This window comes from Cydia strobilella, chromosome 2 (assembly GCF_947568885.1).
Source record: "Cydia strobilella chromosome 2, ilCydStro3.1, whole genome shotgun sequence".
Classification (NCBI taxonomy): Eukaryota; Metazoa; Arthropoda; class Insecta; order Lepidoptera; family Tortricidae; genus Cydia; species Cydia strobilella.
The window spans coordinates 5,546,037-5,689,863 of NC_086042.1; the positions used below are offsets into that span (position 1 = coordinate 5,546,037).

The 143,827-nt window shown below is 40.3% G+C and overlaps 9 protein-coding genes across 13 annotated transcripts; 5 read left to right on the forward strand and 4 right to left on the reverse strand.

Moving 5' to 3' along the window:
- The first annotated feature begins 591 nt into the window (after positions 1-591).
- Positions 592-14,505, forward strand: LOC134750892 (eukaryotic translation initiation factor 4B). The gene is made up of 14 exons (XM_063686134.1): positions 592-653; positions 1,163-1,276; positions 3,916-4,109; positions 4,896-5,003; positions 5,436-5,524; positions 7,366-7,535; positions 8,430-8,565; positions 9,198-9,305; positions 9,895-9,968; positions 11,786-11,990; positions 12,347-12,431; positions 12,514-12,553; positions 12,641-13,143; positions 13,528-14,505. Exons 1-14 carry the CDS (start codon positions 641-643, stop codon positions 13,588-13,590), a joined length of 1,902 nt encoding a protein of 633 aa, XP_063542204.1. The 5' UTR covers positions 592-640; the 3' UTR covers positions 13,591-14,505.
- Positions 14,506-16,523: 2,018 nt separating this feature from the next.
- On the reverse strand, positions 16,524-34,422 carry LOC134750949 (uncharacterized). Of its 3 annotated transcripts, none has more exons than XM_063686235.1 (6): positions 33,966-34,422; positions 20,859-20,937; positions 18,877-19,131; positions 18,654-18,777; positions 17,878-18,392; positions 16,524-17,657 (listed from the first exon to the last, which is right to left on the reverse strand). In XM_063686235.1, exons 3-6 carry the CDS (start codon positions 19,039-19,041, stop codon positions 17,082-17,084), a joined length of 1,380 nt encoding a protein of 459 aa, XP_063542305.1. In that variant the 5' UTR covers positions 19,042-19,131; positions 20,859-20,937; positions 33,966-34,422; the 3' UTR covers positions 16,524-17,081. The 3 variants fall into 3 exon arrangements, with proteins under 3 accessions (XP_063542305.1, XP_063542295.1, XP_063542314.1); XM_063686225.1 differs by lacking the exon at positions 33,966-34,422 and adding an exon at positions 24,060-24,268; XM_063686244.1 differs by lacking the exon at positions 33,966-34,422 and adding an exon at positions 24,060-24,267 and having other exon boundaries at positions 18,889-19,131.
- Positions 32,256-33,026, forward strand: LOC134749304 (uncharacterized). Its single transcript, XM_063684206.1, has one exon. It carries the CDS (start codon positions 32,256-32,258, stop codon positions 33,024-33,026), a length of 771 nt encoding a protein of 256 aa, XP_063540276.1.
- Positions 34,423-35,955: 1,533 nt separating the features above from the next.
- LOC134750192 (transmembrane and ubiquitin-like domain-containing protein 1) lies at positions 35,956-52,603 on the forward strand. 2 transcript variants are annotated; one of them, XM_063685324.1, is made up of 9 exons: positions 35,956-36,155; positions 39,522-39,709; positions 40,596-40,664; positions 41,854-41,979; positions 42,513-42,662; positions 45,030-45,246; positions 48,776-48,935; positions 49,181-49,311; positions 49,958-52,603. In XM_063685324.1, the coding sequence occupies exons 2-9, from the start codon at positions 39,532-39,534 to the stop codon at positions 50,100-50,102; spliced, it is 1,176 nt and encodes a 391-aa protein (XP_063541394.1). In that variant the 5' UTR covers positions 35,956-36,155; positions 39,522-39,531; the 3' UTR covers positions 50,103-52,603. The 2 variants fall into 2 exon arrangements, with proteins under 2 accessions (XP_063541394.1, XP_063541402.1); XM_063685332.1 differs by lacking the exons at positions 35,956-36,155; positions 39,522-39,709 and adding an exon at positions 39,866-39,925.
- A 3,866-nt stretch (positions 52,604-56,469) lies between these two features.
- Positions 56,470-58,682, reverse strand: LOC134750207 (large ribosomal subunit protein eL15). The gene is made up of 5 exons (XM_063685343.1): positions 58,582-58,682; positions 58,151-58,343; positions 57,766-57,902; positions 57,072-57,182; positions 56,470-56,752 (listed from the first exon to the last, which is right to left on the reverse strand). Exons 2-5 carry the CDS (start codon positions 58,320-58,322, stop codon positions 56,558-56,560), a joined length of 615 nt encoding a protein of 204 aa, XP_063541413.1. The 5' UTR covers positions 58,323-58,343; positions 58,582-58,682; the 3' UTR covers positions 56,470-56,557.
- Positions 58,683-60,181: 1,499 nt separating this feature from the next.
- LOC134751400 (double-strand-break repair protein rad21 homolog) lies at positions 60,182-84,140 on the forward strand. Its single transcript, XM_063686794.1, has 21 exons — positions 60,182-60,277; positions 60,544-60,846; positions 62,489-62,604; positions 63,342-63,525; positions 64,071-64,239; positions 64,659-64,768; positions 65,084-65,196; positions 65,673-65,760; positions 67,685-67,823; positions 68,425-68,645; positions 69,308-69,418; positions 70,459-70,543; positions 71,337-71,399; positions 71,957-72,112; positions 73,567-73,662; positions 74,358-74,456; positions 75,062-75,274; positions 75,655-75,848; positions 78,951-79,043; positions 79,715-79,879; positions 80,668-84,140. The coding sequence occupies exons 2-21, from the start codon at positions 60,589-60,591 to the stop codon at positions 80,791-80,793; spliced, it is 2,799 nt and encodes a 932-aa protein (XP_063542864.1). The 5' UTR covers positions 60,182-60,277; positions 60,544-60,588; the 3' UTR covers positions 80,794-84,140.
- Positions 84,141-88,208: 4,068 nt separating this feature from the next.
- On the reverse strand, positions 88,209-91,661 carry LOC134751367 (ATP synthase lipid-binding protein, mitochondrial). 2 transcript variants are annotated; one of them, XM_063686715.1, is made up of 4 exons: positions 91,519-91,661; positions 90,993-91,068; positions 90,100-90,286; positions 88,209-88,835 (listed from the first exon to the last, which is right to left on the reverse strand). In XM_063686715.1, the coding sequence occupies exons 2-4, from the start codon at positions 91,035-91,037 to the stop codon at positions 88,672-88,674; spliced, it is 396 nt and encodes a 131-aa protein (XP_063542785.1). In that variant the 5' UTR covers positions 91,038-91,068; positions 91,519-91,661; the 3' UTR covers positions 88,209-88,671. The 2 variants fall into 2 exon arrangements, with proteins under 2 accessions (XP_063542785.1, XP_063542792.1); XM_063686722.1 differs by lacking the exon at positions 91,519-91,661 and adding an exon at positions 91,417-91,441.
- Positions 91,662-91,799: 138 nt separating this feature from the next.
- LOC134751188 (juxtaposed with another zinc finger protein 1) lies at positions 91,800-104,574 on the forward strand. Its single transcript, XM_063686566.1, has 5 exons — positions 91,800-91,972; positions 92,353-92,541; positions 92,988-93,096; positions 93,703-93,843; positions 95,948-104,574. Exons 1-5 carry the CDS (start codon positions 91,873-91,875, stop codon positions 96,354-96,356), a joined length of 948 nt encoding a protein of 315 aa, XP_063542636.1. The 5' UTR covers positions 91,800-91,872; the 3' UTR covers positions 96,357-104,574.
- On the reverse strand, positions 104,570-121,400 carry LOC134750698 (vacuolar protein sorting-associated protein 16 homolog). The gene is made up of 17 exons (XM_063685933.1): positions 121,109-121,400; positions 120,400-120,589; positions 119,752-119,898; positions 118,929-119,055; positions 117,506-117,639; positions 116,315-116,490; positions 115,120-115,366; positions 114,427-114,570; positions 113,051-113,163; positions 110,726-110,864; positions 110,200-110,334; positions 109,251-109,412; positions 108,578-108,691; positions 107,715-107,820; positions 106,870-107,047; positions 105,726-105,926; positions 104,570-104,962 (listed from the first exon to the last, which is right to left on the reverse strand). Exons 1-17 carry the CDS (start codon positions 121,156-121,158, stop codon positions 104,818-104,820), a joined length of 2,508 nt encoding a protein of 835 aa, XP_063542003.1. The 5' UTR covers positions 121,159-121,400; the 3' UTR covers positions 104,570-104,817.
- Between the last annotated feature and the right edge of the window lie 22,427 nt (positions 121,401-143,827).

Consider the following 143,827-nt stretch of genomic DNA (forward strand, 5'->3'; position numbering starts at 1 on the left):
ACGCCTAAAAAGAACGGCCCATTGACATTTTATTTAACAATTTTTTAATACCGTCAAACAAGCTAACTTTGCCTCCAGGGTAATCGCCCCAACGTGATATCTAATATTGGGGTAATTTTTACCAATATGGTATCCCCACGTTTATGACGTCATCTATGTCTATCCCTTACGGGCGCACGCGTATAGCTGGTCTATGTAATGCTAGGTCTATGACTTTTTACAAGACAGGTGTCAAAGGTTGGATTGCCATATAAAATTGGTAATGTTAGTTCCCGTTTCTGCCACGACTCTTCTCTTTCCGCACTTGTTCCGCACTCAAACATTGACAACATGTGCGAGTAAGACACTGCGCCCCACATGCTATCTCAAGTGGACCGTTTTCTCTAGTCTGGTACGAACATCTTTCTGATATGTGATCATCTGATAAGGCTCAATCTAGTATGACAAAAAAAAAAGGTAAAGCGCCCTCCATTCCATGATCTTTACGAACTCTATTTTTGAACGGATTTTCTGAGTCTCCTGGGAGTCTGTAAAAACCTTTTTTATTTTTTTTGGTCATCTGAACGCATCTTTTTTATGGCAGCATTTTAATTTCGACAGCTTTTAAGATCACTGGCAACATTTGCCCCAGCCTTATAATATGGCCGCTACAGGTTAGTTGCTGAAATTTTGTCACGTGAAAAAACCCCAATTTTTACTTGTTTTCTGTGTTAATTTTGATATTTTCATATATTTTTAGTTTCTCCCAACACATGTTAATGTTATTTAACCTTTAAGTATGTATTAAGTCTCAATTATTAATGCTAACGTGTCATCATTTCACCTCTGCGGACGTTTGGATTTACCGCGTGGCCACATTCTTAACTTTTTGTGCAGATTATTAATTACTAAAATTTCAGCATTATGTAGATTCGCTTTAACCTGATAAATTGAAACTATAAATAAAACTTTGATCAGTGTACTGAAACATCTGTGCTGCAAGTGGCGATTGTCCTTTGGATACGTGCCTACTCTCCACGGATAACCGCTTTTCAGATTCGGTCGTAGTAGGTCGTTCGCTTGCTATGCGTCATCGAAACAATGCCATCCACTCACGCTTCATTCTCATTGCATATAGTATGCTTTCACCGAAATTAATTCAGTTTTACGTAATGTCTTGCAGGCAACAAGAAATCAAAGAAGTCGAAATGGATCCCAGTGAGCATCACAGATATTCTTGCGGAACCGACTACTATTCCGACCACAAACAACTGGGCGGACTCTGTAGATGATGAACGTAAGTATATTTTATATATTTTGTTTACGTTATACGCCTTAAAAAAATTAAAATTTGTGACCCAATGATGATGTGCAGAGGGCAAAGGCCGGCCAATGTTAATCTCGTACTTGGGACACACATACGGGTGCTAGTCACTCTCTTTGTCCCGGGAAGGTCTGAGGATAGGTCTTTTGTGTTTTATACACATTCTAGCCGGGTGCTTCTCTCACAGAGAAGGAGGGGGAACCAGAAATCACGGTGCCATGTCTAGCCAGGGAAGCTCAACCTGTGGGGCTGGGTGGAGGCACAAACATGCTGCTGTTGGAAACCCCCATGACCAGCAGTTTGAGCACAATCTACGAGATGGCTCTTGCCACAACTCAATTCAGACTAGTCTTTCATTGGCCAGCTCCCTAAATATTGCTGAGGGTCTATAATTTGCAAAAAAGTAAAAAAAAAAGTCAAAAGCATTTATTTGTTCAACATAGGTACAACTTTACTAATAACAATGATAAATATGTAAAAATTTTCATGAATTACATCATTGATTTAGTTATTCCTTATCTGTATATTAGTTAGAAGTGAGTTTAACAAATACAAATAGTACAATTTCCAAACAAATTGCTGTGGTATTTATTGTCTATTTCTTTTATACAGTGTAAACTCTTTTTGACCCTTTAGATAGTAATAGTAATAGCCTTTATTTCATGCTTCTTTTTTACAATTACATAAAATTTCATATTGGTTTATTATTTGCATGTTGCTTGTGCGGAAAAGGCCTCCCCCAGTTTCTCCCATTCCTTCCTATCCTGTGCTGTTCCCCACCAGTATCTGTCGAAGTTCACTAGCTCTTCTCTCCATCTTTTATTTAGTCTTTTTTGCATTCTCGCTATTCCTATTGGTGACCATTCTGTGACACGTTTAGTCCACCGGTTATCCGTTGTTCGACATATATGGCCAGCCCAGGCCCATTTGCTCTTTTTTATTGCGTATATTATATCTTTTACTCCAGTTTTCTCTCTTATGACTTCGTTTCTGATTCTGTCCTTAATTTTAATTTTTAACATTGACCGTTCCATAGCTCTTTGACAGATTTTCAGTTTATGACTATGTTTCTCAATGGGGCTCCAGGTTTGGGCACCGTAAGTTAAGGTAGGTAGGACAGCAGTATCAAATACCTTTTTCTTTATGGCCATTGACATATCACTCTTCAGAATTGATTTTAGAGACCAATATTTTCGCCACGCTCTACTAATCCTGTAGTCTACTTCCTTGTCGAGTCTGTTTTTGAAGTTTGAAGAAAACTAGTTGTCCCAGGTATGTGAAGTCTTCAACATATTCCATATTGTTTCTTCTGTGCTTTATTGGTATTTTATCTCCATTAGTAATGATTTTGCATTTTTTCATGTTCATTGCTAGACCTGCTTCCTTGCATGCTGTGTCAAATTCTGAAATCATTTCTTCTAGTATTTTTGGTTTTTCGGCAACGATCGTTGCCGACCCTTTAGATAGTTGTCGTTATATAGAGAGAAATCACTACATAGTACAAAACAAAGTCACTTCCTGCTGTCTGTCTGTCCCTATGTATGCTTAGATCTTTAAAACTACACAACGGATTTTGATGCGGTTTTTTTAATAGATAGAGTGATCCAAGGGGAAGGTTTTTATGTATAATATATCTGCATTGCACCTGTGCGAAGCGGGGGTGGGTCGCTAGTTAATATGTCGACGTTATAGGGAATGAATCGTTGTATTGAGTGACTTTATATGGAGTTTACACTGTATTTGTTTTACTTTGTGTAACTGGGTGACGTCTTAACCATTTGGTGCACCAACTGGAAAATGTATTGAACTTATACACCGCAAACTTCCTAATACATTACCTACTTTCAGACTTAATATCAACATGATTTGGGTAAAATTTAAAGAGACTTTTCATTGACATCACAGAATTTGGTATTGTAGAGAGAAATCAATTTTAACCTTTTCGACGCCATGTCAAAAACAAAAGCAGTCATCCAGACGCCACAACACCTAAGTGTCAAAACTGAAATTGAACTTTATGCATATGCATGTAGGTCTATGTTGCTCTGTGGTCTATGACCGATTAATCGGTCTTTGGTGTTGAACCTACGGTGCGTATATATCGGTCATTGGCGTCCAAAAGGTTAATGTTCCAGCAGGGATAAGTATTGTATTGTAGTTCGGGCGATTTTCCGCAACTCGACGACTGGCGCCTATTTTGCGTCAGGGATAAGTAATAACTAGGTATATTAATTTGAACCATATTTGCAACTAATAAAACAAGAAACAAGTGAATTCAAGTGAAACTTAAAATGAGTTATAGTATAAAAAGTAGTCCAATATTTAGCACATTTATTTTAATTTAATCCATTTAGCCCAACCAGGTGATATAACACAGCTTTATTTTTTTGTAGTGGCTAATTGATACTATATAGGTTTAAAGAAGAATTTTATTACTCATAAGAATATTACAATTCACTTACATGAGTACTTATACTAATAATCGAATATCGAATATATATCGAAAAAATCATAAAAAATCCAAGGGTAAGATTTTTTAGTTTTAGGCTTATCTGGGTTAAGTAGCAGGAGTAGTGACCCATCACCCAATAAGATTGTTTCCCTTGGGGCAGCTACGGAGAGCTATGGGTACGCGTCCCGGTCGCGCGCGCCGGTGGTGCTGCCGTCGGCGTCGCGCGCCGCGCGCGGCGGGATGGCCGTGGACGACGACTCCATCCCGCGCCGCCCGCCCTTCATCGCGCATATCTCTAACCTGCCCTACGATGTGGACGAGAGCGCCATTTCGGACCTCTTTGAGGGACTCAAGGTAATATGGCTTCCCTTTAAGGCCGTTCCATCGGTTTGCCGCTGTCTCTGTCACATTTCGCAAGAAAGAACGGGAAAGATCATGCGCGCCAAGTGTCAATTTTGATCGAATTTTGTCGATTTTTATTTATTTTAAAAACGTTACCCTACAATATCGAAATTCGAAAGCTATGAAATTACTATTTAAGTTAAGATTGTTTTTTCTTCTTTTTTTGTTTATGGTATCACATAATAAATAACCGAGTAAAGTTGGATTAAAAGTCCGAGTTAGATGTTACTTTGGGAATTAATTGTATCGAGCGAAGTATCATAATTCGTGTATCGGAAGCTATGATATTAAAGATAATATAGTCAAGAACTACATATATTTTTTCCACGTCTACGAATATCAACTCCTCTTAGAAAAACAGGATCATATAAGGAGATTTTTCGCCTTCTGGCTCAGGGAACCGCCTTAATATACATGGAAGAGCAACAATAGTTCACATAGAATCTCTGAAAATTTAAACTTTTTATCAACTAAATTGTCCTTCAAAACGTGGTGGCTTCATCATTTGTTCATCTCATTTCTTAAATGCGATAATTTAAATGAAGCCCTATTTTACAAACATTTAATTTGAAGCATGCAACCTAATCTATGATGCTTCTCTGACTATTCTACTTTGCTGAGAAAAATGATAAAATAATGTAGAATTATCATCTTTTTGTATTAGCACAATAAATATTTGTGTTATAAATAGCAGAAAATAATTCTTGTACCATAATTAATTATCTTCATTTTCTACAGATTATTAACTTGAGGCTGCCACGAGAAGGTGACCGCCTCAAAGGATTTGGATATGTTGACTTTGAAGACCGAGAGAGCCTTATCAATGCCATGAACCTGCCCGATCTTGTAAGTATATTTCATATTTATGCAGGGGAAATATGTGGGTGGTTTTCCTGAAAAATAGCTGCATTTTCCATTTTCTGGCAGTTTTCCAATGCATCTACTCCAGTAATCTGGGTTTACATAAAATATCTGATGAAGCGGCAGTTGGCCCAGCTTGACCTGACCTAGTTTCAATGTAAAGTGTTGTTAGTCATTCCTAACTTGTTTTTTTAATGAGTATCAAATTTATGTAACTGGGGGTTTTTTTAGTGTTTGCTTAGTGGAATTAAATAATTACTAATATTTATATGCATTTGTTTTTTATCTATACTTCACTAAATTGTGTTCTTTAGCAATCCGTTTTAATCTTCCTGATTATTGCTTTTACTTTGTGTACTCTACAGATATGCGAAATTGTGCGAAATCATTGTGAATAACAATAATTTTGTTTATCAGAGTGTCGGCGGCCGGCGGATTAGGATAGAGGTATCGACCGAGAACAATGACCGCCGCATGGGCCGAGGGGGCCGCTCCGACCGGGACAGGTAAAACTTGACGACCATTTGTATAGAATAAAAAAAAATGGGACTCCCCTCCGGTTTTGACAAACAACTGTTCCCGAAATTTGCATGATTATTTCAACGGTTTCAAAAAGAATGTGAGATAACTGTATTTTGCATTGTTAAACGCATCCAATAAGTCACGTGACATGGCATGCGACATTAGAACAGAAGAATGTGAATTACATTAGAAGCTCGATTACGAATGCTCTCGGGCTTGATATTGACTGGTTTATGTATTTAGGACATTTTAGGTTATGCAACCAGTTTGTTAATCTTTTATACATATACTTATAGTATAACAACTGCAGTAAAATATTATCATATGTACGCTGCATTGTTTACATTTGGGAAGCAATATCGATTCGTAACTTGTATTGATTAAATTCATTAAATAACACTAAGGTTTTGAAAGTAAAAAAAAACTACATACCTAATACCAGATTCACAGTGTCATATTTCAGATTATTTTTTGTTTTATTCCCTAAAGTATTGTGTTTATTATGTACGAGTATGATAGTAGGTGTATTCATTTCATTTCTCATGCTCTGAAAGAGGGTCATTGTTATTCTAAAAGGTGTGCAGAAAATGATACGTTTCTGCACTAGAGCATTTTACGTTCCAAGTACGATTTTTTTTTTCGACAAGCAATTAAAATTTGCTTTTTAATGAATTTGTTGTACAATTTCCATTCTCATAATTAACTCCTCATTCCATAAATGAAAATACTTTTGCCTAAATTGTTAATTGAAAGTACTTTCGAGAAATACTATTGAAGTTAATACTTAGTCGTATTTTTTAAATGCACATGTATTTTACTTTCCTCGTATTCGAAATTATTATTATTTATTAGAGATAAATCGCAAATTTTACATGATAATTGATAAAAAGCATCGTTAAACCAGAATGGTTTGTCTCGATACTCCATTCCGCAGTACTTACATAATCAAATATACAATACAATACTTAGGTACACATCCAAAAGTACGAAAATACGAAAGTACCATTTCAGTCTAGGACTATTGAAGGTCTCACTGCGTCCGAGCTCCAAACTACCTCGACAGAAATGGGTGCCTTTCATCCCTTGGTTAACAATCTACTATTCTCAAACTTGCAATGAAATGTTGACATGACTTACTACAAATTAGGTCCGGAAATACTACGTATCCGGTGCGATAAGTGAAGATGATATGTGAAGGAATTTCATACAGACTTACACACTAGACCTGTAGAGCAACCTTCTTTTGTTTTTAAACGTCAAATTGTGACACAACGTTTGGCATTCAACCATAAAAAAACCTATAAGCAATATTTTCGGTTCGTTATGACCTGTTCTGTCATTACGCTTTTTTTGACACATGTTGAATTTTATAACTAAGTCTAGTAAGTCTATTTAAACGCCGCATCGCCAGGCCTTGATGAAGTAAAGAGGCTAAATGTGACGGCGCCAGAGTATCCCACACATGTGGCATCCCAAATGAGCGGCCGTCCTTTCCGCCAGGGAATAAGGGGCATTCCGTCGGGCCTCGTTCCGTCGTCGAGCACAAGACCGGGTAGCTCCAAAACGGACGGCACGCCCACGCTGAAGTAGGGAGTTGCTATCCAAAACGGTAGCGCAGTTACTGGAGGGATACGCATGAAGCCAATCGCTGACTCCGTTTTGGAAGAAGATAGCAGACAGACGGGCTTTCTCTAAAATTAAATTTGGATGTGTTTTTTTTTCGGAGTCCTAATCGTTGATGGTCCCAGGTCATTATTTTTCGAGTGGTTCATTATCAGTGAAAGGTAAAGAGGTAGTGATGTAAGCAATGTATTGTTTGTTACAGAGACTACGACCCGGAGCGCACGATGGGCGACTGGCGCTCGGGGCCGCGCGCGGCGCCCGAGCCCACGGCGCGGCCGCGCGAGATGACCCGCGACCGCGACATCACCCGAGACCGCGACATCACCCGAGACCGCGACATCACCCGCGACCGAGACCGAGACCGGGAGGAATGTTAGTATAAAACATTATCTTTCACTTTTGTCATATTCAGCTTCTTTCATTGGGGCGAGCATATTTCGACAGCTGTAGTGTAAGCATCTTGTATAAAAATTATGTTCTACAGACGAGATTATTGTTTATCACGCCTCTGAATAAAACAAGTGTACATTGCATACCTAGTAATCTGATCCATTATGTACGAATAATGGGGTCACGATGATGATAAGCAAATAGTGTTATGGAGTGGGCTCTAATGTCACACATGGGACGTACACACTGAGTACATTAATTATCAGGAGGCATCATTTTAACTCTTTTATTTTTGCAAATAAATTATTGACCACTATGTTCTAACGCCACCATCAACAGGTTTCTTATTACTGAAGCCAGGGAGATCATCTTTTGGTAGCAAAATTGATAATTTAAGTTACTCCAATCGCCCCGGGAAGGTCTGAGTAAAGGTCGGATGTCGTTTATCACCAGCTAAGAGTTCTTTTACTTTAGCCATTTACTTGTATCCTTAGAGATGAATACTGTTCGTAGAGACAGGAAATACGCTTAGCGATCAGGAGCCTACTCTTTGGAATGTTCGCAAATCGCTAGCGTAAGGAATCGTACCCTCTAGCCGGGGGCGTCGCCTACAGCGACGGCGGGGACACCAGACACGCCGCGCGCGGGGCCGCCGGGGACTCCGCCCCCTAGCGGAGCGGCCGAGGCGAGGACCCGAGGCGCGTCAGAAGTCCCCCGCGGCCGGCCCGAGTAGTACAATCTGTGACGCGGCCCGGCCGCAACTCAATTCAGACTAGTCTTTGGCCCGCTCCAAAAGACTTTCGCTTAAATCTGAGTTACCTAGCTTTAGCCATTTGGCGTAAACTCTTAATTTAGGATTGTGTGTTGCACTTGCAGCGACGGCCGACATGCGGCCGGGCGCGTGGCGCGACGGGGAGCGGCCGGCGCCCGAGCCGGCGCGCGCGCCCTACGGCGGCCGCGACTCCTTCGGCCGCGACCGCGACCGCGACCGCGACCGCTACGGCGACGACCGGTAACTAGACAACTACCTAATTATCTACTACTGTCTGACTTCTTTTTATGCTGATGTTCTCGTGGAAATCGACTACATTAAAAAACGGCTAACGAATGCCATGAAGTGCCATGCCGCAACTATCACAGCTGAAAACTGATCTAAAAAACTGACCAACCGAGCGCTTCGTGCCCACATTCCGTCCTGGACGGACACGACTTGTTTCAATTTCTCGTCAATCGACCAGAATTAACGTCGAAAGCAAAACTGTGCCCAATGCCCATTGAACATAATGAGATGGAGGTTATTACAAGATTAGTGTGCACGCTTTTAACTATTTATTTATCTTGAACCTATTGTTTTTGAGCTACATCTGGCCAGTCTCTCAAAAAGGATCTCCCAAGTTGTCCCGCCACCGCGGACGAGGTCTGCGGGTTCCCCGGTTTGACCGACTCATTATTTATTGAAAACGCCTATCGAAACTTAAATGGAAATGAATCACGTTTCGCTCTCATCTGCCATCCCGAACCCTTTTTATTTTTCGATAGACTTTTGTCATTAAAATGTAGTCATCTTACGGCCTCAGATTCGCCTTTTATCCAGTATATCATTGATGTAGTGTAGGAAGCTGATGTTTGTTGTGTGGTGTGCAGCGGTCGCGAGCGCGGGTTCGGGCGCGACGGGGAGCGCGAGCGCGAGCGCGGCGGCTACGGCGGCCGCGACGGCTTCCGCACCGCCGAGCGAGACGGACAGGGCTTCGGGTATGTACCACGACTAATACTCTTCCAACATCATGATCAGTCCGCGGGCCAAAAAGTAACAACCCAAACCACAACACGCTAGTTTGGTTCAGTCGAATCGACACGCATTTGTCACGGCTTCCAATTAAGTATTTGTTTCATTGGTAATTGCAAAAATTATTAGTATTACCACACATCTATGCACATGAAGCGACAACCAAAATTAGAATATCTTGATTGTCGTTATGTTTTCTTCTATGTGCTATATGAAACGGGTCACCTAGACACCGATTCGTGCCTAATACTGCGCGAACTGGTCGCTTTACACCAACATTCTACTCAAATTTATTTTATTCTGGATTCCAAGCTACACATGGCTGCCATTACCTGCGCTGCCTGCTGCCATCTCTAAACTTAATTACTTTATAATAGCGACTATGTTTATTTAAACGACAGTATTATTTATAGCCTTGAATATACATCGTGTCACGTACCAAGTACATGAATTGACCAGTAAATCAAAGATTCGTAGTTATTACTTTTTATTACATATTCTTAGTACCTTATCTTTTTTTGTTATATATGTTAAATGTTTTAATGCTTATTGTAGGAACCGCGAAGGCAGAGGATTTGGAGGCCGGAGTTTCGGTGACAGGGATCGCGACCCACCGCCACCCAGAGATGGTAAGTTTTGTTATATTCGATATAACTTTATTTAAAACATTGGTTAAAAACTTTTGTATTTCGATACATATGAGTTATTATTTAATCATATTAATTGGAGCAAATATTTATTTATTAGTGGTAGAATAAGGTAATCCGGTAAGGCCCAATGTGCATTACAATGCTCACTCCGTATCAATCTAAATAGAACCTTTCATAAACCAAATAATATAGCATTTGTTTTGTTTAATTGTTTCCTCAAACAAGCTAAATTCATCCCAATTTACTATACTGGGGTAAGTAAGTGCAAAAATGAATGCAAAAAAGGTAAAAAAAAGCTGATTTGGCCCGGTAGCCACGAGATCGTACCGTGCAAACCCCCCAAATAAAGGGGAGCCGGGGGGTGGGGGGGGGGGTCGACTCCCCAGGTCTAATCTGTACAAAATTTCTGTCTGCTCTTAGCAACTAGGGCAAGTTATATATCATTTTCGTAGAATTTAGGGATGAGGAAATCATTTTTGACATGGCAACCCTGGCTGTCAAACGATAAGCAGCTGATTTTGCTAGGTCCTTTGTAATTATTTTAATTTTAATGATATTTCATGTAATATTAAGCATTATAAGTGTGAATTAGATAGTTTTAACATTAAGTTTTATGCATACATAATAAGTGAAGTGCTTTAGTGACGTTTACAAATGTCTTGTAATATTTCAAATCTGTAGCCGTTATAGGTTATACATTTGAACTCTTGTGTTCGCCTTGGAATCCTTTCTGGGTTTTTTTTATCACTAGTAATTACCAAGTGTGTTTATAATAAAGCATAAATCATTGTACAGGGTTCCATTTATTCATTATTGTGGAAAGTATCACATTAGAATAGGCATTCATACATTTGTTTGTCAAAAAAAAATATTTGTAGCGCGTGGTGGTGATGATTTCCATAGAAATGGTCAAAGACAAAGATTAAAAATGTTTAAAAAAAATACACTGAATTTGGCATTTTAAGAACATGAACATAATGTGCTATTGCTTGATCCATGCGTTTTTGTCACCAATTTGTTGTTTTCGTTTTTCTTTCATACAAAATTGAACCCCTCCATTTCACCCCCTTAAAGGTTTATTTTCAAAAAAAATTTTTTTATTCTAAACTATTGTATTTAATCGATGTTGAAAATTTTAGCGCCATATCTTCAGTGGTTTAGGTTGTATGATGTCCGGAAGTAAGTTGAGTAATGTAGAGTTTTATTCAGTGTTGTATGGGATATTATGAGATAATCAAAAGTGGTGAAACGGGGGGGTAAAATGTTGTATGAAAAATAAAACAAAAAATTTGTACCTAAAAAGGACAAAAACGCATGGAACCAGCATGTGAACATTATATTTTTACTTCTATAATGCCAAATTCAATGTTTGTTTTAAACATTTTCAGTCTTTGACTGGTCATAATTCCATTTCTATGGAAATCGTCACCGCCACGCGCTACAAATGTATGAATGCTTATTTGAATGTGGTGCTATTTAGAATATAGACTAAATGGGCTAAACTGACAATTTTTTTGCAAAAGTGAAAATCGCCACACTGTGTTTGTAAAGCCCAAAATTGTCACAAAAAATTAAGTTATTTTCTTTTTAATGCTATAACCAATTTTTTGTGAAAAGGTAGAACGATTATTGCAAAAATGAATTCCTCGTCCCTAAAGTATACGAAAATTATATGATTTTTCTTATACTTTACAGTTTTTCTACAGTTTAGAAACTCTATGATTGTAGATTGACAAAATGTGATTTTTACTAGAAGCGATTTAAAATGTAAACAATGTGTGTGTGTGTGTGTGCAGACAAGCCCCGCGAGCGGCCGAAGCTGAACCTGCTGCCGCGCACCGTGCCGCGCGCCGCCGAGCCGCCCGCCACGCCGGCCGACGGCGCCGGTGTGGCGGGCGCGGGCGCGGGCGGTGCGGCCGACGAGCGCGACAGACCGCCGCCCAAGCCCGTCTCCGCAGAGAAGGTGTTCGGCGCCGCCAAGCCCGTCGACACCGCCGCCAAGTCAGTACCACTCGTTTCTCCCCGAACACTCGTACCAGCTGACGAGCAATATATGCTCATCTGTGACCTCATAAACACGCGACCCTTTCTGTCGCTTATCAATACGCCCCGCGCAATAAATCCATGCTTTCTGATCATATTCTGCACATGAAGCGACTTTAAAAATTAATGATGTTTTTAAAGTTGGGATATTTACTTCTCTGTGCTAAAATAAAAGGGTCATCTAGACATCGTTCCGTCGCTATCGATGTACGGATCGATCGCTTTAAACCGACATATTGCCGAAAACATGATATCATCAGTTTCATACTTTAGTTTGTTACGCAAAATGTAATTGTTTAAACTTTTTTTCCTAGGGAAAGGGAAATAGAAGAACGTCTTCGTAAACAAGAAGAGGAGGCACGAAAGGGAACTGAAGAGAAGGAACGATGGGGGCGCAGGGTAAGTTTAATACTTACATCGATATTTGTGTTGTGAGTTAGTTTTTAATTACATCAATAACATACTTGTTTTTTCTTTTCAGAATGATCATTCCGGAGAACGTCGTGGTGGTGCTAGACGTGGTATGTATTGTGTATTTTCTGTATCTGTTATCGATTACTACAAATTAGTTAACAGGAAGTTACAACCAATTTATAATATTCTTGCAGACGACCGCGGCAGAGACAGCTACAACAGAGACCGACGCGACAGGGACGACAACGATCGGCGCGACCACAGAGACGATCGGGACCGACGCGACTACTCGGGCAACCGAGACCGGCGCGACTACTCGAAGGACGACCGAGACCGGCGCGACCCCAAGGATGACAGAGACAAGCGCGACTACCCTAGAGACGACCGAGACCGACGCGACTACTCTCGAGAGGACCGCGAGCGCCGCCCGCCCTCCCGGGACCGCCGGCCGGCTTCCCGGGACCGCCGCCCGCCCTCCCGGGACCGCCGGCCGGCTTCTCGGGACCGCCGCCCGCCCTCCCGGGACCGGCGCGATGACCGCGAGCACAGAGAGTCGCGCGACCCGCGGGACGCGGACTCGCGGGACCGCGACCCCCGGCCTCGCTCGCGCGACGTCTCCCCGCGCGTCGACGTCAGCAACGGCCGCAACCTCACGCCCGACCAGAAGCTGCCCAAGATGAAGGAGCAGGAGAAACCTGTGAGTATTACTTGCTATTATTTCTCAAACATCTCGGAAATGGTCGCATTTTGTTCGTAAATCGAAAACGCAAAGTTGCCCAATTTTTATCCCAGCGACGGCCAGCACGGCCGCCGCGCGCCCGGCGCGGACGCAGCGGGCAAAAATGCAATTCGTCCGATTCATTTTACTCCTAGGAGTAAAATAACCGATACTAATTCCATTTCTGTCCACTGCGCGCCGGGCGCGTGACAAAAATACATCATCTGTGAAAATGTCAAATGTGTAGTCTCACGGTTCATGACAGTTCACAGCGGAGTCTTAGTAATAGGATCCCGTTTTTTTTACCCTTTGGGTACGGAACCCTAAAAAACTTATTACAATACCATTTCTCCATTGTTACAGAACTTTGTAGCGTCGAATAAATTCAGCTTCCTGGAGGACGCGGACGACGGCGCGTCCGAGTAGCGCAGCGACTGCCGTGTAGTGTAAATTGATCAAGTGTAAAGACTTGCGCCACTGAGACTCAGTCGCGCCGTGTAACAGAACTATAGTGCGGTGTGAAATATACGTCAGGAAGGTTGCTATACATGCTCCCGCTGCTCCGAGCCCGGCCCCAGCCCTCACTGGCCCCTAGAAGGCTGTGACTTCTACTTTTGTAATATTCAGCTTGTCTCCATTCCGGTTGTGGGTACTCATTGTACATATTAGGGGCTCCGACGTCGCTTCCCATGTAAAGGAGGCCGCAGTGAGGGCTGGGGCTCAATTTGTGACCATGTACTGATTTGATGTAAATTTTTCTATGGGTTTGCTACGTAATAGTAATGTACGCGTACGGTCGGTCGCAAAGGCAACGGCGAGCTTTCCCGCAGTTTCGTTTTTACAATTTGATATAGGTGCTGCGCTCCGATATTTTGTGAATATTGTTTTGTAATTTCATTTACTTTGTTGAAATATCGAAGCTTTTTTTGAGTACTGCGACGCAATACATCGTGATTGCCACCAAGGGAATCTTATGTCATTATTTTAGAATATTCCTTTATGTTAAATATGTAGTCGATTTAGATTATTAAAATGTTAATTGTATTATTTATCTTTACAAACAGTTATGGTTCCATAATCAATTGCCATGGTAGTGCAACAATTACTTGCAAGTATGCATTTTTCTGTTGTGTGGCCTGCCCTATTGCGTTTAGTCAATGTGGAAATTCAGTGTAAGTACCTACAGACGGTTAGGACCTTGTTACAAGGATATTTTTATTGGTAAACACATGTCAAACGACGTGAAAATTGTTTAATATGTATTAATTTCTCAAGTTTATTTCATATACTTTGTTCTAATTGTGAATTATAAATAAAATTACTCTTTTTACAACCAAATAAGTCTTTTTTTTACAAGCTTTTATGTGACTTGTAGGTTTGTTAGTTAATGTGGGTCAAATCTTGGAAGCTAAATTCGACCCACTTCCCGATTTGCATACATAATACATATGTAGTTAAGTGACAATGCAATATTATGGTACCATCGAGCTGATCCTGATGATTGTAGACAGGAGGTCGACACTCTGTGATGAAACAACGCAACCTAATTGTGTTTGGGGTACAGTCAGCGATAAAAGCTTGTACTAAATTTGAAATATTTGCCAAAAACTAAACGACCACTCTTGCATACATTTTTTTCTCCCTTTTGTGTTGTGTAAAATATAAAAGCGCCTATTAACACATTCACTGCCAACGTTTTCGTAGCGCTACGCTCGTAGCCGATCCCAGCGTTTTCCCGCTTTGTAGTGAAAAGCGACTACGAACAGAGAACCTGCCGAATGTTAATATCATTTAGGTACTACAACGGGATTTAATCGCGTAAATAGTAGATTGTGTCACGAGGGAGCAAATTTCATTTACGGCGAAGGATAATAGAATCCCGAGCGTAGCGAGGCTACTGCTTTTCCCATCACCTATGAGGAAATTGTTTTCGTCTTTATTCTAATTTTCATTATGCAAAAGAAAATAGTGTCCTAGAACCAAAAAAGTGGCACTTTGATCCCTCCTAGCAGGGAAGAAAAAGCCCTTTTTCGAATAGGTAATGTGAAAATTAAAGCTCTTGCTAGACGGTCGCCGACAAGCCCCTCGGACCGCGTGGCCTTGGTCTGGACGGACCGTGTAGACAGTGTTTCCATCAAAATTTCATACAAACATTACCAAGGTCAGACGGTCTGAAGGCTTGTCAGCGACCGTCTAGCACACGCTTTAATATTCCCATTCCACATTTTAACCTCAACAACTCTAATAACAATGGTTTGCTAAAGAGTGAGCAATATTCGATTCAGACAAGATGACCCTGTGTGAGATGGAGCTGGTGATAGTATAGTGGAGGGAGGGACAACGCCCGCGGGACATCCCCCGCTACTATCACTCCCATGACTTAGGTAGTCATGGGAGTGATATGTTGTAAAATTGCTTTAATATTGTATTTTTCCGTTTTATATCTTACTGCTGGTGAATTAATACCTGTGGCCACAAGGACCAATAGTACATTGTGCAACGTGGGGGGTAAGTGTAATTTTGTAAATGAGGTCTTTAGATGCACGACAGCCGCAGGCTGGAGTGCATTAAAGACTCGAATTTGCAATATTCTTACCCCCGGAGTCACACACAATGTTTTTCATCACACTTGCGAATAAAAAACTAAATTTTGAGCGAAATCATTCTTAAATATGGTGACATTTCAAACATTCGTCTGCCATTTAGAAATTTTTTGGCAGTTTAGGCATCGAAGCAGTGGCGTAGCTTGAACTAATCTAGCCGTGGGCGAAATCGCATCTGTGAGGCCCTTTTCTTTCACTGTGCCCGAATAGAAGGGGCCACGGGCGAGGGCCCACGCCTAGATACGCCACTGCATCGAAGGCACAGACCCTTCGGAATTTAGCCACAATAGAAAATTGTGAGGAACAATATAGGCCCTTGTCCTTCAGTACACCTGCATGAAATAAGATCTTTTCCAGCAAGTGTGATGAAAATTTTATTAAACCTTGTTTCTATGCTCGAGATTCTAAGTTAGATCAGTCGCTACGCTTGTGATTCTATTATAAATAGTTATTTGTTATACAGAGGTAATTTTTTTGTTTAACCTCTCGTGCTAATATTGATAAGCGAAAAATTCCAAAATTGAATCACGAGCGTTGCGAGTGGTTCGAAAAATGGAATCAGCGTTGCGAGGAAAATATAGTGGTTAGAGTTCTTATTTCGTGAAGTCTATTAAAATTGCGAGTCATTCTAGAAACGAAAATTTGGTTTGTTTATGCTAATGAGACATATATTGGTGCAGGTTATACGTTCGTAAAAATTCCTATGATAGCTGCAGATTCGTGAAACTGGGTTTAGAGGTAATATTTAAAAGACAGTTTCAATTCACAATCATAGTTTAATTTCATTGATAACATATAGAAAAAAATAACTTAAAAACATCACATTACCATGCAATATTTTAAAGAATTCAATATTAAGATTTTACGATTAGTATTCAATGTCGACAATTTAAAACTATAAAAGATCTAATTACACGACATTTTCAACTTATCAAGATTTTTTTTATTTAATTCTAGGAAGATAAAATTATCAGTAGAAGTAGGTATACGAGACATTGTCGACATAAGATAAATGTAAGCTCTAAAGTAATTAAATCTTAACTCTAAAAGTCAAATCTAGTTTTTTTTTTCATTTCCATGTTTTTTTATACAATCCAATGATTGCGAACATAACATATTAAAGACAATCACACATGCTATGTGCATGACACCAGTCCCATCCATTTTCACACGAGGTACATCGCACTAATAATTAGTCGTTAATATATTAGTTGTACTGGCCAAGTGGCGTCACCCGTGTCTGTGAGCGTGGTAGACTAGCGTACGTTTAGAGTGCAAGGCACTGGAGACGCGATCAGCTCGAGCGGGGCCCGATTATTTCTGCATGATCGACGTGAGCAGAGCATCCTTCAGCCTCTTGGCCATCTCCTCCAGGATGCCGGCCTGAACGCGGAGCTTCTTGTTCTTCTCCTCGAGTTCGTCGGCCTCCTGCTCCATCTGGAGTTCCTTCAGCTTCCTGTGCATCCTGGATCGCTTGGAAGCCTCGTTGTTTTTGTCCCTCAGTTCCCTGTATTTCATGTCCTGCGTGGACATGGAGGAGTTCTCGCTACACGCGTTGGAGACGGCGCTGTCTCTCCGCTTGGGAGGGCGTCCTCTGCGAGCCCTCGTGAGCTGCTGCGAGCCCTCGAGCGCCAAGATCATGTCCTTAATAGGTATGTTGGGCTTTCTCCTCTTGTATTTTCTGGGGGTCGTGCGCTCCTGATGTGGTGAATACTCCTCGTCGCTGTCCTCGCTGCGGCGGCGCCGCCGGGACACCCTGGCGGCAGCCTCCTCCTCGGAGTCGGCCTGAGGTTCGCTCTTGGGTGTGATGGGCTGGTAGTCCAGCGGAGCCGGCGCCGCTGCCACCGGAGACAAGAAAGTCTCCTGTACCAGAGTTTGCTGCCGAGATTTCTGTGGACAAAGAAATTTAAATAATTAATAAAATAAGTTTATTAAGTATCTGGCAAGAATAGATTGATTCATGACTGATAGAAACAAGTAAATTTGCGCAAATTTACTATTCTGTGAAAACGACGCTCCTAATAGGTACCTATTCAGTAATTACTATAACGCCCTAATGCAATGAGTCAGTGAGTAGCCTCCCCCTAATGAACTGTAGTGAGATTCTTACCGAGACAGCGAGGGGGTGTTTCTCCTGCTCCAGTTGCTCGACGAAGGACAGCACCTCGGGCGTGCTGATGACGTGGCTGGCCAGCGCGGGCCGCGCCGCCACGTCCAGCGACAGGCCCGCGTGTTTCCGTGGAGCCACGATGTACTCTGTGATTACATCGTCGCAGCGCTCCACCTCGCTCGGCGTCACTGACGCCATGTACTTCAGGTCCTGGGAGTCGTCGTCGATGAAGGGCGTATCGTGTGTGAGGGGTTTAGTGTACGTGTCCCAGCCGGCCCACGGCTCCTGCTGGTCGATGACCACGGGCAGGCTGGCGATGTCGACGAACTGCTCGGTCTCCGGCAGGGCGAACATCGCATCGACGCCCTCGGCCGGCGACAGCGGGTCCTTGGGCGTCGTGGTGTAGAAGCTCGCCTGCGCGGCGACGTTGGCGTCGAAGCTGTCCCAACCGGGGGACAGTGGTGTGTGTAGTGTGTCAGTGTTGAATGCCCTGTCTTCAATCTGTTTTGCTGAATCTGTGGAAAAAAAATTAGAAAATACATTAGATTTAGCACCACCCATTCTTTCCATCGTCAATTTTGTGATAAGTTTGAAAACTACTGGTCAACAGACCGATGCGGATTTTAGTTACACGTACATTATTTTCAGGGATAGTTTTAGCCACTAATGCCTTGTCTTATTTACAGTACTTTATGTGAAGTCGGTAAGATTGTATTACTAGTGTTCGCTACTTTAGTAAGAAATACGTAATCACGACGTGATGTAAAATATCTCACCAATGATTTGTACTTGTTCTTCCTTGGCGGGATCGGAGCACCACCCAGCCAGTTCTTGGAAGAACTCGTAGTCCGTGTCGTGATACATATTGCTCTCGAACACTGGCTCCGGTTTCAGATACTCCTGAAAATTCAGTTTAACCATGTTAGCAAAAATCGTGGAGGTGAGCGGAGCTAAAAGTAATCTTATAATAAATAATAATTGATTAATTTAGGTACTCACGTGAGAACTCACCTCGGCGGAGCTGCAGTGCGGCTGAAGCGTTGCGGTTGGTCCGTCGGCGATTACTCCGTTCAGGCCGTTCTCCTGATTCTCTTTCTTTATGCGATCTATGTCTACCACTTTCAAAATACTTTGAGTCCTGTGACTCGTTTGCGAAAAAACCATATCTTTTGGTGTATAAATTGTAGTTTTGATATCCGAGATTGTCGGTGCCACTCGCACAGATGATCTTTTGACCAACCATTTTGAATAGAACTACAAACAAAAATGATACGACGTAACATAATGTGCACATCCGTATGAAGCCAGAAGGGAGGGGAGGGAGGGCGTTGATGGAAGAATACATGAATGTGCTTGATTTTTCTTTTCATATGTAAGACATTGAAAATGAAAAATAAATAATGGATAGGTTTCAAGGAAAGATTCAAAAGCTTAAAACAAATATGTATCGGGGTAGAAGATGCAATAAGAAATCGGACATACATATGTAGGTATATGATAATTAGGACATAGATAAAGAGCAAAGGTCTCTAAGTGCGCATTCTGTCCCCCATTACCACATTTATGATAATAATGATGTGCTCGGTCACCGTGACTGGCAGAAACGAGGCATTACATAACGTCACAAGAGACCTTGGCCACGACATCATGTGCATCATAAATATCATAATGGATAAGTAAATGCTTTACATAGGTACACAATGTACACATGTAGTTTTTATATAGAGTATGATAACGCATAAATATATATTTAACCATATATGTGTATAACATGAACGGAAGATTAAAGCCTAGTTTGATTTCAATGAAATTATATATTTTTTGATTTTATTTGTGACGTAGCGTAGGTACCTAGAGAGAGTTTCCTGCAAGTAAAAAAACGAGTGTAATTGGTCCCGGAAACTGCTATAAGCGAGACCCGGCTTGCAACCGGGCCTGACTATATCCGCCCCTGTGTTAAACATAGAACTAGACTAGAAAAACGTGACTAAATTACTGTATTTATACTAAAAGGGGATACTGCTTCTACAAGCGAGACCCGGTAGTTGACCGGGCCTGACTTTCAGACCCTGTTGTTAGATTAACTTAACTAGACTTAGCTAGGGAACTGTAATTAGAATTATGTGTTTTAAGCTAAAATAAACGCTAACTTTATTCTATATAAAATTATGTATCAAGGCGTAATATTTCTTAGAGCTAGGGCGAAAAGGTACCTACGTTATCTTAATGCTAATGAAATAAGTAGTAAAGATAGGAATTTTAATTGTTTTTTAATGTTAATCCATTATTAGTTTTTCATTAATAGATCATTACGCAATAATGTAGTGTAGAAGCATTATTGAACTTGTTAACTGTTGAATTCGCGTCATGAACCTGTACTCTAGTCATTGTATTAAATGCCTGTGCTCATGTTTACCTATATTTATGTTTTGTACAAATAGTTAAAATTTGAATTATAACATTTACGCTATTCGTTTTTTTTATGTATTCGTGTAATGTCAGACGTTGTGCGATGATATCATTAGACTTGAATGTTAATTCATTTAACTAGCCAGGACATGGATGATGATGGTGAGGAATGATATGATTACAATTAAGAATTCGTCTACGCCCACTGCTAAAAAAAATCGAAAAATTTAGTTAGATAATTATTTTGCACAAAAGAACAAAGAACATTGAAGTTCAGTTTAAGTAGTGCACGTGATTTTGTCTCGAAGTGACTATACACGTTTTTTACGCAGAAGGTCATACGAGGCTAATTTATTGTAACCACGATTTAAATGCAAAGATTTATTTTTAATTTGCAAATTTTTATCAGGAGTCCTTTAGTTAATTAATTTTAAATGAAATCCTTTAATTACTTTTCAGATTATAAAAGTTCAGTCTACATTTGAATTTTCTGGTGTTGTCCCCGAGACGCATGGGCCGATGGGCTCTGTAACAGAAAGGGTTATGGAGGTTGCGCGAACGCAATTACTTACTTGTTCGAACTCTTCTTGAGCTCTAGTTGAAATTGTAACCCTTTAGGCTCCCAACCAAGAGACTGTCACGACAGTAGGCCTGCAACAACGAACAAAAATATGCGTTAATACAAACCTGAATATCAGTGAACATGCAAACAAAATGGCGGGCTCATAATGTAGGAATGGATTCCGATAAATTGGTTCCGGTTGATCGGGGGTGTTGTAATAAGCTATAATAAGCTCTCAAATTAATTAGTTTTAACCCTACTGTATTATTATTATTCTTAATTACGATTAATTACGAACTAGTAGTTCAGATTTTTAATGTTTTATATAAATAAATGACATTTCAATTACGTACGTCCATAAAGCTGATAGCGACGTCTACAATTAATTAATTATTTTACTTAGGTAATAAAAAAGGGGCACAGGATACCTCAAATGTACACATAGAAACTCAATTGTTATTAAGTAACATATAATTTATGGTTTTAACCACGAAATAAAATAACGGGTGGGTATTAGATATGTTTAGGTGTAGTCTTGCCTACGCTACAATAAAACACCAACGTAGCAAGCAAGCAAGCAAAGGAAACCAAAAATAAGGCGAAAAAGCCATAGTAATAATCTACTTATATCATCATTATCACAGAATATATAATAGTACTAGGTAGGTGTCATTACTATAATTAAAACAATCCCCTTAACTATCCCATATTGTATGTACAGTCAGCTGTAGAGAAACGTAGGAACTACATGTGCGTAGTAAATCGTTCATATTTACGACATTTTTCTCGTGGTTTGCAGTTATTGAATAAGGTTCAAGATAGTTTTTTAAGTAGGTAGGCACCTAGTGACGATTATGACGATATCATATACCTGATGGTAAACACCTGGGCAAAGACCTTACAAGACGAGACCTGCAGATTTAGTAAGTGGGTTACAAGAACCGCCTTTACAAGGAAAACTATTGGAATTTCAATATTGCTGCGCCGGGGTTTCCCGTCTTCGTCCGCCCACTCACTCACGCGTAGTGATGTGCTATTTGTGCCATGTGCCGTTACCAGTAAATTTTCCAAGGCGAATCTAAATTCCCAGTAACGTAAAAATCAGTAAAATACGGTACACTATATTTTTTCTGTTATATACCATGTTTCTTTTTTTTTTTATTAAAATACACTATTTCTTCATATGAAATTAAATAAATTAACATATCTTTACTAATGAAATAAAACTATGAAAACGGATTATATCGCGTATATTGAATTTATAATACATCCCGACGTTTCGAACTCTTTACAGCGTTCGTGGTCAACGGGTGACTGAGGAAAAATTACAAAGTGCAAAAAAGTTTTATTTCATGAGTAACTATCGCGGTAACCGAAGACAATTTATATCTTTACTAATTAAAAAGTTTACCAAAATTACTGGGAAGTTTCCCAAATTTACCGGTAAATATCCCATTATTACCAGGAAATTTACTCCTAGTGATCACACTCAAAATTAATTACATTAAATATCGCGAGGTCCACAGCTCACAGAGCCACTAGTTTTATCATGTCTTTCTCAAAAGTATCTTAATATAATTAAATACTTAATAGTTAATAACAAGCGAGGTAAAGATAAAATTACGATTTCTATTCGTATTTAACAATAGTAATACCATAACAAAAGTAAAAACATGCCATTACCAACAGAAATTGTATTTCTCGGTTGTTGGTATTGGTAACGTACCGTTACTGGAAAAAATGGTAATTTACTGGTAAATTTCCCAAATGGGAAATTTACTAGTAACGGCAATTTACTGCTGGCACAACACGACACGGACGGTGCGCGGTGGGGGCTTCGAGAGTAACATACATTTCTCACGGCCATTTCGATAGAATTCGGTGCAAAACTTAATAGTAGGAGATACGTATTACGTAATCGTAATACATATATTATATGATCGACCTTCACCGATACGTCTGACGGATGGAAACAATTTCATAAAAGAAAATATGTTCCTGAACATAAATAAATAGGGTTGCCTAAAGAAATATGGTCAAGAAGTAGGTATGTTGTGGTATGGGTATGGAAATATGGTGGTTGGTGGTTTATACAACATTTTTTGATAAAGTAAATCATTTGGGAAATAATCATTTAGAAACAAAAAAAAAAACCGGCCAAGTGCGAGTCGGACTCGCGTTCCAAGGGTCATGTACCGTACATTACATTCTCACTATATCTAAGCTTTGTGTGATCCAAATCACTAGGTACATATTGAAAAGGTAGGTACTGGTAATTCCTAACCTCCTGAGACCCAGAAACAAAAGTTCAAAATAGATTGTGGAATATGTACAAAAATTTGTACGCGGGGTCTTAGGAGGCTATAGGTAAAGGTAAGGTAGGTATCTTGAATACCGCGGCTATCTTAGGATTAGTCAATTTGTGTAAAAATGTCCTATTATACCTATTTATTTATCTTGAATAGTTTTAAAGCCCTAAAATCTGTTTTAATGTAAATATAGAAAGAAATCCTATTGACTATCTTATTAGAATTTTCTTTTGTTAGGTTAGGTAACTTCTGGAGTTGCAGGCGTACATAGGCTACAGAGACTGCTTAACATCAGGCGGGCCGTATGCTTGTTTGCCACCGACGTAGTATAAAAAAAATCAAAAAATGTCATGATAACATTGTTAACAATGATAACTCAAAACTCAACCCACAGATTAAAACCCCTCGCCTCGCCCCCGACTCCCAGCACTGAAATGTCAAAAGTTCCAAGAACGCAATTGTGAACAAATAAGTGTAATAATTCATAGGTATCCAGTACCTACCTACCTATTCTTATCTACTTACTTAAAACCAATTTACGATGTCAAATTATTAACAAAGTAATCGAATCATTAACTTGAGAATCGAAACAATAATCAACTTAAGGAAGGTACAGTCGAAATTTCTAGAATTGAAAGCTAGCGTAGAATGTGCCAATTCGGTTCCAAATAGACGAGCGGCGCGGCGGTTCAAAACGAGGGGACGACACAGACAGGTTGGAACTTGCTCGCGGTACGTCGACGCAAGCTGCGGATTGGAACTCCATCGTACTTACGTAGTATAGGTATATCGCTCTTTTCCTTTCCCGAGTTTAACATTATTAAAAAAATTGTACCACCAAATTCCAAGTTGAATCGACTTACTTTGGGAAAACAATATTGAAATAATTAAACTAAACTCACCTCGTTACGAACAAATAATGTAACGCCTCCAGTCGAGTAGAGCTCGTAGAACTTTTCTTTTCACAAAGAATTAAATTAATTTAAAGCCTTAACGCGTCTGTCTTATTAGCGTTATCTAGCAAAGGCAATTGAACCGAGTGTATGCGTAGCGTACGGAAACGTAATAGCGCAAATGCGGAGAGCAGTACGTGCGCTCCGTTAGGACTCCGAAAATGTTGTGCAATAACAACGTGCTCGTCGCAGATACAGTTTTCCCCTATCCCCACCATTCACCAATTTCGTTCTAAAAATAAAATTGCGGCTCTGCTATTGGCCGCCGGTAATGACGTCAACCGCGAGAGCCAATGAGATGGGGTTACAGTCACGAGACCGTAGCATATCGACTCGTATCTTAGTGTGTGTGGGTGGGGAGCTATGCATGTTGGATCCTGTTTTTTCACAAGTACTGGGTTTTTAACCAATGCCGCTGTGCAAGAGAAATGATTGCTTTTGTAGAAAACATACTCGTAACTCTATCGGTAATTACGTGTAAACGCTGCAGAATTATTCATATTCATTTTCCTCAATGTTTGGAGCGAGCACAAACACAATTGTCCGTTTTTAGAGTAATTACGACTCCCTTTTTATAGCGAGTTCCACCACAACTTGTCAACTTGATTCTTGTTCTTGTCCGTCTTACACAAAAATACACTGCCGCACTGCCGAATATCTTCCTTAGAAAAAATCTCATTGCTCTGATGTAATGCATGTAATTCATGTTATTTTCCTTATTGCAATTCCGAGAAGAGGACGAGCGCCGCCGTAGCTGTGCACAATAAGAATAACAACCCAAAAATAACCAGTAAATACATATGTAGTCTTAACATTGACCACGGTCGGTCTGACTTGTCTTGTTGCCACGATGCCACGTCGTCAAAACAGATGAAAAACACGTTGGCACTGAGGTACTTATTTATTAGCTTAATGTCGGGGATGAATCACCACATAAAGTTTAGGACTGAGGATATATGTAATTATATATGTTAGATCTATTTTTTTTTTCACCTAAGTACTTTCAAGAATATCCCGCTCATATCATGTGTAGGCCCTTCTGCCTATAGTAAGATTTGCAATGTGAATATTTTTGTTTCTTAAGCCCATTTTGTGTCCCACTTCTGGATATAATCTGTGCTTCTGAGTTCTGGCCAAAAGCCCTATTTTCGCCACTGATTTGCTTGTCTGAAAATGTCACATACCTACACTAATAATAGCGCGGATACAGTCCACACTCGTTCTCGCCAAGACAAATCCTTTATAATTTCCGGATTATCTACACAGCACAGAACTGAACTAATCTTAATATTGAACTTGGATCTCATTTCACATTTATGTTTTTGTTGGGATATCATTACATTTTGTACAGAAATAACTATAATATTCATAATGAAAGCAGTTTTGCCCAAGCTGAAAAGGAGATCCTCAGTTTTCAGATTTATTCCTTTGTATACGCCTAACAGTCTACCTTGATACCAAATTTCAAGTTTCTAGGTCATCTGGAAGCGGGTTAGGTTCTTAGGTTTTTGATTATAAGTCAGTCAGTCACAAAAAATCCAGTTTTTAACGTTAATTTATTAATAACTGTTCGAGCTACGTTTATGAAATTGTATTTTAGACAAGCTAAGGGGCTTGAATAAATGTGCCAAATTTCACGTGTGTAGGTTAAATAGGTTTCAAGTTGTGAAGGGGTCAAAAGTAGCTGGAAACGGTTGCTGTTGCTGCGTCGCCAGCCTATTTTAGGGTTCCGTACCCAAAGGGTAAAAACGGGACTCTATTACTAAGACTCCGCTGTCTGTGTCTGTCTGTCACCAGGCTGTATCTCATGAACCATGATAGCTAGATTAACTACTAGACAGTTGAAATTTTCACAGATGATGTATTTCTGTTGCCACTATAACAACAAATACTAAAAACAATAAGATAAACATTTAAGTGGGGATGGGAGCCCCACAATGTGTTTTTTTTTGCCGTTTTTTGCGTAATGGCCGGTTTTTTCTTTAAACTTGGCTGGACACGCTGCCGCGTGTGTCTAGATAGATTCTCAAAAATACCATTTAGTTTGGAACATGTGAGTTTTTGGGATGTCCTAAGTACTTATTTATTTTACAATTTGTAGGTATCGAAGAGGAGGAGTATTTTATTGTCACTACAACACAACAATATACCTGCGGTAGGTAATATTAATGTAAAATATTTAAGTGTCTTATAACATAAAACCGTGCATAGTAAAATCTTTCACAGTAAAATGACCACCACTATCTCGCCACTCTCTCCAGTGGTGGAGAGAGTGGCGAGATAGGCCCCAAAATTAGAAAAACTATCAAAAATACGAGTGCAATCGTACAATTTAATACAATGAACATATAAATTGGCTGTACTTTGCCTTGAAGCAATGCAAGGTCAGTTGTTTTTCTAGAATGATTCACAGCTCAATATCTTGCCCGAACTAAATATACATCATCCATAAGGTTGTTCAACCCTAGTCTAGTGGGTACGGATTTATTTTTTATGATTGATGTCCTTGATATCCATCTCAGTGGCTGTTTTGCCATTGGTCCTTACTAATAATACCTATTAAACCCAATCTCTCCATCTGATTTAGTAGAATTAATTCAGTAAATACATTTTCATGTCAATGTCAATTTCTTAATTTTGTCGGAGTCTGGAGCTCTGCAAAATCGTATTAATAATTTTGAGAAGCCGGTGCCGGTGCACAAAGGTTTTCACGAATTATATTTACAAGTGCTAAAAGTTTAAGCTAGCTGAAACCGGAAAAATTTACTCGACCGTCGCACCTGGTGAGAGATATCGTGTCGTGTATCTAATCTAGTGTAGTATAGTATGTACTACGGTGGAAGCCACCCATTGGGGCCCCGTACCTGTCTGTGAAGTGCAACACGCTGTAGCACGGCAACGGCATCATGACTACGCAATTACTACGACATGTTGTTATGTCAATATTATAAAGGTATCCGTTTTTAATGCTATTGAATTATTTTATAGGTGACTTTATGTAGCTTAATTTCTTCTACGTTATGTTATTGTGACATTTAAATAATATAATTTTGCATATAATGACAAAGTCGACTGGATTCGGTAAAGCATGCGATATTATCAAATTTTAGGTCGTCGTCGGCGACGACGATAATTAGATACTAGGTGAAGTGAAGGCGTCTAATAAATCTAATAATCAATACGGGCAGCTTTTATGCCCCAATGACCTTCGATCTGAATCCCTTAGTTTTCTAATGTTAATGTTAACAGCAACTGCTTTAAGCAATATAGCATCCCATATTATCCCATATCACATAATTTCTGTGACATAAGTGCTTAATTATGTTTATTTATTTTATAACTTAATAACGACCCATTGCTGGCGAATTGAATTCTAAATAATTGTTTTTAATTTAATTTATTATGAAACTGCTGACATACGATTGTAATTTAATAATTTTGATTATCACGGTTGTTTTTCATATTCAATTATTCATAATGTAAATAATGACAATCACAATAATAAATTCCTAAGAATCTATCATGTGTAATTTTAGGTGTACCTAATAGTTTATTGTGAGATAAATAAATCATATCATATCATATTTACTTCAAAGTTCATTGTTTAAATTGTTTTCGAGATATTAGCATCAAAGTTTAGAATTTTAGGCCAAAAAACTAGTTTTCTGGCCATAACTTTTGTGTTAAATACTTAAATAGTTTAAAATTAAAACCTTAGACAAATTTTTAGAGACGTCAAAGATGAACCCAAATATGTAGATTTCGTATATGTAAGATCTTTCACAGCAATCGAAATACGAAAAAAGTGTTTTTTAGACAATGTTTAAAAACCATAAATAAGTATTCATTTCTTTCAAAATCCGGTAGACAAAAATGGAGATAAAAGATTGAAGAACCGATAGCCGTTTGTCTCATATGTAATTCTATATGTACCTAATTACCTATGTAGGAGATACGATTCAAAACTTGTCAAAAATCGATGAAAACCTCGGGTAGCCCTTTAAAGTAGGCATGATAGTGGGAATAATTAATGACTACTTGTTTTGGCTACAAAAGGATAATTAGAAAATTTGTGGGAGGCAGAAGTACCCACCCACAAGTTAAATCTATAAAGAGCAACATAGATCTTGGAACATCAAAAGCTGAACTCTAACATCGTGAGGTCCGGTACCTGTAGAAGAATTAACAGCGTGCTGGGGGATTTGGTATTCTGCGAAACTTTGTTGCGACATCTTTCACCAATTTCAGTTTTCAACCATCACAAAGGAAGTCTAGTATGCGGAGTTACTATTACTACAGACTCTGGTTCGTTTAATATTTTTGCCTGCCAATAAGAAAAACGGAAACGGAAAGCGTATGTGATGTTGAATTGTGGATTGAAACATGTAACCTATAGAAGACATTAGATGTGCGGAAGTGTTGAAGATCAAAAGTAACTGACAGCCGATTAAAGATTAAAGGCCGACGCAATTTTTTTACATGTCACACCTTTGGGTGTCATACGTATAGGGTCAATGCCCGTCAATGTCACGCTAATGAATCTGTAACGACCTTACGACATGTAGCTAATGAAGTAGCAGTGAGTTAAGTATGTTATAAGTTATAAGACTTAAAAGCAGGGACCCGTCCACCCCTTCCCAGAAAAAAACCTTAACTTAAAATGGCTTAGTCGTTTATCGAATAGCCCCAACGATTGGCTTTCCCTTTGAATTGCTTATATGGATTAGCTAGGAAGGGGTTTCCCTTTCAGAGATACCGCTAAAATGAAAGGATATCCCCTTCCTAATTCAGTAAATAATGACATCTGTGCTGTTAACGCGCTAGACAGTAGACACCCAGTCCTTCACTGTAAACATAAATTAAGCAATATTTGATTCTATTTTTACAGTTGAAAATGGAATAAGCGGTATAATTTATCCCAAAAAAATATGGTTCTCTAGAAGTCGGTTTACTTACGGACGATAATTTTGCGTGATATCGTCATAAGAAAACATTGATTTGAAATTGCATACGTAACGTTAGCGTTACCATGGAGATCTGTCCACAACGTGACACTTTTTCGTGCATGCCAAGTGCATGCTACAGGTGTTCATCGATTTATAAGACGTTATCACGTCGTGTAAAATGTTGCCAAGACGAAACCATAAGGCTCTCACTGTCAAAGTTATCAGATCTCTTGTAGAGCCTAGCTTCTAACTCTACAAGCCTTCACAAACTCTACACCTTAATCAAAATATGTGACTTGGGCGTTTCGCTACCGTCACATGGGCGTATGGTGAAATTTATTCACTATTCATTATTTTTTATCATACAATAGTTCTTGTAGTAACGAAACGGCCAAGCTACATATTTTGATAACCAAGGTGTAGGTAGAGTTTGTGAATTTAGGGCTTTAAAGGGTTGGGGGTAATTTATTAGTATATTTAATTTACTATTAAAAATCCTGAAATACGTATCATCTTTTATACAATCTGCTTTTATACAAAAACTATCAACATACCAAATTTCAACTAAATCGGTTAAGCGGTTATTGATTCCCCATACAAAATTCCACCCCCTTCTCACCCCCTTAGGGGCAAAAAATTTTGTTATTTTTTGTTATTTGTGTACCTTCGTTTTGCCGACGACATAGTTCTTTTTGCCTCCTCTGCCACAGAACTCCAGCAAATGCTCCAAGATCTGAGCAACGCAAGCCTTCAAGTTGAACTTCAAATGAATCGTGCAGACTCAGGTGATGACTAATAGCACGAAACGTACGGTCGAAGTTGACGGGCAGATTATACAATATGTCAACGAGTATATATATTTGGGCCAGTTAGTCTCTTTCAGCGACAGGCAAGACAAGGAAGTTGAGCGCCGTGTTCAAAACGCCTGGAAGAGCTACTGGTCCATAAAGGAGCTAATGAAGGGGGACCTTCCAATGTCACTAAAGCGTAAACTCGTTGACATGTGTATTCTGCCTGTCCTAACCTACGGTGCCCAAACACCGAGAGTCAGAAGTCCAAATTGAAGGTTTGCCAGAGAGCAATGGAGCGCAGCATTCTAGGTGTCACAAGGATGGATCGCATCCGAAACACTACACTGCGCTCCAGAACAGGCATAGCTGACGTAGGGGAGAAGACCGCTAGGCTGAAGTGGGACTGGGCAGGTCACGTCTGCCGCATGCATCCGGATAGGTGGGCTAGTATAGCCACCAAGTGGATGCCGTAAAAGAAGCGCGGACGTGGCAAGCCCAGGCGGAGATGGCGGGACGACTTAGACACCTTCACTAATAACTGGCCGGAAACAGCTCAACAACGGGAGTCATGGAAATCAAAGGGAGAGGCCTTTGCCCAGCAGTGGGACACTACAGGTTATTAAAAAAAAAACAAAAAAAAAGTATCTTACATACCAAATTTCAGCTTCCTAGGACTTCAGGAAGTACCCTAAAGGTTTTGATGATCATCAGTGAGTGAGTGAGTCAGTCAGTGACAAAATCGAGATTTTTTAGATATGAATAAAATCTAAAGTATAAGAGCTATGCAACTGATTTTTTTATGCTTAATAAGTCTACTATTGATATCATATCCCGAGAATTTGGTTTATTTGGTATACCCAAATCCAAGTTATTAGGGTTAAAAAAAATGACGAAGCGCTTCGAGAAAAGGTCGGTAGTGCCCGATGCCCGACTGCCCGTGCGCTTCGGTTTGCTCGTCTTGGCGGGGGCACTAACGTGTCCCCAGATAACCCTTGAAGAGGTTAGCGCTTACGGAAAGGGTATCAGTCAGCTTACCCGTATTATGAAGCGCTTAAAAAGCCAAATGAAAGTTTTTAGTTAGCAACGGCTTTGGTAAGAATGGTAAGCAAAGCCTTACGAAATACCCCTTCCAAAAGCCTCGAAGGGGATACCGTTATTTCCCTGTCGCTCTTAAAGCCGTAACCAGGGACCGGCCCGCTATCCCTTATCGGGGTTTGATAAGGGTATTGCATAAGGCTTAACTCACCATACCCTTTGCCAGACGAAACCCTTTGTTTTGCTTTTAAAAACCCTTATATAAAGCTACCACATTTGAGTAATCGGTAGCCCAAATACCCTTACAAAACCCTTATCATCCGCTCACCAACACCTTGCATATTGCTTATAAGAGTTAGCCTTATAAAGGGCTTGCCTTTTAGCATATAAGCGTGCTAATTTAAGTCGTCTACCTTGTTCATAAAGCACACATTACTTCGAATCCGAGCGATCGTCGGCGGCGACGGCGGCGTTCTTTGACTAGGCACGTATTTTCTTTCCTTTTCATACACTACCGTAGATGTACTAATCCTGTCTCTTTCACGCAAAGGGAAACCTTTATAAAAAGCGCTTAAAGGGTAACCCTTATTAAGAGCTAGCCTTATTATTGGTTAGCTTTTCGGTAAGGGTTAGTCAAAGGTAAGGGTATGAATGGGCTTGCAGTTCAAAAGGAAAGTCTTTCAATGTGTTAGCTGTGTTTAAGTGTCGCCCATTGAAAGGGTTTTATCGCGGAAAGGGTTGTCCGGTCCCTGGCCGTAACAGACTACCGCACCGCACCGCGACCTTGGTGCGCCGCACGCCGCACCCATAAGTGAGAGCGAGAAAGAGATCTGTTTTACGGTTTTTAGCAGTAAAGGTAGCATTCGGTTCTTGGCGACCGCGAACCGCGTCACACGACCGCGACCGGCGACCGCGACTCACTGTTTTGTATGGATTAAGCCATCCCAGACGGAGCGATAATTATCGGCTGATACCGACAGATACGGCATCTGGTGATATCTATTACGTACTATTTGACAGAGCCCAGACAGGAAAATGTAATATATATTTTGGTATCTACCGATGTATCGGTCTTACTTCTCGGGGGAGCCTCACCCCTAGAGAACGCGTCCCCAGGTGGCGGATAGGGGAACACTCACCAGGTTCTTTCTCTAGAATCTGGGGGGTAGGAGTGAAATTAAATAGCTTCCGCGGACCAACAGGCCGGAGATGGATACTTCGATACCAAACCCCTGCAGGGAGCTTCTTTGGCGTAACTAAAGTAGAGGTCCGTGCAGTGCTGAGTGTTTAGGCTGGAGCGCTCAGAACCATTCCTGTTTAATCTGTCTATGGATTATCTCACTAAAGATATCCAGTCTTCTCTCCCGTGGACAATGCTCTACGCAGACGACATTGTGCTCATCGACAAATGCGCGAACAAACTAAATGCCACCATCCAGCAATGGAAACAAGCGCTTGAGGACAATGGTCTGCGCATCAGTCGATCCAAGACCGAATACCTAAAATGCAGCTTCAGTGACCAGCCAATTCCAAGCACAGACATCGTCATTGAAGGACAGCCAGTGCCTAAGGTTGATCAGTTTAAGTACCTCGGATCCATGCTGACGGCAGATGCCAACATAGATGCAGACGTCACCCACAGAGTAAACGCAGGATGGTTGAGATGGAGGACCCTAACCGGGGTACTCTGTGACAGCCGCATACCAGTTCGGCTAAAAGGGCGCGTCTACAAAACCGCAGTACGACCGGCATTAATGTATGGCTCCGAGTGCTGGGCGACCAAGAAGAAACATGAACAGAAGATGCACACCAATGAAATGAAAATGCTGAGGTGGGTAGCGGGAGTGACGAGACTGGACAGAGTCCGAAATGTATATGTACGAGGCTCTTTCAAGGTCGCTCCCATTGCAGAAAAGATGGCTGAAAGCCGTATGAGATGGTTCTGGCATGTGATGAGGCGTAACGAAGAGTATGCTGTCAAAAAAGCCTTGGCCATCCCAGACAAAACGAACAGCAAAGGGAGCCCGCTTACCACGTGGTGGACAACCGTTACCAAAGACATGGAGCGGGCGCAGACTAACATATCGACAACCCAGGACAGAAAAACCTGGCGCCTTCGAACGAGGAGGGCCGACCCCAAATAACGGGACATGGCAAAGAAGAAGAAGATGTGTCGGTCTTACAATTTAGGTGCTAGACAGAGAGCGATATATATTTTGGTATCGTTGCCTGTGTGGTGCTTAGCGATACTCGCAGATCTGTTGGTATTTGCCAATATCAGCAGATATATTATCGCTCCTTCTGTGCCGAGTTTTACTATTTAGCACTGACGGAGGATGCAAGCGACCGCGTCGCGCGACCAGTGGGTGTGGCTAGCGAGCGACACGAGCCTTGCGACGCAGTCGCTCCAGAGGCAGTATCGTATATCGTAATCGTATCGTCGCGCGACACTGCCTCTGCCGGGCTAGCACATGATCTAAGCTAAGAGCGCTAAGCGCGAGAGTATCTCGCCACGACAGACCACCCGTCCCTCTTTAATTCATATAGTTAGTAAAAGACGGGTAGTCTATCTTGCGGCGAGATACTGTCGCGCCAATCATGTGTTGGAGCGACTGCCGACCGACACAAGTGTGCTTGGGTTGAGTTGGTCGCGTGCGTCGCTACTATGTAATCAAAATGCTGTTTGTAAAAGTTGTCCGAGCCCCTTTTTTAGTGAAGTTAGTTAAGCCCGACACAACAACACGACACGACAGACAAATGTGAACCGGGCTTTAAGTATCGTGAACGTAAGATGCATGAATGAATGAATGATCGAACTCTGCATACCACTACTTCTAACTAACTATAATTATAAGGATGTAATTTAGGGAAAATGATCCAATCCACAAAAATCGGTTAATATTTATTTGAACTACAGACAGCAAAAGGAATTCATTTAAATGACAAATTTTAGAGGATCCAGACTAGACGGTGGGGCGGCTGTGAGGTGGCTGGAAGGTGGGGTGGAGTGAGAGATGAGACAAAGAGGTCAAATAAAAGAGCAGGCGCGGAACGAAAGCGGGAGTTTTATACTAAGTACTTACATCTTGATATGTCTTCTAAAGATGCTGGTCTTAAACTTCTTTGACTTCTCCTTTCGTAAACAAATATTTCTACACACCGTGCCCTGCATCAACTGGGGCATGGGATGGTTATACAACGCGCAGGCCAAACTCTTGGGTTTTTGGGAGTACACGTAGCTCATGATACCTTCTCTACAACCTCGTCTTCTTTATTTTTAGATTTATTTCTTTATTTGCAACGAAAAACACTGGCGGAGGTCTTATAACTTCTGTTAATAAGACCGGAATGAAAATAAAATAAACGAATGTAACAGCCAGAATCACGAAAATAAACGCCGCTTACGGGAAAAAAATGAAATAGCTTCTCAAAGATCACTTTTGATTTTTCTCTTCTTGATTCATAAACTTTTATGAGTGTAAACGATACAATTTATAGATTAAATTGCATGTGTAATATATAACCAGAAACACGTGCAACTTTGACAACGAGTGTGTCAGGAGTCAGGAATGACGACTACCTGCGGCTACGAATGAGAACCTCGAATCCTCTCGAACTGAACTGGGGATGATGAACTGGGGCGGCTGATGCAATAGTAACGTTCCGTTCTACATCTATATCTATTTCTACATGTTACAATTGAAAGGTTCTCGTCATGTTCTCGTAAACATGATATATAAAAGATAGGCGTGTTGGTATAATGTATTATTATTTAAAATTATGTTTTTAATTTCTGAACTATACATGAAATTGCCAGGACATAAATTTTGTTTTATAAAAATAACGAGTAGAGCACATCTACAAAGTCCTCTGCGTAGAAAGAAAAATGTTAAATAACTAGTGTGTTCTTGTAGTCACGAATTGCGCTAATTTTAATAACGTTTACAATTTGATGACATTATCATTGATTCTCTATACACAGGACGGAAGTCATAAATTACAATGACAATGTTTTTTACCATATTTGGAAAACTCTTTGCAATGGTTTCCTGAATCTGGGTTTTGTTTTTCACATGTTTTTCAGTATTTGTAACGTCATACACTCCACATGAATCCGGTTTTCTTTCTCTTTCTAACACCTTAGATATAGCCATGCCGTTTCTTTTTCTGATGTTTTGTTGTGTAATAATAAACAATATAGGACGCTGATTACAAACTCCAAACGCCTGTACGGTCATTTAAAAATGTGTTGGCTTTGTTGCTTTATTTATTAAAAAATACCATAATGGTTAAATCACACAGTAGAACACATTTAAGATGATGCAACTTATTACAATATTGAGTGAGAAATGAGAATATTGAACTTTTGATTGAACCTAAAAATGTCAATTTACTCTTAATCTTAACACCTATAATTATTTTAATCTAACTGAAACCGAATCTCCCTGTCCACTTCTAGTTTCCAGAGTTAAGCATGAGTTAGGCATCCCGTCTCTGTCACACGCTATAAAAGTTAATAAAATTTAATTGTCCCCTGTCAGGGCATTCAATTTTGTTTTTGAATTTGGAACCTTTTCTTATTTAATAAAAGTTATTAATACATTTTTGAATAAGGCCTTTAGGACTTGAACGAGTTGAACGTGTCTAAACCGTAATAATTATTTTAATGTTAGTATGTCTCACGACAGTTTAAATTCGATATCTTTGTTATAGTTGGTCAAGCAAATCTTGTCAGTAAATAAGAAAAAAAAAAACTACACTCAATCCCTTCTTGTGGGCGCCAGCACCAGTGCAAGACAAAGACAGTCACGCAGAGAGCTGCGTCTACGCCCGAAATGAGACAGTCCCTTGACAAACTATAGTAGTATTTTTTGAATTTGCCACTTTTTTCTACTGACGGGAATGGCTTGACAGACTATAGTTTTCTGATTCTTACTGACTTACTGACTGACAAGTTGTATTTGCCAGACTATATTTCATAACGCTACCAGTGTTAACTGTTAAAAGTATAATATTTTTTTGCGTCTAGTAATTCCTTTACATAAATGTCAACGAATCTGTCAACAGTGTCAACCTCCCCCAGAATCTGTCACTCTGGGGCATTGTTATTTATATTATTTCCGTCGTATCTCAATTGCAAATTACTTATTTAGCATTATCTCATTCTAGTTTTTTGTTAATATGATACAAGTGATCGTGCTCGGTGCATGGGCATTGCATTTCTCGTAGTGTATTCCGTATCCATTCGGTTCTTAAGCTAATACTGCAAACAGGTAAGCCCTGGTGATTTGTGATCTCTCAGCTGTGTCAAGATGTCGCGTTATTATTGATGTTATCTCATCTAGATGGATTTTGGAACATATGTTCGCCGTTAACAGCCTAGCGGTATATAAGTTTGTGGTAAAAACTATGGGAAATGACTCAAATGACAGTAGGATAACCACTTGGATGACCTTGAGTAAATCTACGGCCTAGGAAAGTTTATCTTGGCATAGACAGACCTTATGTCCATAGATAGATTTAGATCTGAGGTTTGCGACAGCCTACTAGCCTTGGGCTTTAATCATTAACCTGTGTATTTTGCATTGTGGATAGAACAATTGAAGATCCTGCTGGTTGTTTGAATTGTATGGACATAGTCTAGTTGCCAAACATGGTGTTAGGGGTTAGGGCCACTCAGTGCAGCAATTGGATATTTAAAATATTGTGAGGGAACAAATGAAACAATTTATTAAATATTTTGATTTGTGTTATTTATGAGTGGAAACACTACTATATAAATTGTAAACTAAATAAAATAGACATTATATACTAAAGAAAAAAGTGACCAAGGCTTCCAGTGCCTAGGAATTGTAGAGAAATATTCGCTGAGACTGTATATGACATCTACTTTATTGTACCTTAGGTCAGCATTGTATTGTAGTTTAGGTATTGATATTAAATATGTTAGAGCCAGTTATAATTTTTGCTTACAAGATCTTATATTTTATGTTTACATTTCGAAACCATGTTTGTATTTATAGTATTTAAGTACTATTTTAAACATATTATGATGGTTTTAATTTTTGGATATTTTATCTTATCTTTTTAGGGTTCCGCACCCAAAGGGTAAAAACGGGACCCTATTACTAAGACTCCGCTGTCCGTCTGTCTGTCACCAGGCTGTTTCTCATGAAATTTTCACAGATGATGTATTTCTGTTGCCGCTATAACAACAAATACTAAAAACAGAATTAAGTAAATATTTAAGTGGGGCTCCCATACAACAAACGTGATTTTTTGCCGTTTTTTGTGTAATGGTACGGAACCCTTCGTGCCCGAGTCCGATTCGCACTTGGCCGGATTTTTTATCTTAAGTATAACGGAAGAAACAATATGGAATATGTTGAAGACTTCACATACCTGGGACAACTAGTTTCCTTCAAAAACAGACTCGACAAGGAAGTAGACTACAGGATTAGTAGAGCGTGGCGAAAATATTGGTCTCTAAAATCAATTCTGAAGAGTGATATGTCGATGGCCATAAAGAAAAAGGTATTTGATACTGCTGTCCTACCTACCTTAACTTACGGTGCCCAAACCTGGAGCCCCATTGAGAAACATATTCATAAACTGAAAATCTGTCAAAGAGCTATGGAACGGTCAATGTTAAAAATTAAAATTAAGGACAGAATCAGAAACGAAGTCATAAGAGAGAAAACTGGAGTAAAAGATACAATATACGCAATAAAAAAGAGCAAATGGGCCTGGGCTGGCCATATATGTCGAACAACGGATAACCGGTGGACTAAACGTGTCACAGAATGGTCACCAATAGGAATAGCCAGAAAACAAAAAAGACCAAATAAAAGATGGAGAGACAAGCTAGTGAACTTCGACAGATACTGGTGGAGAACAGCACAGGATAGAAAGGAATGGGAAAAACTGGGGGAGGCCTTTTCCGCTCAAGCGACATGCAAATAATAAACCAATAATAATTGAAATTTATGTATTTGTAAAAAAAAAGAAGCATGAAATAAAGGCTATTACTATTACTATTTTAGCTATCTTATCATAGTTAAAATATGTGATTATCTCTAGAAGGCAGAAAAACTAAAGTGACCCAATATTTATATTTATTTATTATTTATTTCCAACCCCTATTTTACCTTACACCTTAAAATAATATTGTTACAAGTCTGACCTTTATTTTAAAATGCGCTTGTGGTGAACTATTTATTAGAGGCAAATAAATAATAAATATAATAATTCAAAGATTGCATCTTTTGAAACTGAACTTATTGCTGTTATGAGATTACTTGTTTAGCTAACACAGCCCAGCCCAGCACAAGCAATCCTAGGAAGCACTTTCTATCAAACCGCGTCGTACGCGAGTGGAATAAATTACCAGAAGCAGTGATATGTGCTCCTTCAGTGAACACCTTTAAAAACAGACTTGACAAACACTTAAAACAACTAACAAAATGAACACTAATAGACCTAATAGTAAAAAAAAAATGTGCAGTCATATACACGCATCAGCTTTCAGCTGCTAATGTATTAAACAATATAATATAAAATAAAACTATGAAAACGGATTATATCGCGTATATTGAATTTATAATACATCCCGACGTTTTGAACCCTTTACAGCGTTCATGGTCAACGGGTGACTGAGGAAAAATTACAAAGTGCAAAAATACCCACATACTAAAATAATGAACAATCAAAGAACAAGAAGAAGAAGATTAAGAAATATCCAAACTTTAATAGGGAAGATGGCTTTTCTCTACCACCAGCTTGGGATCCTGTAGTCCATCTGATAAAGGAGCAAGCGAGACTTAGACTGTGAGACCTTAGTGTTGGATGATGCTGGACATTCTGATGTTTTGAAAAGATGTGTCCCGCCGAGTTTGTTGCTGGTCCCATATTGGGATACCCTCCTACAATTTAGGAGGGAATTAAATCTTCTCGGGTCCGTGGTGTAGGGTTGGAGCCGGCGTAGTTTTTATCGCGTATAAATATATATCTTTACTTGACAATTATTTGTAGTGTATAACTAGCCTTATGAACCGATTTTGCATGTACAACCAGCCTTAAAGTTTGTAGTCTATGATTGTTCATTATTTTAGTATGTGGGTATTTTTGCACTTTGTAATTTTTCCTCAGTCACCCGTTGACCACGAACGCTGTAAAGGGTTCGAAACATCGGGATGTATTATAAATTCAATATACGCGATATAATCCGTTTTCATAGTTTTATTTCATGAGTAACTATCGCGGTAACCGAAGACAATATTAATATAATATAATATAATAATAATAATAATAATAACAAAACATTACCTATTCATTTTAGAGCAGATTGCCATAATAAAATTTAGCCCAGAATAAAATTTATGGACTAAAATTTTCGTCTTCTCTGTTCTTTGTTAGTTAAGCTCATAAGATCCGATGTGCATTACTAATACCACAATGTACACTTCCTTTCAATCTTATTAGAACATTTAGAACTTTGATTAACCAAATAAAGTAGCATTTCTTTTTTACTGCTTTCTGAATCAAACGAAATTCATCCCAATTTACTATAAAACAAGGTTCAAATAAGAAATAGGAATTTATGCTGGTCCACACAACTAAAATAATTGACATGTTTGCAGATCACCCAGGATGACATTGATAGAAGGTGTGGGAGATGAAGTGGTCCAATTCATGGCCGCGCTGGCGGTGGTCGGCGTCGGCATGCTGGCCTGGTGGTCCACAAACGCCCGGCCGGATCGCTACCGAACCGTACTAGTTATGCGGTCGCGCGCACATCCCGTCACAGTCAGCATAAGGCCTAACCCCAGTAAGTACCATGTGTGCAGTGCTGGTAGTCCACCAACGCTCGTCTGGACCGTGCTGCTCATGCGTTTGCACACCCCTTCACAGTCAGCATACGGCCTAGCCCCAGTAAGTACAATACTGTGTGCTCGTGCTGGAGTTCCACCAACGCTCGGCTGGACCGTGCTTGTCATGCGGTCGCGTGCACATCCTGTCTCAGTCAGCATACGACCTTGCCCCAGTAAGTACAATGTGTGCAGTGCTGGAGATCCACCAATGCGGTCGCGCGCACATCCCATTATAATCAGCACATGCATGAGGTAGTAGCAGTAGCTAATTCAAAGACGTTTGTTAAATTTATATTTTAGTTAATATACCGTTATTATACCGTTAACATCCTTTCTTCTTCTTCTTCTTCTTCTTCAGTCGTTCCCTCAATGCTGAGGATCGCGACATCATGTCTTTCTGTTGAAGACCTCCATAGTCTTCTGTTACTGTCCGCGCGCGAATTTCTTGCACGGCTGAGGAATGTTAGGAATGTTGGGCGTCATGACAGAGTGGTGTCATTTTGTAAGTACGGACGCGGCGCACACCCCCCCCACTTCCTCGACCTCCGAATGCACGGAATTGGCGCGCGGACAGTACCTACCTTAATTACTGGGGACAGTTTTACACATAACGACCTAATTGAAAAAAATAATGTGATGATAATAGATAACATATTTAAAAATTGATTCACACATATTTATTATGTTAGGTCATCATGATATTTTTTTAATCTCTACCTAAATTCGCATTTTGCTGATAACGATATCTTTCATTGACTTATTTTGCACAGTGCATAACATTAGGTGCCTTATCAGTACTTGTCTAAGTCTTGAATGTATTATCACGTCAGTTTCACCTTCCAGGGCCTGCAACAATCGTCGCAAGTACAGTTGCCACGGTTTCAACGCCAGCTTCTACCTCTGAATCAAATGGTGAGCTTAAGTTAAGATTTTAAAATGTATCACAGTCAACATCAGAAATGGCTAAGCGGGCGAGGTGTGAAAAATGATTGCAGGCGCTCTTATTCTGTAACTAAACCAAACTGCCAGCCTTAAAACAATACATAAGCGAAACATTTGTGACGTTTTCAAGTAAAAGGTACCACTTTGTCGCTTACCATAAGGACGAAATTTGTTTGTATCTTTATACCAATAACCTGTTAGAACGTTATTTATCCTCGTAAGGGCCAATGTGCATTACAATGTACACTCTGTTTCAATCTAATTTGAACCTTACACTAACTGAATTAAGTAGCGTTTCTTTTTTTTCATTGTTTTCTAAAACAAACGAGTCACCCTAATCTTCTATAAAACATGGTTCAAATTAAAAATAGGAAAACTTTGTATGGTGGGTCTTACGAGGTTATGGCAAGCGACAATGTGGTACCTGTTGCTTGAAAACGACACATTTTGTTCGTACTAAGGGGGTCGCATCATGAAATAGTTTGAAAAACACTGCTCTAAACCAGGGGTTCCCAAACTGTACGCCGCGGCGCCCTGGTGCGCCGTACCGTAGACACACAGTAAAAGGGGCGCCCTGAGGCAATCCTCCTCACCATGTACCTATCTTTTTCGAATAGCTTAGCTAGGTTAGGGCGGCGAGATTCAATTTTAAACTTTCAAGTGCGCTGCGGACTCAAAAAGATTGGGATTTACTGACTGTTCTTTTTATGTTAGCATGTACAGTGAACGGCAATAACATCAAGAATACTTTTTAATTTGAATTATCAATGCTTAGATTAGACCAATAACATCGTGGTATCAGTTAGAGTTAGACCAAGATAACTCTGCAACGATTTTGACAGCAGAGGCTGTGCAAGTGTTATTTATACGACATAATTTTACAGAAAATTGACGTTTAAAATAACACTTGTACACTATGCTTTTTACTTTCGAAGATAGAAGGTGCCATCTCCAATACAGAGCAATACGGGTTTTTTTAATATTTAAAACGGGTTAATTACATATACACGCTTAAACGTCGTAGCGAACTAACAATTGTCTGTGGTAAGATTGCGTTTAACTAATCTTATACTCTTGCCACACGCTTCAAGCGTACGACTCCGTTACGTTTCTATAGTTTTTTGTTATCTGTGAGTTAACCAAACATGATTGATCCTAGGAAGCACAGAGGAGGCGCCCCGGGACAGCTCCAGGGTAATCCCCCTGCAGGAGATGGACAGCATCGTGGACGCCGACATGGCCATGATGGACAACAATCGCCTGCACTTCTACAGGAGGATTGACTGTATGTTTCTAGTTATAGTATAAATCGGGGCTTCTCACACTTCTCATGACAAAAACATACCATACTGTATTTAAGAAAATCTGGTTATGTTATATAGGTAATTGCCGCTTCTTGTGAACCCCTTTATCGTCGCAGGCGGGCGTTCGCGTACCACAGAACCCCTGGCATAAATGATCTTATCAAAATGGTTCTGTTTTTAAATAGTAGCCATGGAATCAATTACATAATATAACGAATATAAATAACCTTTTGACGTTGTTTACACTTCTTATATGAACGAAAATAGTGTTATCTCCTAACCTTAACTTTAGGTAGTAGCATTGACGTCAGGACATAACATTTTTTTTATATTACATAATAATACACACTAACACTTTGTGTGGTTTTGTAACACTGACAATGTATGATTGATACAAAATAAATAAATATGAATAATACTAATACTCAAGAAAATGCCATTAACTAGTAAAGTTCTCATTTACCTGTCCCAGTGAATATATGTTTTGTGTATTTATATGTGTAAATAATTTTAGCCCCCCACACGCCGCTGCTAACGCCAGATTCGTCAGGCGACGAGGTAGAAGAGGAGCGGACACGCGCGGGCGCCGCGCAGATGCAGGAGATGGACAGCATCGTCAGCGCCATGGAGGCCGACGTTACTGCCCGAGACTTGTTCACGCCAGGTCAGTTATGTACCTGGGTATAGCATGCGTGAGCGAAATATATTTGTAGCCCCACACGCCGCTGCTAACGCTAGATTCGTCAGGCGACGAGGTGGAGGAGGAGCGGACACGAACGGGCGCAGCGCAGATGGACAGCATCGTGAGCGCCATGGAAGCCGTCGTTACTGCCCGAGACTTAGGTCAGTTCAGTTGTCACACCTTGCTGACAGACACGAGGACACATGAAGAAGATAGACAACATCGTCTGCCCTTTGGAGGCCGAAAATAGCTCGAAATGATTCGTGTATTCGTGCGAATTTAGCTGACATACTGCCTTTTGCCTAGAAGGAAAATAATAAAAGAAGGAATCTTCACTACCACTGTATTTTTAACCTCATATGAAAGAAGTTGTCGAAGTGAAAAAAAGTATAAGTACAAATTAAGCGGAGTAGATGGTTACTACTGTAGAGTGTCTGACTCATTCGAGATCAGTGCAAATTATATTTCGTCAACTAATTATAAGTATCTAGTGATGATGGTGATACTGAGCTCAGACAACATAGCTATGTTCTAGTTTACACTTTAATTTCTAATTTCATACAGATGCTGAGATAAAAAGTTATCTTACCTTTGGGTAGTTATAGTGCTGCAAATTCTGTGATTAATGAATCCCGCTCATGATAAAAACTCAATTAGATACCGTCGGCTGTTCATTTAGCTATGCTGACACTGTGTCTGAATTGTGCTCCAAATTTGCCTTAGGTGCGCACCAATTAGGCATTACCATAATTATTCGGAATTTATCATTCATTCATTTTATATTCATTCAACAATAAAAATTACACGCTTGATAAATATCTATTACAATCTTCTATTGATCGTCCACACTATTACTTAATAGACAATTTGTATACGTTATTACAAAGACGGAAGCTCCACCGATAATTATTTTATAAGAGTGTAAGTTCAATGGCTGGATCAGGGGCCCGTTTCTCAACAGCTTATTGTAACTTGTAATACAAGTGGAAGTCCCTTTCTAACAAAAGCTGTCAAAAACTGACATCCGCTTGTATTACAAGTTACAAGCTATTGAGAAACGGGCCCCTGGATGTAAAATTTATCGTTAGTTTTGTTCCAAATCGATCTGAAGTCCCTAATTCATACAAAATTCGAATATTATATCTCTTATCAACTCACGTAATATTTCAGTCATGTTTTGTTTTATTGGTTTATTCGATAAATATTAGATAATTTTAATAATTCTTCCCATAATGTACGGTACATTAGTCATTACATACCAACTGTTGGTCGTATCGGTACTAAAGGTCATGCAGAATAACGTGTCTACGCCAGTATAAAAATGTAGGTTTAACAAATTAATCAATTTATTTGTATAGGTAAGATTCATAGGAGCTGGTGCAATTTTTGTACTGAACTGTCAAAATTCTCGTTTAAAATCCGCGTTAGACTTTGACCACACTATCTTTGCACAAACTTGGCAGTAAGAATGCATACATATCCCTACAAGGTCCATATTTGGCGTAGCACTTGGCATGAAAACTTAGCTTGATTCGACTAGCTTTCGTGAATCAATACAGAGCTTGTTTCTTTTAACTTTATACCTAGTCACACTACTATTCTTTGCTACTATATACAAATTATAACATGAAATAAATGTTATTTACCAAAGATAGATATAACTCCGTAATAGATGGATACAGTCTAAGGAAAAAACGTGCCTCGAAAATCAAGAAAATTTGATTCTCGTTCAGAGGGCGCTACTAGCTTTGGCCAACTGTCGTATAGATGGCGTTGACGGTTTCGTTTGTTATTTAACAATTTTAACGCATATCAGTGAAAGAACATGGGTCAAAATCATAAAAATAATTAATGCAAATAAAAAAAATCATTTATCCATATCTAAATACATTTTATCGTATTTTTAAAAATATTTATTTTAAGTTTTAAAGTGTGTCGACAGATGGTGAATTTACTGGGGTTACAAAATTTACTATGACAATACGGCTCTAGTATAAGTTACTCTATGTATTTACTGAATAAAAAGTGACTAAGATGGCGTATAGTCGAGAAATTGGGACGGGTGACGCCGTGACGGGGTTACCCTAGAGATCCAGAGGGCCTACCACGAAACACGAAATTTAAAATTTCGTTATATGCCTCTCTATCGCTCAAATAACAAAGACTGACAGAGAAGTAGATAATGAAATTTCGATTTTCGTGTTTCGCGCTAGGCCCTCAGGGCGTTAGCTGAAGAAGTGAAAACACTGGTTTGAATCCGGCCTCTGCCACTGGAGGTCTTAGTCACTTGTTCTTTAGTATTATAATATGACATCTATTTCAATTTATAATGTATTCTCATCCTTCCAGAAGCAAACTCATCCAGGGTGGGAGCTAAAGGTGACACAAAGGACGATAAAGATGATGCCGAGCCCGCCGGCGCCTCCGCCGCCTCCGCAGCCTCCGCCGTCGACGTCGACACCACGGACGCCGCCGCGAGGAAAATACTCATCAAACTTAAATATCTTAACGATACGCTCAAGGAGGTGGAGGGGAGTCTAGACGAGTTACTTAAGGACTTTAAATGGTGAGTTTAAATTCTAAACTTATGTTCAAATTCATTCGTCCATGGGTTTTAAGCAAGCTTTGAATAGTGTTGCCAAAGAGATAACGAAGTTACAATGAAAAGTAGAAGCCCATAAATGTTTTAATGGACAATTTAAAATTATGGACCACGAATAGACGTGTTTAAGAGCGTTCTTACAAGAAAAGTCGAAATAATGTAAAATTGATGATATTCCCGACAAGATTTAAGATTTTACGCTCATTATTAGAAATAAAGAGTACTTGTTCCAGTAAGAGCGTCTTCTTATCTTTAGGAATATCGTTGTACATTTTAGAAAAAGAACTAATTAAATTAGTAATTAAGTTTTTTCTGATGGTCGTTTACGAAAAACCGCGTGAAGCACTGAATTGTGAGCTCTTATTTGTAAATTTTGAGAAGTTTACTCTGCTAAAGTTGGATATTTTGTATTACTAATATCCTGTACTTTAGGAATATCGAACGATATTTTTCCTACATGCTTTTAAGAAAGAGAAAATCAATGTTAAACGAATTGAATTTTCTCTTCGAAACAAGTGTAAATTCCTACGAAAATCTACTTAGTATCGAAGTCATTTTTATACACGAGCAATCTACAACGTTTGCTTATACTGTTGGTATACATTTGTGTTTATCAAATTCTACTTTGATTTTTTGGCAATTTCTTGAAAATTACTCTATATTGCCGATGACGCGCGCTGGCGATCTCAGTGCCGCGGCAGAGCTTGAAGAGGTCGGACCTGTGTCGGTCGGCTCCGCAGGTTTTCGACGGCGACAACGAGGTTTTTTATCGTTGTGTGCGGCAGGCGCCGTGTAAAACGCTATACTGTGTGCGTGTAAACTGCGACTGAGAAACTTTGATCCGAGTACTGTATTTGTTGTTATAGTATTATAATATAGTATAGTAACATAACAAACTTCCGAACAACAATAAAAATATTTGAAATTACCTGACATTTTATAGGTAGTAAATTAAAAAAAAAAACAGCCAAGTGCGAGTCGGACTCGCGCACAAAGGGTTCCGTACTACGCACAAAACGGTAAATAAATCACGTTTGTTGTATGGGAGCACCACTTAAATATCTATTTTATTCTGTTTTTAGGGTTCCGTACCCAAAGGGTAAAAACGGGACCCTATTACTAGGACTCCGCCGTCTGTCTGTCTGTCTGTCCGTCTGTCACCAGGCTGTATCTCATAAACCGTGATAGCTAGACAGTTGAAAGTTTCACAGATGTATTTCTGTTGCCGCTATAACAACAAATACTAAAAACAGAATAAAATGTGGTATTTCCTATAAAAAGGGACCTTATTGTCGATGGCGTTTACGCCATTATAAACGATGCTCCGATATAACTAAGACTGAACTTGTATAAGTTTTGAGTATGTATTATTCATCCTCCTTATGAACCCTGGCAGTACCTACTGGAACTTAGGTTTGGTGCAACATAGGCGCACACTGTTTTGATCATTCGACTCGTCTTGATGAGCAACTTGGGAGAGCAGTACTCATGATAGAGCTGATGCTGAACCGTGGCAGTACCTAGTGGAACTTAGGATTAGTGCAACATAGGCACACGCTGTTTTAGTCATCCGACTCGTCTTGATGAGCACTTAGGAGAGCAGTACCCATGATAGAGCTGATGCTAAACCCTGGCAGTACCTAGTGGAACTAAGGTTTGGTTGACATATCAGTCAAATTTGACAGATTGACAGTTTTGTCATTTTCAGGGAAAATTATCTTTTTGGGATAGAATTTAGCACCAAGTAACATTGTTAAGTGTAGATTTATACTATCTGTCAAAATTGACATTTTTGACAGTTTTGGATCCCAGATCAAAACGGCTTGTCCAATTTTGATAGGACCTTCAACATTAGTTATGGGATGGAAAATGTAGTTTGACACATCTGTCAAAACTGTCAAAATTGACAGGTTTTGTCATTTTTAGTGAAAATTAACATGTTTTGTTAAAGTTTGGTACTAAGTGACATAGTTTAGTGTTGTTTGACATATCAGTCAAATTTGACAGATTGACAGTTTTTGTCATTTTCAGTAAAAATTATCTTTTTGGGATAGAATTTAGCACCCAGTGACATTGTTAAGTGTAGATTTATACTATCTGTCAAAATTGACAGTTTGTGACATTTTGACAGTTTTGGATCCCAAAAAGAAACGGCTTGTCCGATTTTGATAGGACCTTCATCATTAGTCATGGGATGGAAAATGTAGTTTGACACATCTGTCAAAACTGTCAAAATTGACAGTTTGGCAGTTTTTGTAATTTTTTGTGAAAATTAACGTTTTGTTAAAGTTTGGTACTAAGTGACATAGTTTAGTGTTGTTTGACATATCAGTCAAGTTTGACAGATTGACAGTTTTTGTCATTTTCAGTGAAAATTATCTTTTTGGGATATAATTTAGCAAACAAACCATGTTCATTTTCACTAAAAAATACAAAAACTGTCAATCTGTCAAATTTGACTGATATGTCAAACAACACTAAACAAAACTTTAACTTCAATGGCCATTAACGTCTCAAAAATTTAATTCGAATTAACTTTAATGCAATTGGTGCGTAATGCAATTGGTTAATGGCGGAACTAATGGTTAATGCAATTGATCAATGGTTAATTAAAATTAACAATTACGGCCAACACTGCTACATATAGCTAAAATAGTTTCGCTACCCAAGCTGTACGGTTACCCTGTACCTGTACCAAATGTAATGACGAAACATGTAAACAAGCGAGTATAATTTCTTTCTAGTATAAAATAATTCTTTTATAATACAAAAGTAAGTACATTTGCACTGGATTTAGTATTTTCGTACCAAATAACAATAATTAGGATTTTAAAATTTAAGTACAGTTAGTGTCGTTATAATTGTTTTCAGTATGCTTCACGAAGGATCAAGATTATTTAATCCATCATTGTAGTGCGAGCGAGAGGGAAAACGTGGTAGAAGGGATCGGCATACTGAGCTCGCACAGCCCGCCGCAGCGCGTAAAATACCTAAACTCGCTCAACGCCGAAATGTAATAGCGCTCTTAAAGCTCGATAAATGTTTTTTTTTTTTTTTTTGTGTTTCTTAATATGATCCGTAACAACCATATAAACTGATGTATAAGTTCCAAAGTTCGCGGTATAGTTTGAATGATGTAAGATGCTCAAATGGACCAAATGGTAGGAAGAATTCTTAAGTGACATTCGGACAGCTTAACTCCTTTCCCGGCCGTACCAATCTACAAGGCTTTCGCAAAAAATCCAAATATATTTCAATTAATCCAGCTTTAATGATTCATTTGAAGACAAGTCATATTTTTATTGACGCGTATGTTGTCGATAAATCGTACCATGACTGGAAAAGAGTTAAAAAATCACTTGTTAGATTACCAATATTACCATCCTCCATATTCACATTATACAAATCGTTTGGCGCCGTAGAGTGCCACCTAATTATGTTGTCCTGTGTCTATGCTATAAGGTAACACGGTTTCATATTTGTGTCCTCGCAGGCGGCATTTCTCCGTGGAGCTGTCAGCGGAGTCCCGCGTGCGACTGATCTTCAACGGGCGGGTCCTCCTCGACGACGGGCTCACATTACGAGCGTGCGGCCTGCACGACCGCGCCGTCGTGCACTGCCTCGTGCACCCCAAGCGCGCCGTGCCCACTCAGGTTAGTTAGTTTGTTTGTGTCTCCGCGGAACTTTCAGCGGAGTCCCGCGTCCGACTGATACTTGCTGGCTTAGGATTCAATTAAACGGACTCCCAAGGTCGTCCGTTTAAAACGAATCTTCAGCCAGCAAGTAACTCCCGAGTCTCGACAATAATGTACTATTGCCGCTAAGCTTTAGGAGGTTTTACTTCCAGATACTTTAAGGATACCATAGAAAGAAGACGTGTATATATTTGTATTTCCAGACTCTGAATCCAGAGGAGACGGGCACGCCCGAGTTGGTGACCGAGGGCACGCCGCCCGAGCGCGCCTGGGACCTGGAGAACATCCTCATGACGCTCGTCTCCGTGGCCCTCACCGTCGTCTGGTTCTTCAGGTGAGTGTGTAGACCCGTGGACCGATTACAGGTTAAATCACAGTAATCTTACAACTGCACACCAGCGACACCATTTTCCATAGCGCTGACTATTAGTGTGGGGTCTCTCTTAGGCCCGGCGCTCACTATCGGCAGGGCACAGCACGGCTCGGTCGCCTAATACGCCTTGGCAGTCTTCGGGTTGCTTCGGCAGCCTTAGGCGTACCTAAAGACGCGGCATGCCTGAGGACGCCTCGGCAATATGCCGAAGGATCCCTTGCCGTGCTATGCCGTTAGTGGGCACCGGGCCTAGAGTACTAAGAGCCTAAGTCACTAAGAAAATAATTTGCATTTTATCCGCATGTGTGGCAAAGTAATCTGATGTAAATTTTGAGTTGTTTTCTTATGTTAACTGGTAGAATTTATTGACTTTTAAATGATGTTTTTCATTAATAAATATTTAAAAACGTTCATTTGTATTTGATTTGGTTTGCTTTTGTTTGATATTTTACAGTTAGTAGATTCCTCTCGTTGGTGTGGTGAATAATTTTGTGTTTCACTCGATGGCAAAATTGTTTATAAACTAGCTCGCTACGCTCATGGTTTAATTTTGGAATCTTTTCTTGCTCGGGTATCAATAATTCAGTAATTGTGCGTTTGTCAACAGATGCGAATATTCGAACATGTTCACGGCGAGCGCGAGCGTGGCGCTGTTCGGGCTGACGGTGTTCTACAGCGTGGCCATCTTCGGCCTGTACCTGTCCGACACCTTCCACTTCGAGCGGCGGCCGCAGCCCGTGCCCAACAACTAGGAACCTTATTATCTAAGCCGTTAGGTCGTTTGATGATGCTCAGCCCTGATGGCTTATTTCTGGGGTCGACAAACTTTTGAGAAGAGCCAACCGCAGTAGAAATCACCAGTTTAAGGAATCTCAGAGCCGCAAATGTTGTTTTCAGTGGTCTAAAAACTAAATGTGTTTTTTTTTGGTCGCTTGAAATCGTACCTCTAAAGAGCCGCGGTTTGCCGACCCCTGGCCTATTTAAATGAATGGCAAGCTGGAACAATTTAGCCATATGTATTTGTCTCGTTCACCTGCGTCATGTAACATAGCAAGGCTTAGTGACAACAAACCATAGCTGGTCTGATTACGGCCTTAGGAGCGTTAACGTTCGGTTTCGTGTAGGAATCATTCGGATAAAGGTTTTCATTAATGCGGAATTACTAAAGAATCTTGTACAATTATTATGTTATACCTACAGCCAGATAAGGTTGCAGTTCCAGCCTCTTTAAAAAACGTTTTGACGACAACCTCAAAATGTCATCAAAAGTAAAATACGGAAATTAGAGGAGTCATTGAAGTCGCTATCGGAGAAATATTGTAATAATGTTAACCGAATGTTGTTGCACTATTATGAAGTAACTACGAACGATATATTCATCTTGGTGATATGTGTCGTTTTCAATTAAAAGGAACCACATTGTCGCTTACCATAAGGACGCTCTGACGGGTTATTTGTATAAAGATACAATCTAATTTCGTCATTATGGTAAGCGACAATGTGGTACCTTTTGATGGAAAACATCACATATATGTATTTACGTATTGTTTAATGGATTTTTTGTTTTGTTTACCAATGTGAAGTTTACACCATATTTTCTAGCTGAGAGACGTACGCTCCTAACAACATACAAACTAAACTATCTGCACCAACCAAATTTTATGTGCGTACAGGTAAACAAAAGGTAGTTTTAAAAATTCTTATTTATTATACTTACCTATCCTGATTCGTTGCAATGCAATAACAATCTATATTTACTATAGGATACACTCCGATTTACAAGTGAATTGTTTTATTTGAATATCCGGGTAATTATTTTAAACCGAAAAGTAGTTTCATGATTGAAAATTTGGTTATAGTAAATGTACATTTGTGTTGAGGGATTGTTAATCGTCATATTATTTATTATATTGGGTTTTTGGGAGTGAAGGCTCGGGCTCGACCGCGAGTGAAAGAAATGAAAGAATGACCCAACTAAAAAAATAGTCGAAACGGCTCTCAGGGGCTTTGGCTATTTTTGGTTTATTCTAGGCAAAGGTTTTCGGTATAGGATTTCATGTTTATAAATATGAGTATGACCTTAACACATTCAACATTTCATAAAAATATTATAATAAACGCTACTGATTTTCTTTTGCTATTCAGTAATTTTTTTATTAGTGCGTGGAACTTGCTACGTGTTGCACTCACGGGGATAGTCTGCGTACCGTCAGCTGATGAAATTTAACACCCTCTGCAAGCAAAAAAGTGTTAACTCTCCTTTTTGACATGGGATGTCTAATCTAGCCTTGCACAAATAAGTAAAATAACCAGCATCGCGGGCTCTATGACAAATGGAATCGGGACAATCCCATTATAATCATCATTGGAGTTTCGTCATAATCAAAAGCTCCCTATTATCAAAGAATTACGGTATATTCTCGAATGGCCGGGTAATCGTTGTACTTTGGGTGACTTAGTTTTATAGACGTCGGTAGATAAAGGCGTTGGACTTGTAGTAGGCAGGATTTTATGAAAACAGAAGGTACACTCCAAAAAGTGTTTTAATTAGATTCGAAACGTGTTTGAAGTTTTATCGCGTTTCTGATAGATATAGTTTTTGTGAGTATTTAAGGCTGCAAAGTGTTTCAGCTCACTCTCACACTAGCATCATGTGCGACATTTTATATTCTTGTCATGAAAACTATATAAAATCCTTAAATTTTATATAAATGAGTAAAAATGCGTTTGAAACGCTGTGTGGACTTGGAGTTGAAGTCGTTTGAGATGATGTAATTTACAAAAACTTTCATTAGACAGTAAAGTCAACATTTGAATGGAACTTTTTGTTAAAACGCGTCGTAAATGATTTTAACCATACTCCTTTATCGGCAGGGATCGATATAACTAGCAAACTGGTTCATAGCATAGCATCATCTACCAAACTAATGTAAATATACACGTACCTACTAGATATATATACTTTTTGTATTATTTTAGGTGTAAGATTCATTTAAATTTCATAATTATGTACCCATTTGGACACGCATTCATTTCTCATCACTATCTTTTAAGCGTGTTTGCACTTGTACATACCAAATTAATGAAAACATACGGGGTATCATTTATATTTGCCACAATCACGGTACGAGAACGCCGAGATCGGGGACTCAGCGAGTAAAGTTCAGTGTCCTGCGCTATACCTTTTATTGTTATTTACTTTTTAAGATCATTCATTATTCAAATAAAACATTGAGACTTTGTTGTAAATTTATTTTGACCATAATGAGGGCTATCGTTTTTTTGCTCACCAGTTGGCGCCTCTGTTGATGGTGGTCCAAAATACTAAAGAACAGCTGTCAGTCATTGAAGTGACAAGTGACTTTTGACATTTCGAACTTTGCGAAGACCACCAGACTAGCGCCCCTAGCGGCGAATTCATACGCGTTAGCCCTCATTGAATGGGGTTGGCAACTGTCAAAGGTTTGAAGAGATGGCGCCATCATAGCTTGCCCCTTTTTCTATGAGATTTGGCTTAAAGGGCTGGCATCCAGGGCATTAAAAAAACAAAAATTTGACTTAATTCTAGGGATTGACAGCATGGTGACTATATAAAGGAGCCAAATCTCTATGTATGAAAAGTGTCCATCAAAAAACAGTAATTAGGCGGCGCCACCATACACCGAAATACTACCAAAAACAACCTACGTAATTTGGTCGGGTTATTTGTTGCCTTACATGTTATACTCACGTCCCAGAGCCTAACTAGCGCCACCGGAGAGATTAGGAACTATTATTTAAAGCTGAAAGAAGTGGTTACTTTTGCAACAATTCTGCCATAAAAGATTGGCATCCTTTCTATACCATCCATAATTGACAGGGCAAGCTATGCTGGCGCCTTCTGCTAGTTATTTCGACCGGCCAACCCCATTATCGTGAAACTCAGTTAGAGCATGTTTACATTGAGTCTACTATCACATTCACCGACATCAGTCGGGCCACGGGCCATGCTCTCTGCCAATGACAAAGTGTGGACATAACATCATAGACGTAATCTCATTCGTATGAAAACATGACGTTTATATTATGGATATATACACTTTGTTTTGTCAGTCAGCTTAGATGGACTCTCAAGATGAATGAGGGCCGTTTAATTTTGCTGCTAGGGGCGCTAGTGTAGATGGAGGCTCTGGAGGTCTTTCAAAATGTCAAATGTATAGAAGTTTAGGGTATGGAATGTAGAGGTAGTTTGGGGGATTTCAAGCTTTTTTATAGGGAATTTTGACTCCTTATTCATAATTGTGTTAAATCTTTGTCCATCTTTGATAACAATAAATATAGCTCAATAAATGTTAGTGGTTTAAAAAAAGTGCTAACTAAAATATATATACAAAATTAAACAGGTTGAAAAAATGACACATTTGGACGTTAAAATACATACGTTACAATGCGCGTTGCCGACCCTAACATTCCTCTCCCTCGAGCTCTGGCAACCTTACTCACCGGCAGGAACAACACTATTAGTAGGGTCTAGTGTTATTTTTCTGTAAGGTGGAGGTACCTCCCCAGTTGGGCATTTTAATACAGTTGCTAAAAAGTGCTACTTTTCGTGGCTGTTTAGCGTGCGGAAAGGGTTTTCGCGAACTAGTGCTTTTTACTTTTCCAATTTTTTACGTGTTCCAATTCATGACTACTTATTGATGAGTGTTAATATTAGTTTCCATTAAACGTCGTAATCAACATAAAAACCTACTGATAATGTAAGAATACGAAAAATATGCATATTTCGTATTTTATTACTTACCTCTTCATCATTATAAGTATTATAACACGTTTATTTTTTAATGTTGAAAAACCGTTCTTAATAAGTTGTCTGAATGGAACGGAACGCGTCAAAGAAGAGGCGTATTTTCTTACTGCAAGAATGTTTTAAGTTTCCAAAGGCAACATTCGATATTGTTTTTATAAATATACGATACACAAATAATCATAAATAACGATATTTAGGTAATAATAGTAAAATGTTTTAATATTTACAATTGTTTCTGTCTTATAGAAAATGCATTTGAAAAAAAAACTCATTGAAGTGGGTTCAATAATAATAACAAAATCTATTCTAGTCTAATAAAAGCTAGAAAAACACTTCTTCATAATGTCAATGATGCCACAGAATTAATAATATAAAAGTTTCGAATTCCATTCCTTACTTGTTGCTTTTCTTATTTTTCGCAACTGTATTAAAAAACGTCGTTCGATACACGTGCGGAAATGACATACTTTCCGCAATAGCATCGAAATGTACTATTGTCTTACACTAGTACTAGCACTCAAAAAAAGGATGAGTAGTTTTTTTGGTTCTTATTGAAGTGGGTTCAATAATAATAACAAAATCTATTCTAGTCGAATAAAAGCTAGAAAAACACTTCTTCATAATGTCAATGATGCCACAGAATTAATAATATAAAAGTTTAGAATTCCATTCCTTACTTGTTTCTTTTCTTATTTTTCGCAACTGTATTAAAAAACGTCGTTCGATACACGTGCGGAAATGACATACTTTCCGCAATAGCATCGAAATGTACTATTGTCTTACACTAGTACTAGCACTCAAAAAAAGGATGAGTAGTTTTTTTGGTTCTTATTTACTGCCAATTTGGTTTGACTAAATATATTAGTTGGTAGGTGCAATTCAAAATTATTAACACGGAACACCGATTCGTAAACTAAGTATTTATAGTGGTCGTGAGCATCAGTTTGTACCTGATCATGATTTATATCGGTTTACACAGTTTTCTGGATTCGCCTTAGTTTCAGCTGAAGCTGCTGTCGGGTAATCAGTGCAGTTAATGAAAGTAATGAAACCACGAGAATCTTTTCATAATTTATTATGAAAACTAATTTAGCCCGGTTGCACCAAGCAGTCAAAAATTGCCTGTACGAAAATTTTGTTTTTAGGGTTCCGTACCCAAAGGGTAAAAACGGGACCATATTACTAAGACTCCGCTGTCCGTCTGCCACCAGGCTGTATCTCATGAACCGTGATAGCCAGACAGTTGAAACATTCACAGATGATGTATTTCTGTTGCCGCTATAACAAATACTAAAAAGTACGGAACCCTCGGCGCGCGAGTCCGACTTTCACTTGGCCCGTTTTTTCTATTGGATGATGACGGTCATAGATTTAGTTTGTTAATGTGCATGGTGCAACCTGTAAGTACTTTAACACATTCAATGCCGAAAAAAACCAGACTATCGGGTATTTTATGGTTTCGTTCCCAGGACGACCCGATAGTTGTACTACAGTTTTATATGACTACATTTTTGTGGCCTGGAGCGGATGTCTTGTGTGGCTGGGTGACAATGAATGTGTTAAATAAGTTAAATAACCCTGGTTCTTCATTCTCCAGCGCAGATGTTTTACCTGAAAAGAAATACGGACAGTCAGTACATGTAGAAGTTATATAATTACTGGAATTTATTGCAACTTTGTACAGTATGTATCTCGCCGGATTGAGGTTTATTGAAAATGTACATAACAATAACCTCACCTAGACAAGAAGTTGCTCTCTCCAAATTCAAAGTTCTTGTAAACATGAGGAATAACAAGCAATCTAATTTGAGTTTGGATGATTAAAATACTGTAGACAAAGAATATTTACCTGTGGAGTGTGGAATGTGGAGGCAAAGTTGATGCGACGCTGGCTTCATCCTGTAAGACAAGGAAATAATGCAATGTAGAGATTTGTTTGCGTTTGTACTTCACTATTTAAATATTAATGAGAGGTCAGCCATCCAAGGAAGTTTTAAATGCGTGGTAATCAGGGTTGCGCATATCATAAAGCATTATATCATCATTCAAACTACTGTAGAATTTAGTTTCAAGTAGGGTACTAGTTGGATATGGATACTACATTTATTTATTTGGGGCAGTCATTGAATGTACTACTAAGGGGGCCAAACCATAATATGTAATGCAAATTACCTTTTTTCGAGTTTGTCTCCATCTCAGCTGAGAGCTGCATCTGAAATTAATAAAAAACTAGTAAGTGGCCAAATTTTACATCAATTCAATATGCATCCAGTATTTTGATATACTTACATGAACACATAACTTGGGAAATGTCTCGACAAAAACAGATATAGGTTTTTATGTTTATTAGGCCATTGGCTTTCCATGTGAAAATAAAGATAGACAAATAGAAAGTCATTGACAAGTGGCATTTGCCGTTTATCGCTTGCGGTGGAGTTGCAGCGTGTTGCGGCGCAGCCAGGCGGCGCGGCGAGAGCCTCCCTTGGTCTGCGAGTAGCGGTGACCCTTGCCAAGACCACGAGAGCTGCGGCCGGCCGAGGTGAGACCACGCATCTCACGATGCTTGTGGACAGCATTCACTATCCAGTTGATCTTGGGGTCTCTGCGGATGGCCTGTAAATATGGGACAGGTTTAGTGACATGTGTAGACAGGCATGAATGGGTTTTGAGAAGGTGATTTATCAGATAGTATGGTAGGTGAGTATTCAGCAAAACCTTTCAGATTGGTGCATGACAGTTGTTCATCATAAGAACGCTAATGTTTTATGGCATAATTGCCTTTTAAATAGACTTTAAAGCTTTAGCTATTTAAGAAACAGGACTACTGGAGAAAGATGACCATCTCTTCAACTAAACTTTTTCATTCTAGTTCCTTAATGCTTTTTGTTAAATTATAATAATATTGATAGCAAGTCAGTCAGTAGTTTATTACCTTGTGGGAAGGATCAACCAGGATGACCTCAAAGTATTTGTAGGAAGAATCCTGGGCAACCCAGTAGGAGTTGAGGACGCGGAGACCTCCGCAACGACGACCAACACGCTCCTAAAAATACAGAAATAAGTTGATTTAGACATGTGCTCAAATTAATACCATCATAAAGTTTGTGGACATTGACGGAATGTGAAACAGTAATTTTAACTAATTTTGGCAAATGCAAACCCAACTTCGTGAAATTTAACAAAGACTTAATAGCACTAGTACTAAATACTAGGCTTGTGTAGTACATGTACCAAAATTAAAGATACAATTCCCTCCACTATACTAGACCAAACTATTCTCTAATGATTCTTCTCTTAGTACGTTTTAGTACACTACACATGAACGAAATAGAATGGGAGCGAGGACAGAGGAGTGAACGACCAAACTAATACAGTTGTGAGATTGTACTAGTTGGGAGCGATCTTTTCAGTGAACGAGCATGCACAACTACTAAATACTTTGCCTAACCCTACTAGAATAGTTTCGACAAGCCGCTAATACTCTTGACCTCAGTTTTCCTACAAATCAATTAAGAGCATAGTATTTAGCATGGTTAGACTCTTAGTTATCCAGGTGTATCCTGCATATGGTTCTCTGACCACCTAATCAAATCTGGTTCTAATGTTGCATTCCTGTAAAAACTAACCTCAGCAATGGACTGCAGGTTGCGTGTGGGCTTCAGCTGGTTAACTCCGTGGCTCTTGGGCTTGCCGTAGGTGGCGCCCTTAGGGACCGGGCGCTTGCGGCCTCCACGGCGCACGCGGATTCTGAAGATCACATACCCTGCACGAACGGCGGTTTTTGGTTTAGGTTACAAAGTTGGCAACAGATTTGAGGGTATAGATGGATATTTGATGAATCTTGAAGGCCAAACAAACTTTTATATGATATTTATAGAATATAAATTGATTACAAGAAGTCTAGGGGGGAGGCCTATGCACAGCAGTGGGACATTTTAAGCTCGTTAAAAAAAAATTATTACTAGAGAAACAACGTGGTTTAGGTTATAAATGAGAGCAGGTATATTATACCTTGCTTGGCGCGGTATCCCATCCGCCTCGCCTTGTCAGGCCTGGTGGGTCTGGGGGCGCGGTGCATGCGCGTCAACTGCCGGTATTGCCATACCCTTATGCGCAAGAGAAAACGCATAACATCGCTCAGCTTTTTGCGGTACAATTCCTGAATATATCTGTACGCGCCCATCTTGGGAAGCCTGTGGCAGACCTAGCAACAAAATCAATTATTTGATCAGAAGTCACATCATCGGTCTGGCCACAAATAGAGCGATCCACGACCTTTCCCAGTCACATAAAACATGTTCACGCTGTAATCAAAAACTACATTTAAATCAGATAATACACTTAAATACTTCGAAAGAACGATGCAATAAGGCTTTTAAGTACTATGATTACTTAGAACACTATTAATTCACTACGATTATTAAAGATTAAATTCAACATACGTCTCGCGTACTCCACAGGTAAACCGGAAAAGAATACTAATGGACTGACATGTAAATGACATTGACAACCAGAATATCAATATGGCGGCAGTGTATGTTGCCATGTGCATGAATAACTTTTTCCCATTTCAGCTAATACAAGTTATGCAGCTGATTTATTTTTATTATGTGTTCAAAAGTAATCTTTAAAATTGTGCCGTTTTCAACCGAAAGGGTACTTATTATCGGTTGTTAATAAGATGCTATTTCCATAAAGCTTCAATTTGAAATCAACCTTACCGATAACCGACAATGTGGTACCTTTTATAGTTGGGAAAGCAAATCTTGGTAGAAAAAGGCGCGAAATTCAGATTTTTTATGGGACGATATCCCTTCGCGCTTACACTTTTTAAATGGCCGCCTTTTTCTACTGACAAGATTTGCTTGACCAACTATAGTGACAATTACTGTTTTAAGCCCATAAATAAGCAGTTGGAATACCTATTTCGTATCTTAATCTAGTAATTTGATTATAGCCTGGCCTGCGTTGTGTGTTGTTACTGAGAATGAATCAAAGAATCAATGAAAATGTTCTTAATCTATTTATATCCCTCATTTAAGGGTAAATGTATTAAACTGGCAACATTTTTACACTACCAATGCTACCAATCTACAGGAAAAAACCTAGCTATTTAAGGCAAATTTATAAACGCGAAAATATTGTATGGTAGTTTGATTCGTTTTGATTTTGACTAGAAATTAAAATAATTTTTAAATTTCTAAACGAAATAAAAATGTTGCCATTAAATCAAGTTACATTAACCCTCAAAATTTAGGGGTTTTTAAAAGTTTACGAGTAAAACCAAATCTACATATAATAGATTTTGGGTCAGTGAGGGCAGCTACCAGATCCCGTGTTGCTAGGCGAAAATGGTCTTAGGAGACCTTCCTTCGATTTCAAATTAATGAAGATTGGCGTTTACAGATTTTGGAAAAAACATACAGGGTGCGAGAAAATGGTCATTTTTGACAAACTTTTATTTGATGTCAATCGATCCCATTCCTGTCCATGATCAAAAGCTTGTATTGGACCAAAAAAATTTCCGGCTAGAAAAGCCATAAATATAGAAAAACTATCCCCATACAATTTGTATGAAAATGAAAAGTTTTTTACATGTATTTTTTTTATGTCAATCGATTCCATTTATATCCAGTATTAATAGTTTTCTTGGGGTTAACTTTCGGTAATGTACAAAAAAGACATTTTAAGGACTATAATTATATAATCGACATGGGCTATTATGTAAACTTGACAGCGAGAAGAAAAGCTAATAAGTACGCACGCCAGTATCAATAGTATTTTTAAATCTTTTTGAATCCTGTTAAGTTTACTTTTTCAAGTTCTAATAATTGATATAATCGAATGTACAATTGTACACAGATGTGTTGAATCGTCATATTATGTCTCGAAATTTAAATAACTTGCTTGTGCTACCTTTTAAGATACAAATAAATGAATTATAAAAAACAAAATGCAATATATAATTAATGCTATTAAATCATCACTAAATATGGCGCCTTGACATTTAACGGTTTTTTTATAACCTTTCGTTGGAAACACTGACGGACGACGGTCGGCGGCCATCTTGAAGCGTAACTGTTGTCATGTTTACGTTGTGTGAAAGGTGAAATTAATGAGTTTTCATAGAATAATCAGGTAATATCACCGCCACTATCATTGAAACTAGCAAGTAAACCTTAAATTTCCACGTGAAAGTGTTTTATATATTAAAGTTAATGCGTTCGCCAAAAAACTCTACTATTTAGATTGGGCGCCAAACTGTGTTAGTCGTTAACGACCGACATCAGTGGGCATTGTTTAGTTTGTTCCTGTTTTTTGTGATCAAAATGACTGTGATAGACGTTTTTGCGTTTATTGGGAACCTCTAGACTTGTTTATTGTATGTTGTGTATTTCTTTCAGGCCAGCTTTGATGTAATTCTGTATTGGAACAAGTAGACATTCACTATGTTTTACGCACATTTTGTGCTGGCCAAGAAAGGGCCGCTAGCCAAAATTTGGTTGGCAGCCCATTGGGACAAAAAGCTGACGAAGGCTCATGTGTTCGAGACGAATATCGAGAAATCCGTAGATGGTATTTTGAAACCTAAAGTGAAGATGGCTTTGAGGACATCTGGCCATCTGCTGCTTGGTGTTGTAAGGATTTACTCGCGGAAGGCCAAGTATCTGCTGCAGGATTGTAATGAAGCTTTCGTTAAGATCAAGGTGGGTTATGTTTTTATTTAGTTTTTTTTAATACAACAAAGTCATTGTAAACATCATTATGTTCTTAGAAATTTGACATTTAGGATGATATTCTCACATTTTGTCATTACAAATGCCATGTAGACTGTAGAGTTAGCTTGGTCCGATTCTGATTGCACTGTATGCCCATAAGATATACAATATCCATGTTGACATGCAACTACCCAAATGAAATGAAAATTTTGAAGTGGTATTTTGTATTATTGCAGATTCTCAATGACTCATCCTGATCATATCATCCTATTGCAGGGCACGGGGCTTCTCTCATTGTAAATCATAGTTTTAAACAATTCTTTATGCAGGCCTAATGTGAATTGGGGACTTCTCACACACATTTGAATTTCTTTGAAGATGATTCTTTATGATGTTTCTCTTTATCAAATATAGATTATTACGTACTTGTTTTCAACTATACTACTGGCTAAACAGTAGTTAAACAGAGCCAGCCATAGTAGAAATCATTACTTTCAGGTGTTTCGAAGATCCAAAACTGTTGGTTTGATAGGTGATAGGTCTAAGCAGCTTTATTAGGTGGCCTATAGAAACATAACCTTGGCATCCTAACGTCACCTTTAAGCAAATTCATCTTGCGGCCCGGGGCTACAAGACAAAAGGGTCTTCGTGGCCCTCATAAAAATAAGGGTGTAAAGTATTTTTCACTTGCTGACTACTAACTCCATGTATCGATGCGATCGGTGTATCTTCACTTGTGTAGTGTGTTCCCACAACTTTTTTATTATTATCAAAATATATTCCCAATTAACATTAAGCACTAAATGGGCTCAATTAGATCTACATAAGCATTTGTTTACTACTAAAGTTCAGTAGCTGTTCTAAATAAAAATATAAGTAATATTTGGATATAACTGTAATATCCGGAACTGGGCTCTGACGCAGTAGCTGAAGACACAACTAGTATAAACTCTAAGATGACAGAGAGTGTAGAATGTTTTGACAGATTCTAAAGCTTGGCTAGAAGTTGTACAAAAAATCATATTTTAAGCTTAATATGGGTATTTTGGTGCAAGATTATTGTTTGTGATAATATCACATGCCTTTGAGTGGTAGGCAATTGAATTGTGGTTGTTTAAGTCAATCAAATTTTATATTTAATTAATATAAAAGAACCGGCCAAGTGCGAGTCGGACTCGCGCACCAAGGGTTCCAGATTTTTTAGTATTTGTTGTTATAGCGGCAACAGAAATACATAGAAATACTAGCTATCACAGTTCATGAGATACAGCCTGGTGACAGACAGACAGACAAACAGACATCGGAGTCTTAGTAATAGGGTCCCGTTTTTACCCTTTGGGTACAGAACCCTATAAAAACCTGAAAACGGGTACTTATCAAAACTTATCATTCAATTAACTCAAAAATAAATTTAAAGGCTAAGATAATTTGACTCCTATTGTAATGATAGAGTTATAAACAGAACATATCAATTTGGCTGTATAAGTCAATATGGTAAAAGGAAAAACATGTACTAACAGAGATCTCAACATATGATAAGCTTAGTTAACAGTGTTAACACAGCTGTTTCGTTTCTTTACATTTCACTGTTACTTTTTATTAGATATATATCTGAGTGTAATAATTTCAGATGGCCTTCCGGCCTGGCATGGTGGACTTGCCTGAGGAGCACAGAGAGGCCGCCATGAACGCCATCACCCTGCCCGAGGTGTTCCATGACTTCGACACTGCCATGCCAGAGTTGAAGTAAGGATTATTCTGGCTAAGGCTTAAAAACTATATTTTTTAATTTAGTGTGTCCGGAGTGTCTTTGTCGGTCGGAGTGGACCCTAAGGGGACCCGCAGGAATCTCGCCTCTGGCTTGCCTTAATTGGCCGTCCAGAGAGGAGGCGTTAGAGCTATATGCTTCAGGGGTGAAAGTGAAAGATGCATAAGATGCAAGTTGGCACAGTGGCTGTTCACAGCCACTGTAGAAGGCGGCGCACACCTCTCGACACCCCTGAGCCGCTCACACTGGTGTTGCTCCTGGTCGTCTTTACGACGGCAGTTTCAGGGGCCCATCTAGTCAGCGGCGATTCACCGCCTTCCTCGATAACGTGTAAAACATTGTTATGGCAGGTGTACCTCTTTACAATAGCCCAATCTTTTGACCAGCCAAACTTCAACACCATAACCGGCCCTCTTTTCCACTTTATTTACAATAGCCCGTACGCCAGCTGGGATCGATTTACGGGTATCTATTTGTACCCGTCAATGGGTTCTAGCTGGTGTATTACATAACATAAAAATTTGTCTAATAGGGCCTCTGTGCTGTTGGCTTCGGCTGTTGATCCTAGTACTATTACATCCCCAATCTTCCAAAAGCAAGTAAGCCAAAGTCATCATTTCCCGTCAAACCCCTTTTCTGTTTGTTTATCGCTTATGGGAGTTATGGGATACAAAAACAAGTACAATATAAATAATATTGCTTTGTTTTCATACAGTGAGGTTGACATTGAGGCGCAGTTCTCAATGAACCAGTCCCGCGCGGAAGAGATCACCATGCGTGAGGACTATGGTTCCCTCAACCTGGTCAACCCGGACGATGGGTTTGGCGATATGGGATTTGATACGGACAACCCGGATATCATGCGAGAGGCTATCGGCACTGAGGGAGGTCTGGAACAGGTAAGAAAGTATTTTAGACTGATCCTATTTTTATGTTTTTCTCCGGATACTGTAGTATGAATTTTCTCAAATGATTTATACGCCTAAGATCCTAATCTGTTTAATAAAAGCCATTGTTTCTTTTGTGTGTGCTGTTAGCTCCCGCATGAGCCACGCGGCAACGAAACAACGTCTGTGTACATCTAACATGTTTTGGTAATGTAGGATGATCGACCACCTCAATGTAGGCGAGCGCTTATATTATTACATAGATTTGAACCTTAAAACCAAAACCATACACAAGCTTTTTAAACGACATTGTTGCTTTGCCACGCGCTTAGAACGAGAGTTGACCGCTCACAAAAGAGAAACAATGGCTTTTGTTAACAGATTAGGGTCTTAGGTGTAAAAATCATTCACAGCAGCACCATCATCGCCCGAAATGTGCTTAGATTTTTGTTACTCTATTGGAAGTAGTATCAATGAGTGCAAGTAAGTTAGCAAGTGATGTGCGTTACTGAGCTGTGAGGCGGTTACTTGTAGAATAAGCATCGATTCGTCCGCAGAGTAACCTGCTGTTCGCCGACGGGTCGTCGCTGGAGCTGGGCAAGGAGGGCGCGGGCGCGGGGCTGGCGGCGCCGGCGCTGGAGCGGCGGCTCGAGGCGCAGCCGCACGCGCACGCGCCCATGGACGACGGCTTCGGCGGCACCATCGGCGACGTGCCCGACTTCGGACGTGAGTATCATGCACCACTGTCTGTCTGTCTCTGTCTATCCATGTGGCCTCCACATTACACATTTGTATTGCGCTGCTTGAGTGACATTCTAGTCTAGAATACGTGTCCATGGTTTGGTCACAATTGTCACAAGTTTACTATTATCCTGAAAATCGTTCCTACAATTTTAATAACAAAACTTCCGTCAGACACGGACATATTAAATATATTATTCCCGTCCGGTCCGGTCCGTCACCGTCAACGCAAGCTCCTGATGAACTCCTCGGTACGGAGTGAAACATGTCTACGTTTATCGACTTAAAATACGTGAGCGACTCGTTCCTACAACTTTTTTTTTGTATTTCCGTGGCAAACTTTACAGCTGTACATGTGTAATTTATCAAATTTAAACTTGAATTCTTGCTATATCTGTGAACAGATGCGGGCGGGCTGTTCGAGGGCGATCTGTTCGGCGACGTGTCGGCGGCGGGCGCGAGCGCCGGCTCGGCCGCGCTGGCCGGACCCTCGGCGCAGCCGCAGTCGCTGCAGGTAACCTCACTTTTTGTTACAATTGATTTTTTATTTAAAATCTACCTTTGATATTGACTCATAACTTACCAGCGACAGATCGGTTGCGCCAAATCGCCGGTCACCATTAAAAAAATCACAAAATTTTATTGTATATGACGTTTTATAGTTGTAAGTTGACCAGATCAATTATGGTTAGTGCAATCTGGCCCTCAGTGTCACCTACCGTGAACAATTTTTGTCAATTTTGCGTGATAGGTAAAGGAACCGTAATTATTGCATTTTTATAGTCGTAGCCTGTACCATTACTCGTAATCTCAGTAAGTATTATGTCAGGCGGAGATCGAGGCGGCGGGCGTGAGCGAGGCGCACGCGCCGGCGCCGGAGGCCCCCGACTCGGACGACGACATGGGCGACCACTACGACGCCGGCAACTCGCCGCATCACAGGTGCGTCCGTTCTCCATCATATCAATATTAATATAAATGCCATTAATTAGGTTTATTAGCTATTTTATACCGAGTGTTAATATTATGAAAGTCACGAGGGCTCTCATATCATTTTTACTATACCAAGGTACTTAGTGTCTTACAAATCAAACTAATTGAATGTGCAGTCAGTTGCAGAGATAGTTGATTGCTTGGCCAACAAATTTCTATGCATATAGGATGTGTTTCCGCATCTGACGTTTGTTAATACTTAAATTAGGTGACTAGATTTTTTCGATAGAATTTTCTTAAATTTTAATGTTTTTCTCTTAGGGATTTCTTTGATAATATCTTTGACACTTCGCCGTTTTAATCTTTGATTTCATTTACTCGCAGTCTTTTTAGAAATCTCTCTGTCGGCTATTCCTTTATTTATTTATATTCTGGTACTGCATAATGTGTGATTTATGAGTAATGTACCGTGTGTCCCCCCGCAGCTGGGGTGGGTCTGCGCCCGCGTCGCCGGCGCCGGCCGAGCTCATGCCGCCGCCCGCTGCTCCGCGCCCGCCCTCCGTGCTGCCCATGGTCAGTATACTGTGTGTGTGTGTGTGTGTATGTCCCCCCGCAGCTGGGGCGGGTCTGCGCCCGCGTCGCCGGCGCCGGCCGAGCTCATGCCGCCGCCCGCTGCTCCGCGCCCGCCCTCCGTGCTGCCCATGGCCAGTATACTGTGTGTGTGTGTGTGTGTATGTCCCCCCGCAGCTGGGGCGGGTCTGCGCCCGCGTCGCCGGCGCCGGCCGAGCTCATGCCGCCGCCCGCTGCTCCGCGCCCGCCCTCCGTGCTGCCCATGGCCAGTATACTGTGTGTGTGTGTGTGTGTATGTCCCCCCGCAGCTGGGGCGGGTCTGCGCCCGCGTCGCCGGCGCCGGCCGAGCTCATGCCGCCGCCCGCTGCTCCGCGCCCGCCCTCCGTGCTGCCCATGGTCAGTATACTGTGTGTGTGTGTGTGTGTGTGTATATGTCCCCCCGCAGCTGGGGCGGGTCTGCGCCCGCGTCGCCGGCGCCGGCCGAGCTCATGCCGCCGCCCGCTGCTCCGCGCCCGCCCTCCGTGCTGCCCATGGTCAGTATACTGTGTGTGTGTGTGTGTGTGTGTGTATGTCCCCCCGCAGCTGGGGCGGGTCTGCGCCCGCGTCGCCGGCGCCGGCCGAGCTCATGCCGCCGCCCGCTGCTCCGCGCCCGCCCTCCGTGCTGCCCATGGTCAGTATACTGTGTGTGTGTGTGTGTGTGTGTATGTCCCCCCGCAGCTGGGGCGGGTCTGCGCCCGCGTCGCCGGCGCCGGCCGAGCTCATGCCGCCGCCCGCTGCTCCGCGCCCGCCCTCCGTGCTGCCCATGGTCAGTATACTGTGTGTGTGTGTGTGTGTGTGTATGTCCCCCCGCAGCTGGGGCGGGTCTGCGCCCGCGTCGCCGGCGCCGGCCGAGCTCATGCCGCCGCCCGCTGCTCCGCGCCCGCCCTCCGTGCTGCCCATGGTCAGTATACTGTGTGTGTGTGTGTGTGTGTATGTCCCCCCGCAGCTGGGGTGGGTCTGCGCCCGCGTCGCCGGCGCCGGCCGAGCTCATGCCGCCGCCCGCTGCTCCGCGCCCGCCCTCCGTGCTGCCCATGGTCAGTATACTGTGTGTGTGTGTGTGTGTGTGTGTATGTCCCCCCGCAGCTGGGGCGGGTCTGCGCCCGCGTCGCCGGCGCCGGCCGAGCTCATGCCGCCGCCCGCTGCTCCGCGCCCGCCCTCCGTGCTGCCCATGGTCAGTATACTGTGTGTGTGTGTGTGTGTGTGTATGTCCCCCCGCAGCTGGGGCGGGTCTGCGCCCGCGTCGCCGGCGCCGGCCGAGCTCATGCCGCCGCCCGCTGCTCCGCGCCCGCCCTCCGTGCTGCCCATGGTCAGTATACTGTGTGTGTGTGTGTGTATGTCCCCCCGCAGCTGGGGCGGGTCTGCGCCCGCGTCGCCGGCGCCGGCCGAGCTCATGCCGCCGCCCGCTGCTCCGCGCCCGCCCTCCGTGCTGCCCATGGTCAGTATACTGTGTGTGTGTGTGTGTGTGTGTGTGTGTGTATGTGTATGTGTGTGTGTATGTCCCCCCGCAGCTGGGGCGGGCCTGCGCCCGCGTCGCCGGCGCCGGCCGAGCTCATGCCGCCGCCCACTGCTCCGCGCCCGCCCTCCGTGCGGTCCATGATCAGTGACATCATCATACTAAACCTTTTTTTTATAGCTTTATTCAAGTTTTGCTTCGCTCTAGGTACAGGGTACCTAGACACCACCACCACCAGGGTAACATCGTCGGCTGACTCGAAGTGAAAAGTGAGCGGAACTATATTACGCCAGACTACTACGCTGAAACTTCTCATTCACACTTTCATGGTCGTAGCAAGATTGAAACATAGTATATGACTCGGATACTATCGGATGACATAGAATTACATAATAGATATATGCTTCTAAATGTTTTGTAAATGAATGCATGCAGGAGGTGGACTCGGCTCCGCTGGCGGAGCCGGCGCCGGCGGCGGAGGCGGAAGCGGAGGCGGCGCTGGACAACACCACGCTGCTGCAGAACGAGGAGGAGTCCTTCGCTCTCGCGCCCGTCGACGCCACCGTGCTCAAAGGTGAGCTGCCTGGCCTTGTGATACGGTTTCAAATTGATTGGAATTCACCGAAGTGTGGCAAAAAAAAATACAGATGCACTGAAGTTTGTATAAAGCGATTTAAACCCCATTTAGGCGGTTATCACACTGGATACGATTCGCACGGAGCACCGATGTTTAATTGATACAAAGCTATGCGGTCCCGCTGGCCGGCCGCTCGCACATCCAACCGACGTAAGAATCGCATCCAGTCCAGTGTGATAACCGCCTTAGACGGATCAAAAACTTGCATGTTGTGTTGGTGTTGCTAACCCAAAGTTCACGAAACATTTACGCTGACAGCACCGACTGCTGCACATCTGTTTGTACAGATTTGTCTCAATCATATTGAATCATATCAGCTTCATTTGTGAATCGATTTGCTGCCTTTGTGCGCGCTGACGTCGTTGACTGTTCTCAATACAGTCAAGTCTTTTATCCTAGACTCTTCGCAACTTTGCATTCTTTATTATACAGAGAGTGCCGAAACTAAAGTACACGTAAAAAAAATTTACGGCTCTTAATATCATATGCATAGGCTTTATTTTTCACTTCACTCATTAACAATACTCTGCTCCCACAGGCATAACAAAAACTAAGCGCAAACGCAAGCTGATCGTTGACGAAGTCAAAAACATATCCGGCGAAGAAATGAAGAACCAGCTCAGCAACACGTCGGACATCGTGACCACGCTAGACCTGGCGCCGCCCACGCGCCGCCTCATGCACTGGAAGGAGACCGGAGGAGTGGAGAAACTCTTCACTCTACCAGCCAGGCCCATCCCATCCAGAGTATTGTTCAAGGTATCTTATTTGAACTTTCTCTTTTATATTTATGTTCGCTTCATAAACTGGAAGGGCACCGGAGGCGTGGAAAAACCGTTAATTTAATGCTGCCTGCCGGACCTTTCCCTTGTTCGAGGCGTGTTATAATAATTAAAAAAATCCTTGAGCTGAAGAAGCAGATCACTGCTCAAAATGGCGCCAACCACTCGCCGGCTCAGACTGCGTGCGTGCGAGATTTGTGTAAAACAAGTAATATAACCAAATCGTTTGCCTTAGTTTGTTTGCATCAGTCCGCCGGACGATATCGGCCTGTCCGTTAGAACAAAAATTTGATAGTTCCGAACAACTGACAGGCCGATATCGTCCGTCGGACTGGTAATCAGTGGGCCCCTTCAATACTTTTCGAAGTTGTTTTACAGATGTGCAAGTAACAGTGTTAGGAACGTTCTCGAAAAAATTTGGAAAAGTGCAGGAATTCGAGGAATGGTCCATTTAGGAAACTAACGAGATATTTTCATGGAAAAGGTTTATTTTTGTATATCGGAAACCTTCCGTTGGCCTATCAGAAGATGGGCTAGATCGTTCAAGCTAATATTCCCGCATAACCTACTCGAGACCTGCGTGATAATACTCGTAAAACCAATTGTATGAATAGATTATCATGGTTGGTGTTGTTTCAGAAATACCAGCGCAACATGACGCTGCGCAACGAGGGCGGCGAGGAGGGCGACGCCAAGTCCCCCGAGCACCCCGAGCCCGGCCGGCGCATGCGCAAGCGCCGCCACGACGAGGTATGCCGTTACATCTTAACCCGCACAATGCACACGCACACGCACACGCACAGTGATGAAAACATCTCATTTTATACATTATTACATAGAATCTATTTGTTCCTGTATACTATTTCAACAGTAAAACTAATCCGTTTTCTGATTTTTAATTTAAATTTACGCAATATTTTTATTTATAAAAATTACATTCGTTTTAAGAGAAAATGTCGGAAAATTATTAAAAAATCCAGAATTTGATGATCTTTAGTATGTGATTTTAGACGTTTTTTTCGGGATTTGTAATTATTTTATATTTAAAAACTATCATAGGTGTATCACAAATAGTGATGGCAGTAGGATTGTTCTGATAGCAGTAAAATCTCTTACTGAAAATTATATATTTACATAAATATGATTTAGCCTATGCGCATTCTAACACTGATTTTTCAGTGAAAATCGATGTTATAATTTTTTTACTATTTTTCCAAACAATAACGTAGCACATATATTAATTTCGGGCAAAAGGAAAAAAATATGCAAGGGTTAATCTTCTGACCGCCAGAGACGTCAATTGACACGTGCGGTTACAGCCCAGAAAAGGGTTTTGAACACCACGCCTATCGTGTGCGGCGCGTCATCGTGAACCTTATCGGAATGCAGGAAGGTTGATATTGGGCTGTAGCCGCGCGCGTAGATGACGTCTGTGGCGGTAAAAAGGCCAATGGCCTCAATAAAAACTTTTCCAGTTTGACTACTAATTGTTACAAAATAGAACACATTTATTTATGCTTGGCAAGAGAGAAAGGGAGTGGCCCCCGTTCTGAGTCATGGCTCGTCCAACAGGTCTCCATCGCCATACAGCGGGGTAACGCTGCTAGTGTTATGGGGACCTTTGGACCCGGCATGGCTCAGAACGGATTTTAGTTTCTAATTTTTTTTTTTCGTATTTCTTGTATTACAAATAGTACAGCTATAATGTAGTAATGTTACTACTTTATTTAATATATTTATAAAATATACGACATTTATTTATTATTTATTAACATATGTCATGTCCACAGTCGATGCTACCCCCGGACACGCCGGCGCCGGCACCAGACCTAGAACCTCCCACTCCTGTGCCGCAGGAGTACGAACCTTCAGTCGGTGAGTACCGCGGACATGCACATCTAGCATTGTGCCGTTCTCGAGCGAGAATGTTTCCCATTCAAAACGGAGATCCTATTTGAAATTGGCAGAAGTAAATACGTAACATGCACCTCTGCTTTTTTTCATGGGTTTTTTAACATGCATTTCACATTTCTTGATAATCACATTTTCGCTCTATATAACGAACTTTTTCAATACCAATGAATATTTTTCAAATCTATCATGTTTACCGCAATCTTAATAATATAATATACTCACAGAACCACAAGTCATGCTCGAGAGGTCCATTTATGTCAACATACAGAAAGCTATTAGATAGTTAAAATCGTTAACCTTATCGCTACGAATGTTTGGTAAGATTTTATGGTAAAAAAGTTTGAAATTTTACAGTATAGTAAATGTAGCTTTACTCTCTAACTGTATATTATATGTATTTTGTTAAAGTTGCTATGCTACCATTAACGTAACTGAAAAACATTTAATATTCTCATCATCTATTGGTGTCCCCCAGTAAATCAATCGTAATCGACTAAACAAAAAAACGTCTCATAACACTTTGGCTGCCATGAGCATCACGCAATCTTTTCTGTGTGGTCACGAGCCAGTGGGATCAAAAGCTCACTTAAATAAATTACTATTGGGCGGGGGAGCAATACTGTAGGTGGTGGGAGTGTGTTTTCATTCTTCCCTCAGTAACATGTCTATAACGCTTGGCTTATAACACTCTTATCATAATGTTTATCACCATTAACCTCCGCCGTACTAACTGTAACGCCATCTGGTTGGGTAGAGCCGGCGCAGGCGGGCTACCAGACCCCGCGCTCCGACGTCGACGAGGCCCCGCAGACCCCAGGTAAGACTACTAACTTTACACTGCGTTGTTTCACATTTTACTTACAAGTAATGACAGCTATGCTATCTGCTATCAAATTATAATCAATTCTCTTTGCTTATATTAACCTTTCATACGAGTAAGGGTGTGGGTTAAGTATATTGGGGGGTCAAACACTTCAAAGTTTGTCCGAGCCGTATAGAACCTACCTAAAGTAAAAAAAAATGTTCTTAAATAAATTGAGAAGAAGACTGTAAAATATTATCAGGAGACCAAACACAGACGAAAGGTTTATCTTTAAATTTTAAGGTGACTTCGGTTCAGTTCTTTTTTGTCAAATTATGGAATAGAGTGCGGCGTAAGTATATAGCTCGCTCGAACCGGATCGATTGTACCAGTTTCTGAGAGTGGTACATATGTTTATAAGAATAAGATTGATTTATTGCAGTACTGTGTACATCTGTAGATTTGTGTTGTTGTTATCTTGTGTATTCCATTGTAGTTCCGAAATGACTGTACCGTGGTTTAAACTGTAAAGTTTTACATAGTACATACCTACAACATTGTTTGGATGTCAGGTATGCTGAGCGCGCTGGGCCCGCCGCTGACGCCGGGCACGCTGCTGCAGGGCGGCCTCACGCCGGGCGGCCTCCCTCACGGCAGCCTCACGCCGGGCGGCCTGGCCCACGGCGGCCTCACGCCCACCGGCCTCCAGCACGGCGGCCTCACACCAGGTTAGTAGTGTCAGCAACGCTGGGCCTATGGACTGTGGTACTTTAGTATCAGGGTAGATACGTAAATTGATAATACCTCTTTACAAATATAGTTGGTCATAGAGTATATGTTAAAAGCTCTCGGACGCCATATCACCTCTAGATTGAATTAGATATGTGAAAACCTGTTGCCAGACATTTTAATTCAGTTTGCTTTATATATTGTAATAATGGTATTTCAGTTTATTTATTCCATAGAGTAACTTATACTAGAGCGGCACTGTCATAGTAAATTTTGTAACCCCAGTAAATTCACTGCCATCAGTCGACACACTTTAAAACTAAAAAATGAAGATTTATAAAAATACGATAAAATGTATTTAAATATAGATAAATGATTTTTTTTATATGCATTAACATAAGTTACGCGGACGACATGGTGCTTCTGAGCGCCTCAGTCTGTGGTATACGAAGGCTGCTCAATGTGTGCGAGGCTTATGCTGCCAGTCACGGTCTGAAATATAATGTAAAAAAAAGCCAGTATGTCGTCTTTGAGTGCGACCGCAACAAATATTCAGAGTTCCCCGCAATTGCGCTAAACGACAGTACTATGGACCGGGTAACCCAATTTAAATATTTAGGCCATGTGGTTGCGGCCGACCTCAAAGACGACATGGACATCGAACGGGAGCGGAGGGCCTTATCGGTGCGTGCAAATATGATAGCTCGAAGGTTTGCGGGGTGTTCCAGGGGGGTTCGGGTGACTCTGTTTAGAGCGTTCTGTGCTTCCCTGTATACCTGCAACCTTTGGGTTCAGTATTCGCAGCGGGCCTATGGGGCTCTCCGTGTCCAATATAATAACGCGTTCCGGGTGATTGTGGGACTGCCTCGCTTCTGTAGCGCATCAGGAATGTTTGCGGAGGCGCGCGTTGATTGTTTTCAGACGACCTTGCGCAGGCGCGCCGCATCCCTGGTGCGCCGGGTGCGGGACAGTCCCAACATCATCTTAAGGATGATAGCGGATAAGCCGGATTGTCCGCTAATGTTACACTGTGCGGGGCTACATTCCCCAATGGGCTCCATACAGTGGTAACTTGTAGGTTAAGTGTGTAGGTTTAGGTATAGGTATAATTGTTATTAGGCTTAGGTATACTAACCCTCTTGAAACAGCTTTTTTACTAACAGAATGTATGTGTCACGGTTACACGAAATAAATGATTTCATTTCATTTCATTAATTATTTTTATGATTTTGACCCACGTTCTTTCACTGATATGCGTTAAAATTGTTAAATAACAAACGAAACCGTCAACGCCATCTATACGACAGTAGGCCAAAACTAGTAGCGCCCTCTGAACGAGAATCAAATTCAATCAAATTTTCTTGATTTTCGAGGCACGTTTTTTCCTTAGACTGTATCCATCTATTACGGAGTTATATCTATCTTTGTTTATTCGTAATGATTTGTCTCGCAGGAGGCCTGCAACACGGCGGTATGACGCCAGCAGGCTTGCAGCACGGCGACGGGCACGACTTCGGCCCCATGACACCCGCCGGGCTGCACCATGGAGGTACCTAACATATGGCACTGATATTTAGACGTGCTAAGAAAAATTTGTGTCGTGATGCGATCATTGCATTATGACATGGTGCTAAATCAGCAGTTACCATTTATAGTAAATTAAAAGTATTTTTAGGGTTCCGTACCCAGAGGGTAAAAATGGGACCCTATTACTAAGTCTACGCTGTCCGTCCGTCTGTCACCATGCTGTATCTCATGAACCGTGATAGCTAGACAGTTGAAATTTTCACAGATGATGTATTTCTGTTGCCGCTATAACAACAAATCAAATACTAAAAACAGAATAAAATAAATAGTATTAAAGTGGGGGCTCCCATACAACAAACGTGATTTGCGTTTGCGTTGCGTTTTTTTGCGTAATGGTACGGAACCCTTCGTGCACGAGTCCGACTCGCACTTGGCCGGTTTTTGGAAACAAGCCTCTAGACCCTACATCCAAAGTTACCTTACACCATCATTTTAAAAACCTATTACCCTCAAGCTTTTTGAATTTCTATAATATAGCGTTACCCGACATCACGACGGTGGGAGTGGGATTTATAGGTAACTTCCGCCGACGCGACATCGCATGAGTTGAGGGACTGGAGGAGGGGTTAATGAAATATACAAACGAAGCCAACCAAACAATGAATATGATAATCAAATTATCCCAGAGAGACTATTAACAAGGTACAATAATTTCAGGAATGACGCCAATGGGGCTAGACAGCGGAATGACGCCAGGCGGCCTCGGCCACGGCGGCCTCACGCCCGCCGGCCTACACCACGGCGGCATGACACCAGGTGATCTTATCCACCATCACAATATTTTTTTAGTAAAATTTTGTTCTCCATTGGTTTATTACAAATTTTAATTCATCTTTTCTGTTCCTAAAAGTTGAAACCATTGGTAAGAAAGTGTTCCCCAATTTCCTTCTTTGTATAATCAGTTTTAGGTGATTTATGCAAAACACACCAAAAAAGATGGATATTTAACTTTATAAACCCCCTCTCTACATCTTGAGACCTAATAGCCTTTCGGCCTATTTACGCGCCTCTCCTTCGGGCATAGTTAAAATTTTCGTTAGCCCAATTCTAAACATCATACTACAACATTGTGTCCGTTTCAACGTTGCTTCATCGACAACTAAAGGCTGGCGTCCACTAGGCTCGCCGAGGCGAATCGCAATAATTCGCCTTCTATACATTTACTATGAAACTGCGTCTATTGATGAAGAGCCGCGGCGCGTCGAATCGAATTTACCATTCATAGTAAATGTATAGAAGGCGAATTATTGCGATTCGATTCGATTCGCCTCGGCGAGTCTAGTGGACGCCAGCGTTAAGACCTCACTTTACATAACACTTAAAATCCTGGATCATCTTACTGACAAAACCTTTATTTCCAGGTGGATTGGATCACGGCGGTATGACACCAGCAGGCCTCCAACACGGCGGCATGACGCCCGCGGGTCTCCAGCACGGCGGTATGACGCCGGCCGGCCTCCAGCACGGAGGCATGACGCCAGCCGGCTTACAACACGGAGGCATGACGCCCGCGGGGTTGCAGCATGGTGGCATGACGCCCGCTGGGTTGCAGCACGGTGGAATGACGCCGCAAGGTTAGTGATGAATATTTGTAGGTTTAATCCTCTAGTAGTCCCAAATTCATGTACAAGTTGCCAAAGGTGACCTTAGGGCTTTTCGGTTCGGAGTACCTATAGTGTTTTTAATTTAAAGCAATAGCGCGATAAATCCTTTGCAATAAATGTTCCTTTAAATCCTTTCTTGCATAAAATTAACCTAAATACCAAAGTAATAAGGACAAACGCTTAGATCTGACAGACGTTAGTACAGAAACTGAGCACCACGCCTATCGTGCGCGGCGCGTCATCGTAAACCTTATCGGAATGCACGAAGGTTGATATTGGGCTGTAGCCGCGCGCCTCAGTTCACGTCTTTGGAGGTCAAAGAGTTAAGCGTTGTTGCATTGCGTCCACAGGTCTATCGCACGGCGGCATGCTGGGTCACGGACTGGAGCACGCGCAGCTGCCGATGATGCCGCAGCTGGGCGGCGACGTGCCCGCAGCCCTACTAGCGCGAGCCCTGCCCGCGCAGGCGCCGCCCGACCACGAGCTCGGCCACACCGTGCCCATGGAGCCACTGCCGCTGCACGGGCTGGAGCCCGACTACCAGGTGTGTACCCACAGGTCGCACGGCAGCTGCCGATGATGCCGCAGCTGGGCGGCGACGTGCCCGCAGCCCTACTAGCGCGAGCCCTGCCCGCGCAGGCGCCGCCCGACCACGAGCTCGGCCACACCGTGCCCATGGAGCCACTGCCGCTGCACGGGCTGGAGCCCGACTACCAGGTGTGTACCCACAGGTCGCACGGCAGCTGCCGATGATGCCGCAGCTGGGCGGCGACGTGCCCGCAGCCCTACTAGCGCGAGCCCTGCCCGCGTAGGCGCCGCCCGACCACGAGCTCGGCCACACCGTGCCCATGGAGCCACTGCCGCTGCACGGGCTGGAGCCCGACTACCAGGTGTGTACCCACAGGTCGCACGGCAGCTGCCGATGATGCCGCAGCTGGGCGGCGACGTGCCCGCAGCCCTACTAGCGCGAGCCCTGCCCGCGCAGGCGCCGCCCGACCACGAGCTCGGCCACACCGTGCCCATGGAGCCACTGCCGCTGCACGGGCTGGAGCCCGACTACCAGGTGTGTACCCACAGGTCGCACGGCAGCTGCCGATGATGCCGCAGCTGGGCGGCGACGTGCCCGCAGCCCTACTAGCGCGAGCCCTGCCCGCGTAGGCGCCGCCCGACCACGAGCTCGGCCACACCGTGCCCATGGAGCCACTGCCGCTGCACGGGCTGGAGCCCGACTACCAGGTGTGTACCCACAGGTCGCACGGCAGCTGCCGATGATGCCGCAGCTGGGCGGCGACGTGCCCGCAGCCCTACTAGCGCGAGCCCTGCCCGCGCAGGCGCCGCCCGACCACGAGCTCGGCCACACCGTGCCCATGGAGCCACTGCCGCTGCACGGGCTGGAGCCCGACTACCAGGTGTGTACCCACAGGTCGCACGGCAGCTGCCGATGATGCCGCAGCTGGGCGGCGACGTGCCCGCAGCCCTACTAGCGCGAGCCCTGCCCGCGTAGGCGCCGCCCGACCACGAGCTCGGCCACACCGTGCCCATGGAGCCACTGCCGCTGCACGGGCTGGAGCCCGACTACCAGGTGTGTACCCACAGGTCGCACGGCAGCTGCCGATGATGCCGCAGCTGGGCGGCGACGTGCCCGCAGCCCTACTAGCGCGAGCCCTGCCCGCGCAGGCGCCGCCCGACCACGAGCTCGGCCACACCGTGCCCATGGAGCCACTGCCGCTGCACGGGCTGGAGCCCGACTACCAGGTGTGTACCCACAGGTCGCACGGCAGCTGCCGATGATGCCGCAGCTGGGCGGCGACGTGCCCGCAGCCCTACTAGCGCGAGCCCTGCCCGCGCAGGCGCCGCCCGACCACGAGCTCGGCCACACCGTGCCCATGGAGCCACTGCCGCTGCACGGGCTGGAGCCCGACTACCAGGTGTGTACCCACAGGTCGCACGGCAGCTGCCGATGATGCCGCAGCTGGGCGGCGACGTGCCCGCAGCCCTACTAGCGCGAGCCCTGCCCGCGCAGGCGCCGCCCGACCACGAGCTCGGCCACACCGTGCCCATGGAGCCACTGCCGCTGCACGGGCTGGAGCCCGACTACCAGGTGTGTACCCACAGGTCGCACGGCAGCTGCCGATGATGCCGCAGCTGGGCGGCGACGTGCCCGCAGCCCTACTAGCGCGAGCCCTGCCCGCGCAGGCGCCGCCCGACCACGAGCTCGGCCACACCGTGCCCATGGAGCCACTGCCGCTGCACGGGCTGGAGCCCGACTACCAGGTGTGTACCCACAGGTCGCACGGCAGCTGCCGATGATGCCGCAGCTGGGCGGCGACGTGCCCGCAGCCCTACTAGCGCGAGCCCTGCCCGCGCAGGCGCCGCCCGACCACGAGCTCGGCCACACCGTGCCCATGGAGCCACTGCCGCTGCACGGGCTGGAGCCCGACTACCAGGTGTGTACCCACAGGTCGCACGGCAGCTGCCGATGATGCCGCAGCTGGGCGGCGACGTGCCCGCAGCCCTACTAGCGCGAGCCCTGCCCGCGCAGGCGCCGCCCGACCACGAGCTCGGCCACACCGTGCCCATGGAGCCACTGCCGCTGCACGGGCTGGAGCCCGACTACCAGGTGTGTACCCACAGGTCGCACGGCAGCTGCCGATGATGCCGCAGCTGGGCGGCGACGTGCCCGCAGCCCTACTAGCGCGAGCCCTGCCCGCGCAGGCGCCGCCCGACCACGAGCTCGGCCACACCGTGCCCATGGAGCCACTGCCGCTGCACGGGCTGGAGCCCGACTACCAGGTGTGTACCCACAGGTCGCACGGCAGCTGCCGATGATGCCGCAGCTGGGCGGCGACGTGCCCGCAGCCCTACTAGCGCGAGCCCTGCCCGCGCAGGCGCCGCCCGACCACGAGCTCGGCCACACCGTGCCCATGGAGCCACTGCCGCTGCACGGGCTGGAGCCCGACTACCAGGTGTGTACCCACAGGTCGCACGGCAGCTGCCGATGATGCCGCAGCTGGGCGGCGACGTGCCCGCAGCCCTACTAGCGCGAGCCCTGCCCGCGCAGGCGCCGCCCGACCACGAGCTCGGCCACACCGTGCCCATGGAGCCGCTGCCGCTGCACGGGCTGGAGCCCGACTACCAGGTCACCATTTTATACCACATTTTTCTTATCTCACTAAAACTTTACTTAACCATTCTAGTTTCAGTACGTCAGTTTACAAATAAAAACTCTGTTACATTTTCACGGTTGCATCCTAAGGCGAAGGATCCACGTCACGGTGTGGCACCGCTGCACCGCGCGGAACAGCGGAGGCTGTCGTCGTGTGTTAGATCAAGGCGGATTACCTACACCGTGATACAAAATTTCTGGCCGCGCTTCCGCCGTTCCGCGCGGTGCAGCGTTGCCACACCACACCGCTGCTTGGATCCTTCGCCTAAGAGAGAGGTCCACTTTGCCAACTTAATCCCAAGAGTTTTTAGGCGATAGCTACATAAGTTTCGAGAAACTCATTGTACGAGCTGGGGTTCGCACCTGTGCACTCGAATTTAAAAGTCGCACGTCTTAACCTTTTATAGATTTGTAACACAAAACATAAAACTTTTTCATGAAAATAACTTGCGTTTGCTTTAATATGTATTTGTTCTTCAGGGTGGCATGCAGATGACCAACTTAGGTTACGAGGACAACAATGGCCACCAAAGTCCACAGCACGACTACGACTTACCACCCAGTGTTGAAAATGTAAGTATTTCCTGCAATTGATACTAACATAGAATAAAAATACGAGTATTTGGGCGTTTTCTAAAATAAATATTAAAAACCTGATTCTTACAGATCCTGGTGTTTTTGGGCTCTTTCAACTCAGAATCACTAGCATAGTCAATCCTGTTGATAAAAAAAAGTCCCAAAAATGTGTATGATGATTGTACATTCCACTACGTCACGCACATACAAGTAAAAAAAAATAATCACAATAAAACGTGACGTAATGGAGTGGACATTTTGGGACATCTTTTTTTAATGGCAGGATAGAGAATGCTGTCGATTCTGAGTAGAATGAGCCCTCCTGGGCTTGGTAATATTTGATAAATGGGCGTTTTCTGAAATAAATATTGAAAACCTGATTCTTTCAAATCTGGACATAGGAATGTCTGGACATGATTTAAACATTTTAAACGACCTTACCATTGTCGGTTCTTAAATTTCTTTAGTCAGAAAAGTTCCTTAAAGAAAAAGAGGCAGTGTTTATTCCCAGTCAAAAACCGAAATCGTCCGCAGGATAATTTCTAAAAATCCTGTTAGACCTATTTTAGATAAATGCTCTTTATACTGATTGTTTTATAATGCCCGCATCCTATGGTTACTGTTTTCCGATTACAAACATGATATTGAAACACGCTGTGTGTTCCCAGGGCGAGGAGGGCGAACGCGAAGCGGGCGAGACGGACGAGCAGTTCGAGGAGCGCGTGCTGAACCGGCGAGCGGCGCAGCTGTTCGCGGTCATGCGGCCCAAGCTCGCCGCCGACTTGCAGCTCGCCTTCACCGAGCTCGCGCCCAGACACAACAACAGGAAACAGGTAACCGGGCTCTCCAAACTCGTGTGTGTGCCTCAGTCGGTTCCCGCTTCCGTTTGGCTTAGAACGCACTGAGATTTTTTCAAAAGCGGTTCCGCAACCGCAAAAAATGTAACGTACGGCATGCTTTATAAGCGCACTCACTTAAAAGACTGTAACTGACGGGCTGTAGTTTAATTCCTTAACCTTTTCGACGCCGTGTCAAACACAAAAGCTGTCACTCGGACGCCACGTCACCGAAGTGTCAAAACTGAAATTGAACTTTATGCACATGTACGTAGGTCTATGTTGCTCTGTGGTCTGCGACCGATTAATTCGTCTTTGGCGTTGGACCTGCGGTGCCGATATATCCGTCATTGGCGTCCAAAACGTTAAATAAAATAATAAATCCCAGAAGGTACTTGGCAGAAATAGTGAAACCGTATAAACACTAGACTGTGGCATACTGTCGCTGTATCCAGACCGCAGTATAAAATCGCTCTTCGACAAGATTATTGATAAGATCATTATGGCTTTTCTTCAATTTTTTTTAAGTTGGGCTTTGTGCAGCTTTTAACCCCATTACACTAATTTCATGCAACATATTTCATTGTTAAATATGCCAAGCTATGTCTTGACATTGGCCATTTAATCAGTTACCAAGTCTAGTTATATTGAATATTCCATACAAAACATAAACATCACTATTGTGATTTTAGTTGATTGATAAAATTTTACCTTTAATTATGAAAAAAGACCTGTCTTGTTTTTATAATCCTAATAATTATTAAAATTATTAATTCTTGTTCCAGGTGGCACAGAAATTCTACAGTTTACTGGTTCTGAAGAAACATCAGGTAATAAAGTTAGAACAAGACGAAACATATGGACCTATTACTATTATTAAGGGCGTGCAGTTCGAGACGGAGGCGATCTAAGTGCGATAATGTTATTTATATTAGCTATAATAATATAAAAGAGGAATATCTAAATTAGTATGTAAAAGAGGGTATAAAGAGGTATCAGTTATAGTGATGTTTATTGAAGTTTTCTACTTCACACAGTACTAGATTGAGCCAAAAAATAACGATTGTAAGTTGGCCTTACGATTTGAGTCCACAGGGCCCCAAAAATGGAAAATATGAATTGATGGACCAAGGAGCGCACTGATCTCAGTAATAAAGATGAATACGATATATCACTACTGTGCATGTAACACTAATGTCCCGTGGTCTCTATTCGTAAGTGATGACAGTTCTCTTTGATAGCCACGAGTAGGGAAATGCCTTATTTTGTTTTGCTATAGGTTAAGTCAAATTATTGTAAAAATGTTTAAGAATGACGTTTTAAATGCTTTCAAGTCGAAGATAGTAGATTGCTATTGTTAATGTATCTTGAATCCCAAAATTATGTAAGCGTGTATTTTTTGTACTGATCATGTTATTAAAGAGATAATTGGTATACAAGTTTGCAGAGGGCATGTATTCTCAAGGAAATGTAGGATATATATTGTAGTGTGGGTTTAGATATGGGCCTCGGCGGGCCTAACACTGGCGACCTGAATTGGAACACTCATTATTAATATTTTTCATCACACTTGCTCGAAAAAGATCTCAGGCCTATATTGTTCCCACGGGAGTTATGAATTCTGAAAAAAAAGAGTTTTTTTATTATGTCACTAATTTATACGAACCAAGTAGGTATAAATGAATTTTACTTTGAAAATACTGACGTTTATGAATTATTTTTGTTGTTTATACTTAAAAATATTGTCTTCGGTTACCGTGATAGTTACTCATGAAGTCGTGATTCTCATGAAATAAAACTATGAAAACGGATTATATCGCGTATATTGAATTTATAATACATCCCGACGTTTCGAACCCTTTACAGCGTTCGTGGTCAACGGGTGACACGGGGGTTGAAATGCCACCGTATTCAGAATTATTTCGCTTAAAATTTTGTTTTTTCTTCACAAGTGTGATGAAAAACATTGTGTGTAACTCCGGGGTAAGAATATTGTTACTAGTCTTTAATTCACTCCAGCCGGCGGCTGTCGTGAATATAGATTCTCGTACAATATTTCACTTACCCCCCACGTTTCACAATGTACTATTAAGTCATTGTCAATATGGGTACTTCAACATCTTCAGCAAAAGCCATTATCGATTAGCAAGGAAATATTTGTCGTGTTTAGAATGTGTACAGAATAAAACAAGGATGATGTATACCGATCATTTTTGCCACTCGGATGTATGCGATATCGGAATTGTATATTATATTATAATGTTACTACATAAGTGATTAGAGATTACACACGGAATTTCCTTACTGTTGTGTCAGATTTAAATCGGTACATAGTTATACAAAAGATCGGATTACATAGAATGCGCAAATAAGTTGCGTTTGAGATGTTTCGTGTCGTGTGTAACAGTAGTGAAATTACTCCTCATGTCGAAATCTGTGTTCAAATATCACGAATGATGTTGTATAGTGGGTTTGGAGAGCACATTACAATGATTGTACTATAACGCTGATAGACTGGATTGATAGTTAACACATTCAATGCCGAAAACCCGACTATCGGGTATTTTATTGTTTCGTTCCCAGGCCGGACGACCCGATAGTCGGGATCGTTGTACTACAGTTTTATGTGACTACATTTTTGTGGCCTGGCGCGGATCTTGTGTAGTTGGGTGGCAATAAATGTGTTAATACAAATTTCGATTATTAATAGCGGGAAAGACCCTGCATCTAGCAGTGAAGCAAGATTCTCACCCGTTTCCAACCTCCACACTGTATACCATCATCATGTGATTCAAGTAAATGCCTTATCGTAATCTTCGCAATATCACTGTTAACATTCTGTTCTTTATTTAGTCACACAAACGTTTCAAACTTGGATGTTAATTTAAAATTTCTATTACATTGTGTCAGGACAGTTGAATTGGTTAGGCTGGTATTACACCTGTCCAATTTATTGGTCCAATGTTCATTGCATCTCACTCTCTCATTAAACAAAATGTGAGACGCAAATACACATTGAACCAAGAAATGGTACAAGTGGAATACCTCCCTTAGATACAACAATACGTCAATGTGACTAACAATTAAGCTAATTAATAATGTTTGTTTCTACGACATGCCGCTGTTTAATTACCGTTAGGTATACGTAGACGCTGCTATAGTATTTACATTATACCATATTTTATGTAACGTTTATTCAAATTGTTAGTATTAGCTTAACCTTTTGGACGCCAAGGACCGATACGCACCGTAGGTTCAACGCCAAAGACCGATTAATCGGTCATAGACCACAGAGCAACATAGACCTACATGCATATGCTTAAAGTTCAATTTCAGTTTTGACACTTCGGTTACGTGGCGTCTGGACGACTGTTTTTGTGTTTGACACGGCGTCGAAAAGGTTAAAGATTGCACATTGCGAGTATAGTGTGATTGAAGAAATCAAAGATAGATATAACTCCGTAATAGATGGATACAGTCTAAGGAAAAAACGTGCCTGAAAATCAAGAAAATTTGATTCTCGTTTAGAGGGCGCTACTAATTTTGGCCTACAGTCGTATAGATGGCGTTGACGGTTTCGTTTGTTATTTAACAATTTTAACGCATATCAGTGAAAGAACATGGGTCAAAATCATCAAAACAATTAATGCAAATAAAAAAAATCATTTATCTATATTTAAATTCATTTTATCGTATTTTTACAAATCTTCAATTTTAGTTTTAAAGTGTGTCGACAGATGGCAGTGAATTTACTGGGGTTACAAAATTTACTATGACAGTACCGCTCTAGTATAAGTTACTCTATGAAGAAATTAAATTAAGATCTTTATCTAGTTAATTAGTCTTGACCCCGAAATGTACAAGAATTTAGAGTGATATTGTATGAACACCAACAACCTTCCATAAATAAATAAATATAAGTTTGTGGTTTATTTGTGGGGCTAGAATAGTTGTTACATTTCTTTGAGAACGATGTTTTTTTATGTCATGACATAGCAAAGTGGATCCACTCCACATTTTTTGGATTGTATTCATTTTGGAAACTTTAAAATTATGTGTAAAAATTATAACGCATTATAAATGCCAGGCACTTTTACCAAATCTTTCAGTTGACTAATTAATATTTAAGTGGTTACCTCCGCATTAAGGTATGCCTTCGCATCTACGAGAGGTTTCTCTACGGGCGGGGGTACTCACTTAGATTTAGATTTTTTTTGTCATAAAACTTTCTGTATTTGCAATAAATTTGTTAATAAAACTGTGTAGTATTAATGCCATCCTTTAAAGGTTTCCAGTTCTGTTAACCCTATTTATCTTGTTGGAAAGCACATGTAGGCCAAGCAATAAGAAGGTATAGAGGGAAATGCTAGGAACACACTTCGTAGCTTTGTTTGGACTAGTTAGGAGATGAACATATCAAAAGTCCCCGACCGTAACCCTGGTGCTGAGGGGGAGAGGGGGGTTGGAAGGTTAAATTTTTCGGTTTTTCGATTATATCTCGGAAACTATGGGTCTGAGCGACATGGCCACTTATATAAAATGAAAAGTGTTCTAATTTGTTACAAGTTTTATTAGGTCAATTTTTTTGATATCTTGTATAGTTTTTGAGATATCCGCTCTTGAAGGTTTATTAGGGCTGTCATTTTTATCTTGATTATCTACATCAGTAAAGCTGCTAGGCCGGTTTTGGTAACGTTTTCGTATAAATCGGGGGTGCTGAATTTATTTATGGTCACCTTTCCGAAGTAAAAACATATAAACTTTAAAAAAATAACTTTTTTTTAACTCCTCTTCACGCTTAAACCGCTGAACCGATTTAGTTGAAATTTGGTAAATAGATATTTTAAGTCCCGAGACAGGATATAATATAGTTTTTGTCTCAAAAATCATACTTTGAAGGTGTGAAATTTGGTGTTAGGGGAATTCAGCTTTTTCGCCGAAGTTGAATTCCTGAGGTTAATACTGTTTAAATTTAGGTTTGAAGTCATGTTTGGTATCATTATCAACTAAATCAAACATGTAGACCATCCCAAATATTATTTAAATAGGTTCAGCGGTTATTGATTCCCCATACAAATTTCCACCCCACTATTCACATCCTTAAAAGACGATTTTGGTTATAAAAACTATCCTATGTACTGTCCCGGGACCCAAACCATCTCTATACCAAATTTCAACGAAATCGGTTCGGCGGTTTAAGCGTAAAGAGGAGTTTTATAAAAAATCATTTTTTAAAATTTAGTTTTTACTTAGGAATGGTGTCAATGTTGATACCATAAATGAATTCAGCATCCCCGATTTATACGAAAACGATTCCAAACCCGGCCTAGCAGCTTCACTGTAGGCCTAGCACATGATTGGTGCGACAGTATCTCGTGGCGAGATAGACTACCCGTCTTTTTCTAACTATGTTAATAAAAGAGGGACGGGTAGTCTATATCGCCGCGAGATACTGTCGCGCCAATCATGTGCTAGCCCGGCTGATGTAGATAATCAAGATAAAAATGAGATCCCTAAATAAACCTTCAAGAGCGGATATCTCAAAAACTATACAAGATATCGAAAAACAGACGCATAGTTTCCGAGATATAATCGAAAAACCGAAAAATGGAACCTTCAAACCCCCCTCTCCCCCCAGCACCAGGGTTACGGCCGGGGACTTTTGATATGTTCTTCCTAACTAGTCCAAACAAAGCTACGAAGAAAAAAATTGTGTTCCAAGCATTTCCCTCTATACCTGTTTTTGGGCATTTATTTCCTGGCCTAATGCTGATATGGGACAGCTATAGAGTCGTGCGCGTCTGCAGACTGACGTCTTCGTCTCTGGGGTTTTAAAGTTTGCCTGCGGTATTTCCGGACCGATACGATCTTTAAGAAAAGAGCGTACTCCCATCTTAAAGGCCGGCAACGCACTTACAACCCCTCTGGTGTTGCGGGTGTCCATGGGCGGCGGTGATCGCTTGCCATCAGGTGATCCGTCTGCTCGTTTGCCTCCTATATCATAAAAAAAACTGTCATTAAGGGCCTTGTTTTGGACCTTTTCGCTTGGCACGATTGTTCCTATGGCTCATTAACAGCGCCATCTAACAAATGTAAATATACTAAGGTCAGAACGAATTGACCTTTATCCTCTCGTGTGCCGTGCCGCGATTTTTTTTTTCAAATAGTCTCCCGTCGGCGTTCCGGCATACGAGCGCTTAAGACATATAGCACAATCGGATTGAGTCTCACCTCGAAATCTTTCCAAAGATATGAAATTTGGTATGTATGTTAATTAAAGGTCTCTTTTTCATGTCCACACTATTTGACATTTGGGGACCTCGAGAAATCGCAGCTATTTTGGAAAATGTGTACCATCCTGGAGAAATTTGCGTTTTACTCTAAGCATACGATCTCTATGAAAATATGGTGTAAGGCAACATTAAAGCTTATTAAATTCTACACAAAAAAGTCCTAGATAACTTTGCGGAAAAAATACATCTTGTTATAGAAAATAATAGCTGAATCCAGATTTAGCGCTTATACCCTTTCAGGGGATATTCTCTTAATATGAAACTTGGAGGAATATGAATTCCACTTTTGTCTAAACACTTGTACACGTTCTACTCCAATATCAACATTTTACTCGACAGCGACTTAAACAGAAAGTAGGGTTATGGGTTTAAATACTAAAAATCAGTACACCCTGTAGCTCAGGATACTGGACGGATTTTTAAAAATGACATATCAGTAGATTCCTCTTGCCCTTCACAACCTGTTTACACCTGTTTTATTAAAGAAAAAAAAAATAAAGCCGCATTGAGAGGACGCCGAATAGTAAATCATATTTTTACTTCTAGCGCCTAAACTATTGAGTGGATTTCAATAAAAATCAGTAGATCCATTATTGGTTCGCGAGTCCTATGCAATACAAATTTACTAAAATAAATAGAGGAAAAATGCGACTACAAAAACATATTTTAGGTCTTAAATGGGGTTTAAACAATAGTGACAGTAATGAAATTTGACACCTACAATTTCAGGGATCCCTGTTTGCGTGTCATAAAATTGGAGCTTCGGGGACCACGGGGATCAAACGCTATCTTGAAAAGTATGTCTTTTTTGGTTTTTCTTTTTTTCTCGGAATATCTGGGTTTAAGTAAAATGTTGATATTGGAGTAGAACGTGTACAAGTGTATAGACAAAAGTGGAATTCATATTCCTCCAAGTTTCATATTAAGAGAATATCCCCTGAAAGGGTATAAGCGCTAAATCTGGATTCAGCTATTATTGTCTATAACAAGATGTATTTTTTCCGCAAAGTTATCTAAGACTTTTTTGTGTAGAATTTAAAAGGCTTTAATGTTGCCTTACACCATATTTTCATAGAGAACGTATAATTAGAGTAAAACGCAAATTTCTCCAGGATGGTACACATCTTCCAAGATGGCTGCGATTCCTCGAGGTCCCCAAATGTCAAATAGTGTGGACATGAAAAAGAGACCTTTAATTAAAATACATACCAAATTTCATATCTTTGGAAGGAGTGCTAATATGGTTTGTTTTGTGGTGGTTTTTTTATTAACTTCAGTTTTCGACGGCAAGTCAGGCAGAAAACAAGTATTATTTAAGTAAAAATTAAATAATGAATCTGTATATTTATCCCTAAAACTTACTTCCAGAAAACAATTGCGCAACATCTACCAACAGCCGGTCAATTTCATTGGTCACTCGCTTTCCTTCAACGTCGACTACGCTACGAGTACTTTTGGCATTGCGCATGCGGCGATAGTGTGCGAGCGAGTAAGCGCTGTGCATGTCTATATTGGATTTTGGGAAGCGGCTCCAGTGTGACAAAATCCAATAGCGAGAGCTCCGATTTTTATGTCGACATATTGCGCTTCGCGATTCGTCACATATAGATCATAAGGCAGTTTCGATCACTGCAGCAACGGTTTTTTATCGTCCCAGTGTATACGATCTCTTACATTCTTTTGAAGTGGTCATTTGACAGTTTGACTTCTACCTTGCATAAACGTCATTTTCTACAAAAACCGGTCAAGTGAGTTCGTTTACCTCGCGCACCGAGGGTTCCGTACAAACTATTATCTCATGTAACCATTTCATATATGAACACTAAATACTTTTGACCACAAGCAGTGGCGTAACTAGGGGGGGGCACGTGCCCCGGGGGCAAATTTGGTGCCTGCCCCGGGCGCCATTTCCTCTAGCTACGCCCCTGACCACAAGCAAGGACGAATGTATTGGGAAAAACTGATATTGTTTGGTCCTATATGCGTATCTTGATACAAATTGCAGTAATCGTGTATAAAAAATAAAGGGCCAATGGAAGTGTTTAGTATCATTTAATCGCCCTAAAAATGTACAATACATATTGCCGACATTCTCGAACAGAATAACGCATTTATAGTCGATGAAAATTCGTACACGCATACACGCATTCACTGGCTTAGTAAATTTAGCATCGACTTCTCAACATTAAACTCGAGATATATGAATAACATGATTCAGAGAAACAGTCTACCAAAAAATCAGGAATAGAAATAATTGCAGCATCCAAGTTAATGTTTACGTACATTTTATTTGCACATTTTCATTTATACTACATAATTAAATAATTGCATTCCTGATGACGCGCACTGACAAGTGTAACACATTATTTCAGTCCTTGCATCACTATGAGGGTGAGGTTTCCACACATTCGATTCCATGGCCGACCCCTAAAAGATATTACACTTGAAACCTCTTCAGTTTGGTGGCAGTTGTAGTGTTCTTATAAAGTAAACGGCTTAGAAAGCGAACAACAGCAGGAACGCCATCATAAGACAGAAGAGACCCATAGCCTCAGACAGGGCGAAACCCAGGATGGCGTATGAGAACAACTGCTGCTTGAGGGATGGGTTCCTGGCGTAGCCGATGATCAGGGAGCCGAACACCGTTCCAATACCAGCACCTGGAATGTACCATCGTCACATTAAGTACTTTAATATAACAATTGTAAATAAGGGGTTTTAAAATTCTAATTTACAAATGTGTACCAACTTGGTTATAATTTTGTCTCTCAACCATGCTGCAGTTTCAGCTCATAAAAATCAAATGGTATGTTTATGTGTTCCATATTTATTGTTAGTTATTTTAATAGTTTGGTTAGTCCAAATTTATTAAAAGGCTCAATAATTTTTTCCCCTCCAACTAATTCAAATATTATGGAATGAAATAAAAAATGGGTAAACTCTCCAATTATTGTAAGGGTACATTAAAGTAGAATATAATTACTAGGTTCTAAAACAAAGTAACTATAGAACTCACTAACTACAAACATTTAAGCTGTCTCACCTGAATTCTATCTTCTGGGAGCAAATCCATTTTTTTTGTATTGTTATGTACATTAAAAGGCATGGATAGGCCCTTGAAACATACATCTAAAAGGCGAATAACATCAAGAAGGCTATCATTAAGCAGAACAATCCCATAGCTTCTGACAGTGCAAATCCCAGGATAGCATATGAGAATATCTGCTGCTTTAGGGAGGGGTTTCGTGCGTAACCCATAATCAAGCATCCAAACACCACACCAATACCAATACCTTTAAGTGAAACATGTAAGGATTAGGAAATGAACAAGCAAATGATACCCAAATTCTCGAAATGTTTAATTGCATGTATAAAATAAAATGCCACAACCAATTGGTAGTGAAGTTTTTATCATAATGAATCAGAAACAGTCTGGTTCCTGTTTAACTGAACTAGGTGTCGGTCTCGTAAAACTTTATAGAAGTGATTTGGGTATGATTTAGGAATTCCAGGAAGTGCACATAATTCCACATATAATATAAATTACTTGGTATCATTAAAACCCTTTAAAGCCATAAAGGATAAAAACACTAAAACACCCATTAATTAACACTGACTACTGAGAACCCGCCTGGTAGGCACTCGTGAACTTTGCTCAGATGACGGACAACCCGCCCAGAGGATTGTTTTATACGCAGCTATAGATGACCAGTTTCTGGGGTATTGTTCAAAATTTTGCCCGGTTGCGAGTGTTCAAAAAAAAGTAACCATTATACTGCAGTGTTATGCAATCAGTTTCCTGGCTGTAAAGGGCTCAAACATTGTCAGTGAATTAGCAAAGGAAGGATATAGGGAATTAAAGATTTAAATGATTATCAAGGCACAGACACAGAAGCTGAATGAATTAGGGATTAAGGTACATACCAGAGCCAGCTACTCCGACTGTCGCGGCGCCAGCACCAATGAATTTAGCAGCAGAGTCAATGTCTTTCGAGACTGCTGTGGTCTGGAAGGAGCGGACTGCTGAGAGCTGGGTGGGGGCAGCGGGCACTATCTGTGTCTGGGATGGAACAGCTGCCAGTGGTCGGACCAGCGCTGTGTTGCTGAAGATCTGGAATTAATATCCAATTATTAATAAGCCTATTTCCCAATGCCAGGGATTTAAACCACCATACTACAATCTGAGAATACCCAGTGGTAATGTAGTGCAGTCACTTTTGATACATAAATCTAAATTATAAAATTTATAGAATCCTACAAGATACAAATAAAATAAACTATTGATTTATAGATTGAATAACATTCAGGTAACTTTATTCAAGTAACATTGAGGTTGTGTAATCAGGTGACTTTAATATCATTAAAACTTAGTTGGTTTATGTAGATGTCAGTGGGATTTTTCCCAGTTGTAAGATGTCAAGAGGTTATCTAATAAAATCAATAACTGAGAACTTGTTTCAGACACTTCGAAGGAAGTGCTTTAGTTCAATATCTTTCAGTTGATCATTTATCAATATATTATCACCATGATATGAGATTATGTAATTATATAACACCCTAGTAGAAGTTCAATCAATATTGATTTTTAGGCAATTTGTAGTTTCAGCAGTAAATTTCATGTCATCCAAAGAGTTATTGCTTATTAGGAGACACCGGTGGACTATCAGAAACATACAAGGTCAATGCAATTACACTGTATACAATATGAATGATAATGTGTTACATTCAAGTAATTGAACAGTAATTCCTTTAAAAGAAGCCCGTATAATGTCTAATATATATAAAAATACAGTTATAAGATAAGTAGGGTTACTTACAGCAGACCTGGCAGCAGGGGCGATCAATCTAGCGGCAGACAGCATTTTGTATTGGTTTAGGTGCGGCGAGCGACAACTGAAATAAACCGAAGCAAGAGATGAGTATCCGGTTAGGGCACTAGCACAGATCTGAAGGATACTTAGAGAAGACTAAGACTTGACAGTTTGACCGACGAACCGCAGAGCGTTACGTAATTCGGGAGACTACGTAACAGAGGAGTTGCAGGCCGCCAAATCAACACTAGTAAACAATTATTACATATTTGGTATCACTGAGACTTGAATTTTACGTTGCTTCTTAATAATTTCAGTACATATAATCAATTTACGATTGAAAAATGGCTGACTTTTCTGAGCCGACTATAAATACGAATTCTAATGTCAACCTTCGAAATACCGCAAAAATATTGACACTGACACCCACTCTAAATCTTTATGTATCGGTTTTATCACTGGCTGGTAGAGGATGGCTAATAAATTTAACACTTTTTCACGATTAGATTCACTAATTTTTCACCGCACTTACCAAAGAACACCGCGAAGGAGGAGACCGGCCTTTGGAATGTTCAATTTCTGAGTGGTAAAGTGAAACAGAGTATATATTGCGCACTCCTATTGGATGAAACGTTTGAGGTCAGCGCAGTACGTGACGTATAGCCAGCTATTGATCATTTTGTTAGTATTACAGTACTTATTATTTTAAAATGCTAATAACTAAAAGTATACTTAACATGAGATACAGCTAAAATATTTATATATTAATTTATTGCGTTGAACTTCTTGATAGATGACTTTCTAATAGCTATGTGGCAAATGATAAGAAAAACTAACGTTGAGTCTTGTCTTGAATTTGACTCAGTACATCAACATCTGTACGAAGATGGCCGTCTTCATGATAAACATATGTAAATACAACGGCTGTGGCATAACTTTTCCGAGATTAGCGGACTTAATTGAACACATCGAAGACGTCCATATCGGTAAATATAAAATATTCATCCCATCTGCTTTCTATGCATGACGAACAATTGTTTTATATTTATGATACCTCCCATCTTTGCATAGTTGTGAAGTTCGTTTATGTTGTCAGTATTGGAAAGCATTTCTGCTATGAGGGCACCGCGGCAATATTCATTTTTATTTTAGATGTCTGTCTTCTATACAAGATGCTAATGCAATAAAAATAGATGATTGTACGGCCGTGATTTTTATATATATTTATGTGTGTTCGATCGAAATATTTGCTTCATTGTTTTTGTGCTAAGGCGTTTGTTTACTCGAATCAGCTGTTTTGATTTAACAGCTGATCAGTGATCAATGTTCACGATCAGAACTTAAAGCTCACGAATTGCATTTTCAGATTATGATCCTGCCGTCGTTGAACAAAAAGAGGCTTCCCAGCCGTCGTGTATTCCGTTAAGTTATGTGTTGAAGTTTTTTACCGAGGCCTCCAGGCGGGAGATCCAAAACATGCCCCCAGTGGCCGAGGTTCGGCGGCGCCTGCTCTCTGCACCCAAAACACCATCTGTCCGAAGCAGCACCCCTACTGGTAAGTGATAATGATTTATTTCTACCACTATTTCTGCTAGAGCAATTCCGAACACTGCAAGGTTCGGATTCGCGGTTCTTTATGGTTTGCAACAAATATGTTCATAATTAAGCTCACGGCCCCGTTTTATTAACATATTTAAATTATTTAAGCGTTCTTGCACAACATGGTCGAATAGTTCTCAAAACATGATACCTGCTTTATTACTTATCATATGTAGGTAGGTAGTATTTACATACTTTGCAACAGTGATAACAAGAAACAAGCTAATCTTTGGATTTTTTTATTGTCATTAGCTTGGAGTTCCTAACTCCATAAACAACAAATTAGGTGGTCTAGGGGAGGGGCTATCTACAATTCTATATAGGTACATGTGTATAGATATGCCTATCTATCCTCTTGCAAGTTAGTGACAATACCTATTTAGTCATGTGATGTTGTTGCAGGCAGCGACATGGACGAGGACGAAATGATGAGCCCGTCGGAAGACAGCAATGATTCTTGGACTACTGTGGAGGAGTATAGCTCCGAATACATACTGCGTTATGGTGTCAAGTAAGCCCAAACTCTTATCTAAACACACTTAGTTAAATAAAGCCGAAAGTAACAATCATAATCATAATCAATATTTCAATACTTAAGGAGGCCCAAGCTCAAATAGTTATAAAAATTCCAAACTATGTCGGGATCAAATTGGGTTACTCTAGTATTGATCTATTAATTTATGTGCTTGTATTGAAGTATTTAGAATTATAAATAAATATTATAGGACATTCTTACACAGATTGACTAAGCCCAAGGAGGTTTGTGTTATGGGTACTCAGACAACAATATATATAATATATAAATACTTAATAAATACATAGAAAACACCCATGACACAGGAACAAATATCTGTGCTCATCACACAAATAAATGCCCTTATCGGGATTCGAACCCAGGACCATCGGCTTCACAGGCAGGGTCACTACCCACAAAGCCAGACCGATCGTCAAAATCGAGTGGCAAATTGTCTCAAAACAGGCAAGCTGCTGGGAATCGTCGCAATACGCCTTGTCTTATGACTGCCAGAGAGAACAACTATACCACTCGCTGTATAAATACGCCGATAACTTAGCAGTTAGCTCTTAGCACTAAGCTTCATGTTTGTACTGTTTGCAGTCGCCTAGGCGCAGCGTCCGCGGTAGGCCCGACGGTGCAAGACAAGCCGTTCGCGTGCCCCGTGCCCGGCTGCAAGAAACGCTACAAGAACGTCAACGGCATCAAGTACCACTCCAAGAACGGCCACAAGAAGGATGGCAAGTCAGTATCTTTTACTTTTAATTTGATTACTTTTAGACCGCGGGCCAGGAACAGATTTCCATGACCAATCTCCTCCCGGGCGAAAACTCGTATAGTGGTTAACGGCTATGTATGATGACCTGTTCATATGATCAGCTGACGGTCTTTCCACTGCGATACAATCGGCTGACGATTTAATTTATTCACAATATCATCTAAACTATCATCTGACAAAGTATCAAGCGAGAGGCGATGACTAAATTTTTTTACGTGTTTCTGTGGCTGCCATTCCTCAACCCACCAACGGAACGGCAGATGACGTCCACGAGGGTTCATCATACATAGCCGTTATCCGCTATACGAGTTTTCGCCCGGGAGGCGATGACTGACGAAGTTTGCGCCTAGCCCGCGATCTGTTACTACTTGATGATTTGATGATGAATGCAATTGATTGCATAAGGTACCTGTAAAAACCGATTGCACTAAACCATCTATCAGCGTTGCTTGCATGAATGAAAAATTTGAGATCTGTGGCATGACAGATGCCGCCGCCATTTTTAAGGCCAGCGCACACCGAGTGCGTGTGCGTAGACGTGCACTTGCGCTAAAATGTTTGAGCCGCACACGCACACGTTACGCAAGCGGTGTGCCGTCTCTCATAAGGATCTGTATATTACAACGCGCACGTGCACGTCTACGCACACGTACCCGGTGTGCTCTGGCCTTTAAAACCTGTGCACACCGGCTGCGTGTGCGTCGTGCACGCCACGCAAGCTTTGTGTTTTCTCTCATCAAGATCTGTATATTACAACACGCATGTGCACATGCACGCTACGCATACGCATCCGGTGTGCACAGGGCTTTAAAGTTGAATCCGTTCATTGAGTGTGGGGTGTGCAATCTTCACGGAGTCGCCAACGCGCAAGTCGTCAAGAGAACCGCTAGAATCTAGACTTGATGGTTTTTAATTGAATTCTTACTCATGGTTTCCAATTCAATTAGGAGGGTATACCTATAAATTTCGTGGAAGTAACAATTAATTCAACAATCTCAATTTTATCAATAGAAAATACCCGTTTGTAACTGCGCCGAATCACGTCACCAAAAAGTATTTGCCAAGACTTAAGAAGCGTCTAACCGCGCAGGAGTATTTCTGGAAGAAATGGGTAACGGATTGAATTGATATTTTTATAATATTTACGGGTAATAGTTTTGAATTCGTATAGATAAAGTGATACATTCATCTATCGATTTGTAAGTCAGTTCAAGTAATCTATTTATATATAGCATCATTGTTGTAGTGCGTTTCATAAAAGTCACAAAGCGATAGGGTAACATGTTACATGAGTTAGGGTTGTATTCCATCTATCCAATTTCTTTGTCCAATGTGTATTGCGTCTCACATTTTGCTTAATGAGAGAGTGGACAGGTGGATTACCACCCTTATAATCATTAGTCAGGTCGGTCAATAATGATTCAATTAACTCTTGTGGTTTTGCTCTGAAAGTTGTTAGTAGATGATTACATTAGACATTAATTGGATAGAGAAGTGGACTTGTCAAATGTATCATTTTACACCGATATGGGTAATCGTAGGATCGTAGCAAGTGGAAATCCGTGGTCTCTGCCTACCCCTCCGGGAAATAGGCGTGATTATATGTATGTATGTATGTATGGGTAACTATTAGACTGTATGGATCTTTGGAAACGAAAGGAATGAAAATGAACATACGTGAAATAAAGTGTTGAGCGGGTTACCGGTTAACGAAAAATAGTATGAACAACGCTAACTGTGCGGACGCGTGCGACGGATTTTACCTACAATGGCAATGGAGTTAAGGTTAAAGAAAAGAGGATGGAAAGAGTGAAAAATTGTTATGCTATCTCGGGGCTAGGGACATCACTGATGACGAGCATGAGAAAAATGTCGAATGGAGGGTGAATGTTGGGAATGAAATACTGTCGCGAAAGGCACAGCGAAACGAATTATTTTCTGTTACCGTTGATGATAGTTTGGTCATTAAAAGTCATTTGAGTAGCCTCGAATAGATCATATTAAGTACCTAGTATGCCTAATATAAAATAAATTGCAATCAAATTTCAAAAGCAACATTTCATTTTTCAGGGTAAAAAAGGGATACAAATGCCAATGCGGCAAAAGCTATAAAACCGCCCAAGGGCTCAAGAGCCACTCCGCCTCCCACCACATGGCGGCCCTGCCCCTGCCGGCGCGCGCGCCCGGCCTCGTGGTCACCGCCGCGCCCGCGCGCCTCGCCGCCGACCTCGACACCACTAAACTGGTCCGGATCTATGACGCTTTAAAAGCCAAGGATCTCCCCTCCTTCACCATACCCAAGCACAACTTGGCGAGTGTGAATATAGTGAATGGAGTCGTTCGCGCGCTGGCGCCGGCGGCGAAGTTCGAGCGGCCGAAGGTCACGGTGCAGGCGCGCCCGCTCGCCTCGCTCGCCCCGCTCACCCCGCTCACCCCGCTCACCCCGTACGGTAACGTAGGCAACGAGGCTAACGCCTAGCTTACACGAGTCTGGTGCTTGTCCCTAATGCTTAGTTGCACAGACGCTTATTAATTTTAAAAAGTAAGGATTAAAAAAGCCAATACCTAAGTTTTAAGCCAAATATTATTAAATATTAGTTAGCGTACATACTACGATACGCGCTGGTTTAGTTTCTTTAGCGGCCGCTTGGTACGCTATTGTACGCTAAGTGTGATACAAGTGAGATAAAGGCGAATTTAATCGTGATGTTACTGTGACGTATGCTTCGCCTAAAACGGCAACTAAGCTCCTACTGTGCAATTAGGTGTTAGTGCCATGTTTGAAACATATGGAAATAAACGTTAACTTGCTCGTGTAAACTCTTCATAACTGCCGTTCTCAATAAGTCTATCTTCATCTAGAATAGACATAAATTGTTCGTCTCTTTTTGACGTGTACCTAATAACTTCGGAAAGAACGAATGCCTTGTGTGTACCACGGTGTGTATTCTAATGATTGCCAACAGTCGTTTCTGTCCACGATTAGAGACAATGAGCTGAGAATAAAAATCTTATTGGACTTTTATACTTTTAAATATACTGAGTATGAGATAGAATATTGGGAACGGCGGTGAGGTGTCAATGTAGGTGTATATTACATTGTACGCAACTACGCACCTTAGCGCGGTTTAAGGAGATCAGAATCAGTGTATAGCTACCTAGGCATTAATCTAATGTAGAGATAGGTACTTCACGCTGCATTAAGATCTAATCATTGAGATGTCAGTTCCAACGGTGTCAACGTTTAACGTCTCAATCGTTTCATGATATTTTCGAACTTAATCGTTGTATTTTGTCTTCGTCACGGTTTCTTTTATTATTATTATTATTATTTATTCTATATTAAAATCTTACATTACATCAGACAGAAAAGTGCCGTGAAACCCTATCGGGTTTGTATCGACACTGCAAAACGCGACACTTTAGGCTACTCGACTTGTTTTCTCTTTGTCGCCGTTTTCTTTGTTAGACTGCTCTTTTTTGTCTTATTTGCTATTCGTGATGTCTTTATGATATATCATCAACGGCAAATGTTTCAAGAACGATTAGCGTGTTAAAAGAATAAAAAAGGTTACGAATGACAATTGTGACCGAAAACAAGCGACGATAAGGCGGGATTCCACCAGTGTGCGGCACTGTGCGGCACATAAGCATTTTAAGTACCTACAAAAATTCTTGTGCCGCACTGCTGCACACTGGTGGAGTCCCGCCTTAACTAATGTGACGAAAAGTACCTGTGACCTTTTATAAGGAAGAACAAACTAACCGAGTACCTACAAAAGCAAATAATACAGAACGTGAACAGAATCTTCAATCAATTGAATTCAATTTACCGAAAATATCGGTAAACAAATTAGGCGAAAATCGATCACACCGTTTCAACCGCTGACTCAATTAAAAAATAAAGTCATTAATGTTAAGTGTGAACGTGCAGTTCCTATTAAAAAAAATACAAAAAAATGTTCATTAATAGCCCTCATTTAAATATTTGTTACTCTTTTATATTTCATTCCTTTATTTAAATATGTTACACATTTTGTATATGATTATCGTATGTTAGTAGCTAACTGCATGCTTTTTGTTTATGCACAAAGATTTTATAATGATACACTAAGGTACTTATGCGTGTTTTTAGGGTTTCGTTCTATAGTCAACTAATAATCCTTATTTAGCCGCTATACTTACTCAACCTCGTATCTGCAACACTCATTTGATGACAAAAACAACCGTATTCCGAATGAAAGAAAAGCGACATTTCCATCAAATGATTGTTGCAGATATGAGATTGAGTAAGTATAGCGACGATTTGTCGTAATGTTAGAAAGGTGGGTTTAAATAAAATGTACACAGTTGAGGTCTTAATTCGTGTACAAAGTTTACCCACGTAAATTGTATAGGTATCTATAAACTTTCGTTAGGTATTGAATTTAATCAATTAACTCAGACGACTTAAGTCCTTAATAATGTACATTTTCCCATCGAGTTTTTTTTTCTTATTTAAATTGAGACACCGGTGACAGCTGTACCAAAACCACATTAACGATTATCAACGACTATAATATACTATATATATATATTCTTTATCGATGAAAACGTTAATAATATGTCGTTGATAATCCTTTTGTACCAAGGTCTGATGTGACTGTGATGAATGTTGATTACTAATATTTATTAATTATTTATTTGACGGTTGTTTTGTGTTCGAGACTATTTTATGTTGATTAGTATTATTAGTAACGTCCAATGATTATAGTAATTACTTAAAGAGGAGTATAATATTCATTTTTTGTAGCCGGATATCACGGTTAAATGTTGTATTGTTATACTGTGTGTATGTGAACTGTTATTTGTACAGTAAGCTGCAGAAATATCTACGCTACGAACGCTGTAAAATATATTCGAGTTGATGTCAAATGCCCGAGTGCGTTCGTACCTATTGTATGTATTTTTGTAGTTGACTGTATCGCGCGATTTAGTATACCTATAGGTCTCCTAAGTTAAGAAGAGGCAAATGATAAGGACGACGAATGAATGGAACTACTTACACACACAGGTAAAACAAGTGTAAGAATTAAAACCGAGTTGACAGTTTTTGGTGTACACACGATACGTATTGTTGAGTGGGTTGCGCAGCCTCTTCTTATGGTGCGATACCTGCCTAATGCCTATACTAGCGTCTTGCTGTGCTATTTCTCTTCGTTGGTGTACTTAAATATCGCAGCGCTTCGCATTGTTTTCTAAATTTTCCCGTTAAAAAAAATATTTATAAGTATTTAAAGCGAAAAAAAAATACAAAAATGGCATTTGTTTTAAGTAACATCTCGATATTTAGATTAAAGACGATACTCGGAAATGTGATATGTAGAAAAAAAGAAAAAAAAGCTTATAAGCATACTCGTATATAAATATGTAGGTAGTAAGTAAGGCCGGTGTTTGTTACTTGGGTTTGTTTTGTGATAGTGTTGTTGTAGTTCGCTTTGGCGTTGTGGATCCTTTTAACGACATTGTAGACAGTCTATATGGGGCCTAGCCAAGATAACAACAGTCCATCGCCAAACGCTAAACGAAAAGAAAGAATGAATTGTACAGATGCTACGAAAAGGCACGTGACTATTTCCATCATATAATAGGTAGTGTAAGATTCCATTGGCATTTTCTATTAATGATTATCATCTTGGCTAAGTCCCCTGGATGACTCGCGCGTCACCGACTAAGCCTGCCCGATAAGAATTTAATTACTTAGTAACCATTAAATAGGTGCTAAAGTAGTGCAAAATATTGTAGTCGCAGGTTTGACAGCTGTAGTATGGCGCCTCGTTCATTGCGCGGCAATTTGGTTGCTAAACGCTAAAGTTTGACAATCCAATTACCACCAGAGGTCACCTCTAACTTTAATTTTTTCAGGTTTAAAAGAGTATTTAACACAACTTTCCTGGTCTTAGTACTCGTGTTGTTTTGTCTATGTTAACAATTTCCTTGGTAGGGAATATCGATACGATAGGTAATTCGTTGTACCTACTACATTTGTATTTTACCGTGCCATCGTGCGATTTCCCTTTTACTAGGTATATTCGTGTAACCTGGGCTTTATACTTTTTATTCTTTAGTCGAGACGGCGCTTCGTCGGTGTAGCGAGAGTCAACTAGTTCATGTTAAAAAAAAACTATACCTAATACCTCAATTTCAGTTAACCTCTTTACTAATGTTTGCCTTCATGTATATAACTGAGTATACCTTTACGTTATGTACCTACAGATTTGACTGATATTTTAACTGAAATGGTTGTATTAAGTTTTATGAATAATATGAATATAAATGTGTTTTATGGAAGTTTTACGAAGGCAATTTTGTAAGATGAGATTGGCTCTTCCCGTTTTTCACAATTTATTTTTAAACCTAGGTTCTAGACTTCCAAGCTAAACTTTTTGTACTTTTAAAACCCTCATTACCTACTAAATATAACATAAGTAGTTACATATATATATACCTTCTATATATATATATCTTTAAAATACCTATTCAAATGTTCAAAACAAGAAATTATTTTGTGTACGTTAATGTCTCTACAAGAATTATTGTAGTTATTAGTCTGATTTTCATACGTATGAAGAGTCCAGTGGCGAAAATTAATAAAAATCTGGTTAGTAAAGCTTTCATTGAGTACTTCTTTATTTCTATTCAAGATAGAGATAGAGGCTATGCCAAAATATTTCAATTATGGTAACATTTACGTTTTTTCCCTTAGTCTTTTCATACGTTCTAATTTTTTAAGACATTTTTTTGGTGAGCGTATCTGAACGCTTCCTTATTACTCATTGAATAAGGTTCTTGTTGTTCAGTGCTAATCACCACTAAACGAAATTATGAACAGCCGGAATTACAATAATGATCTTTATGACAACGACAAACGGTTGGATTTAGCTTGGACACTGACAGGTTAAGATGCAAGGGATTCGGCGAATAGACTGCGAGGTAGCTTAGTCAGTAAAAGCTTAGAGAGAAATATTCTTATGGTGTAATTTTGGAGGTGCTGTGTAAAGTGTGATAATATTAAATATGGTGTTATACCAAAGTATGGGACACCGCAAGTGACGGGTTCCTATTTGCTCTGGGGATGGATTTGGATATTATTATTATGTTATGACTTTTCGAAAGACCAGATAATGTATCTCAAGTTGCAGAAGGAGCTACGTAAACAAAGTACTGGAAATATAGTATAGTACACAATAACAGTAACTTTCGTATCTCGGGCCGTCAAATAATTCAGTTCAACGGGGCAAATAGAAATCGGCCATTATATTTGTGGAAGGTTTAGGTCATCTAGGATGAAGGTGTTCGAAACCTGTTGCATTGAATGCTTATCTCAGAAAGCCAAAGTATATAAGTATGGTGTGCTTGCCATTTTAATAATGATCTTCTTTCGGATCGGTTCTATATTGTTGCTTGATATATATGTGAAATTTAGTTGTGTGAAATTGACTGAACAACATTAGGTACCGAATATCGATAGCCGTTGTTGTACTCCACACTTCCTGTAGCTTATATCTGTGTTCACGTATTATTGATGTTTCTAAGTGTATAGTACCTATACTATAATAAATACTTACGTTACCTACTAAAAGTAAGATGAGTGACACGAATTCACACATTTTATGTCACAACATAATTAAATAAGTCAAATTGAGTCCCGAAATCATTCACTAATTTAAAATGTTAAGTTGACATGTTTTATACCTAATTAGATTTATTATTTTCGCTTGATTGTCATGCAATGGGGTGATTATGTAGCTACAACTACATGTATCTACATTGCACCTACACAGTTATCATTTTAATTTAAAAAGACCTAGTGACCAATATTGTTTTCACTGGACATTGGAGATTAGAGAATTGTGAAATTGTAGGTAACTTTGTAGCTTCATGCGTTTGAAATAAAGGTGACTTGTGTATTTGCTCATGGTATTGTCAAGGAAGTGTCATTTTGATAGCCATTATTTCATTTAAGACTGATCACTGGAAATTTGTAGAATGTAAACTTAATTTATTTCATGTTATTTTAGGATATTGTCGTCAAATTCAGCTTTTTCTGAGAGAACTTTTTATACTATTGTAGTGAAATGTGTTTATCACAAGATTAGTTTATAGCTCATTCATTAAAGTTGCTCATACAAGTACCTATGTCAGTTGTTTGTTCAACACTTGAAAAAAGTAGTTATCTAAAGTTATATTTTAAAGCGTGCTAAAGATATTTTAAAGGTTTAGTTTTTAATGTTGCATCTAGTCTTTAAAGGACTTAATAATAAAAAGTTAAAAGAGATCTGCCATTACTAAGGTTTTTCGTCAATTAAAATGAAAATGACCAATTTTTAAATTGTTGCATAGGAGCGGTAAGACATTTGATGGATTGAATAATGGCAGAAAAGCTTCAGAAAAGAAGCTAATAATTAGGTAAACTTCTCTTTTATGATCGAAACTACCCTATGGTTCCGTAATATTTACCTTAAGGGGTATATATACTGTTATTTTATTATTACCGAAGAATAGAGATTTATAAAACAATTACTGGATTTCTTTGTGTAATATTTCAAGATAATTAAAAATTAAAGTTTTACCTAAAATATACCTGTCTAAAGTTAGAAAGTCATCATTATCCATAAACGGTTGTGAGTGTAACAAGCGTAGCTTAGGGGATAATAGTTGCAAATATCAATTAGGGACTCGTAGAAAAAGTATTGTACACAATAGTGATATAATCAAGCTTTTCAATCTCGTACCATACTAAAGTAGGCCACCCCGCAAGCTTCGTGGCCTAAACACGGTACTCGACTGAAAAGCCCTCTATTATATCACGATTGTATAAAGTGTAAGGCCTGAGTGGACGCTCGAGTTGGGCGTGCGTTGGGGCGATGCGTGCGGCGTGCATGTTAAACAAATGCTAACGTATAGGAGCGGTCTTAGTGCACGTGCACGCTGCTCACATCACTTGTGAGCCCGACGCCACGCTGCACGCCCCGCGCCCCGCTCCCCGCCGAGCGAGCCTCCACTCAAGCCTTACACTAAGGGTCTGTTGCACCAAACTGTTTGTCATCGTTAAAGAGTTCGCTAAATTGTATTGTATGGAAAGTTTCATAGTAAACCGCCGCGGCGCACCAGGTGACGTTGATCAGTCTGTCAAGTGCGGATGGTGCAACTGGCACTAAGGGTCGGTTGCACCAAACCGTCTGTCACCGCTAATGCGTTCGCTAAATCTTATTGTATGGGAAATCTCATAAATCTTTGCTGCGTGACGTTGATCAGTCTGTTAATTTTGTTTGGCGCAACTCGCCCTTACACTATTGCAGGTAACTTAAAGTACCTACTTCAACACCTTCGGTTGCATTAACATTACTTGCTGAGCTGATGTCCTTATGACGATTTCATCTAAAAGCAAATGGCGTATCACTATGTATAGTTATTAAATAATACTATCCTATCAACATGATAAACCTACAGATAATGTAGATTTTTCTAAACATGACAAATAATAATTTTAAATAATTACTCAACTATTTTATACGAAAAATATCCACAGTATTTATTAAGAATTCGTGTGTTGCCATTGTGTATAAATTAAATATTATAATTGCCTTATAGTTTATGATGGGTTGCAAGTGTTTCATAATTTATGTGTTAACAATGAATATTTATAATTGTTATATATTTCATCCTATTTTAGCATTCAGTTTTAGTGTTTATATTGCAGCTTATACTCGTAGAAAACTGTCATGCCAATTCCATTGGATGTTATATGCTTAGTATATGTTTACAAGTAATAATACAGTAGACCCTGTCTCCGAACCGGCGCTAAATATTCATATAGTAGGTATTTCAGCAAAATTAAAGAGGTCAATGTGGCTGGCCTTCACATTGGGGCTTGTTGCGAGTTCCTACCATTGCCACTAAACGCAAGTATCAAATGCATGAACTCGCAATAAACACTATCGTAAAGCGGGGTGGCTTTGAAAAGTAGGGAGACTTAAGTAACCCCAAATGTATGTAAAACCACCCCGTTTTACCGTATTCAATTTGTAAGCAGGCCCCAATGTGAAGGCCGTCCGTATTGATTTTACCTATAATTTTGTTTGTTTCAGAATACTTATAAATTAGATTTTTAAAATTTACTTGATTGGTGTGAAATCAATGAGGGCTATCGTTTTTTTGCTCACCAGTTGGCGCCTCTGTTGATGGTGGTCCAAAAGACTAAAGAACAGCTGTCAGTCATTGAAGTGACAAGTGACATTTGACATTTCGAACTATGGAAAAGACCACCATCTACACTAGCGCCCCTAGCGGCGAATTCATACGCGTTAGCCCTCATTATAGCGCAAGTACACATCCGGCAGTATGCACACGTTCCATCAGATCACATGGACCGCTCGGGTCCGGTACGGTTTGCATAGGTTGTTTCTAAATGACCTCTTTCATACAGGTTCGAATTACATACATTAACAAGTATTTCTGGGATGATGACAAAATTGTACCCTTACATCTCAAAAAAATGTGCGTTTGCAGCTTTAAAGTTCGATGATGAATTCTGCCAACTATTTGAATATTTGCTGTACGGTTTTCTATCTTTAATAGAACTTGTGAGTCAGTGTCGTAACTTCATGAATTTATCGGTGTTTCGGTCATCATCATAATAAAAACCAATCAGCCATAATATTGTATTTTATTTACATATTTACCTTTTCGTATAAAATATTATAAATATTAAGAATGTAGCCTTAACCTAAAATTAAACATTTTACTTAATACATTTTGGTTTAAACATCTCATAATTCGATAACTAAATATTTTGACGGTTGAGTGTCGACTAAACACCACACTCGGAACCCTTTAATCATGGGATATAAACCAATAGAGATCGTTTATAATTCCTTTATTATTATAAACTATTTAGGCTATTTCCTAGTGGCCAGCTGATCAAGTAGCGCAGCGATTTTCTCGTGTTTGGTCGATTCGCTCACCGGGCACTTGTTCTGCACGTAGAACAGGGCGTTTGGGTCCCGTTGCTCGAAGGCCACTAGTGCGGCTTCCTCGTAAAAACTGGAAAATAAAATAAAATAGTAATAATAATTCCTGCCTCGATAACGTGTTTTAACATTGTTATGGCAGGTGTCCGGACTTCTTTACAATAGCCCAGTCTCATTGTCCACCCAAACTTCAATCCATAGACCGGTATACTGTTCACTTTTTCTACAATAGTCCCAATGCCTGCTGCGACCGGTTCATGGGTGTCTATTGTTGCGCCTGTGAACGGGTTCCAGCAGGCGTTCTACATGACATTAAAGCTCTCCAAGGGGGCCTCTACGTGTTGGATTTATATCCCCACGCAAGCCTATCAAAAGACCGGGATGCATAGGCCCGTGATATCCAAGGAGATACAAATAATAATAGTGATAGTATAATAGTTTTTTTTCGATACACCCCTTAAATTCCGTAAATAAGTAACCTTTTCTTTTGCATCATGATTTCTCCAAGTTTGCAGGTACAATTGCAGCTCTTCAAGTCACTTAAAATATTAACACTTGGAGTTTACAGAACAAGGAAAACAACGTTTGTGGCTCGTTGAGGTTCCTAAACTAGTTATTTCTATTGTTTGGCTTTTCTTCTCAAAAGTTTGACGACCCTTGGCTAACCTAAATTCAGTGTTTACCTACTTGTTAGTCATTTACTTTGATTTCGTCCCGACAGCGCGGAAGGTACTTGAGCGCCTCGTCGTTCTTGCGGTGCTTGAGGCACGCGTCCACGAACGGTTCGTAGCCGACCGGCGGCTTCCTACAATACAGTAGATATACAACATGCTCACCCAGCCTTGACGTAGTACTTGACTTTGATGTCGTCCCGACAGCGCGGAAGGTACTTGAGCGCCTCGTCGTTCTTGCGGTGCTTGAGGCACGCGTCCACGAACGGTTCGTATCCGACCGGCGACTTCTTGGATTTGGAGAAGCGGTCGAGCTCGTCCCAGTCGTCCTTCTCTGCTAGAGTTAGGATGCGGAGCCACCAGTACCTGGTAAATAAAAATATTTTTTTAATGTCGAGTTCTGACCGACTGTATTGGTAGAAAAACCAAGAAATCTACGAGTTTTGTCCATTTTTGCTTTTGTAAAGTCTTTAGTTATACTCGGAGGTTTTGCTCCGTATATTGTTGCGCATTTCTCGGGAAGCATGTATTTTTAGTAACAAGATACTTATGTCGTTGCGATGTGACTTGCGGATTGCTACACCCGTACGGTGCTTTATGTGTCGCATCCACATTACACGGCCACGTCTGATAGTGTATGTATACCAGAACAGAGATGGGCGAAATGTGTCAGTAAAAAGAAAAGAGTGATATATATCTTTCTCTCACTGGGATATATATCACTCTTTTATATCTTTATATCCGTATGTATCAATGGTCCTGCTCGCAACTGTATCGGCACTTGCTCACTTTACGTCATCTTATGAGTGAGAGAGAGGAGACTAGAGTAGTTATTATACCGTGGCGAGATTGTTTCGTTCATTTTGTATCATGATGGATAGATCGATTCATTCACGAAGGCGCTTGCTTTGGTTCGTATTGTCATGCTCAATTGCTCATGCTATTAGTTTAGGTTTGACAAATCTGCGCGTCTTCGTGAATTGAGCTGTCTATAACCAGAAGTAAGATTACACGCTAAGGGTGTTCTTGCTTCGAACTGTGGTGGTGCGCGTGCCGCGACTGCCGCAGGGGACCATCCAGGCCCGGATTTAGAGACCTAGGGCCCCTAGGCACTTGGTAAGGCACTTACAAGTATGGGGAGCCCCCTTCTCCATCTCAAAACCATTCCTAGGTTGCCTGGGCACCTAGGCCCGGGCCTTGTGGGCCTAAGTGGAAATTCGGCCGTGGGACCATCGAGTGTGCTATTTACATCCGTGCCAATTTTTAGATCATATTCAAATCTTCGAATTCTAACTAAATACGCACTTACCTTCTATCCGGCATCTTGTATTCTGAGCGCAGTTTGTCCGCGAGTTTGATCTCGCCTAGCTCGAGCAGTTTCTTGACGGTGTCGTGTAGAGATAGCCCTACGAAGCTCTCGCCGTAGGTCTCCTGCAGACTGGACTGCTGCTTGCATAGCTTGCGGGCGTCCTCGCAGATAGCAACGCCTATGAAAACGTGAAAATATTGTTAAGCAAAATGTCTAAAGCAACCGTGAATAAACATGTTCGGGTTCTTGGTTCAGATGTAAAAAATGTAGACGAGAAGCGGGAGCACCTTTTCAAATTTTTGATTTTGTCAAAGCGACAGGCTTTACTTCGATCGGGATTCTACCATGGAGTCTTGACCGTAACGAGTGTATATGTGTTTCCTAATTCTCTAGGAAAAAACATTGATGTTGCTTATGTCCATGGGCGACGATGACCGCTTCCCATCGGGCGGCTCGTCTGCTCGTTTGCTGACTATCACATAAAAAAAAGGAAAGTCTCCCAGAGATGAAATAAATTTAGCTGCCGTGTTACATTCTGCTTTTTACACCTAACTTGAGCAAATGTACATTGGAGGTTATATAAACCTATTTTGCTCTCAACATAGTCTCCTAAGACCCCACGTACAAACAAATCAACTGCTTCTGTTTCAAGACAATAAGGGCATAGGCGTTTTTTTGGATAGTGAGCGCTCGCGTATAGTGCGACATAAAATAGTAGAAATAAAATAAAATTTAACTAAAAAAATTCGTACTAAATTGTTGCCATGTTGCATTTTACGTCAAAAATGTGTTACGTAAAAAGTGGCGCCCTCAATAATTTTGTACAATTAGTTGTCGGACTATACCTAAGTCGTTCTTGGCCTTCCTGTAGCACTCCCTGGCGGATATCAGCGCGGCCTCCGCTTGCCCCGGCGGCGCGGGGCCGCACGCGTCGCGCACGTGCGCGGCGGCCTGGAAATTAATAGTACATTATTATACAAGTGTGCTAAGTGTATTACACACGACGCGATATTGTGCGCGCGAGCTGTAAGCGAGCGCGCAATAAGAAAGCCGATGTGTGTAATGACCAATGCACACGGGTTTCATACGACGTTTTTCAACACACTTGCGAGAAAAAAAAAGAAACTTTCATATTAATCAAATTTTAATAGTTAAAACAGTATTGTGTGTTTCATCTGTCATACTCGTACTGCCGGCCGGCCCTCGCTCGCCCCGGCCGCGGGCGGCGCGGCGGGCGGGCCGGCCGGGCCGCGCACTGCGCAGGCGCGAGGAGCGCGCCCGTGCCCGCCAGTCCGACCAATTAAAGAAGGCTCCCTTTCCATGCATATTATTAGCAATCAGTTACCTTCTTAACTCAGTTGGATAATATAATGAAAAAGCACGATTGGAAAAATACACTATATCTAGGATTATGAGCCAAAAATCGGTGGAATAAAAACGTCGTTTTGAGCAAGTATGTTGAAATAGTACATTACGATACTAGTGCGAAAAATAGGATTGAAGGTCAATCCGGTCCGGAAATACCGCAGGCGACAGTTAAGTTCAGTGTTTTATCTTATTCTGCCGGGCTAGCACATGATTGGCGCAACAGTATCTCGCGGCGAGATAGACTACCCGTCCCTGTCCCTCTAAAGACGGGTATCTCGCCGCGAGATAGTCGCGCCAATCATGTGCTAGGCCTACTGGTCTGGCTATTTAAACTACTCGCCTGCGCGGGGAAGTCGTCCTCCTGCACCAGCACTTTGCGCAGCGCCTCGCGGTTGTGCGTGCCGCAGTACTTGATGTACAGCGCGTGCGCTAGCGGGAAACTGCGGATCGTCAGCTGAAAAAAAACGTATATGTATAGATAATACAAACCAGTCAGTTAACGAGGTTTCGTTGTAACTAAAGAATAATGTGTATATATATATAGAAAACACCCATGACTCGGGAACAAATATTTGTGTTCATCACACAAATAAATGCCCTCACCGGGTTTCGAACCCAGGACCATCGGCTTCACAAGCAGGGTCACTACCCAGCTACCCACTAGGTCAGACCGGTCGTCAAACTTCTGCCGTCAGTTAGCGTTTAAAGGGGCTTTTAGGGATCTCTAATCTACGGCGGTACAGACATTATCTTAACCGAATCAGCACGTGTTCTAACCTATACTAAGTTATCGACACGCGCCGATAATATTTTGCTGACCGCCATAGGGCTCACTGACTATCAGTCCGCCGGACGATATCGGCCTGTCAGTTATTCGGAACTATCAAATTTTTGTTCTAACTGACAGGCCGATATCCGGCGGACTGATAATCAGTGGGTCCCTTTAGTATCGAGCTGTGAACGACTAGACTAGCCCCGAGGATGAGCGCTGGCGCTCGCATACTGACACTGACCTCGAACTCGTGCTTGCCCATCTTCTCCTTCAAGTGCAGAAGCACTATGTAGACGAGGTCGGTGTCGCCGCTGGCCGTGGCCTTGAGCAGCGCCGTCGGGCCCTCGCCCAGCTGCAGCAGCAACGGGACTTGCAGCTTGCTGTGGCTCTCGTACTCGAGTATCTGGTAGCGAAAATATTTAACAATCATTTATGAAGCTTAGAATAAATTACTGCCTTGGGTGAGACTTGAACTCACGGCCTCTGGATCGATACTCTAGCGCTCTGCCAACTGAGCCACCGAGACGGCGAGACCTCATCCATAGTCAGCAAATCTTCCCACTATATGGGTCTAGGGGACCCTATCGACATCTACCGTAAGAGCGTTACACTTCTTAAACAGCCACCGGAGTTCCAAGTCATATTGGAAATTCACCAGTTACGATGTGCTACCCATTCTAATTTTTATATCGTACCTTGTCACACTGACAATAGTATGAGGTCCCTAGCGACTTTCATGTGACAAGGTACGAAATGGTACTGAAATTAAATTCTTTGAGTGTACCTTTCATAAGCAGTTGCTACATACATAACATAATCGGCCGTAGGCCAATGTATTCTATAGGTACGCTTATTATGAGCACAGGGCGGACACGCTATACATCAAAAATCACTTGCGTTTCTATGTGTGAAGGGCACGTCTGTACACGCGTCATGCGTCATAGTGTGAGTAAGTTGCTTAAAAATAGTACTGAGCAGCCGGCAAACGGCCGTCAATCTGCTGTCGCGGGCGAGGTAATTCGAGTCGGGGCGGGGCGGTGCGTGGCCGTTCTGTATGATAATATGTACTATTACTTATTCTGTGTCATGAGTCAAGATAAGCGTAGGGCGAACTTTTGTTCGCGCACACTTTTATTGTAAATAAAGCAGTCTGTAGGATGACAATTTTGTACAAGTACATGGAGATGTACCTTGATGGCGAGCGCCTTCCGCCCCTTGTCGGAGGCCTTCTTGGCGATGGTGGTGTAAGAGATGCCGGGCACGTTGCGCAGCTTCTCTCCGATCTCGCGCGCAGCGCTCTCGTTATCCAGGTGAGGCTGCGTCACCTGATGTCATAATTTTAATAAATTTTCAAACCATATTGCAATGAATTAAATAGGAGATATTACTGCGATGTTCTGCCACCAGAGAGCAGCGCTAGCCTTTTTAGTAAATGGACCAGCCAAAATGTATGAAACAGCCAATATTTATTTCGCGATTTCGGGGTTGGTCCCATAGTAAAAGTTGCTCAGTATATTCCCAAAACCTTCCTGGCAATGGGTATGCACTTATTTTTTTGCCACCGTGTATAAGAAATTCTTTGTGGTTAGCGTCCATACTTTAGTATGCAAGTCTGAATCTTTGGCTATAGGTATTATACAACCAGCTCAATGTCACGACAAGCAGTGAAGACGTCTCCTTTTGGACTCTATTGTGTTGATTTACGGTTCAAGTTACCTTGTAGCAGGCCCAGTGTGACAGCACGCGGGTCTGCCCGTCCTTCATCTGCAGATAGTCCGCGATGTGTAACGCGAGGCAGTGCAGCCGTCGCCAGATCAGTCGGTCAAGCAGTATCCGCTCTCCTAGGTTTTGGACTCTGTTGCGTTGGATTAAGGTTACATTTTCAATGGATATACGTTTTTTATATAATGTTTCATTCAAAACACGATGACGAACGTGAAGCCTTTTTAATTTGCTTATTATAAAATGGAAAGATTTAAAATTTATTGCACAACATAAAAAGCAAAAATGTCAGATATTGAAATAGATAACGTGACATTAACTAAGGCTTTAAATTGAAATTTTTTTAGCATCTTGATAAATATGATATATATTTATTTATTCATAATTTACTTCAAATAATTAGGTACATAAATTAAAAAAAAAATTAAAATAAAATTCCCTTCAAAATTACACTTATGATTATTGGTTCGTTATGAGAGGATAGATGTGTTGTTACAATAAAGCGTGAAAAATATTCGTACTTAATCCTAAAATAATGTTTAAGTTAACGCATGATATAAAAATAGATAATTTTATAAATAGACATATAAATGAGTGATGTAAATAGAGCACTAGGAAACACCACGTGATCTCACGTGGCGGACGAACTTGGAGTTGTGCCAAATACACTATAATAGTTGGCTTACGCTGAACGTACATTTTATAGTACCATAACGATTTACACATAAATGTGCATTATTTGTTTGCTCTATTGTTTTTCAAGCGTATGCATGTATGTGTATCTAGTCTTGTTCTTTGGCTAGGCTTATAGCCTACATCGTTATTTTTCTCGGCGATAGCGAGATCAGAGTATACCTACTTGAGTTTATTTTTCACGTACGACGACACAGAAATGGTTTATTAAGCATTCAGAGATTCAGAGTAAGAGGGTTTCTATATGTGTATACAATAGTACATTGTGCAACGTCTGCAACGAGGGGGTAAACGATGTATATAATTAATCGAGTTTAGAATATTAAAGTCTTACCCCTGGTTATATCTGGTTAATTATTTTTAAACGTTATTTAGAGCATATTTACTGTCACTTGGTATGTATTTTGGAATGATCCATTCAGTCATTTTCAATTTAGAGCAGTTCAAAGTCAACTGTGGATTGTGAAATTTTTGAACGTTTTCTAATAATTTGCTAGACGAAGTAGTGAAAATGTTACAGTATATTATATATTTGTGATCTACTCTCAAAGCCCTTTCATTTGGTACCCCACACGGTACGATTAAAAAAAAAGCAATAAAATTTGCCGACTTTATGACGTCACAGCAACTACCCCCACCACTTTCGCGCTTGTCATCTCATATATTTGTGTTCAGGACATCACACTGATACCAAATATGTCCATATTTGCGACGACATGAGCGAAAATCGATTTCCAGAAGACTTCTTGACCAAAAACCACCGTACTATTTTTAAAAACATTAACAGAAAGAACGTCAGTATTTTAAAAGTAAAACCCTTATACCTTGACTTTAAACAAAGTATTTTACTTACAACCTACTTGGTTCGTATAAATTAGTGACACAAAAAAAGCTATAAATCCCTAAGAAGCTACAGCTTTTTTTTTCACAATCTATTAAGCTCCGCTTCCGCGGGAACAATATAGGCATTTACCCTTCAGTACTGCATGAAATAAGTTCTTTTTCGAGTGTGATGAAAATAAATATACCTATTTATTTTTATCTAAAATAACCGTGAATGATGATTAATGAAAATAGAGACTGATTTAGTTGCGATTTCTGCAAAGGGAAGGCTACATCGGTGACGGATAGCTGGATAGATAAATGTAATGGTTTTAATTCATTCCGTCATGGTCCGTCAGCTGCCGGTCGATGTTTATATTATTACCGTTACCTATAGCTCGTTTTTTTAGAAAAAAGGTAATCAATCTTGACGTATCTTTTTATTAAAAAAATATTGAAAAACGCTTTAAAAAAATTATATTACTGATGAAAGCAAATAATGTACAATATCGTATATGATTTATAACTAACATATTTGCTGTGACTTATTTTTCAAGTGACTTTTAATAAAAAGACACGTCAAGATCATCATCATCATCTTAGCCGAAAGACGTCCACTGCTGGACTAAGGCCTCTCCCAAGGATCTCCACAACGAACGGTCATTCGCAGCGCTGTCCTCAACCGACGGTTTCCCACGACTTTACCCAGATCGTCGGTCCATCTAGTCTTGGGCTAAGATCGCTTACCTTCTATCTAATGCAAAAAAACGAACTATAAATAGCTCGGCATGTATAAAAGGATACTGGTAAAACGTGAGCGGGATGGCCACCTTGGGGTCGCGGATGGCGTTGAGCACGCGCAGCCACCGGCATGTGCGCACGTAGTGATCTGTCAGCTGCTGGTCCACGATGAAGCCCTTTAACCAATAGGGTTGTTGACACATGTTCAATTTTATCACTAAATCTAGTTAAATAAATAGAAAATGAGCAATTTATAACAATAAGTTAGAAACTTAAAGTATATAGATATGAGAATAATAAAAAAATACAAGACCTCAGTTTCCAAATTTATTTATTTTTTACTTTCAAATAGGAAATAAATAATAGTACCATTCGATTCCTTACATTTTATTTAAAATAATATTGTATTCCAACATTATACATAAATGCAATTTTCATACATCGAAACGGCTTCTAAGCAATAGCGACGTTACATGGTGACGTCACGATGTATTACCATTTTGTTAGAAGCGATTCGTCAGTAAATTGCGGGTACCAGACTGACCAGCGTTTGTGACTTTTGTATTGCTTAAAGACAATGGGTGGGCAGTTTTCATCTTTAGTGCGTACAATTTTGGCATGACTTACCTTAATGAGCACCTCAGCATATGTCACCATGGCAACCAGGTGCGTCAAAAAGTTTACCCATTTACCTTGCCAAACTGCGCGGCCCGTATGAGCACCCCAGCATATGTCACCATGGCAACCAGGTGCGTCAAAAAGTTTACCCATTTACCTTGCCAAACTGCGCGGCCCGTATGAGCACCCCAGCATATGTCACCATGGCAACCAGGTGCGTCAAAAAGTTTACCCATTTACCTTGCCAAACTGCGCGGCCCGTATGAGCACCCCAGCATATGTCACCATGGCAACCAGGTGCGTCAAAAAGTTTACCCATTTACCTTGCCAAACTGCGCGGCCCGTATGAGCACCCCAGCATATGTCACCATGGCAACCAGGTGCGTCAAAAAGTTTACCCATTTACCTTGCCAAACTGCGCGGCCCGTATGAGCACCCCAGCATATGTCACCATGGCAACCAGGTGCGTCAAAAAGTTTACCCATTTACCTTGCCAAACTGCGCGGCCCGTATGAGCACCCCAGCATATGTCACCATGGCAACCAGGTGCGTCAAAAAGTTTACCCATTTACCTTGCCAAACTGCGCGGCCCGTATGAGCACCCCAGCATATGTCACCATGGCAACCAGGTGCGTCAAAAAGTTTACCCATTTACCTTGCCAAACTGCGCGGCCCGTATGAGCACCCCAGCATATGTCACCATGGCAACCAGGTGCGTCAAAAAGTTTACCCATTTACCTTGCCAAACTGCGCGGCCCGTATGAGCACCCCAGCATATGTCACCATGGCAACCAGGTGCGTCAAAAAGTTTACCCATTTACCTTGCCAAACTGCGCGGCCCGAATGAGCATCTTCTGCACGTCGGGCTCGAACTCGAAGGCGGCGGCGTCGATGCAGTCCTGCACCGCTTTGGCCAGATCGGGTTTCACCAGGCGGATGTATTCGTCTGCCCTGTGGCTGCGTTTCTGCGACAAATTTTTCGTGATTTATATAGCTAAAGCACAGCTAAAGATAAAAAAAATCGCAATTGGTATATGTATTATGTATATAATATCGAGGTATATATTATTGATTTATTGCTTTACCACTACTTTGTGTTTTAATTTTTATTTTGTATTAGTAAATGTTCAGGCTAATTACAATTACAGTCACCTGCTTAGGTTGTAATTACGATTGACTTAATTTTCTACTTTAACATAAGGCGATTACAAAACACGCCGTAGACCGCGCAAAGCCCGTGGATGCAGACAGGTAGAAAATCAACAGTATAAAAACTAAGCTAGAGGTAAATCAAGGATTGGTGTGCTGAGAATTATTCCGATATTGTTATTACGGTTACGTTACAAAAAGCCTATAAATTACTAATGCAACGATAGTAGTAAACTTATAACGATGAGATGGATAAACCAAAACCAATATTTTAGTTCTGCATAAGACATCTATCCCGCGGTTAACCAGTCATACACACAGTCAACATTCGGTGACTGAATGTCTGTTTTTTGAGAAATTCTCACCTGGAACTGTTTTGAGGCCTCAACTAAGTATGAGCCAGGCGCAGTACTGTCGATTCGGAATATTTTCTCAATAACGACTGGCACTTTCTCTATGAGTTCGTGTGTGTACTGAGACACAACACGAGCGCAGTCCATCTCGGGGATGACGTGGAACGGGCCGTCGTAGGGGAACTCCGTCTTTTGCCCTTTCGAGCCGAAGATGCAGAGCGTGTCGTCCCAGTGGGCTATCACGGCTTTGGAGCCGCACCTGAACAAATAATATGAACAAGTAAATACCTAAAGTTTAAGTAGTATTCTGAATGAAGGTTATTTTGAACATGATTGGCGGACTATTCTTCTTCCTTTTTAGGATATAACCAAACGGAGACGCCTTGTCTGTAATTTTCAGTCTTCCGATTTTTGCGGAGGAGGGGCACGTCAAATGTATACGTAACGTAAAAATAGCTATGACAGATAAACTTCAGTCCATACATTGTGTATGACCATTGGCTGTCTATTTTCGACAGAGGGGAAAGCCTGTTAATCGCTACTCCGTTTGGTTATATCCTCTAAGTTTTTACCTATGACCGACGGATACTTTTAGAATGTTTACAGCTGTTCAATTATTTAAGGCACCACAACCGGCACATTTATTTGTATGGTCGAGTTCACAAACATCCTTCCAGAGGCACGTGTCAAAAATATATTTACACTACCTTATTGTCAGCGTCTTAGACGCGTGTAAATATATTTCGAACGTCGGCTGGTAAAGATGTTTTGAAATCGACTGTACAATATTAAGATACTAAAAAAGTTGTTGTGTATTATGCTTACGAAAGAAATTTACTAGCTAAAATGTAGATTATAAAAAACTATCCATTTTAAGTTAGCAAATGATATACGAATTACTATTAGTTGCCACAGCCGGGCTAGCACCATGCTGAGTCGGGACCATTTCGTGGCTTATATTATTCATGTTTGTTCACCTACGTGTTTTCCTCTTTTTTTGCCACGAATAAACAAATTATGCGAAAAATTTGCTGCAAACTGACATTCGCAAAATAAGATTCGGCCGTGTAAAAAAAAAGTAATACACCAGTGACGGTTCTTTGACAAGTTCTACAGCAAGCTGCATGCACTTGTGCAGCAGGGTGTACATGCACGTCACCAGATTTTAATTATTGACGTTAAGTTTTCTGATCATTGACGCACTTACCAGACAAGTTCCTTGGGTTGTTTGATGCAGCCGGTGTCGATCTCCGCGTACTTGTTCTTGCAGTCGGAGGAGCCGATCCACAGGAACCCGGAGTCGGTGAAGAGCGCCACGTGCCGACCGTTCTGCGAGGGCACGATGCATAGGACCTGCGTGTAAGGGTTCCGGATTTCCGGACGCTGTAAATTTATAAGTTGGCTTAGAAATATAAAAAAGGAAAAATAAGTTTTCTTAGAACTAACAAAAAAAAGAAATGTATAAGTTGATGAAGAAATAAAAAAGTGAGGCAAGACGAGCAAAGCGAAGCGCAAGGGCACTACCTACCTTGTCTCGAACGTCGTCGTTTTTTTGAACCCTCATAACTTGGGTTTTGATTATACCAGGTAAACAAAATTCTCGGGATATGATGTCATTAGTGGACTTATTAAGCATAAAAATTTTCAATTACATAGCTCTTAACTCTTATACTTTAAATTTTGTTCATATCTAAATAACCCCGATTTCGTCACTCACTCACTCATGATCATCAAAACCTTTAGGGTACTTCCTGAAATCCTAGGAAGCTGAAATTTGGTATGTAAGATCGTCTTAGTACACAAACAACAGAAAGATTTAAAATCTTGAAATTTTTAGCCCCTAGGGGGGTGAAAAGGGGGCGGAATTTTGTATGGGGAATTAATAATCGCTGAACCGATTTAGTTGAAATTTGGTATGTAGATAGTTTTTGTTATGGGGAAGGATATAGAATAGTTTTTAATCCCAAAATCACCCCGTAAGGGGGTGGAAAAGAGCGTTAGGGGGAAAAAGGGGATTGAAGTTTGTATGGGGAATCAGTAAAAAGCAGATTGTGTAAAAGATGCCTCCAGATACGTATTTCAGGATTTTAATAGTAAATTACCCCCAACCCTATAAAATTAGGGGATGGAAGATTGTCATAAGCAACTTACAAAAAGAAGTGAAATCCCACCATAAACATTTTCATGTAAAATGTTGCCAAGACGTAACCATAAGGCTCGCACTGTCAAAAAGTTATCAGATCTCTTGTAGAGCCAAGCTTCTAACTCTACAATCCCTAATTTTACAAACTCTTCACCTCAGTCAAATTATGTGTCTTCTTGGAATATAACAACTGAAGGAATGAAGCCCGCAGGTTGGCAACTCTTGGCTTACAAGTGAAGCTAGATAAAGTCATACCATGAGCACAGGCCTTGGTTCTCCCAGCTGGCACTTGTATATCTCCTTGTTGCGACACACGAGGAAGCCGATCACGGCCGACGAGCGAAGTCCCGCGCTTAGTACGCACCACGATGTGATTGGTTCATTGGCCCCTGGAACAAAACATAGGCTTATTCTCTTTCAGTACTTCCACGTGTACATAGAAATAAGAAGCCACGCACAAAACAATTCGTGTATAGGAATAAAACTGTCCCCACAGTTTTAAATTTCTAAATTGTTTAAAATATTCATATTGCTTTTGTAAGGAAGATTGTATGTATATATATGTATGTATATGTATAAGCTTTCTCATAGAAATCATTGATTCCATCAAAAATTTAATACGTAAAAACTGCTAGTCGTGCAGGGAAGCTAATGCAGGTATAACCAAACCAGTTGGTTTATTCTGGACCTATTTTGTAATTAATTTAGTAATTTTGTTAAATTGCTACCTCATCAGTTAACCATTATAAGACCAGATAAAGGCATTGCAGATTAGATTCATGAATAAATGTAAAAGTACTACCTATGAACAACTCTTCTTAGAATGTAAAATTTTAACAGTCCATGAACAAGTCACATTATTATTACCTTTGGAACAAATGTGTAATGATGAGTTTAAAATACTTACCTATTGTCAACCAAAGGTTAACAAGAAACAGAGATAGTAATAAATTGCTCGTACCTAGTTTTACGAATTACTTTGGCCAAAGATGTAGAAAATATTTAGTCCCTATGATCTATAACGAGTTGCCGTCGGATTTAAAGACCACAAGGATGACAAAACAAATATTTAAAAGTAAATTAAGTTACTTTTTATTAAATTAAATAAAAGGTCAAATACATTACAATACATAACCCTTATAATACATTACATTTGTACACTGTACGCTCAGATTAGAAAGTTAACCCCTTACTTCATGTCAAAAATAAAAAAGTATTTGGTTAAAAGTAAACTTTAATAGCTAAAAACATAACAGCCATATAAGGCTGCGCATGCAGTAAAGGGTTAAGTAGGTAAGTTTAGGTTTAAGATAAAGTTAAGTTACATATCAACCGCTAACACAAACACAAAGGAGCCTCGTCTGCCAACAAACCACTGTGTGGTTTGGCAGAAGAAAATATGTATTTAGTTGTAAGTAAGATTTTTGAATAAACGTTTTATTTATTTATTTTTTATTTGATTTCGTACCGTAATTCTTATAATAGAGATGCGTTTTTGTTTTAAGTATGATGGCAAGTATGTTGCTGCTACGGACTAAAGGGTTTACTAAAACATGTTATAGTAAATGAACAAATATTTCTTATTCATAAATCAAGTTGAACATAAAAAGAAGTGTTATAGTGAAGGTTTCATTATTACACTTTTTAGTTTAATAAATAGAACAATTGAACCACTTACGTGGCAGATCTGGCACTGGCCTGACTTTTGGCTCAGAGATGTTGCTCAGGAGGAACATGCGGTTGGTGGTAGTCATTACAGCCAGTCCTACACCGTGAGGGTTTGGGAACAGCTGTGCTTTGCTGACCTGTTCACAAACAGTATAGTAGTTTTTTAATATATTAGGGAATATATGTATAGGTGGGGAGCCGGCAATGCTAAATGTTTAGAGACCTATTGGAAACAAAAGATTAGATGATAAGAAGAAAAAAAGATTATATAAAGCTTTCTTTTCCAGCAAGCAGGAAAGCGACTAGAAATGCGTACAAATAATCGTCAGATTTAGTAATAGCATAATTATAGCATTAATTTGGACTAAAAAGAGCAAATCCACTATCTGGTTAACAATTTGTTTAACCCCCCCCCCAACCATCTGCTCAACATAGACAGCTAAGAGTGGTAAAGGTAGACTCCACGGGGTAGCAAGATATCACTCATATCTTAATCTGACAAGCTCGAGTAACTACAAAAATCCCCTCTTGGGCTCCCCGACCAATAGTAGTACAGTAGGGAAGGGAAAAATGCATCAGCACATATAATTGTGCATTATATAATTATCATTCTTTCTAATATGTTCTTAGTTAAATAAAGAGTAATAAAAACGAGTAATTTTCTATAGTTATTTCTACATAAACACAGTAGTCCATTTAAATTCAGTGTGTTTAGCTAAGTCATTTTTTTTGTACATAGAAATATCAAGTTCAAATTAAAGTTGTGAAGGCCAGCCACACTTACCCCACAGCCACACATAAACATATCCTTATGTATATGTAGAATAAGATACCTTAGTGTCCCTAACTTCTTGCCCCATGTTGAATGTCTTCTGGTAGGCCCCAAACATGTCATAAACAAGCACATCTCCACTCTCCTGCACACAGAGCAGCTGTTCCCCATCTGACCAGCCCATGTGGACCAGGACTCCGCTGTTCCACTGGAAATATCACACATGGTAGTATTTTACAATCTACTAACATAACAACACAATAGTGGAGCAAACAGTTTGCTTGTTTCAATAGGGTTGGCTGGCCGGAGTATTTTACAGATGGCGCCAGCATAGGTTTTACCTACAAACAGTGTTTAATTCTTGTTTTTTTTTTGCAATGTTTTGGCCTGGATAGAACAAAACTAGAGACAGATTAAATCTATTCTGGGGCCATCTATAGAAATCATTGCAGACTCCTTTTTTCCAGCTAATCTATCATTTTAATACAAAATTTGTATAAAGGCAGGATGATTGAGTAGTAAATTGGCAATCAAACAATTATTTACATTATAACATCATGTATAAAAAACACACACTTGTAAATGTGTGGTTAAACTACTGGTGTGTGCTGAAAAGTTTCTTAAGGTCGAATTATTTTCCAGAGCATATTTTTAAGACATAGAAAAGATTTCTAAAATAGTATTAAGATATAATAAAGAAATTACTTACCAAAATTTTTGATATAACATTCCCTACACAGTTGTAAATTGTTATGACAGGTTTGGCAGTGGTTGCAATCCTGCCAAACTGCTTCCGGTCCCGCACCACAGCAATAGGCCCTCCGTATGGAGCTCCACTGATTATCATGTTGTCTAGGCCCTCGTCCATGGACCAGTTCATGTTGTAGATTTCTAAACGCCTGTAAAATATTAAATAGCATAAATTAAAGTTAAAAAAAAAGTTTGTCATATAAATACATTTGTAGCTATTTTTTAATAAGCTTAATTAAATTCTGAAATGGCACCTCTGGGATAGTGCTACATGATGACAGCACTGCCTTTCTAAATCACAATATTCACAATACATACTTATAGTAAGTGTATGGTATTGGTGTTAAGCAAGAGATGCCAGCTCATTTGAGACTTCTATTCGTTCACTCGAAAAAGCCCTTTAATAAAGATTAAAAAAAAAAAAATTTGAGACTTCCTACAATATAATCATTTTTTGATTTATGTCAATGTTTATGCTATTTGTTAATAGCAAGGTATCAACCAAATTAGAAAGATAATAATTTATGTAATGTTTATAAGTAAAATTATAAAAAAAGAATGATTGCGATTATCAATCTTGGTAAATAATGTAAAAAAATAGATAATTGTACGCCCACTATTTCTATGAGGGCGAAAGGGAAAAAACTGGATTGTTATAATTATCTGACCTGTAGTAGGAATCCAACTGGAACCAGTCCGCAGTTAGCAGGGCCGACATTGTGGAATAACGATTAAATACACCAAATAATGACTATTTACTGATAACAAAAAATATCCTTAATTAATTTACCGCAAGGGCTTAGCTCGGAAGATTTTAAGTCATCCAATTTTACATAATATCCAATTGATATTACAAAATTAGTAATATTAATACGATTGTATTTAAATTATATTGGTATAATTTCAACAAATTATTTGTTTTTCCCATGGAAAAACATGAATAACAAAACCATTTTGACTATTTTTGACAACGACAGACTGACAGTACTGACACCTGACACTGACATTAAGAGCGAGTTACGAAACCGAAAAATATTGGCGGTGTTTTCTGCACCGTTGCGTTAAAATAAATAAAATGTTATGAAACTTACTAAAAACACTAACATGACTACAATGTATTTTTTACATATTTTTGATTACTAGGTACTAACCAGCCTTACTTAAATTGTTTTCGTATGTAAATCGGTATACCTTGGAAATGTTTTATGGTATCTGAACGCATCACCAAATGTCTGTGTGACATTACCTACTCGTTCAGGAATTTTGATTTTTATTTCTAAGTTCATCTCGACGCATGACCATGACCTAGGCCGACTGATATTATCAAAAAGTAAGTAGAAAATATATAATAGGGATATTATCTTGTCGATTTTTGGGGTTCCGTACCCAAAGGGTAAAAACGGGACCCTATTACTATTCCGTCCGTCTGTCTGTCAACCTGTCTGTCTGTCTGTCTGTCTGTCCGTCTGTCACCAGACTCTGTATCTCATGAACCGTGAAAGCTAGACAGTTGAAATTTTCACAGATGATGTATAGTTTGTCAAAGGACTGTCTTTCAAATAGACAGAGAGAATTATACTATCTTTGTCTTACACTAGTACTAGCACCCAAAAGAAAAGGATGAGTATAGTTTTTTTGTTCTTATTTACTGACAATTTGGTTTGATCCTATTATTTTTGTTGCCGCTATAACAACAAATACTAAAAACAGAATAAAATGAATATTTAAGATAAATAAATATTGAATAAAATAAATATTGTACAATTTATGGCTATTGAATAATAATAAAAAAGTGGGGCTCCCATACAACAACGTTTGTTGTTGTTGTTAGATTTGATTTTTTTGCCTTTTTTTGCGTAATGGTACGGAACCCTTCGTGCGCGAGTCCGACTCGCACTTGGGCGGTTTTTTTTCGTTTTATTCAAATAAAAATTGGCTGGTTGGAAGACATTGGAAGAGCTCTCCCTCAGCTCTCCATTCTGGGTGGAATAAATGATAAATACCAATTTGGGACAAAAAAAATGGATGTAGTTTACCGATGAGTTACGAAAATACCATAATTTTTGGTAACTCAGTGAAAGAATTTTTAGGACATATATTAGTCAAGCGAATCTTATCAGTAGAAAAAGGCGGCAAATTTAAAAAGTGTAGGCGCGTAGGGATATCGTCCCATAGAAAACTTGAATTTCGAGCCTTTTCTACTGACAAGATTTGCTTGACTAACTAAAGTGCCGGCCGTTTTTCAAGACATGCGTCGCTTAATGACATAATCCGTCGGTCTCTTGCCACCATCAATGTACCCGCTCTTCTTGAGCCGACTGGCATTATCAGAGATGATGGCAAGAGGCCCGATGGGATGTCCTTGGTTCCTTGGAGCTTGGGACGGATGTTGGTGTGGGATGCTACCTGCGTAGACACACTGGCACCGTCCCACCTCCAACGGACTAATGTAAAAGCGGGCGGAGCGGCGGAAAGCGCCGAAATTTTAAAACGTAATAAATATAAGAGCCTCGGTAGAGAGTATCATTTCGTTCCATTTGGAGTTGAAACTCTAGGTCCATGGGGTCCCAGCGCGCATAAGTTGTTTGCAGAAATCGCGAAGCGTCTGGTTGACGTAACTGGTGACCGAAGAGCTGGCGGCTTTCTCGCACAACGTATCAGCATTGCGATACAGCGCGGAAATGCCGCCAGCATCCTTGGTACAATGCCTCAAGGGCCTATTTTAGATTTAAGCTAGTTATTAATTTCGTTTACGTAGTACCACTGTATATATCTTGTATGTAAATAAATGTATTTTACATCTTTTTTGTTTATTTTTTTATGTAGGTAGATATGTTTCCCAATTCGTCGACGATGGCTGGACCGAATTGCAAAATTCTATTTTGTTTATAAGTAATGGGAAATACTTCATAGCTGTGCTAGTTGGCATCAAAGAGGCAGGATGTGATGATTGGATCTTGGACAAATCGAAGGAAAAGGAATGAAAATGGTTCTTGGTAGAAATAATTTAGATTATAGTCTGTCAAGCCATTTCCGTCAGTAGAAATGTGGCATATTTAAAAAATGTAGGCGCGAAGGGTTATTTGTCTTCCCATAGAAAATTTTAATTTCGCGCCTTTTTCCACTGACAAAGTTGTTTGACAGACTATAATACATATACCTTAGGCATTGCATTGGGCTCCAAAGTAAAAAGTAGATGTCGGTGCACAACAAGCCTTCCAAGATTAATGTGAACTGTAATGTTCACTACATTTCGAAAAACCCAATATCTTAATAACCAAATATCATAGTTTAATGGGTCGCAGTTCATTTCCGATAAACGGGAAAACAGTTTAAGAGTGCAGACCATCTGCAGACATATTGGGCCGCATCCCGGGGGAAATTTACCGAGCCGATACATAAATCTCATATTTCTGCATTACGACATGCCATATTGCGGGTAAATAGTTGCTAAAATTTCGTTCGGGTTCTGAATTTTAGGATCGCATTAAAGTTTTCAGGATTTTCAGGCTGAAAATTAAGTTGATATGCTGTAGGCCTATGTTTTGACAAAAAGTGATCTTCATTTTACGTTGATACATACAGCCAAACAAAGAGATTGTTTAGATGATAGTATAACACAGACAGTTACACAGACAGTTACACAGACAGGCTAGACAGTTGAAATTTGAAATGTTCACAGATGATGTATTTCCGTTTGCACGCACGATTGTTGAAGCCCTTATATACTACTTATTTAACTGATTTTTGCTGCTGAACATTTTTTCTGCATGTGTCTTGGTGAGCTTGCGACGTCGGACATGCCTACAGTAGCACCCGAGGACAATATTCAACGTTCGGATCCGTGGATGAAGATCAAGATACGGATGGAGGTAAAGGTCAGTGACGATCTCTTATTTATTTACGGCTCACGTACTGACATTATTTTAGTTATTAAATTGTATTTTCTTTAAGAACTAAAGTTTTATTTACCCGCTCGTTACCCGCCTACATACTGACGAATTTTTTTAGGGTTTCGTAGTCACCTAGAAACCCTTATAGTTTCGCCATGTCTGTCTGTCTGTCCGAGGCTTTGCTCCGTGATAGTTAGTGCTAGAAAGCTGCAATTTGACATGGATACATAAATCATGCATTGCGACATAACGGTAAAATAAAAACTAAAAATTTTTTTTTGGGTACCTTCCATACATTTTTTTTTAATTTTTTTTCCGTGCCCCAATAGTGTGGGGTATCGTTGGATAGGTCTTTCAAAACGAATACTCTTCTTCTCTTCTTCTTCAAAAACAATTTTTTGATATAGTTAATATTTTCGGAAATAATCGCTCCAGTAGTTTTTGAGTTTTTGAGTTATCGCAAAAAATCTTCTTTTCTTTGTTTTTACAAAGATACAAAGCGCTGCAAAGCTAATACCTAAAGTATTTCATGAACGATTGCATTATAAAAACTCTTTGTGCAGAATGGAGCTCTTCTAAAGATTCTTTTTACTTTGAATAATTGATTAGGTAATGTTTGTTCTAATTTTTGTATTTTGTTCTTTAAGCTCGCCCCTCAAAACTTATATGGCAAGATTTGCGTCGTGCCAGCAAACCATCACGATCATCACGGAGCGATCATGCAAGCGCAGCTGCGCCCGATTTTCAGACTGCTCTAAGCACCCGGTGTAATGGTAAGTATATTCTCTGGCATAGCACTAATAATATTTTAAGTAGGTATGGCCAATGATGCGCTAACTAGAGATGATGTCATGGATATTTGCCCCCAGTTCAGTTAGGTATATAGAGGGCTTTATGTATAATACTATTATCTATTCTGTACTCGTACCTACAACGTAACACACCGTGTAACGACAACGACGTGGCAGCCGTCGGCAATGTTACGTACAACTGAATTTAATTTAAATCCGCGATAGCACACCCGTTAAAGCGGAACGGTAATACTATTAGTTATTCTGTGGCGGAACATAATTGTGTACCCGTGCAACTAACGGCGCTGAGACCAATTAAATTGGTATTCTTATATAGAGCAAAACTCGTGGACTAATGAGTTGATGTGCTTTTGAATAGCAAAAATCTGCAGTAGATGAGCTAAAAATCTCAAATTTTAAATTTCTTTTTAGTTAAGATTATAGCAAAAGACCCTTACCCTAAATTAGATGTAATAAGACAGGGGGTACAGGGTGTTAGGGAGAGGCAGGGTAGGTACTCTGATAAACCGCGTCCAACAGTTCACATACTCGTAAAGCACTCTTAGGTGGTTTTATGTGAACTTTATAGGTACATATTCGAATATGTTATTTATAGTAGTGAAGTGAGTTTGTGCTAGCATTTTCACATAATTGTTTGTTTTCTAGGGTTAGGTAAACAATTTCACTTACTAGGTTTTTAGAATCCTACGCCTAAACCGAAACATTTGTGACTGCAGTTGCTCTGTTTGTGAGTCAAAGCGCGATGCCGCATAGTTGGTGCGAAATGCGGCAAACATTAAGCGAGACAGTTTAACGCGCAGTTTGTAGTAGTTTGTACACAACACAACAGTTTGGTTCTATTACAGCCTCTTCCAGCAATGATTTTTAAACAGATTTAGCTGGAATATTCATTTCGGAACTGCGCAAAGAAATTAAAATTTTGTTGCAGGATCCGTATTTCATATTATAATGCAAAAGTTACCTACTTTGTAACGTAACTATATGGTACAACATTATTTTTATTACGCAAATCATCCAGGGTAAATTTTACTATGGAATTGTGATATGGAAGTAGCCGAAATAAGTATTATATTCTACGCAGACAAGGTCACGGGCACAAAGCTATGCTAGTGCATTATAAGGTGTAGGATTACATACCTGTATGTTCCTATTCTTGTGTTTATTAAACTGATAAACGTTTTCAATTTATCATCACATCAAAAAAAAAATAGTTATTTGTTATACAAGGGTGCAAAGTTGTATTTTACCCGCGAGTGTGGAATTGAAACACGAGCAAGCGAAAGGGTTCTATAGTTGAACCACGAGCGAAGCGAGTAGTTCTAAAATAGAATCCTGAGCGTAGCGAGTGTTTAAACACACGAGAAGTAAAATACATTTGCACCCGTGTGTAACACAAAACTTTTCCCCTCACTATAGCGAGGAAAGTGCAACATCCACAGGCGTTAGATCATCTTCATCACTGGAATCACTCATTTTTTTACGATATTACAACAGAAAACTGGAAGTTGTGTATTTTTACGCGAGTCGGTGAGAAAAGTTTTTAAGTAAAAAACTTGTTGACAATGTTGACATTTCTGACGTATAAAAATGTCAACGATGCGTTTTGAAATTTCATCGACTCAACTTGTGCTTTCAGAATTATATTTAACATCATTATAAAAAAACAAACGTTTCTTATAGAATTTTAAGGTTTATGACTTAAAATCATTAAATAAAGCTAAATTTGGTATTTTTTATTACATTCTCAAACCATTTATTTAATGATATTTAATATCGAACGAACCATTATCATGAGCGTTTTACGTTTTGTTATCTGTCAAGCTACTTAAACACGCTCCGTCCAAGGTAAAATTACTTTCCCCACTAGTGGATAAAACGCGTTTTTCCCCGCTTGTTTTGAAGGATAAAAGACAACTTTCCGAGCTAGTGAGGGGAAAAAACATTCGTGATTGTTAAGAATCATGATAACTATGACTTAAATAAACTACAAAGCCACCCCGCTTTGACTTACTTATCCCGCGTTATATTTTCGCCTTGTAGACCCGCTGCTCCATTATGGGACATGATTTATTCCAAGTCGGGAATTTATCACTCTCATTACATTTCCAAATTTCCCAGCGACACGTTCGCCAGACCCATTTGAGGAACCGGGAATTTATAACCTTATTATATGAAGTGTGGAGCGATAGTTTTTCATCTAGTATACGCTTTTTTCGTAAGATAGTAAAGTACCATGTCAGTCATGTCACTGATCTCATTGCCAGGAGCGGAAATCAGATTTTAAGGTGTTACGAGTATAATATTTTATTGTAGGTACCGGTACTAGGTATTACCTACAATAATATTTTTTATTATCAATTGTTAACAATGAAATCTCCAAGAATGTAAAGCGTTTTATGGTAGTAGATTTCTACCTCACACAAAGGCTTTTAAAGCGTTTCCAAATTAAAATACTTCCTAAATTGAGAACTAAAAGCACATACTTCGCGAATACCTACGCGTAACAAAAGACAGCAAATAAAGCAGCTTTGAGCACATGCCTTCTGTGTACAGTGCCGACCGAGGGAAACTTAGCAATACTTTAAAGTTTTTCCAAGTTCGCTTTGACGGCGCAAAATCTGGCTGACGTACTGTATCATTTATCCCTGAAGTGCTTTTGTGTGTATTAACCACAATTTCTCGGTTAAAATTAAATACAAGTTTTAACAAAAGGTATCTTATTTTTATTTCTATTGCACAGTTAAAACACGGCTTTACACTTTGCCACGCTCCGCTTCGCTCGCAATTTTTCTATTGAAATCTTCATTTAGGAAGCCGTTCGAGTATAGTTTGCAATTTTTACCTTTGAACTTAACAATAGCCAGTTCTGCTGTTAATATTGAGGAAATATATTTAGTGCATAGAGCAAAATACAGGTACCCCACTTCTATATTTATAATACCTAGGCATTTACGATTTTATATCTTACGTTCTACAGAGCGAACATTGAGCGCGAATATTAAGCGATTTTTCATAAAACGTTTATCGGTTCATCTGTTGTGTAGAGTTGCATATTGCACAAAATCGCGGTCAGATCAAAGTCCGGCCTAGGCCCAACTCTGCTTTACATTACATATAAAAAAATGACTGTCAGTTTTTTTTTTGTGTAGGTAATATCGCATTATATTGTACGAATGCTGCTAAGTAAGCTCGGCGGGTTCACGAAAGCTTTCAGCCGTGATATTATTTGATCGTACTTAAAAGATAGTTCAAGTTCCATTACAAAAGTACAATTTCCCAGCTCGCTACAGCTGTTCGGTACGAGTAAATGCAATAAGCCGGCGGTCAGCTGGGCCAGGCAATCTTAAATCTTATTTGCAACGTGGTACTACTGGTACTTTTCACTACGGACTGTAAAAGGAATATAGAAAGAATGGAGGGAAACTGTAATTTAATGTAAGAGTGGCCTGTGATGAATTGTGCTTAAGTTTTAATTTCGAGTACTTAGGCAGTAAAGTCAGGAAAGGAAGGAATAGATAAGAGAGCTACGGAGAGAGGGTAGCCGGTTGGAGAGCGTAGGAAAAAATACACATACATAAATAAAACAGAGCTTTAAGGCTGGGAACCCAGGTTCATCACAAGAGATGAAGTAGAAGCCCACCAATAGATAGATGCAAATGGTCGGATGACATCAGAAATGTTTCAGAACTTGGTTAAGGATAGGTTGTGCCTTACAAATGAAAAATTAAATATTGTCTATTATATAGTGACCAATTGAAAGTACCTAACTGAATAATTCCAAAATTAAGTGCAAAAGTAAGTGCAATCGTAGCTATTTTGTCTTTAAAAATTGGCTCAAGCATTTAAAACCTACACCACTTCATAACATTTCCACATGTATATTAGGACAGTAGAGTCAAGTGCCTGTAGTGTTTTTCAAACGGGAAGGGTAGGGTGACATTTGAATTTTATTCCGTGCCATTGACGTTTCAGACCAATCCTTTTTTATCAAAAATAACTTGAATCTTAATAGGCCAAAAACTATACATCTTCGTAGCTTAGGGCCTACACACAATTAGACGTTACGACGACGTGCCGTGGCACGTTGCGGCGTCGTGTAACGTTGCGACGTCGTGACGTGCAAATCTACGGCGTGTAACGTAAAAAATCACGTCACGGCGTCGTGCCGTGGCACGTTGCCGCAACGTGCGACGTCACGACGTCGTGTCGCAGGCCGTCAATACGTTGCCGTCGAAATTAGAAAAATATGCCGTAGTTGATCAAGAGCTATTAAGAAGTCGCCTAAAGAATCCATCCATTTCTTTCTATCATGAAAGATGGAAATCACTTTAAGAGAAAGTATAGTGCCCTAAAAAGGGATGACAAAAAGTTTTATGAATTATTTAGAATACCAAGTTTTGAAGAATTGCTGGCACGGATAACGGTACATATATACGAAAACAGCATACAGTAGGCAGGATGCCTATTGAACCTCTGGAGATGCTGGGATTAACCATACGATAACCATAAGACCAACCATAACCAACCGTAAGATAGGATTATAACGTTAGTTTTAACGTCACGACATCGTGACGTCGCACGTTGCGGCAACGTGCCACGGCACGACACCGTGACGTGATTTTTTACGTTACACTCCGTAGATTTACACGTCACGACGTCGCAACGTTACACGACGCCGCAACGTGCCACGGCACGTCGTCGTAACGTCTAATTAAGGGCCAGGCCCTTAGAAATCTCATTATAATAGACACAAATCCACAAAATATACAGTGTGTAAATCCAATACGGGCGAATATTTAAATGCAGTTCAAATTCAACTGGATTGTGAAATCTTTGAACGTTTTCTAATTATTTGCTAGAGAAAATGTTACAGTATGTTATATATTTATGATCTACTCACAGAGCCCTTTCATTTGGTACGTGTGGCGAGGTGTTGTTGAATTCGTCAGAATTGTGGTAATGACATAGGCAAGGATTTTATTGTACAAACATAGGCTATATAAATTTTGAAAATGACTCCCGCAAATGAAAAATGGGGGGGGGATTGGACCATTTCAAAAATATATGTAAACAGTCGGATTTTTTTGAACCTTTTAATAATAGTTGCAGTTTAATATAACAGAAAATTATACTGTTTTTCAACTTGATGTACTTTTCTTATTTTTTGATATAAATGGTTAATTATTTTTAGACATTTTATAGAGGATATTCACAGTATTTTTTTTTTTTTATTGTAATAAATCCATTTATTTAAGAGTAAAACTAAAAGTAACTAAGAATAACAACTTATAAATAAATAAATAAATTAAAAAACAAAACTACTCTTAATTAAAAAACATCTAAATAAGGCCCCCGCGGCATTGTGCCAAAGATGCTGGCAGCATTCCCTCGCTGAATGGCAATACTTATGCGCTGCGAGAGAAAGCCGCCAGCTCTCTGGTCACCGGTTGCGTCGACGAGCTTTTTGCTAAGTTCTTTAAAAAGAACTTTTGCGCTTGGACCCCACGGCCCCAGTGTCTCGACACCAAATGCCACAAAGTGGTATTGTGGGCCGAGACCTCGGTACTTAGCGAACTTTTTGCCTTCAGCCGCCTCGGCAGCCGCCCCAGCCCTGAACGAAGTTCTTGGTAGATGGGACGGAGCTAATGTATCGACGCATGTGGCGTCCCAGACCAGCACCCGTCCCATCTTCCACGGGACCAGGGTCATACCGTCCGGTCTCCTGCCGTCGTCCCTCAAAACGCCGTTTGGTTCAAGGATAGCCGGCGCGTTGACGGTGGCAAGAGAACGGCGGATGATATCGTTCAGGGCAGCGTGCCTGGAGAGGCGACCAGCGCTTAATTGACAAGAAAGGCCGTGGTGTCCAAGCACATCGACGGTTGCGCCGCAGGGGCATCTGTGGGGGGCGCAGACCTTTACCCCTAATCTAAGACTTACGGCTAAACGTAAAGTATCCGGCTCTAGATATGTACCAGTGGGGGGGGAGGGATAGGCATGCAGCCACTGGCCGGATTCTTGTTCTGCAACTGCGAGAAGCCGTGCGCGCGCAGGGCCGTCAGAGCTGGAAAGTAGTTCCTCATACTTAATTTTGCACAACGTGTCGTCCCAGCAACGTTGAACGTTTAATTTTGAGGGTAAATTTTGACCCGGACAAGCCGTCAGCCAGGCGTTTCTAGCCTCCGTCAAGCACGCCATCTCGTAGTTTAAAGGACAGGCCTTTAGTATTTTTCCTACGAGGGAGGAAGTGCCATGGACGGAAGATAGAAAAGCCGGCAAAGCAACACTGGAAATTTTGCGCGTACCCAGCCCGCCGAATCTGATGGGCAGGGACGCCTGGTTCCAAGAATGCTCGCTAAGCTGTATATTTAGAACGGATTCTAAGGAAGATCTAATAAGGTTGTCAATCGATAATAAGGAGTTTTGGTGTTTCCAAAATGGACAGCAGCGTAGCAAGTAAGTAAATTTTGGTACAAAAAGGCAAAATTTTAGAATAGTCAGAGCGGAATGGGAATCGATTTCGAGCAAGCGATCGGCGCAGTTTTTGAATTTAGTAATCGCGTTTGTAGTAATGCTGGGAATGGCTTCTTCGAAAATTGGTGACCCTAGGAGGTTTAGTGAGTCCTTGCTGACTACTTTTATATTGGGAGTGATGGCTTGAAATTTTTGTACGATGTCGGGATTATAACGGTTTAAATATAATTCGCACTTTTCACAATTCAATTCCAATCCTATTAGCTTAAATTTATTTATTATTTCCGAAAGGTCAGCAAGTACTGTGTTTACATCACCTCCTAGGGTACCATCATCCAAGTACCAAACGTTAAATTTTGAATTCAGGTTTTGAACAACTGGATTGATAGCTAAACTGAAGATGGCTGGTCCGAGAGGGTCGCCTTGCTGGCAGCCAACTTCGGAGGAAATTTCGTGATTTTTGTACAGTAATTTTGAAGGATTTGCATAGCAATTTAATAAATAGTTATAAAGTTCCCTCCGGAACTTTATAACTATTTATTAAATTGCTCCGGAGTTCCGGAGCGTGGTTGTTGACTTCTGCAAGCAGGGCGTCCCTATTGAGAGAGTTGAAGGCATTTTTGACGTCAATTTTTAGAAGTACCTCACACTGGTCATTGATCAGGCAGGTGCGGAGGGCATGGACGGCGGCTTCGCATCCTCCTTTAGTACCAAAACCAAGTTGTACCGGTTCAAATTGTTTTTGCAATTTAGAAAGTACGTGTCGGACGGAAATTTTGGAAGTTAAACGCCGAAATGTTGAACCAACAGCAATGGGCCTGATTCCCCCATCTTTTTTTGTGAGAGCTATAAGATTTGCACCATAAATAATGGGTTCAAAGAGAGGGTTGACTTTTCCAGAAAGCATGAGGTTGACAAGTTTGGTGAGAGCGATAATGAGGTGTTTGCCTGTATCGCCGACGCAGTGTGAGGTTAAATCTTTCAGGTGTTGTGGGGATAACCCGTCGAGGCCCGCTGCAGAACCCGTTTTGAACGAAAGAATTGCATTTATTGTGTCTTTATCCTGAACTTGAAGGCACACGTAGGGTTCTGTGGGCGGATCTAGGAAGTATGGTGTTGCTGGGGCGGACGGGTGTTTGTCTTGTAGAGCCGAAAGAGTTTCAGTCGAGTCCACAGACAGCACGTCAGTTGAAAAAAGCAAACGTGCAGCTCCTTTCAAGTCACCATCGCTCACTTTTCCCTCTACCGTCTTTTTCAAGTTGCTGCACGAACGGTATGATGGATGGTTGTTTTGTTGAAAAATGGGATTCTGGAGATTAAGGGGGTGGGCACAGTTGTTTTTAATTTTTTGAGTAAGTGATTGTCGTTTATTGTCTAAAATAACATGAAGAGTGGAATATGAGAATGTAAGTAGGTTTTCCCAAGAATCTAGGCTATTGCTTTCTACGCAGGTATTGATGACATCGGTTAGTCGGATTGCTACGGCAATTCTTGCACCACGCGGTATTCTTTTAATTATAGGAAATTTGTTTTTGAGGTGACTGAGGTGGAGATGGAAGGAGTTTACGTTCTGCTGAGGTGTCGACGAGCTGGATTGGAGACCAACGGCGGGAGGGCATGTAGCGATGATGGACGAATTTGTAGGTTTGTGACATTTTCCGATATGAATATTCAGGCCGCGGGTTGTTGAAAATGATTTGTCGCACTGATTGCAAGGAACGGCTTGTGAAGACGTGCTGCTAGAGACTGTTGTAGAGGTCTGCATCCACCCAGGCTTAAAATTAATATTGTGTAAAAACTAAAACTTACGTTAAAATAGGATAGACCATACGAAAAACTACAACATAACACAATGTTTACAAAAATAATAAAAACCGCGATGACAAATGTCAGCACTGTCACAACTAGGGCGCAGCCCCCGGGCGCATGTGGATTAATTAATTAATTAATTAATTAATTAATTACAGTAATTTGGTATACAATTTGGAATAATCTATTCAGTCATTTTCAATTTAGAGCAGTTCAAAGTCAACTCTGGATTGTGAAATTTTTTACCGTTTTATAATAATTTGTTAGACCAAGTTGTGAAAATATTACAGCAATATATTTGTGATCTACACAAAAAGCCTTTTAATTTGGTACCCCACATGGTATGTTTAAAAGAAAAAAAAGTTAGTACTGCCGAGTTTATGACGTCACAGTAACTACCCCCACCACTTTCGCGCTTGTCATCTCATATATTTGTGTCCAGGAAACCATACTGAATGCACGGTATCAGTCAATATACTAATATCCGAGATGACATGAGCGAAAATCGATTTCTAGAAGACTTTTCGAGAAAATGCCAATCCACCAAAACCGAGCATGCCACAAGCCACAAGGCAATAAAAGGCGGCAAAATACAAGCGTCTTGAATATGGATGGTATAGAAAGGATGCCAATCTCTTATGGCAGAATTGTTGCAAAAGTGACCGCTTTCAGCTTTAAATAATAGTTCCTAATCTCTCCGGTGGCGCTAGTTAGGCTCTGGGACATGAGTATAACATGAACCATATAAGGCAACAAATAACCCGACCAAATTACGTAGGTTGTTTTTGGTAGTATTTCGGTGTATGGTGGCGCCGCCTAATTACTGTTTTTTGATGGACACGTTTCATACATAGAGATTTGGCTCCTTTATATAGTCTCCATGGTCTTGAAGACACTTCGTTGTCACGTTCCGAAACACGCATAAAATTATCTGCGTATGGCGGCCAAAATCACGCGACGGGGCCATGGCATGATTTTAAAAGTTCTAATTTCGCGCTGCTTAGTATTCTGTGGTCGGGACTGTGGAATCTGCAAACACGGATGCTTGCGGAGTTATTTTTTAAATTAAATTTTCGCCATAGCAAAGTCTCGTGGAGAGCGCGAATCCCCGTGCGGAATGAATTGCCGGGCCGCGGGTTAGGGCGCTTTTACATTATCCCTACACGACAAGATTGGTGTAGCGTAGCCTCAACATCAGGCAAGAAACATTTGCGAGAATGAGACGGTTAAGTATCTACCTGCCACTCATTTATTGGCGCTTTTCGATGTAAATTTGTATTGTATTATTATCATTTAAATAAACAAATCACTTCTTTATTTAGTCACATACTTTATAAACTTAGTGTGTTCATAAAATTGTTTAAGTGTTATCTTTATTCTAATGCCAATTTATCTGCAATTTATAGTAATTAACTAATCACCGTACAATTTTTTCACGTGCATGGTTAACGACTCTACTATAGCTGTCCAAACACATTGTAAAATCCATGTACGAGTATTATATACAGGGTAGGACCTATATAAAAAAAAAGTTGAACTCTAAGGCTAGGTTCACACGGCGTAAATTTTTCCCTTATACCGCATACGGGATTTTTATCGAATACCGTAGTGACAGCAAAATTATTATGGCAACGTTCAAAATCGTCCACACGGCATCTATGCGGGAAAGCCGACTAGCAGTGTGAACGATTTTGAAAGTTGCCATACAAAGTTTGCTGTCACTACGGTATTCGATAAAATCCTGTATACGGTATACGGGAAAAAATTACGCCGTGTGAACTTAGCCTAAAAGCAAATATACAGTTGACGTTAAGTTATACATATGTTTTTATTTTTCGCCTTATTGCAGAGTAGTAAGAAGCAAAAGGAGTCGGCTGTACCATAGAAATGCGCAATGCAACGATATTAAAAGCACATTTTAGCATTATTATCCCCTCTGGTCTAACGGGGCCCATGGGCAACGGTAATCGCTTACCATCAGGCGATTCGTCTGCTCGTTTGCCTCCTATGTCATAAATAAAAACTAACAAAATACCAAACTAGGTACTAATAAGACTAAAACACACTAGGTCTTGAGTAAACGATATATTATGAACTGGATGCACTACAATGCTTCAGACCGACGCTTCCGTGGATAAGGCGGGAAGCCATCTTTACAGCTCGCCCTCATGACAGTTGCGCTGTCAGTTGGGGCGCGTTCAGAACTCCGCTAACAGTACATGATTTAGCCTGACTAAATTCTTTGTTGCCCACCAAACTTTGGTGGGAAACAATAAACTTACCGTTTCGAGGCGGACTTAGTATTGACAAAAATGAGACACTGACAAGGAAAAAACGATAATAGCGTTTAGCTCCAACAGCGATATCATGACTGATATTCTAATAGTATTTTATACAATCGTGATATAAAAGAGAGCTTTTCAGTCGAGTATCGTGTTTAAGCAACGAAGCTTGTTGAGTTGCTTAAGTAAGGTACGAGATTTAGTAGGAGATACGTTATATATGGTCGACCTTCACCGATACGTCTGACGGATGAAACTTATATTTTATGAAAGAAAATATGTTCCTGAATATAAATAAATAGGGATGCCTAAAGAAATATGGTCAAGGCTATTTTTAATAAATTTTTGAAAATATATTTTTTTCTTAAAATTTCACCGATTTGTCTGACGAACGAAATAAGTTCCAATGGAAAGTATACAACTTGTACAATATGAATAAATTAGGTTGCCTATGTTTTTCCGGTCACTATTGGGGCATTTCACGTCAAGCGGGCAGCAAAAAAATTGTCAGGTTCTGGATTTTGTTCATAGTTGGATTAATTGGACCTATATGTGAATTAAAAAATTTGGCATCATTACTTTTTTAATATATTGCTTCGTTAAAAATTTATACGCATTTGAAAAAACTACAAAGTTTGAGGAACGGATTTTTTAAAAATTATTATTGCAATTCTTTCAGTGGATTTAATTATAACTAAATAGTAATTATTTGAGAATATTAGTTGATTTCTTTGAAAATTTATAAAAAAAGTTTTTTGTATCTTTTTTTCATATAACAAACCGGAAGTTAGTATTAAATATCTTTTTTTTTTCAACTTCGCATTTTTTTTATATTTTTTATTTTTACACAATAATGTAGCTTATGGTGTACTAATGTCCTATAATTTTTTTTATAATGGCATCTCGATTGGTTTTGAAGATTCATGAAGTAATTCGAAAGTACTGCGCGACGCTCCGTACTGAGAGGTAGTTCTATGTGGCAGTCTTTAATGGCCAATTACGGGTTTTTTTACTTTTGCGTAACGGAATTAAAGCAATAAACAATATTTCATCGGTTAAGATGTAGAAAAGCTAATGATGTATTATTCAATCGTGCCTTGTAGCGCTATCACTGATCAACCATATCTTGGAACTGAAAACAAAACGTTTATGTTTTAACAAAACGCTAGAGGTAACTTAATAACTATAGCTAGGTTTAGGCGGGGTATGTCACATGCTTAAGAGGTCACTTTCGAGTTAGGTCACGTTCTGAGGACGTCACTTTCTGTACGTCACATTCTGAGTTTGTCACATTCCGAGCTCGTCACATTCTGAGTACGTTACTTTCTGAGAACGGCACTTTCTGAGGACGTCACTTTCTGTGAACGCCACTTTCTGAAGCCCTCGCTTTCTGAGTACGTCACTTTTATAGCATAGTAAGATTAAAGCGTATACCTGCATGAACAATGGATACCAGCAATCATAACAGCTGTACGGCATACGGCCGTTTTTATGCCGTACAGCTAATATGATTGCTGGTATCCATTGTTAATGCAGGTATACGCTTAAATATTACTTTGCTATAAAAGTGACGTACTCAGAAAGTGACGAACTCAGAAAGCGAGGGCCTCAGAAAGTGGTGTTCTCAGAAAGTGACGTACTCAGAATGTGACGAACTCAGAATGTGACGAGCTCGGAATGTGACAAACTCAGAATGTGACGTACAGAAAGTGACGTCCTCAGAACGTGACCTAACTCGAAAGTGACCTCTTAAGCATGTGACATACCCCGCCTAAACCTAGCTATAGTTATTAAGTTACCTCTAGCGTTTTGTTAAAACATAAACATTTTGTTTTCAGTTCCAAGATATGGTTGATCAGTGATAGCGCTACAAGGCACGATTGAATAATACATCATTAGCTTTTCTACATCTTAACCGATGAAATATTGTTTATTGCTTTAATTCCGTTACGCAAAAGTAAAAAAACCCGTAATTGGCCATTAAAGACTGCCACATAGAACTACCTCTCAGTACGGAGCGTCGCGCAGTACTTTCGAATTACTTCATGAATCTTCAAAACCAATCGAGATGCCATTATAAAATTTTTTATAGGACATTAGTACACCATAAGCTACATTATTGTTTAAAAATAAAAAATATAAAAAAATGCGAAGTTGGAAAAAAAAAGATATTTAATACTAACTTCCGGTTTGTTATATGAAAAAAAGATAAAAAAAACTTTTTTTATAAATTTTCAAAGAAATCAACTAATATTCTCAAATAATCACTATTTAGTTATAATTAAATCCACTGAAAGAATTGCAATAATAATTTTTAAAAAATCCGTTCCTCAAATTTTGTAGTTTTTTCAAATGCGTATAAATTTTTAACGAAGCAATATATTAAAAAAGTAATGATGCCAAATTTTTTAATTCACATATAGGTCCAATTAATCCAACTATGAACAAAATCCAGAACCTGACAATTTTTTTGCTGCCCGCTTGACGTGAAATGCCCCTATTATGAGGTTGCCGTGTTTAAACAGGTGAGTTTAAATCGATAATTGCACCCATCTGTCTGACGCTTGAATTATATATCAAAATAATGGTAATTTTATTGCGAATACAATGGTATAGGGTTGCTTGCAAAAATTCGGTCACAAATAAGGGTTGCCAGGCTTTTAAAGAAAATAAGAAGGAAAGACTTTTAGCGATAACTCATAAACGGCCTAACTGATTACGATTGTTTTAACTATTTTCGAATGTGCTTATTAATCACTATTTTTGTGGTTTTTTTCATAATTTTTAGGTGGATGGTTCGAAATTTAAAAGGAAAAACCCTTTTTTTTCCTTTCTAAATAATGATTTCCGAAATGATTCACGTTATCAAAAAACGTTGTTTAAAGACCCCTATTTATTTTGAAAGACCTATCCAACGACACCCCACACTATAGGGTTCAAACGATAAAAAAATTGTCACACACAATTTGTTTCTTTCAAAGCGATTATTTCCGAAAATATTCACTATCAATTTTTTTTGTTAAAAACCCCTATTCATTTTAAAATACCTATCCTTCTGCCAAGTGCGAGTCGGACTCGAGGGTTCCGTACTTTTTAGTATTTGTTGTTATAGCGGCAACAAAAATACATTACTGTCTAGCTATCACGGTTCATGAGATACAGCCTGGTGACAGACAGACAGACAGACGGACAGCGGAGTCTTAGTAATACAAAGGGTAAAAACGGGACCCTATTACTAAGACTCCGCCGTCCGTCTGTCTGTCTGTCACCAGGCTGTATCTCATGAACCGTGATAGCTAGACAGTTGAAATTTTCACAGATGATGTATTTCTGTTGCCGCTATAACAACAAATACTAAAAAGTACGGAACCCTCGGTGCGCGAGTCCGACTCGAACTTGGCCGGTTTTAATTTACTTGTACTTTGTGATTTAGAAATTTAGGAAACCTAGTACTTTTTACAAGGCTGCCAACAAAGCTTTCGGCCAAAATGATTGATTTAGGCCAGTTTAGGTATTGTACCTGGTAGACGGCGGTCGTTTGGTTTGCAAATAAATTACATTGCGTTCAAACAAGGTTAGTGTCCTTGTACCCTCGGAAGCTTGGTTGGTCATCGTTGTATAGCAATAGCACGGCCTTAACTTTATGTATTTGGCTGGATACTGGATACCAAAGATAGATATAACTCCGTAATAGATAGATACAGTCTAAGGAAAAAACGTGCCTCGAAAATCAAGAAAATTTGATTCTCGTTCAGAGGGCGCTACTAGTTTTGGCCTACAGTCGAATAGATGGCGTTGACGGTTTCGTTTGTTATTTAACATTTTTAACGCATATGGAAAGAACATGGGTCAAAATCATAAAAATAATTAATGCAAATAAAAAAAATCATTTATCTATATTTAAATACATTCCATCGTATTTTTATAAATCTTCATTTTTAGTTTTAAAGTATGTCGACAGATGGCAGTGAATTTACTGGGGTTACAAAGTTTACTATGACAGTACCGCTCTAGTATAAGTTACTCTATGCTGGATACACACCCCTCATGATGCCTTAAAAACTTGAACTAAAGACTATTTATTGTCAAACAGTGTGTGTCAATGGTGTCATTATGTGTCAAAAGGTTTTATAGTGAACGAGGTTTTCACTTTTATTATATTTTACTTTGTGCCTTACCTACTGCTAAGTGTGATTGTGGACATTTTTACGAGATGCTACGAGGAATTACGTGTAGGTAAGTTTTATAATATACGAATAATAGTGCATTTTTCGTTTGTGTAACTTTATAGGTATACAGGTATATATTTTATCCAGGGGCCCGTTTATCAAAAGCTTGTAGCTTGTAATACAAGTGGAAGTCCCTTTCTAACAAAAGCTATCAAAAGAGGAAATCCACTTGTATTACAAGCTACAAGCTTTTGATAAACGGGCCCCAGGTAAATTATATTGGCTTGTTATTGTTAGATTGCTTCCTTGTTTGTAACCATGGCAACTCAATCTACCAATTAGGAAATAAGAGCTGTGCAAACGTCCGTGTCCATATGCTAGCGAAATACAACATAGGTACATATGACTACCTACAGAAATGGATGATACAGCCAATATTAACTTCTCGACCTAGATGCTGATTTAATCCAGATAATTTTGCTTGGTCAGCGTGCGACCTATTTCAGGGATTTATATTTTCATAGTTCAGTATTTTTATTGGCGTTGCTGGGTAGGTACCGTATCGGTCACCAGATTTGTTAGAAAATTCTATTAGTAAATCAAGTCTACCTTTCTGTATTTAGATTTGTTTAGTCAATATAAATGAGTTAGCATAACGTTTTAGTTATATGATATTTAAAATTAAGCTACAACGCCTAATAATAATAATGCCTATGTTACAACGTATTGGTTCAGCTTCAATAGAGAACACACAAATTAAAATTTATTTCATTTTCAATCTTATCAAATTGGTACAACTCCAATCCTACTTTTGACAAACTGCCATGCAGTAATTTGCCTTACCACTATTGTGTTCCCTAGAAAATATACTTATTCTTTTTCCATTTGTATTGTTCAGATTTGCGAGTCATGAAATTGGGTCCGACCTAGCCGCGGATGTATGTATTTAAGTGATTTCACCACAGACCACCCCCCCATGTTTCTTGGAATGATTGTTGTGACATTAGTACATTATTTACCTTGTAAACATGATCGTGAAATAGAAAGTAAAACTAAACACCTTTTAGTAGAGCGTGTCGATAATCTGTCAAGTTGAACAATGGAAAGAAAGAAAATTTGAATTCCTTTGTGGCTGTCGTGTCGATCATGTGTACTCGCAGTAAAATTCTTATTGATCGCGCGGAAATAAGTGAGTTACATTCTCGCATCTAACAGTGTAACATGATCTCTAGATGCGCAACAACAAAGAGCACACTTATAATGGTTTCCCTGTGCTTTGATTTGCTTTGTTAGGTAAGTCAATGGTCACCCCTTTACTGAAAGGGTTAAGGGATGAATGCGTGCCCAAAAGTATAGTCGAAACTTTTGGGTTATAAACGATGAGGTTTGACACTGTGAATTATTCAACACATGCAGTTGTATATAATTGACACTGTCAACTGAAATTGGTTGTTTTTTTCCGGATCGATTATAGATTTTAGCTAATTATGATGATAGATCGTATAATTTATGTCACAGATTTTCCTAGGTAATGTTCCGTTACTATATAAGCGGCGCGTTTGGCTTACCGTAGCTGTACGCTATTTAGTTTAGTTAGTTTGCTGGGCATTTTCCGCAAATCGACAACCCATGTGCCTATTTTGCGTGAAAACTTTAGCTAAGGTACGCTAATGAAAATGCGTCAGAGTAGTCAGATACCAGATATCGTAGAATCTTCTTCTTAGTTTGTGGCATGCTTAACCCGAAATGTTTTTTATTTTATGTTGGTAGTTAATTAGTTATGCGTTGGTGGCCTAGCGGTAAGAGCGTGCGACTTTCAATCTGAAGGTCGCGGGTTCAAACCCCGGCTCGTACCAATGAATTTTTCGGATCTCATGTACGAAATATCGTTTGATATTTACTAGTCGCTTTTCGGTGAAGGAAAACATCGTGAGGAAACCGGACTAATCCCAATAAGGCCTAGTTTCCCCTCCGGGTTGGAAGGTCAGATGGCAGTCGCTTTCGTAAAAACTAGTGCCTACGTCAATTCACGGGATTAGTTGTCAAGTGAACCCCAGGCTCCCATGAGCCATGGCAAAATGCCGGGAAAACGCGAGGAAGAAGTTGGTAGTTAATTACTTATACTATTAGAGAATTATGATTACTTATAATTATACCTCTTTGTACAATAAAAAAAATCTCATTACCCAATATTAAAAGCGACCGTCTATGTTAAATATTTACGAACTCTTCAGTTCCAAGGTTTTCTTTCTCAAAGAGCTACATATTTATTTATAGATTGGTAGCTAGGGTGCCTGGAATGTCAATAACGATATTTTTAAAATAATTATGTCAAGTGAATTTATTTTTCACTCTTTTTACGTGTTTGTAATTCCATTCATTCATTTATTTCATTACTCGTTACATTCGCCTCTTCTTGCATTGCGAGACCTATACAACTGAGCACTTAAAGAAAATTCGGATACGTTAGGAATAATGGGTACAAATATTAAAAGTTTTTACTAAACGAGACCAAATACGCCGTTTTATAACCAACGAAGAAAATAACACGAAAATTAGGATAGACAGATTGTTTACCAAAGATTAACCAATTTAATTACTTTGGAACATATCGGTGAGAAAATGACAACCTTGGTTGAGCACCATAAAGTAAAATAAAAAACGCACTGGCTAGCCGAGCACTGAACGTAAACTCGGTAAACTTTTGTTAATCGCATTGTTTAATTTACAGTGAAATTAAAGAACTGCAAGTGTCTAAAAAGATAAATCAAACAGCAGGCACAACAAGAGATATAGCCGAGGTTAATTCTTTTAGTGGCCTGTAATTATATGCTCCGTTTAGGGAAGATTAATTACCCTTTTCCTGGAGAGTCCTTCCAATCACTCGCCAAGCGCGGGTGAGTCGTAGTCGTAAGCTTTGGCGAACATTTACAGGCCAATTTGAACATACACTGATATCAGAATGACATCTATCTAACTGATGTTATTCAGTTATTCTACATTTCACTCGTACTTGAACGTTCATGTACATATTGACGCGGGCGAGACACACGATAACTAAATACCTAACATGATTTAAATTATTGTAAAATGCAATAATATCAAATAGCGCCACTACAACAATATTGAGGCATGCGGCGTTGTGGTGTAGCATGCATGATGGTCAATATTCTTGATTAATCAACCACTCTGTATAAAATCGTTTATTTTTGAGAACGGGATCTGTTTACAGCAAAAACTTTGTAGGTCTCTGGATTCCAGTATCGGCGGTATGTTTAAGCGATTCGCTTTCTCACTGAACGGCTGACATCTTTGTCACTATGTAGATGTAGCAGTCGTTTGAAAAGCCGGCTTTAAATGCGTTTACCGATTAACAAATAATCGTAATTTATCTATAGGTCATGTAACATTGGTTCGCCCGAGATCACTGCTCGCCCTCGAACAAACAAACTATGGGAATTCACGTCCTGTTCGTGTTCCATTGTTTCCCGTTTATATATTTTTTGTTGTGCCGGCTAAAACCCTTATTATGAAAAATATTTTAACCCCAAAAAGCGTCACGTCTGGATAAATTAACGAGTTTCATCTGAAGCGAATTATAAACTTGCATAATAATTTTAAAATGCATATTCTATATGAGAAAAGACTCATAAAACGAGTTGAAAAATATTTTATAGGTTGACATTTACTGCACTACCGACAGGCAAGCTACGTGTACGCGTATTTATATACCACAGTATACTCGTAAAGTAAGAATGCAAATTGAGGCACTGCCATCATAGACGCAACATTAGGTAACCTAATATAAAATATTGCTGTTTAGTTGTTTATTTTTTAAGTAACCTCATTAAAATTAATCACACTGTGTAGATAGCTAAGCTCATCGGAAAGGCAAATTTAGACTAGAGATACACAAACAAGAGCATTTGGCGCACCATAGCAGCGTGGTTG

What these genes read in the sequence shown, in the direction of transcription:
- LOC134750892 (XM_063686134.1), top strand. An exon ending in GGACTCTGTAGATGATGAAC is followed by an intron (nt 1,277 to 3,915) that starts GTAAGTATATTT and finishes CCCTTGGGGCAG; the next exon opens with CTACGGAGAGCTATGGGTAC. An exon ending in TCGTGGTGGTGCTAGACGTG is followed by an intron (nt 12,554 to 12,640) that starts GTATGTATTGTG and finishes ATATTCTTGCAG; the next exon opens with ACGACCGCGGCAGAGACAGC.
- LOC134750949 (XM_063686235.1), bottom strand. Translation starts at nt 19,041, where the DNA reads ATGGTTTTTTCGCAAACGAGTCACAGGACTCAAAGTATTTTGAAAGTG. An exon ending in AGAACAAGTACAAATCATTG is followed by an intron (nt 18,393 to 18,653) that starts GTGAGATATTTT and finishes TTTTTTCCACAG; the next exon opens with ATTCAGCAAAACAGATTGAA. An exon ending in AACACCCCCTCGCTGTCTCG is followed by an intron (nt 17,658 to 17,877) that starts GTAAGAATCTCA and finishes CTTTGTCCACAG; the next exon opens with AAATCTCGGCAGCAAACTCT.
- LOC134749304 (XM_063684206.1), top strand. Translation starts at nt 32,256, where the DNA reads ATGCTCTACGCAGACGACATTGTGCTCATCGACAAATGCGCGAACAAA.
- LOC134750192 (XM_063685324.1), top strand. Translation starts at nt 39,532, where the DNA reads ATGACATTGATAGAAGGTGTGGGAGATGAAGTGGTCCAATTCATGGCC. An exon ending in TTCTACCTCTGAATCAAATG is followed by an intron (nt 40,665 to 41,853) that starts GTGAGCTTAAGT and finishes GATTGATCCTAG; the next exon opens with GAAGCACAGAGGAGGCGCCC. An exon ending in CTTCTACAGGAGGATTGACT is followed by an intron (nt 41,980 to 42,512) that starts GTATGTTTCTAG and finishes AAATAATTTTAG; the next exon opens with CCCCCCACACGCCGCTGCTA.
- LOC134750207 (XM_063685343.1), bottom strand. Translation starts at nt 58,322, where the DNA reads ATGGGCGCGTACAGATATATTCAGGAATTGTACCGCAAAAAGCTGAGC. An exon ending in ACCTGCAGTCCATTGCTGAG is followed by an intron (nt 57,183 to 57,765) that starts GTTAGTTTTTAC and finishes CTGTATTTTTAG; the next exon opens with GAGCGTGTTGGTCGTCGTTG. An exon ending in TGGTTGATCCTTCCCACAAG is followed by an intron (nt 56,753 to 57,071) that starts GTAATAAACTAC and finishes CCATATTTACAG; the next exon opens with GCCATCCGCAGAGACCCCAA.
- LOC134751400 (XM_063686794.1), top strand. Translation starts at nt 60,589, where the DNA reads ATGTTTTACGCACATTTTGTGCTGGCCAAGAAAGGGCCGCTAGCCAAA. An exon ending in AAGCTTTCGTTAAGATCAAG is followed by an intron (nt 60,847 to 62,488) that starts GTGGGTTATGTT and finishes TAATAATTTCAG; the next exon opens with ATGGCCTTCCGGCCTGGCAT. An exon ending in GCACGGCGGCCTCACACCAG is followed by an intron (nt 72,113 to 73,566) that starts GTTAGTAGTGTC and finishes TTTGTCTCGCAG; the next exon opens with GAGGCCTGCAACACGGCGGT.
- LOC134751367 (XM_063686715.1), bottom strand. Translation starts at nt 91,037, where the DNA reads ATGCTGTCTGCCGCTAGATTGATCGCCCCTGCTGCCAGGTCTGCT. An exon ending in CCCCTGCTGCCAGGTCTGCT is followed by an intron (nt 90,287 to 90,992) that starts GTAAGTAACCCT and finishes TATTAATTCCAG; the next exon opens with ATCTTCAGCAACACAGCGCT. An exon ending in AGTCGGAGTAGCTGGCTCTG is followed by an intron (nt 88,836 to 90,099) that starts GTATGTACCTTA and finishes GGTACATTCCAG; the next exon opens with GTGCTGGTATTGGAACGGTG.
- LOC134751188 (XM_063686566.1), top strand. Translation starts at nt 91,873, where the DNA reads ATGGCCGTCTTCATGATAAACATATGTAAATACAACGGCTGTGGCATA. An exon ending in CCGAAGCAGCACCCCTACTG is followed by an intron (nt 92,542 to 92,987) that starts GTAAGTGATAAT and finishes ATGTTGTTGCAG; the next exon opens with GCAGCGACATGGACGAGGAC. An exon ending in GGCCACAAGAAGGATGGCAA is followed by an intron (nt 93,844 to 95,947) that starts GTCAGTATCTTT and finishes TTCATTTTTCAG; the next exon opens with GGTAAAAAAGGGATACAAAT.
- LOC134750698 (XM_063685933.1), bottom strand. Translation starts at nt 121,158, where the DNA reads ATGTCGGCCCTGCTAACTGCGGACTGGTTCCAGTTGGATTCCTACTAC. An exon ending in AACCAAGGCCTGTGCTCATG is followed by an intron (nt 116,491 to 117,505) that starts GTATGACTTTAT and finishes ATAAATTTACAG; the next exon opens with CGTCCGGAAATCCGGAACCC. An exon ending in GAAGGCCAAGAACGACTTAG is followed by an intron (nt 107,048 to 107,714) that starts GTATAGTCCGAC and finishes ACGTTTTCATAG; the next exon opens with GCGTTGCTATCTGCGAGGAC.